This window comes from Somniosus microcephalus, chromosome 1 (genome assembly GCF_052327205.1).
Source record: "Somniosus microcephalus isolate GS21.2 chromosome 1, FLI_Smic_1.0, whole genome shotgun sequence".
NCBI lineage: Eukaryota > Metazoa > Chordata > Chondrichthyes > Squaliformes > Somniosidae > Somniosus > Somniosus microcephalus.
The window spans coordinates 196,335,421-196,479,016 of record NC_140987.1 but is presented as its reverse complement, the minus strand read 5'-3'; the positions used below and the strand labels follow the sequence as shown (position 1 = coordinate 196,479,016).

At 49.1% G+C, this 143,596-nt stretch overlaps 1 protein-coding gene across 2 annotated transcripts; it reads right to left on the bottom strand.

Annotated features, from left to right (window-relative positions):
* Positions 1–41,434: 41,434 nt before the first annotated feature.
* Positions 41,435–100,928, bottom strand: LOC147124536 (arrestin domain-containing protein 3-like). Of its 2 annotated transcripts, XM_085988966.1 has the most exons (7): positions 100,155–100,924; positions 70,760–70,832; positions 68,978–69,128; positions 55,187–55,289; positions 52,446–52,702; positions 46,911–47,073; positions 41,435–42,019 (listed from the first exon to the last, which is right to left on the bottom strand). In XM_085988966.1, exons 1-7 carry the CDS (start codon positions 100,420–100,422, stop codon positions 41,970–41,972), a joined length of 1,065 nt encoding a protein of 354 aa, XP_085845092.1. In that variant the 5' UTR covers positions 100,423–100,924; the 3' UTR covers positions 41,435–41,969. The 2 variants fall into 2 exon arrangements, with proteins under 2 accessions (XP_085845092.1, XP_085845102.1); XM_085988976.1 differs by lacking the exons at positions 55,187–55,289; positions 68,978–69,128 and adding an exon at positions 56,285–56,391 and having other exon boundaries at positions 100,155–100,928.
* Between the last annotated feature and the right edge of the window lie 42,668 nt (positions 100,929–143,596).

Genomic DNA, 143,596 nt, shown 5'->3' with positions numbered 1-143,596 from the left:
ACTCACCCATGATGTTGGGCCTTCTTGAATTGCTGCAGTCGGCAATTGAGTGATACACTTCAGAGGGCAGTTAAGAGTCAACTATGTTGGTGTGGAACTGGACTCATATATAGGCCTGACTGGGTAAAGACAGCATGTTTCTATCCCTAAAAGACATTAGTGAACCAGTTGGAATTTACAACAATCCAGCAGCTTCAGGGTCACTTTTCACTTTTACTGATACCAGCTTTTTATCTCTAGATTTATTTCAAACCGAATTCAAATTCTCAAACTGCCATGGTTACATTCTCTGGATTAGTTAGTTCAAACCTTTAGGATTACGAGTGCAGTAACATAACCACTACACCGCTGTGCCCTGTAATGTCTCTCTAATGGGATTGTGGTCACAACAAGAAGTAGGCTGATATCTCATGGGTGACGAGAGAAGTGATGGAGAGGCAGAGCTGGGTGTCATCAGCATACATATGGAAGCTGACCCCATGCCTGTGGGTGATGTCGCGGAGTGTAAGGACAGATAAGTCAATTGGGATCTCCAGAGGTGATCATATGGGGGCAGGAGGAGAAACCAGTGCTAGAAATATGCAGCCTTGGATTTGCCAAGGCCCAAAAAAACATTTCTTGTGTCCCTCTTCGGGTCTTTTCTGCCCCCTTTAAATCCCCAAATGCCCCTTCAGCGGCTAATGCAGCAGTGTCACTGCAGCACTGCCAGACTTTTCCATGTTGGCAGTGGGAGGCTCCCTCTTTCTGGAAGGGCACACACTAGGAGCCCGCCTGCCCCGTGTGACACATAAACCCTGACCCAGGAAAATGGGTTTGGGTTACAGCAGGGTCACAGCGGCGATTGGAAGTCCTGCTCTGTCACTACTCGAACAGCAAGTGAAGAATCCAGCCCGCAATGTCTTGCACATTGTGAAATATTTTCAGCATCCTTAATGGATCCCCAGAAGTCAATTTTGTTATGTTTGCCATTCCAAGTTATTTTGAGATCAGGACATTAAGGTTTGACCACATATACAATCCCCAAACCAGCAAGAGGCACCACATAGGTGTCAGCCATGGTTCAGTGGTAGCACTCTCGCCTCTGAATCAGAGGGTTGTGGGTTCAAGTCCCACTCCAGAGACTTAAGCACTTCTGTGTCGGAGGTGCTGTCTTTCGGATGAGTCATTAAACCCAAGGCCCGGTCTGCTTTCTCAAGTGGACATAAAAGATTCCATGGCACTATTTGAAGAAGAGCAGGGGAGTTCTCCGAGGAGTCCTGGCCAATATTTATCCCTCAACCAAAATCGCTGTCTGGTCATTATCTCATTACTGTATGTGGGAGCTTGCTGTGCGCACATTGACTGCCGTGTTGCAGGAGAGCAGATTCAGAAGTTCAGTCCAGATCCAAGAACATCAGGAGTTCGAAGGCCGAGTGGAGAGGAGACGGTTCGAGGAGTTCGGAGGACTTTCAAGATTGTGCAGGAGAGAGATTCAGCCAGACTCAGACAGATCCACAAGATTCACCAGAAGCAGTGAAGTCCAAGTCCAGATACCATCAGGAGTTCGAAGACCGTGCGGAAGAGGAGATGGCTCGAGGAGTTCGGAGGACTTCCAAGTTTGTGCAGGAGAGCGGGTCCAGGAGCCGGTCCCATAAGGAAGATTGGAGATCCCGGACGTAACAAGGAGTACCAAGGTCCAGGAGGGTTTTAAAATTCTGGTGAGCATAAAGGCCCAACTCTACCTAACTGATATAGTTGAGGTATATTTTAGCAACGGGAGGGTTTGTAACATTAAGGGTTTTATAATTCAGGAGTGTGATTTATCCCTCGATGTGTCCGTGCGCTTTTCCCACCCCCGTTTTAGTATACCGCTGATTAAGAATTGTTGTATGATTTAAGATAGTCAAAGTTATTTTTTGTGTGTTAAATTTTAGTTCCCATTGGGAGACGTGCTAATGATTTTTGTCTAAATTGATTCTTGCATTCTCTGTGTTTATTCTCCTTGAAAATAAAGATATTTCTGATTTAAAACTCACCTTGCCTCACCTGATCCATTTGTCTTCCGAGTCACAAGTTGGGCCACACATCAAGGTTGTCTGGCAATAAGCCCAGTGTCTAGAACCGGTGAGGGGGGAGTGCTTCGGAACCACTCACGAGCAATGCGAAATCAAAACCGATCTAGCACACCATAAGCTCATTAAAATGACCCCTGACAGAATGGCGACCGCGGCAGGACACTGGCTACAGAAACCTTGTGTGTTGGACAAAGACTCGGGTGAGACAGATGTTATGGAAGATAGGTTAGCCTCCTATGTGTGTGGTAAAGTAAATGTAGTGAAAAAATGGGTGTATGGCCTGTTAGGAGCCGAGCGTCCCCTAAAGGCAGCCGCCCAGTGGACGGCTAGTAAAGAGCACCGCAAGGCATTGAGAAAGCGGTGTGGCTTATGTGCTATAAAAAGCAGGTTCTGGTACTGGACCACGCGGTGGCCAGTAAAGAAACCAAGATTAAGCATTTGTCCCAAGAGCTGCAGGAAAAGGTTGCAGCAGAAGGGAAAGTGTTAGTGGCTCTGGAGGCCATAAGCCAAGAGAGGGCAGCGATGGTCCGGGACCATCGGGGGAAGGTAGAAAGGTTGGAGGGCAAGATAGCTGAGCTGGAGGGGAGCGCTAGGTTCAGGGTAGAACACGTAGAGTATCAGGCAAGAGAATCCAGGGAGAAAGAGAGGAGATTAAAAACGGAGATTAGCCGCCTTACAGGGGAACTGAAGGCACAGGAGGAAAAAGTAGGCGAAGTAAAAGCAGCCTATAAGCTGGCCTGTGCTCAAGGGTTTGAGGAGGCAGACCACGGCCCCTGCAGGCAGGAAATAGAAAGCCTGAATCTGGCATTGGCCAGGGCAAAGGGGATGATATGCCTCATTAGCCCCAAGGTCGGCCAGGCTGAGTTCAACGGTAACCCAAGCAGGGAAGCCCCGCAGGCAGCCCCCAGAACAAAACGGGTTAGGGAACCAGAGTTTTCACAGCCACCACCCCTAGCCCCTAGTTTTCCAGAGGTCTGGGATCAGGAGGGGGTGGAGGATGAAGAACCCAAGGTAGACCAGGGTAGCCCGAGAGAGATTCAGGGACCGGGACCGGTGTACCCCGTGACACAACGGAGGTACGGACCACCCGGTGATGACGGGGAACCTGGGGACATCCAGAACCAATTCCTGGTGCCACAAGGTACGCAACAATTGCGCTCCATGGTGAGCTACATCCCCAAGCTCACCATGAAGGGGGACCCTTCTCTGCACTTTAGGGAGATAGAGCAGGCGGCCTGTGTGAATGACTGCGACGAGGCAGAAAAGGCCAAAATGATGCTGTTCTCCCTGGGTAGCGATCTCCTCCAGACGCTACCCGATGAGTGTAAGAGGGGTCAGGAGAATTATGGCAAGCTCAAGGAAGAGATCCTGGAGGCCATGGGGATGAACGAGGGGAGTCCGTTCTCCCGGGTAGAGAAAACAGTCCAGCTCCCCGGGGAATTCCCGCAGGCGTTCACGGGCAGGCTGTGGCCAGTCTATCAGGATGCGTGCCCGGGAATGCCGGCGCGAGCGCGCCTGAATGGGGAACAGTTAGTTCACTGGCTAAGGTGCCTTATGAACAACTCCCTGCCCCGCGTTCAAATGCAGGCAATGGCCTGGTTCGACCCCCGAAACCCTCTGACCACGGAGGCGACGGTAATCCGCCAACTCACTGTCACCTTTAGAAATGGGAGGGATAGTGAGACACCCCAGCAAAATGGGAAGGTTTGTGAGGTCAGGCCTGGTGACTGTAATGATATCAGCAAATAGTGATGGTATTTGCCTGTTTGATTATTATGCCTTACCAGCATATTTGCCTGTTTGATTATTTATGCCTTACCAGCAGAGGGCATGTGAGAGAAGCAGTTTAGTTTTAGTTTTGTTTTAGATGGATCTCTAAGATGGTGTCTCCTGTAATGCTGTTAACTTAGTTGAACAAACTTTAGATTAAAAGACATTCTCTTTCATGAATGTGTCGTCATTGAACCCACATAGAAATCAATACATGGTGTCAGAAGTGATTGAAAGAGATGAAGAGGAAAAATCTGAAGTTAAATCAGCTCTCCACATATTAGCAAGCCAAAAGAGAACATCGTTACTTACCTTTGGAGAATAGCTAACAAAGTGAAAAATGGAAGGTTTACACCCACCGGCGAAGCTTCAGTTGACAGGTAATGTGGCTGAAAGTTGGAAGAGGTTCAAATAACGTTTGGAGTTGTATTTAGCGGCAATCGGAGCTGACGAGAAAAGTGATAAAATGAAAGCGTCAGTGTTCTTACATGTCGTGGGTGATGAAGCGCTGGAGGTGTATAATAACTTCACATTCGCTGCTGATGGAGACAAAATGAAGCTGTATAAAATAATGGAACAGTTTGAGGCCTACTGCATACCTAAATGTAACGTGACGTTTGAGAGGCACAGATTTTTCACATGTGTACAGAAAACGGGAGAGACTATTGATCAGTATGTGACTGAACTGAGAAACAGAAGCAAAACGTGTGAATTTGGGGGACTGACAGACTCGCTGATAAAAGACAGACTGGTGTGTGGTATTCCAGATAATGGTCTAAGGGAAAGACTGCTAAGAGAGCAAAATCTAGACCTGGGAAAAGCCATAGTACTGTGTAGGGCTACAGAGACTGTGAAGTTGCAGGCAAAGGAGCTGTTCAGTGACAGTAGCTGCAACGTGGATGCAGTGAGAATGAACGGACACAAACCGTTTAACAAAAAGAGTGCCAATGTGAAAAAAGAGGCGTGGCCAGCGAACAAAAATGAAAGGGGCAATCGAAAGTCATGTAGTCGATGCGGTACACAGCATCCACCAAAAAAGTGTCCAGCATATGGTAAAACATGCAATAGTTGCAACAAAAACCATTATGCCCATTGCTGTAAGAACCAAGCACAACAAAGCAAGGTCCATGCAGTAGATGAAAGCGAGATAGAGGAGTTCAATGTGGATGTTGTGTCTGAAAACAAAAAAGAAAAAAGAGACTGGATGTTGACACTAAAAGTGAATGACATACACATTCCATTTAAATTGGATACTGGAGCACAAGTTAATGTGATATCAGAGACTGATTTTAAGAAAATTAGACCCAGACCAAAGATACATGGAATAAAAGTGAAAGTGACAGGATACTCAGGCACTGATATACCAGTGAAAGGAAAATGCATTGTCAAAGTGACACACAAGGACAGAGAGCACACGCTAGCATTCATCGTGGTGCCAAAGGATGTGCAGGCCATACTAGGTTTAAAAGCCTGTGAGAGACTGAACCTGGTAAAGAGAGTCCTCGTTGTGGAAAGCGAAGGAGAGACAGTCTATGATGAACTCATGAAAGAGTACAACGACCTATTTAAGGGTCTAGGCTGCCTTCCAGGAGAACACACGATCAGAGTAGATAAAAGTATGCCAACGGTCATACATCCATGCAGAAAAGTTCCGTTTGCTCTTCAAAAGCAACTGAAGGCAGAGTTGGACATGATCACAAGTGCACTGCCCATAGAGATGCAAAAATGGAGCTCATAAAGAATGAGACAAACAAAGATGAAACAATGAGATGACTGAGGAAAAGCATCTTGGATGGATGGCCCAAAATGAAGCAAGACTGCTCACCTGACATGGCAGAGTACTGGAACTGCAGGGCGGAACTATCAGTGGTCAAAGACATCATCTACAAAGGAAGTAAAATAGTTATCCCAAAGAGTCTGAGAAAAGAGATGCTAAAAAGGATCCATGGAGGACATCTGGGAATCGAAAAGTGTAAGAAAAGAGCACGAGAGGTGATGTACTGGCCACGAATCAACCAAGATGTGACAAATGAGGTGTCAAACTGCACAATACGCCTGAAATATCGAGCAAGCAATCCGGTAGAACCACTAAAGCCACACCCAGCGCCAGACAGACCTTACCAGAAGGTAGGCGCTGACCTATTCGTATGTCAAGGGAAGGACTATCTTGTAGTCACAGACTATTACTCCCTATATCCAGAGGTTTGTAGACTGTACACCACCACTGCAGATGCTGTGATAACATGTATGAAAGCCATATTCTCCAGACATGGCATGGCAAGCGAGGTCTTCACAGACAACGGACCCCAGTTTTACAATGCAAGTTTCCGACACTTTGCCAAAGAGTGGGACTTTGTCCACACAACGTCAAGTCCAATGGACTAGTGGAAAAATCGGTCCAGACAGTGAAAAGACTGATGTACAAGGCAAAAGACAGTGGAACTGACTTCTACCAGAGCATGCTTGTATACCGCACAATGCCGCTCGAGTGTGGTATGTCACCAGCCCAACTCCTTATGGGACATCTGCTAAGGTCAAACCTACCCATCCCGGAGAACCTCCTGAAAACAAAAGAGGGGGAGAAAGTGAGGAAGTTCAAAGAACAACAGAAAGAAAAGCAAAAGTAGTACTATGACAGAGGAACACAAAACCTACCTGAACTCCACACTGGTGACCAAGTAAGGTTCAAAGACAAAACAAACATATGGACTCAGAAGGGAACTGTCCTGAGTGAAATCCAACCAAGATCATACACCATTCAGACAGATGAGGGTGCTGTTCTGTGAAGAAATCGTCGGGATCTTCTCATGGGACCAGCCACAGCAAGTCAAAAGACTGATACTGTTGAACAACCTGATCACACAGCAAGTCAAAAGACTGATACTGTTGAACAACCTGATCACACAGCTGAGAAATCATCATCTGAGGCAACAACTCAGATTCAAGGACAATCAATCAGAAAATCCTCAAGACACGTGAAGCCTCCTGAGAGACTCATTGAGCAAGTTTAAGGACTATTGTTATAGAAGGAAGTAATGTTATCTTATTCTCCCTTCAAGTTCTAGTGTATTTACATATTTCATGTGAACACACAAAACAAGGTTAAAAAACCTTGATCATGATAATGATAATGTAAGTTCATTAAGTGTTACAGTTAAAATGCAGAGTAATACAAAGAAAACATGTTGTTAGATAAAAGTAAAATACTTTTGTTTTAAGAAAGGGAGATGTAATGATATCAGCAAATAGTGATGGTATTTGCCTGTTTGATTATTATGCCTTACCAGCATATTTGCCTGTTTGATTATTTATGCCTTACCAGCAGAGGGCATGTGAGAGAAGCAGTTTAGCTTTAGTTTCGTTTTAGATGGATCTCTAAGATGGTGTCTCCTGTAATGCTGTTAACTTAGTTGAACAAACTTTAGATTAAAAGACATTCTCTTTCATGAATGTGTCGTCATTGAACCCACATAGAAATCAATACAGTGACCAGCCCCATAAAGAGTGGCGCCAAGAAGGGAGCCGTCCCAACCAAAGCAGGCAAACGTGCTACGATTGCGGGAAGGAGGGGCATTGGCGCAGGGACTGTAAGAATCCCTGGAAGGACACAAGGGAAAAGGCTCCCACAGCCCCAGTCCAAAAGGCAGAGACAGAAATTGCTCCCGCTGGGATCGAGTCATTTTTAGAGGCCATGCGGTCTCTTCTGACTGGCCAGGGAAGTACAGCTGCTGTAGTTCCCTCCCCCACCTCTGCCCCCCCACAATGACTAGAGCCAGCACAGCCTGTCGACCTGTGTCCCCCAGAAAGACATGCACAGGAAAAGACCTCCAGTAAAATGGAGGAATACCTGCAGTGCCAGGTTGCGGAGGCTAAGTTAGTTGAGCAGGCTTTAAGGGAGGAGAACGCTAGGTTAACAGCGAGGGCTGGCAGTTTAGAGGGTCAGCTAAAGGTTTTTAAAATAGTTCATGAAGATTTTCAGCCACCAGCATGGGTGGTGAGGGGATACCTGCCCCCAGTACAGGAGTGGGTAGGGAAGAGGAGATAAAACTAGATTACTGGCTAGCTGCCAGGTATATTAAACAGTGCAAGCTGTTTAAGTTGGAGGCAGGGAAACAGACTGCAGGGGCTGAAAAGGCCAGTAAAGAGTTAAACGCTGTAGGGGAGCTGCAGCCACAGGTCACACAGGCTGGACGTGCAGCCTGCGTGAGGGGAGGAGTGGTCTCATCTAAACGGGAGACTCCCCCATTGTTCTGGGACCCAGGAGGAGAGGAGCCGGAGGTCTTAGGTCCTGTCCCTGGTTACCCAGAAGGGGAGGAGCCGGAGGTCCCAGGTCCTGTCCCCGATCACCCAGAAGGGGAGGAGCCGGAGGTCCCAGGTCCTGTCCCTGGTCATAATGAAGCCGAGTCAGAGGACGAAGTCCCACCCCCGACTGCGGCGAAGGGGAGGAGCCGGAGGTTTTAGGTCTTGCCCCTCAGTGTAGCATTAGAGAGGTGGCTTCTGGGGGCGGGGACTCTCAACCTGGAGTCCCAGGTAGCAAAGAGGTGCCTGCCACTGACCCAGAGCCTAGGGAGGCGGAGCCTGTGGGAGGAAGCCCACAGTTGGCAGTCGTGGGGAAGCCACAAACTGCAGCCAGGGCCAAACCTCCAGCCAAGGGTCCGACCCATGAGGAAACCTCATATGTGGTGACCCTTAGACGGTCAAATAGAAAACCGCAACCGAAGAAGGTCTGGTCGCCGGTTTTCACAAAAGGAAACCCTCATAAGAAAGCTGCGGGAAGTTTAAACAGTCCACAGCCAGCAGCCACGGGCTGCCTGGGACTAGCAGCTGAGACTGATGTGGGAACGCCGCAGGGGGAGGCCTGCGACAGTCCCCGCAGATTATAAGCTGGCCGTCTGGAGACGGGCGGCAGATGTACATAGATATATATAGTTTTGGAGAATAAGGTTTAGTTATTGTTATTTTTGAATGAATGTATAAGGTATTCCATTGGATTGTTTTGTACATTGGATGGTTTTGTATTACTGAAATAAGATTATGTTACGACTCTAGGCGAGTCTGTACATTGTTTGAATGTTTTCTCCGATAGGAGATGTTTACTCAACTTCATTGTCGGAATGAGGAAAGTATGTGGGCGAGGTACACTCCATAGTAAGGTAAACTACGGGGAAGGTCAGTTGGGGAGGGAATGGATTTGTGCTCACCCAAAGACACATGATACAAAGACGATTTGAGATGTTCATTGTATTACAGGGGGGACTGTAGGATTCGCAAAATCCAGAAAATACAGTCTAGATTGGTAAAACCCCTGAAATGGCCACATTGTGAGAACACAAGATGGAGTTGGCAGTTCTCATGGCTCAGTTCAAAAGGACACACCAGCAGTATCTTACAGCAGCCTGAGTCATCACCGATTAGAAGATTCCAGAACTTACTGCTATTGATATGATAATATGGTTACAGCAGTAGCGAACTCGTAAACAAAAGTATTTGCACCTTGCGCTAATTGCTAGCAAAATGCAAACCCATCTCTGAAATCGCTGAGCACAGAAAGAAAACCATTATCTGTACCAAACTCAGAGGGACACAGGACAGATCCCATCAGTTTCATTTACAAGACATTAAAATAAAGTACTTGCTTTTGTCAAAGCAGCCTGCCCATTACCTTGACAAAAGAAAACTCCTGATTTGGTGCCGAGATAAGGACAAGGAAACAGTATAACTGTGGAGGGAAAATCGACAGCAAGACTAGATTCATTCAGTGAGATTCAGACAGATCCATCACAGATTCACACAGACACGAGGTCAAGGACAGGAGTTCGGAGGACTTTCAAGATTGTGCAGGAGAGCAGATTCAGAAGTTCAGTCCAGATCCAAGACCATCAGGAGTTCGAAGGCCGAGTGGAGAGGAGACGGTTCGAGGAGTTCGGAGGACTTTCAAGATTGTGCAGGAGAGAGATTCAGCCAGACTCAGACAGATCCACAAGATTCACCAAAAGCAGTGAAGTCCAAGTCCAGATACCATCAGGAGTTCGAAGACCGTGCGGAAGAGGAGACGGCTCGAGGAGTTCGGAGGACTTCCAAGTTTGTGCAGGAGAGCGGGTCCAGGAGCCGGTCCCATAAGGAAGATTGGAGATCCCGGACGTAACAAGGAGTACCAAGGTCCAGGAGGGTTTTAAAATTCTGGTGAGCATAAAGGCCCAACTCTACCTAACTGACATAGTTGAGGTATATTTTAGCAACGGGAGGGTTTATAACATTAAGGGTTTTGTAATTCAGGAGTGTGATTTATCCCTCGATGTGTCCGTGCGCTTTTCCCACCCCCGTTTTAGTATACCGCTGATTAAGAATTGTTGTATGATTTAAGATAGTCAAAGTTATTCTTTGTGTGTTAAATTTTAGTTCCCATTGGGAGACGTGCTAATGATTTTTGTCTAAATTGATTCTTGCATTCTCTGTGTTTATTCTCCTTGAAAATAAAGATATTTCTGATTTAAAACTCACCTTGTTGTGTATGTAATATGTGTGCTACTTTGAACCTATGGACAGGGCTGCACTACTTGTAGGGCGTAGTGATACGCAGTACCACTCCTGGCCATAGGGGTATAAATAGTACTGTGGGTACTGATCTCCCCTCAGTTCCCGCCTGTGGGCATGAAGTAAAGACCTACGTATAGTCCCTACCTCCAACCAGTAAAGACCTGTTTGAGTTATACGTTTAAGTCTTTGTGTTAATTGTTCAATACAATACACATACTTAACACTGGCGACGAGTCAGGTTCTTACCCTGCGGCAGTTGAAGAGAGGTTTCAAACATCACCACCCCACTAGAAGCGACAGGCTTTAGGACTCTGAAGCCTCCATCAGCGACTGAGCACTGGAGTGCAGCAGCCATCCTGACAGCTTCCAGCGACTGACAGAAGTCTTTCTGCAGTTTCCTTGTTCAACCTAGGTGGTGGGGTAAGCCGTGCAGCGTTGGCTGCAAAGACAGGGCTGGGGAAGTTGGAGAAGATAAGGGCGATCGCAATCCCTGATAAGAGCCGCGGTGAAACGCGCGAGCGGGTAAGCCAGAGCCCGGGAGGGAGCGAGCAAGAGCCGCTTCGGTCGGGAGCCACTTCGCGATCCAGCGATCGCATCCGCTGATAAGGGCCGCACTCGGGCGATCGCGGCGAAGATAAGGGCCGCACTCGGGGGCTGAAGGGAGACGGCGTCGGGGGACGGGTGAAGACCGCCAAGCGCGGGAAAACCGCCATTTTGTGGGCGGAGGACGACGGCAAGAGCGGGAAGCCGCCATCTTTGATAACAAATAAACAAAATAAAATCTACAATGCCTAAACACGGGAATATTAGCACCTTTGATAGTGACCTCGAAGATTGGGCCATATATGTTGAAAGAGTAAAAAATTATTGTAAGGCCAATAAAATTCGTGACCAAGATAAAGCTCTAACATTATTAAATTTAATGGGTGCGAAGACATACGGGCAATTGAAACACCTGTTATCACCAGATGAACCGGCGGATAAGACGTTCGATGAGATTGTTACTGTCCTGAAAGATCATCTAAACCCCACGCCGCTGATGCTAGCGGAACGATTTAAATTTTATGACAGAAGGCAGCTACAGCATGAAAGCAATGCTGAATATTTGCTGGAATTGCATAAATTAGTGAAATATTGCCAGTTTGGAACGGGACTGACAGATGCACTATGAGACAAATTTGTGTATGGTTTATTTAAACAGGATACACAAAAGCGACTGCTCGAGGAGAATGAGCTGACGCTTGAGAAGGCGGTCACTATGGCAGCAGCACACGAAGCCGCAGCGAGAGGCACGGCAGTAATGCAGCTACGGTCACCGGAGCTCAGTGCACACAAATTGGGTGTGAGTTCTGGCAAATGTTATCGTTGTGGAAAGACAACGCATGATCAGAACCAGTGTTGGTTTAAAAACCAAGAATAGAGTCATAGAGTAATACAGCACGGATAGAGGCCCTTCGGCCCATCGTGTCCGCGCCGGCCATCAAGCCCTGTCTAATCTAATCCCATATTCCAGCATTTGGCCCGTAGCCTTGTATGCTATGGCATTTCAAGTGCACATCCAAATGCTTCTTAAATGTTGTGAGGGTTTCTGCCTCCACAACCCTTTCAGGCAGTGAGTTCCAGACTCCAACCACCCTCTGGGTGAAAAAGTTCTTTCTCAAATCCCCTCTAAACCTCCCGCCCTTTACCTTGAATCTGTGCCCCCTAGTTATCGACCCCTCTACTAAGGGAAAAAGCTCCTCAGCATCCATCCTATCTATGCCCCTCATAATTTTGTACACCTCAATCATGTCCCCCCTCAGCCTCCTCAGCTCCAAGGAAAACAAACCCAACCTGCCCAGTCTCTCTTCATAGCTGAAGCGCTCCAGCCCTGGTAACATCCTGGTGAACCTCCTCTGCACCCTCTCTAACGCGATCACATCCTTCCTGTAGTGTGGCGACCAGAACTGCACACAATATTCCAGCTGTGGCCTAACCAGTGTTTTATACAGCTCCATCATAACCTCCTTGCTCTTATATTCAATGCCTCGGCTAATGAAGGCAAGTATCCCATATGCCTTTTTTACCACCTTATCCACCTGTTCCGCCACCTTCAGGGATCTGTGTACTTGCACACCCAGATCCCTCTGACCCTCCGTCTTGCCTAGGGTCTTTCCATTCATTGTGTATTCCTTTGCCTTGTTAGTCCCCCCAAAGTGCATCACCTCGCACTTTTCCAGGTTAAATTCCATTTGCCACTGTTCCGCCCATCTGACCAACCCATCTATATCGTCCTGCAGACTGAGGCTACCCTCCTCGCTATTTACCACCCTACCAATTTTTGTATCATCCGCGAACTTACTGATCATACCCTTTACATTCATATCCAAGTCATTAATGTAGACCACAAACAGCAAGGGACCCAGCACCGATCCCTGTGGTACCCCACTGGCCACAGGCTTCCAGTCACAAAAACAACCTTCGACCATCACCCTCTGCCTTCTGCCACTAAGCCAGTTTTGTATCCAATGTGCCAAGGCACCCTGGATTCCATGGGCTCTTACCTTCTTGACCAGTCTCCTGTGCGGGACTTTATCGAAGGCCTTACTGAAATCCATGTATACCACATCCACTGCGTTACCCTCATCCACACACCTAGTCACCCCCTCAAAAAATTCAATCAAATTAGTCAGACATGATCTTCCCTTGACAAAGCCATGTTGACTATCCCTGATTAATCCTTGCCTCTCCAAGTGGAGACAAATTTTGTCCCTCAGGATTTTTTCCAATAATTTTCCTACCACTGATGTTAGGCTCACTGGCCTGTAGTTCCCCGGTTTTTCCCTACTACCCTTCTTGAATAATGGTACTACATTAGCGGTTCTCCAGTCCTCTGGCACATCCCCTGTGGCCAGAGAGGTCCTGAATATATGTGTTAGAGCCCCCGCAATCTCCTCCTTTGCCTCACACAGCAGCCTGGGATACATTTCATCCGGGCCTGGGGATTTATCCATTTTTAGGCCAGCTAAAACCGCCAATACCTCCCCCCGCTCGATGTTAATATGTTCGAGCATATCACAGTCCCCCCGCCCTATTTCTATGTCTACATCGTCCTTCTCCATAGTGAAAACAGACGCAAAAAATTCATTCAGAACCCCTCCTACATCTTCCGGCTCCACACACAGATTGCCACTTTTGTCCCTAATGGGCCCTATTTTTTCCCTAGTTATCCTCTTACCCTTAATATACTTATAAAACATCTTCGGATTTTCCTTTATTTTGCTTGCCAGTGTTATTTCATGGCCCCTCCTTGATCTCCTAATTTCTTTTTTAAGTATCCCCCTGCACTTTTTGTACTCCTCTAGGGCTTCCTCCGTCTTTAGCCTTTTGTATCTACCAAAAGCCCTCCTTTTTTTCCTAATCCATTCCCGTATATCCCCTGACATCCAAGGTTCCCTGTGGTTTTTGGAACCACCCTTGACCTTTACGGGAACATGTTGCCATTGTATGTTCTCAATCTCCCTTCTGAAAGCCTCCCATTGCTCCGATGCGGATTTTCCTACAAGTAGCTGATCCCAGTCCATTTTGGCCAGATCCTGCCTTATCTTATTAAAATCGGCCTTCCCCCAATTTAGAACCTTTATTTCCGGCCCATCCCTGTCCTTTTCCATGGCCACCTTAAATCTTACCATATTATGGTCACTATCACCAAAGTGCTCACCTACTAGCACTTTTTCCACTTGGCCGGCCACATTCCCGAGAATTAGGTCCAGTACCGCCCCCTCTCTTGTAGGACTTTCTACATGCTGGCTCAAAAAGCTCTCCTGGATGCACTTTAAGAATTCTACACCCTCTGAGCCTTTCACACTCTGACTATCCCAGTTAATATTGGGGAAGTTGAAATCCCCCATTATTATTACCCTATTATTTGCACATTTCTCTGAGATTTGCCTACATATCTGTTCCTCTATCTCCCCCTGACTGTTTGGAGGCCTATAGTACACTCCCAGCAAAGTGCTTGCCCCCTTTTTGTTTTTAAGCTCCACCCATATGGCCTCATTAGAGGACCCTGCTAATATATCATCCCTCCTTACTGCAGTAATTGACTCCTTAATTAATATTGCGACACCCCCTCCTCTTATACCTCCCCCTCTGTCTCGCCTGAAGATTCTGTACCCCGGAATATTGAGCTGCCAGTCTTGCCCTTCCCTCAACCATGTCTCCGTGATAGCAACAATATCATACTCCCATGTGTTTATCAACACCTTCAGTTCATCCACCTTATTCGCAAGACTCCTTGCATTAAAATAGATGCCATCCAGCCTTGCCCTTATATATTTGCCCTGTCTACCAAGCTGACTTGTTTTTTTCTCTATAATTGGCAGCACATCCCCCCCTATTTCAGCTCCCCTCTGTATCCCATCCCCCTGCCAAGTTAGTTTAAACCCCCCCCAACAGTGCTAGCAAACCTCCCCGCAAGGACTTGTAGAACTTGTGGTAGGCTTGGACATATAGCTAGAGTATGCAGGTCAGGGAAGAAGACCAGCAACAAGAGGTCACCGCAAGGAAAATACGCAAAGGTACACAAGGTGACCGAACAGGAGTCCGATTCAGACGCTAGCAGTAATGAACTGGCTAGCTTAAGCTGTAATGAACTGGCTAGCTTAAGAGTACTCAACGCTGGTAAGGGTGCAGACCTCCAGACAATTTGGGTCACTCTTCAGATAGAAGGAGTCCAAGTAAAACTGGAATTGGACACTGGATCGGCATTGACGGTCATAAATAAGTAAGATTACGGAAAGTTATTCCAACATATTCCCCTACAGGACACGGGGATTATATTGAAAACATACACGGGGCAAAGAGTGTACCCCATCGGGAAAATAGAGGTTGCAGTGGTCCACAAGGGCGAAGACAGTCAAATAATGGACTTATATGTGATATCTGAAGGAGGTTCTCCACTACTAGGACGGGAGTGGATTAGGAAAATGAATATGGACTGGCATTTCCTACAAACAATAACGAGTGAGAACTCGGTGAAGATAGTCGGCCCAGACTCTGGAACGGATGATGGTAAGCCCAACTCAGGTGCAAAAGACAAAGTTTCAGCACAGAATTCCACTGAGCAACAACAACATAGTTTAACTGTGGATTCTGAGTCTGGCAAGTCTACTGATGTGCCCATTTCTGAGGGACACCGGGGTCGAACTCAACTCCATTTCAAACTACAACAGCAATTAGAACAAATGCTTCGCCGTTTTGAGCAGGAGTTGAATGCAACGAAAGAGTTCTTTGATATAGAGTTGGAGAATCTGGAAAGACAACAGAAGCAGCTGATGGAGAAAATGGAGCAGGAGCACACAAAACGTCTGATGTCAGAGGAGTTAACGGTCAGCCAACTCCTGCATATGCTGAAGGACAGGACTCTGAAATGGGAAAAACTTGAACACGAACTTCAATATTCAAACGAAAGGGGTTCGGAGCTCTCAAAGGTTATTGGAAGAGCTGAGGTGGCAACACAGACTGAGATGACTGCAACAGAGCAGCCCTTGGATGCCAAAAGTACGCTGACTCACGTCAACGTAGAACAACAGACCGCTGAAACAGCTGCTCCGGTAGAGGGATTGAATAGTCCGATCAATCAATCTCCAAAAGAAGTTGAAGTAGTAAAATCTCAAATGAGGTCATTAGTAAACGACTTGCTGAAAGCCCAGAAAAAGCTGGATGAAGAGGTACGCATGAAGAAGTCTCTTCAGGAAAGATGTCTGGACTTGGAACAAAAGCTGGCTAACGCCCAGCTGGGTATGGAGGAAATAGAAGACCCTCTCGCTGGCCTAGATCAGGACGACACCGAATATTACTATGTCCTGTCCTGCCCAACTTGTAACTTCGACTCCCACCATACAGAAATCATGGAGGAGCACCGAAAGTCTACGGAACATCGGGAGAAGGTGGCTCTACTACGGAAAAAGGAGGAAGAGAAGGAGGAACTGCGCATGCAGCTGGCAGCTGACAGTGGAGCCCAGAGAGTCTCCAAGAAGCAGAAAAGGAAAAGTCGAAACAGAAGATGACCCATCTGAACCATTATTACCTCTACCAGATCACACACGTGGTCCCTCCGAACGGAACCAATTCAGTTCGGAAGTTCAAACTGTTAAATCCATGGAAGGACTATTGAATGAGTCACTCCAGCAACGTGAACCGACTACACCACAGAGATTGAATCTGTGAACTGTTTTCCGCAGAGACTGAATCTGTGATCTGTTTTGACATGAAGTTATCTATGTATCTATGTTATTCTGTTATGTAAACCTGAAGTTATATATGTATATATGTTATTACGTTATGTTAAATGGGGAGATGACTGTAAAGCTAGGAAGGGAGGAATGTTGTGTATGTAATATGTGTGCTACTTTGAACCTATGGACAGGACTGCACTACTTGTAGGGCGTAGTGATACGCAGTACCACTCCTGGCCATAGGGGTATAAATAGTACTGTGGGTACTGATCTCCCCTCAGTTCCCGCCTGTGGGCATAAAGTGAAGACCTACGTATAGTCCCTACCTCCAACCAGTAAAGACCTGTTTGAGTTATACGTTTAAGTCTTTGTGTTAATTGTTCAATACAATACGCATACTTAACACACCTTGTCTCACCTGATCCATTTGTCTTCCGAGTCACAAGTTGGGCCACACATCAAGGTTGTCTGGCAATAAGCCCAGTGTCTAGAACCGGTGAGGGGGGAGCGCTTCGGAACCGCTCACGAGCAGTGCGAAATCAAAACCGATCTAGCGCACCATAAGCTCGTTAAAACGACCCCTTACAGTGTTTCCTACATTACAACAGTGACTGCACTTCAAATGTACTTTATTAACTGTAAAGCACTTTAGGATGTCATGAAAGGAGCTATATAATTACAAGTTCTTTCTTTCTTTAGTCTTCAGTTGTTTTCCTGAATGGCAGGTAGGACTATTACAAACAGCCTTAGTGTTCCAGGGATAGAAAAAGTGCCATTGGCCAGTACTCCTGTGCTTGACTGCTATCTAGTGACCTCTGCTGGCAAGTGTGTGTGTGTGTGTGTGTCAGGTAAAGATGGAATCAAGTTCAGGAGTGAAACTTCCATGAATGAATATCCTGTCAACATTCTCTGTCTGCCTTAAATCTGAAGCATGATCCCTGAAGTGAGGCAACAGAGGATAACCAGCATCCATGAAGCTATACATCAGCATAATTCAATGCCTCAGGTAGAGTAGGGTGAGAAAATTGGGGGTGGGAAGAATCAATTTCTGGCAGGCTTGCCAGAGTAGTACACATAGCCCACTTACTAAATTTCCAGAATGTGGACTTTAAACTGTTCATCCTATAAACTCCTAGCAAAGTGCTATGATGCAGCTGGTTTAAATCTTTTTATCCAACCACTGAATTAGCAAGATACTTATATAGAGAGCCAGATAGAAAACCTCTCACCCCCTACATAATGTACATATACATGAAGCAGGCACACTAGTGTACCAGGAGTTGATGCCTGGTGTGAATGGGGCTCAGCATTATTTAAAAGGCCATTTTACCTGTAACAATTGATTGCAGTGATCGATTACCATTGTGAAAGTGACAAATTTTAAATTGCAGCTTTAAAAAATTTAGTTTGGATCATTGGCCGGCCCAGCTGGTTCTCTTAGGCTGTGCAAGTGCTGCAATGAAATTCCACCCACTCTGCACCACTGAGACAGGCACCCAGTGTAATGTATCAAGTTTGCTGATGATACAAAGCTAGTTGGGAAAGTAAGCTGTGAGGAGATTGCAAAGAAGCTGCAAAGGGATATAGACAGGTTAAGTGAGTGAGCAAGAACATGGCAGATGGAATATAATGTGGAGAAATGTGAAGTTATCCACTTTGGTAGGGAAAATAGAAAAGCAGAATATTTTTAAAATTGTGAGAGATTGGGAAATGTTGGTATTCAGAGGGACCTGGGTATCCTTGTACACGAATCACAAAAAGTTAACATTCAGGTACATCAAGCAATTAGGAAAGCAAATGGTATGTTAGCCTTTGTTACAAAGGATTTGAGTATAGGAGTAAAGAAGTCTTACTGCAATTATATAGGACCTTGGTGAGACCACACAAGGAGTACTGTGTACAATTTTGGTCTCTTTACCTAAGGAAGAAATTACTTGCCTTAGAGGGAGTGATACAAAGATTCACCAGACTGATTCCTGGGATGGGGGATTGTCCTATGAGAAGAGATTGCAGAGACTAGGCCTATATTCTCTAAAGTTTAGAAGAATGAGAGGTGATCTCATTGAAACATATAAAATTCTTACAGGGCTTGACAGGGTAGATGCAGGGAAGATGCAAGGAGGATGTTTCCCCTGGCTGGGAAGTCTAGAACCAGGGGTCACAGTCTCAGAATAAGGGGAATGGAATAGAAGGAAAATCAGGCTGGTTCCATTCAGGGTGTGTGATCATACGAGCTTGATTTTAGTTTTCATGCTTCACCCAGTTAATGCTTAATGCCCAGGTGGTAAAGATAGAAATCTATGCCTTAGTGTCTTATATCAGAACTTTTCCCTTTAACATAACATATAAAAAGAACTTCTGAAAACTCAAATGACTTTAGCTGAACATCTCAACAGAATCAGATTGGATTTTGGAATGCATTAATAAATTTGTGATTGACTCCCCAAGGCATCTCTAATAAGTCTCTGACATCACCAGTCACTTCTCAAACAGCAGTACCATTTTCATTGTCAACCCATGTACAATTGTACAAATGTAAGAGTACAAAAACAAATACTGCACCTTTTGTACAAATTTCTTAAGTTGCAGAGATCAGTTTGATGCCTCAGCATGCATTAAATTGAATTTGCTTTATAATTCTGAACCCAGTTTATTCTGTTAACTTACTTGGCTCACAAAGGTAAAATTTCCGCTCTTGCAGTTCCAACAAAACACATTACACACCAGGAACACATGTTGCAAAACTGGATGCAGAGGTTCACATGCCTGTTATGCAGCCTACCAAATTTTTCATCCATTATTTCAATTTGTATCAAAATGGCATCACCAAATTTATGCCTCTGCTAAGTTGCAATTCCACCTGAGCATTTAATATGTAGTAAAAATTAACCACTATTTGTGTCTGTGTTTAGCGTTTTAATACCTAATTTGGCTCCCATATTTTCCACATGCCTTGAGATTTTTTTCTATGTTATATGTGCTATATAAATTCAAGTTGTTGAGGCTACCTACATAATGTGCCTCCTTTTAGCCATGAGGAGGACTTAAAGGAAAAACGTTTTGCTGACTTCCGTATCCAATTATCTGATCAGCTGCTAACAAGGCTCCTGCTGGGCAGGACAGAAAAATATACTCTTAAGGTGTCTGTGTTTTAAGATTGTGTTTAACTAAACAGAATAAATCGGGTTCAGAATTATAACGCACAGCATTAGCTGGTTTCAGCTTCACAAAACCCAACTCTTTCAGTATTTCAGTATCACAGGTTTAAGTAGGTTTAAACTTAATGTAGCAAAAAAGCAACATTCAAATTTAAGTTACATATGTAACTGGCAAAATTAGCCTTTTTCAATTTATGTAGCAAAAGAAAGGTACCAATTGACTGCAATATAGACTGCATTCCCAAAAAATATGTGGCTGTACTGTCTCCTTTGCTCAGTTTGACCCCTCAAAGGATCTGGCAAATGCAATTGCCTGTGTGAAATAAAAACAGAAAATGCTGGAAATATACAGCATAGCATCTGTGGGGAGCAAAACAGAGTTAATGTTTCAGGTCAATGGCCTATTGTCAGAACTGGAAAAGGTTAGATATGTAACCGGTTTTAAGCAATGGTGGACTGTTAAGGGCCCCAACCAGCGATTTACTTATACTTCTTTCAATTTGGTATACTGCATTCGCTGTTCACGATGCAGTTTCCTCAACACTGGGGAGCCCAAATGCAGATTGGGTGACCGCTTTGCAGAACAACTCTGTTCAGTCTGCAAGCAATATGCAAAAGACAAGGCTGAAGCGTTTACAACCATCTTCAGCCAGAACTGCCGAGTGGATGATCCATCTCGGCCTCCTCCTGGGGTCCCTACCATCACAGAAGGCAGCCTTCAGCCAATTCGATTCACTCCATGTGATATCAAGAAACGGCTGAGTGCACGGGATACAGCAAAGCCTATGGGCCCCGACAATATCACAGCTGTCATACTGAAGACGTGCTCCAGTACTAGCTGCTCCTCTAGTCAAGCTGTTCCAATACAGCTACAACACTGGCATCTACCCGACAATGTGGAAAACTGCCCAGGTATGTCTTATCCACAAAAAGCAGGACAAATCCAATCCAGCCAATTATGGCCCCATTAGTCTACTCTCAATCATCAGCAAAGTGATGGAAGGTGTCATCAAAAGTGTTATCAAGCGGCACTTGCCAATAACCTGCTCACCGATGCTCAGTTTGGTATCAAGGAGCCCTAGTAAAATTGAAGTCAATGGGGATCAGCGAAAAAGCTCTCCACTGGTTGGAGTCAAACCTAGCACAAAGGAAGATGGTTGTGGTTGTTGGAGGCCATCATCTCAGCCCCAGGACATCGCTACAGGAGCCCCTCAGGGCAGTATCCTGGGCCCAACCATCTTCAGCTGCTTCATCAATGACCTTCCCTCCATCATAAGGTCAGAAGTGGGGATGTTCGCTGATGATTGTAGTGTTCGGTTTCATTCGCAACTCCTCAGATAATGAAGCAGTCTGTGCCCACATGCAACAAGACCTGGACGACATTCAGGCTTGGGCTGATAAGCGGCAAGTAACATTCACGCCACACAAGTGCCAGGCAATGATTATCTCCAACAAGCGAGAGTCTAACCACCGCCACTTGACATTCAACGGCATTACCATCACCGAATCCCTTAACATCAACATCCTGGGGGGTCACCATTGACCAGAAACTTAACTGGACCAGCCACATTAATACTGTGGCTAAAAGAGGTCAGTGGCTGGGTATTCTGTGACGAGTGCCTCACTTCCTGACTCCCCAGAGCCTTTCCACCATCTACAAGGCACAAGTAAGGAGTGTGATGGAATACTCTCTGCTTGCCTGGATGAGTGCAGCTCCAACAACACTCAAGAAGCTCGACACCATCCAGGACAAAGCAGCCCACTTGATTGGCATCCCATCCACCACCTTAAACATTCACTCCCACCACCACCGATGTACCGTGGCTGCAATGTGTTCCATCTACAAGATGCACTGCAGTAACTCGCCAAGGCTTCTTCGACAGCACCTCCAAATCCACGACCTCTACCACCAAGAAGGGCAAGGGCAGCAGGTGTATGGGAACACGATCACCTCCAAATTCCCCTCCAAGTCACACACCATCCAGCCTTGGAAATGTATTGCCATTCCTTCATCATCGCTGGGCCAAAATGCTGGAACTCCCTCCCTAACAGCACTATGGAAGTACCTTCCCCACACAGACTGCAGCAGTTCAAGAAGGCGGCTCACCACCACCTCAAGGGCAATTAGGGATGGGCAATAAATGCTGGCCTTGCCAGCGATGCCTCATCCCAGGAATGGAAAAAAAAGCATGACCCTGAGCTTCCAGCCGCCTGTCATTTTAATTCTCTGGACCACTCCCATTCTGACCTCGGCTTTCTACACTGTTCTAATGAAACTCAACGTAAGCTCGAGGAACAGTACCTCATCTTTCTATTACGCACTTTACAGCCTTCCGGACTCAACATTGAGTTCAGCAATTTCAGATCATAACTTCTGCCCCCATTTTTTGGACAGCAGCAGTTGCTGATGATTCTGCAATTTCCATTGCACCTCTTCTACACCCGTCTTCTGTTACTTTACTTGTCCCATTACCATCTCCTTTTGTCTCACACCATCATCCCTTTTGTCATTTAATCACTCCTGCCTTCCATCCTATTGCAGACCTTCCCTTTTGTTCTTTAGGGGGTTGGTCACACCACAGGTAAAGGCTGCACAGGCAGGAAGGGAATGGTTGACCACCAGGCAGAGTAGTGGGTGCAGGCAGGTAGTGCAGGGGTCCCCTGTGGCCATCTCCGTCTCAAACAGATATAGCGCTTTGGCTATTGTGGGGGGGGGGGGAGATGGCTTATTGGGGGAAGATAGCAGCAGCCAACTTCCTGGCACCATGGGTGGTTCTGCTGCACAGGACAGGAGGAAAAAAGAGTGGGAGAGCTATAGTAATAGGGGATTCTATTGTAAGGGGAATAGATAGGCGTTTCTGCGGCCGCAAATGAGACTCCAGGATGGTACGTTGCCTCCCTGGTGCAAGGGTCAAGGATGTCTCGGAGTGGCTGCAGGACATTCTGGAGGGGGAGGGTGAGCAGCCAGTTGTCATGGTGCATATAGGTACCAACGATATAGGTAAAAACTGGGATGAGGTCTTAAAAGCTGAATATAGGGAGTTAGGAGGTAATTTAAAAAATAGGACCTCAAAAGGTAGTAATCTCAGGATTGCTACCAGTACCATGTGCTAGTCAGTGTAGAAATAGAAAGATATTTCAGATGAATATGTGGCTAGAGGAATGGTGCAAGGGGGAGGGATTCAAATTCCTGGGACATTGGAACCGGTTCTGGGGGAGTGTACAAACTGGACGGTTTGCACCTGGGCAGGACCGGGACTGATGTCCTAGGGGGAGTGTTTGCTAGTGCTGTTGGGGAGGGTTTAAACTAAAATGGAAGGGGGTTGGGAACCTGTGCAGGGAGACAGAGGAATGGGAAACAAGGATAGAAGCAAAAGACAGGAAGGAGAAAAGCAAAAGTGGCAGGCAGAGAAGTCAAGGGTTTAAATCAAACATGGCCACAGTAAATAATAGTTTGAAAAGGTCTAAGAGTGTTAAAAAAAAAGCCTGAAGACTTTGTGTCTTAATGTGAGGAGCATTCGTAATAAGGTGGATGAATTAGCTGCGCAAATAGATGTAAATGGATATGATATGATTAGGATTATGGAAACATAGATCCAGGCTGACCAAGGCTGGGAACTCAACATCCAGGGGTATTCAATATTCAGGAAAGACAGGCAAAAAGGAAAAGGAGGTGGGGTAGCATTGCTGGTTAAAGAGATTAACACAATAGTAAGGAAGGATATTAGCTCTGATGATGTGGAATCTGTATGGGTAGAGCTGAGAAATACCAAGGGGCAGAAAACGTTAGTGGGAGTTGTATACAGACCCCCAAACAGTAATGCTGAGGTTGGGGATAGCATTAAATGGGAAATTAGAGACACGTGCAATAAGGGCACAGCGGTTATCATGGGTGACTTTAATCTACATATAGATTGGGCTAACCAAATTAGTAACAATACGGTGGAGGAATTCCTTGCGTGTATACGGAATGGTTTCCTGGACCAATATGTCGAGGAACCAACTAGAGATCAGGCCATCTTAAACTGGGTATTATGTAATGAGAAAGGATTAATTAGCAATCTTGTTGTGCGAGGCCCCTTGGGACGGAGCGATCATAATATGATAGAATTCTTCATTAAGATGGAGAGTGAAGTATTTGACTCCGAGGCTAGGGTCCTGAATTTAAATAAAGGAAACTACGATGGTATGAGGCGCGAGTTGGCTAGGATGGATTGGGGAACATTACTTAAAGGGTTGACGGTGGATAGGCAATGGCAAACATTTAAAGATCGCATGGATGAACTACAGAATTTGTTCATCCCTGTTTGGCATAAAAATAAAACAAAAAAGGTGACTCAACCGTGGCTAACAAGGGAAATTAGGGATTGCATAAGATCCAAAGAGAGGACATATAAATTGGCCAAAAAAAGCAACAAACCTGAGGATTGGGAGCAGTTTAGGATTCAGCAAAGGAGGACAAAGGGATTAATTAAGAAGGGGGGAAAATAGAGTATGAGAGTAAGCTTGCATGTAACATAAAAACTGACTATAAAAGCTTCCATATATATGTGAAGAGAAAAAGTTGGTGAAGTCAAGCGTAGGTCCCTTGCAGTCAGAATCAGGGGAATTTATAATGGGGAACAAAGAAATGGCAGACCAATTAAATACATACTTTGGTTCTGTCTTCACAAAGGAGGACACAAATAACCTCCCAGAGATGTCGGGGAACATAGGGTCTAATGAGAGGGAGGAACTGAATGAAATCAGTATTTGTAGGGAAATGGTGTTAGGGAAGTTGATGGGATTGAAGGCCGATAAATCCCCAGGGCCTGATAATCTACATCCTAGGGTACTTAAGGAAGTGGCCCTAGAAATAGTAGATGCATTGCTGGTCATCTTCCAGAATTCTATAGACTCTGGAACAGTTCCCCTGGATTGGAGGGTAGCTAATGTTACCCCACTATTCAAAAAAGGTGGTAGAGAGAAAACAGGGAATTATAGGTAAGCCTGACATCGGTAGTGGGAAAAATGCTAGAGTCCATTATAAAAGATGTAATAGCAGAGCACTTGGAAAGCAGTGACAGGATCAGACAGTCAACATGGATTTATGAAAGGTAAATCGTGCTTGACTAATCTACTGGAATTTTTTGAGGATGTAACTGGTAGAATAGATAAGGGAGAACCAGCGGATCTGGTTTTCAGAAGGCTTTCGATAAGGTCCCGCATAAGAGATTACCGTGTAAAGTTAAAGCACATGGGATTGGGGGCAAGGTACTGACTTGGATAGAGAACTGGCTGGCAGACAGGAAGCAAAGAGTTGGAATAAATGGCTTTTTCCGAGTGGCAGGCAGTGATTAGTGGGATACCGCAGGGATTGGTGCTAGGACCCCAGCTATTCACAATATATATTAATGATGATCTAGACGAGGGAACTAGATGTAATATCTCCAAGTTTGCAGACGACACATAGCTGGGTGGGCGTGTGTGCTGTGAGGAGGGTGCTGAGAAACTCCAGTATGATTTGGACAGGTTGGGTAATTGGGCAGATGCAGTATAATGTGGATAAATGCGAGGTTATCCACTTTGGTGGCAAGAACAGGAAGGCAGATTATTATCTGAATGGCAATAGATTGGGAGAAGGGGATGTGCAATGAGACCTGGGTGTCCTTGTGCACCAGTCGCTGAAGGTAAGCATGCAGGTGCAGCAGGCGGTTAAGAAGGCAAATGGTATGTTGGCCTTCGTAGCGAGAGGATTCGAGTACAGGAACAAGGATGTCTTGCTGCAGTTGTACAGGGCCTTGGTGAGACCACACCTTGAGTATTGTATGCAGTTTTGGTCACCTTATCTGAGGAAGGATGTTCTTGCCATGGAGGGAGTGCAACGAAGATCCAGCAGATTGATACCCGGGATGGCAGGAATGACGTATGAGGAGAGATTGGATCGATTGGGCTTATACTCGCTGGAGTTTAGAAGAATGAGAGGGGATCTCATTGAAACTTATAAAATTCTAACAGACTAGACACAGGAAGGATGTTCCCGATGGTCGGGGAGTCCAGAACCAGGGGTCACAGTCTAAGGATAAGGGGTAAGCCATTTAGGACAGAGATGAGGAGGAATTTCTTCACCCAGAGCGTGGTGAACCTGTAGAATTCTCTACCACAGAAGGCAGTTGAGGCCAATTCATTAAATATATTCGAGAAGGAGTTAGATATATTTCTTAAGGCTAAAGGGATATGGGGAGAAGGCAGGGACAGGGTACTGAGTTTGGATGATCAGCCATGATCTCATTGAATGGCGGAGCAGGCTCGAAGGGCCAAATGGCCTACTCCTGCTCCTATCTTCTATGTTTCCTCGCCTCCCCCTTTCCCTGCCTCTGTACTAGCTTATAACCCGTTATATCTCTAACCTTTTCCAGTTCAGATGAAAGGTCTTTGACGTGAAACGTTAACCTTGTTTCTCTCTCCACAGATGCTGCCTGACCTGCTGAGTATTTCCAGCATTTTCTGTTTTTATTTCAGTTTTCCAGCATCCGCAGTGTTTTGCCTTTGCCTGTGTGGAAGCTGTGTTTGCCACCAGGTGGCGGCACCGAGCAGTCTCAGAGCTCAAACAAAGGCGGAATTAGAAGCAGAAAATCCTGAAAATAGACGATGGTCCGGATTTTGCGGTTGGTATGACGGCGTACTGTCAGAGTACCCCGTTGTATCGCCTTTGAAATCCACCCCAAGTTCAGGCTTTCCGCATGCGCTAAATCGCGAACTTGCGGTCTGTCAGTGTACGCATTGACAGGTCAGCCGCTCCACCACCGAAAACCTACGGAAATTTTACGGCTGTTGGAAAGAGGCGCAGGGCCTGTTTCCACAGCTAAAGGGGATACCTGAGATGAAAAAATGCTTTTTTTTCCAATTAAATGACATCCAGGAAAATTAAAAGCTTGAATGAGAAACAACCCTAGTGTATGCTAAAGCTGCAGGTTTTTTAAAATAACGTTTACATTTCATAACTTTCTGCACAGTGCACAGTATTTGTTTAGAAGTGGGAATTATGAGTAATGAATTGGATTCCCACGATAAAAGCTAAATCTGTATGTATTTTAAAGGCTGTAGTAAGGTAGTAATTTAAATGAATGAAAGACAACCTGTTTTCTGATTGGAGGACCAGGCCAATGTGACCCCAAGTATGTTTCCGCACAGGCTGCGTCCCTGGGATCAGTGGGCCATTACGCTGCCCTCCAACGCGCAGCGTCAGAGCGCAAGTTTACGCAGGAGGGCCGCCATCCGGTAGGTGCATATTCTGTTTGCAGGTCGGCGGTGTCCTCTGGAGGTACGCCGGTGACATTCGATGAATGATCCTAGTGGAGATGGTCCACCCCCTGTAGCCGTGGCTGATGACATCGTTCTGTGGTAGCGAGGTCCAATGGGCCGCTGAAAGCTCATTTCAGGTGTGTGGTAAACCACTGTATTGTATATTGCCACCTCTGGGTGGCGCTGTGTATGGAGGCATGCCTCAGCTGACTCCACCCACCACTGTGTGGGTTTCGTTCAGACTTGTTCAGTCACTCACGAAGAAGCATGGTCTCTTCTTAGCTAATAAAAGCCTTATTCATCTCTTCTTTCGACTCGTCATCTCTTCTTCGACTCATCACCTTTTATGAAGTAATTGATAAGCGTATCAATTTTATTAGCTAAAAGTTAAATGGCGACACCTGAGGAGCAACAACAGCAACGGATACAGCAGACATTGCTGAGAGCCCTCAGACCACCACGCCTGGACCTCGACCCTCAAGAGGTGGGTGCATCAGCCAAGTTTGAACACTGGCTGAGCTGCTTTGAATCCTTCCTCGCAATCTCACAGGTTACAGAGGAGGATCACAAACTGAAAATTTTGACCGCCCAGGTGAGCCATCAAGTATATATGCTAATCCGGGACTCTAATACGTACGTGGCGGCCCTCGAGCTACTAAAAGGGCAATATACGCGCCCAGTGAACACAATTTACGCCCGACACCTCTTGGGATCCCGCAGGCAGCAACCGGGAGAATCGGTAGGGGCATTTGCACGGGCGCTACTGGCACTCTGCAGAGACTGCGATTGTAAAGCGGTAACGGCTGTGGAGCACGCGCAGGGACTCGCCTGTGATGCCTTCGTCAGGGGCCTCCAGTCAGACCACACCCGGCAGAGACTGCTAGAAAGCAAGGAACCCGACCTGAAGACGGCCATTGCCCTTGCGCTCTCGTTAGAGGAGGCCCACCGAAACCTCGAGGCATACCCCCGTAACGGCGCCGAGACATGGCAATCGAAACCGTGGGACACGGGACCGCCGCCCCCGGCACCAACCGCTGCAGCGACCCAACCGAGACAGCAGCCTCCGGTAAGAACTGCTTCGATGCCCAGTAACCAGGCCCAAAAATGCTATTTCTGTGGCCAGTTAAAACATCCCAGAGCGCACTGCCCAGCTAAGACAGCTACCTGCTCGGGCTGCGGGAAGAAAGGCCATTACGCTAACGCCTGCAAGGGGAAGCCAGCCAGCAGCGCAGCGTGCGGGCCGTGGGAGCAGCCATCTTATCCGCCATTTTGTGTACCCCTGGCCGCATGGCATCCGCCGCCATCGTATCCAACGCACTCAACCGCCATTTCGTCACCGGAACCGACCACCGTCTCGGCGGATGACTATAGTGACTCACTAAGCCACATACTGGCCTCCGTGACGCTGGATCAAGGCCACCCTCACCATCTATCCAGCTCCATGATGGATATCGCGGTAAACGGCCGCGCCACCAGTTGCCTGATCGACAGCGGGAGCACAGAGAGTTTCGTCCACCCCGACACGGTACGTAGCCACTCCCTCACGATTCTGCCAACGCACCATCGCATTTCTATGGCGTCCAAGTCCCAGTCAATGGACATCAGCGGCTACTGTGTGGTGACCCTGTCAGTAGGGGGCACTGAATATCAAAAATTTAAACTGCTAGTCCTGCCCCGTCTTTGCGCTGCCGTCCTGCTAGGGTTGGATTTTCAGTGCCACCTTAAGAGTGTCACACTAGCATACGGTGGACCCCTCCCCCCACTCACAGTCTGCAACCAACAACTTTTAAATCGCCCGCTGCAAACCACCTGCAGCCTTTCCACATTAAAAGTCCCCCCCCCTCCCCTGTTCGCTAACCTCACCCGCGACTGTAAACCCATCGCTACCAAAAGCAGGCGGTACAGTGCCGGGGACAGAGCTTTTATCAGCTCTGAGGTGGAGCGGCTCTTGAAGGAGGGCATTATCGAAGGTAGCACTAGCCCCTGGCGAGCCCAGGTTGTAGTCGTTAAAACCACTGCAAAACGCCGCATGGTAATCGACTACAGCCAAACCATAAACCGGTACACCCAGCTGGACGCGTACCCCCTCCCTCGCATATCTGATATGGTCAATCAGATTGCGCAATACAAAGTATTCTCCACCATCGACCTTAAGTCAGCGTACCACCAGCTGCCCATCCGCCATGAGGACCGCCAGTATACTGCCTTCGAGGCAAACGGCCGCCTCTACCACTTCCTTAGGGTCCCCTTCGGCGTCACCAACGGGGTTTCGGTCTTCCAAAGGGAGATGGACCGAATGGTTGACCAGAACGCGCTGCGGGCAACCTTCCCCTATTTGGATAACGTCACCATCTGCGGCCACGACCAGCAGGACCACGACGTTAATCTAGCAAATTTCCTCCGTACGGCCCAACGGCTGAACCTAACGTACAATAAGGAAAAATGTATGTTTCACACCAAGCGCCTGGCCATCCTCGGCTGCGTGGTGGAGAACGGAGTCATCGGGCCCGACCCCGACAGAATGCGCCCCCTAATGGAGCTACCCCTTCCCCACTGCCAAAAAGCACTGAAGAGATGCCTGGGGTTTTTCTCCTACTACGCCCAGTGGGTGCCCCTCTATGCAGACAAAGCCAGGCCCCTCATCAAAGCCACCTCCTTCCCCCTGACACCAGAGGCGTGTGCAGCCTTCACTCTTATCAAGAACGATATCGCGAAGGCCGCAATGCACGCGGTGGATGAGTCCATCCCCTTCCAAGTGGAGAGCGATGCCTCCGACTTCGCCCTAGCCGCGACCCTTAACCAGGCGGGCAGACCCGTGGCCTTTTTCTCAAGGACCCTCCAGGGCCCCGAGACGAGACACTCCTCCGTCGAAAAGGAGGCCCAGGCTATTGTAGAAGCGGTGCGTCACTGGAGGCATTACCTGGCCGGGAAACGATTTACCCTGCTCACTGACCAGCGTTCAGTAGCTTTTATGTTTAATAATAAGCAGAGGGGTAAAATCAAGAACGACAAGATCTTGAGGTGGAGAATCGAACTCTCCACCTACAATTATGATATCTTGTATCGGCCAGGGAAACTCAATGAGCCCCCAGATGCCCTATCACGTGGTACATGCGCCAACGCGCAGAGTGATAGGCTGCAGTCCCTCCACAATGACCTCTGCCACCCGGGGGTCACCAGGTTTTTCCATTTTATCAAATCCCGTAACCTGCCCTACTCCATCGAGGAGGTCAGGACCATGACCAAGAGCTGCCAAATCTGCGCCGAGTGCAAACCGCACTTCTATAGGCCGGACAGAGCAAGCCTGATCAAGGCCCCCCGCCCCTTCGAACGCCTGAGCGTCGATTTTAAAGGGCCCCTCCCCTCCGCTGACCGCAATGTGTACTTCCTCAACATAGTTGATGAGTACTCCCGTTTCCCCTTTGCCATCCCTTGCCCAGACATGACCAGTACCACGGTCATCAAGTGTCTGAATGACATCTTCGCTCTGTTCGGGTTCCCCAGCTATATACATAGCGACAGGGGCTCATCGTTCATGAGCGACGAACTTCGGCAGTACCTGCTAACAAGAGGTATCGCCACGAGCAGGACCACCAGTTACAACCCCCGGGGGAACGGCCAGGTGGAAAGGGAGAACGCGACGGTTTGGAAGGCAGTCCTCTTAGCACTAAAATCTAAGGGCCTTCCGACCTCCCGCTGGCAGGAGGTCCTCCCTGCAGCGCTTCACTCCATTCGGTCACTGCTTTGTACTGCCACTAATGCGACCCCTCATGAGAAAATGTTCGTTTTCCCCCGGAAGTCTACATCGGGAACCTCGCTACCGGCATGGTTGACTTCTCCTGGGCCCGTCCTACTGCGGAGGCACGTGAGGACGCATAAAATGGACCCCCTGGTCGAGCGGGTGCACCTCCTACACGCCAACCCCCAGTATGCCTGGGTGACATACCCAGACGGGCGGGAGGACACGGTCTCCATACGAGATCTCGCACCCTCGGGTACCCCTGAATTACCACCGTTATCCCCCTTACCACCGTTATCCCCCTTACCACTGTTATCCCCCACCACCCCTCCCAACCCAACCCCTGCAGACGGCATGCCAAAGCCCCAGGAATCTTCGCCAACCACCCAGACACCAGACCCGACGTCGGATGCTGCAACACCACCGCCGCCACCACGACGATCAGGACGTCAGACAAGGCCTCCTGATAGACTTAACTTGTAGTACCCTTCACCCCGCCGGACTTCACATTAAACAAGGGGTGAATGTGGTAAACCACTGTATTGTATATTGCCACCTCTGGGTGGCGCTGTGTATGGAGGCATGCCTCAGCTGACTCCACCCACCACTGTGTGGGTTTCGTTCAGACTTGTTCAGTCACTCACGAAGAAGCATGGTCTCTTCTTAGCTAATAAAAGCCTTATTCATCTCTTCTTTCGACTCGTCATCTCTTCTTCGACTCATCACCTTTTATGAAGTAATTGATAAGCGTATCAAGGTGCCTGGACAGCCCCTACCCGCCCCCCCCCACAAACTGTCAGAGATTGTAGTGGTGTGATGCGCACTGCACAATTCCCACGGAATCGGAGGATCCTGACCTGCATGTTCCCGAGCCACAGGTTGGTGGCCCCTTGGAGGAATCCACACTCACAGCAGCCAGAGAGCAACTGGTAGCACAGATATTCAGACAGTATAACCCCCAGCTCACATAACCTCCCCCATCCCCCACAACATCAAACCTGCCAAATCAAGCGGTATGAGGAAGTCTCACACAGGCATGCCGTGGACTGATCCCTGTCGGGCTAGGAACGACAGGCAAGATAATGTAACAAATAATATAACTTTTATTCAATACAAAATTGCAACTGAACTTTCAGTCAGCAAACATCAATGAAAATAGTGCCTAAAAACAGTTCTATTAAACATTTATCCAACAAATGACATTAGAAAAACTTTTATTTAACAAGCTTTAATAGTGGCTTGTGTAGGTTTGTGTGGCTTGTGTAGGTTTGTGGGGCTTGTGTAGGTTTGTGGGGCTTGCCATTGGCTGCGCTGCTTCTGAGGTTCCTGATTCACCACTATATTTGCTGCAGCATATTCTAATTACTTTTTGTGGAATTTCTGGAGTAAGTGTGCAATGGGAAGATCAGCGTGCGAAAAGACGTACATCGCCAATCGCAATTTTTGCATCACTATCACCTGACTCCTTAATGCTCTCATACCAAAATCCGCGCTTTGCTTTTTAACTGAGACATTAACCTATTTCAAATAAAAAGGACTAACTTATCTACAAATATTTTGATAACGGAACTGTAAATATAAAGCAAGGTTTAATGAGGAAAGTACATGGATTAACGACCTTCTTAACAGCAGAATTTTGAAGCTGACTTGTTGACTATAACATGCTTAAATGCTCATTTACAATAGTACAGTTGTTTCTTGGAACAGAGGAAACTCCATGTTATATTTAGCTCTTTAATTATTTCATTTTTTTCTTCCCTTTATTTTCAGGACCACTGGCAAATTCAGTCAACAGGAGGCATTAGCGTCACAGGCTGAGGCTGCTTCCTCCTCTTCCCTGAAGTAGAATGGTCTTTAGTAAAAATTTGCGCCTTGTTCAAAGAATATTGCCTGAATTTTGCGGTCAGTGGCGAATGAACGACACTGGGTCAAAATGGCTTTCTAATCACCGCAAATTCCAGTGCAAAAGCCCATAGAAAGTCTGGTGAAGTGGAATTGTAATGAATGGCACTTTATTTCACTTCCACAGACTTTCTATGGGCTTTTGCACTGAAATTTGCTGCGATTAGAAAGCCATTTTGATGCAGTGCCCTCTAGAGGGGATCTGGGAGCTGTGTGAACAAGACAAGCAACTGTGTACCTCCTTAATCAATCAGATTGCAGAATCCTTACTATGACATGCAGGCTTTGACCTTTACTGGGGCAGGATTTCAAAGCTGGGGTGGGGAGGGGGAGGAGTTCTGGTCCGAACACTGTTCTCCCCAGCCTGCATGGTTTTTATTCAACAGGATCCCTGCCGGCAAGCCAGCCTGAGTAACAGGGTTGGCTCCCTGTCTGGTGGGGAACGGTGCAGAAAAGGCCGCAGCTGAGGATCAGATAGGTGTCCTGCTGCTGGGGTAGAGATCACGAAGTGGGGTGAGGCCGGGTGGGTACAGCGTGGCTTGTAGGGTGATCACGGGGGACCGGAGACAGATCAGGGGCAGATGGGGAGTAGGTGATCGCGGGGGACCGGAGACAGATCGGGGGCAGATGGGGAGTAGGTGATCGCGGGGGACCGGAGACAGATCAGGGGCAGATGGGGAGTAGGTGATTGCGGGGGGCCGGAGACAGATCGGGGGCAGATGGGGAGTAGGTGATTGCGGGGGGCCGGAGACAGATCGGGGGCAGATGGGGAGTAGGTGATTGCGGGGGGCCGGAGACAGATCGGGGGCAGATGGGGAGTAGGTGATTGCGGGGGGCCGGAGACAGATCGGGGGCAGATGGGGAGTAGGTGATTGCGGGGGGCCGGAGACAGATCGGGGGCAGATGGGGAGTAGGTGATTGCGGGGGACCGGAGACAGATCGGGGGCAGATGGGGAGTAGGTGATCACGGGGGGCCGGAGACAGATCAGGGGCAGATGGGGAGTAGGTGATCACAGGGTCTGGAGATAGATCGGGGGCAGATGGGGAGTAGGTGATTGCAGGGGACCGGAGACAGATGGGGAGTAGGTGATCGCGGGGGACCGGAGACAGATCAGGGGCAGATGGGGAGTAGGTGATTGCGGGGGACCGGAGACAGATCGGGGGCAGATGGGGAGTAGGTGATCACGGGGGACCGGAGACAGATCAGGGGCAGATGGGGAGTAGGTGATCGCGGGGGACCGGAGACAGATCAGGGGCAGATGGGGAGTAGGTGATCACGGGGGACCGGAGACAGATCGGGGGCAGATGGGGAGTAGGTGATTGCGGGGGACCGGAGACAGGGGCAGATGGGGAGTAGGTGATTGCGGGGGACCGGAGACAGATCAGGGGCAGATGGGGAGTAGGTGATTGCGGGGGACCGGAGACAGGGGCAGATGGGGAGTAGGTGATTGCGGGGGACCGGAGACAGATCGGGGGCAGATGGGGAGTAGGTGATCGCGGGGGACCGGAGACAGGGGCAGATGGGGAGTAGGTGATTGCGGGGGACCGGAGACAGATCGGGGGCAGATGGGGAGTAGGTGATTGCGGGGGACCGGAGACAGATCGGGGGCAGATGGGGAGTAGGTGATTGCGGGGGACCGGAGACAGATCAGGGGCAGATGGGGAGTAGGTGATTGCGGGGGACCGGAGACAGGGGCAGATGGGGAGTAGGTGATTGCGGGGGACCGGAGACAGGGGCAGATGGGGAGTAGGTGATTGCGGGGGACCGGAGACAGATCGGGGGCAGATGGGGAGTAGGTGATTGCGGGGGACCGGAGACAGATCGGGGGCAGATGGGGAGTAGGTGATTGCGGGGGACCGGAGACAGGGGCAGATGGGGAGTAGGTGATTGCGGGGGACCGGAGACAGATCGGGGGCAGATGGGGAGTAGGTGATCGCGGGGGACCGGAGACAGATCGGGGGCAGATGGGGAGTAGGTGATTGTGGGGGACCGGAGACAGATCGGGGGCAGATGGGGAGTAGGTGATTGCGGGGGACCGGAGACAGATCAGGGGCAGATGGGGAGTAGGTGATTGCGGGGGACCGGAGACAGATCGGGGGCAGATGGGGAGTAGGTGATTGCGGGGGACCGGAGACAGATCAGGGGCAGATGGGGAGTAGGTGATTGCGGGGGACCGGAGACAGATCGGGGGCAGATGGGGAGTAGGTGATCACGGGGGACCGGAGACAGATCAGGGGCAGATGGGGAGTAGGTGATCGCGGGGGACCGGAGACAGATCGGGGGCAGATGGGGAGTAGGTGATCACGGGGGACCGGAGACAGATCGGGGGCAGATGGGGAGTAGGTGATCACAGGGTCTGGAGACAGATCAGGGGCAGATGGGGAGTAGGTGATTGCGGGGGACCGGAGACAGATCAGGGGCAGATGGGGAGTAGGTGATTGCGGGGGACTGGAGACAGATCGGGGGCAGATGGGGAGTAGGTGATCGCGGGGGACCGGAGACAGATCGGGGGCAGATGGGGAGTAGGTGATCACAGGGTCTGGAGACAGATCGGGGGCAGATGGGGAGCAGGTGATCGCGGGGGACTGGAGACAGATCGGGGGCAGATGGGGAGTAGGTGATTGCGGGGGACCGGAGACAGATCAGGGGCAGATGGGGAGTAGGTGATCGCGGGGGACCGGAGACAGATCAGGGGCAGATGGGGAGTAGTTGATTGTGGGGGACCGGAGACAGATCGCGGGCAGATGGGGAGTAGGTGATTGCGGGGGACCGGAGACAGATCGGGGGCAGATGGGGAGTAGGTGATTGCGGGGGACCGGAGACAGATCAGGGGCAGATGGGGAGTAGGTGATCGCGGGGGACCGGAGACAGATCAGGGGCAGATGGGGAGTCGGTGATCGCGGGGGACCGGAGACAGATCGGGGGCAGATGGGGAGTAGGTGATTGCGGGGGACCGGAGACAGATCAGGGGCAGATGGGGAGTCGGTGATCACGGGGGACCGGAGACAGATCGGGGGCAGATGGGGAGTCGGTGATCACGGGGGACCGGAGACAGATCGGGGGCAGATGGGGAGTAGGTGATTGCGGGGGACCGGAGACAGATCAGGGGCAGATGGGGAGTCGGTGATCACGGGGGACCGGAGACAGATCGCGGGCAGATGGGGAGTAGGTGATCGCGGGGGACCGGAGACAGATCGGGGGCAGATGGGGAGTAGGTGATCGCGGGGGACCGGAGACAGATCGGGGGCAGATGGGGAGTAGGTGATTGCGGGGGACCGGAGACAGATCAGGGGCAGATGGGGAGTCGGTGATCACGGGGGACCGGAGACAGATCAGGGGCAGATGGGGAGTCGGTGATCACGGGGGACCGGAGACAGATCGGGGGCAGATGGGGAGTAGGTGATCGCGGGGGACCGGAGACAGATCAGGGGCAGATGGGGAGTCGGTGATCACGGGGGACCGGAGACAGATCAGGGGCAGATGGGGAGTAGGTGATCGCGGGGGACCGGAGACAGATCAGGGGCAGATGGGGAGTCGGTGATCACGGGGGACCGGAGACAGATCGGGGGCAGATGGGGAGTAGGTGATCGCGGGGGACCGGAGACAGATCAGGGGCAGATGGGGAGTCGGTGATCACGGGGGACCGGAGACAGATCGGGGGCAGATGGGGAGTCGGTGATCACGGGGGACCGGAGACAGATCGCGGGCAGATGGGGAGTAGGTGATCGCGGGGGACCGGAGACAGATCGGGGGCAGATGGGGAGTAGGTGATCACGGGGGACCGGAGACAGATCGGGGGCAGATGGGGAGTAGGTGATCGCGGGGGACCGGAGACAGATCAGGGGCAGATGGGGAGTCGGTGATCGCGGGGGACCGGAGACAGATCAGGGGCAGATGGGGAGTCGGTGATCGCGGGGGACCGGAGACAGATCGGGGGCAGATGGGGAGTAGGTGATTGTGGGGGACCGGAGACAGATCGGGGGCAGATGGGGAGTAGGTGATTGCGGGGGACCGGAGACAGATCGGGGGCAGATGGGGAGTAGGTGATTGTGGGGGACCGGAGACAGATCGGGGGCAGATGGGGAGTAGGTGATTGCGGGGGACCGGAGACAGATCGGGGGCAGATGGGGAGTAGGTGATCGCGGGGGACCGGAGACAGATCGGGGGCAGATGGGGAGTCGGTGATCGCGGGGGACCGGAGACAGATCGGGGGCAGATGGGGAGTAGGTGATTGCGGGGGACCGGAGACAGATCGGGGGCAGATGGGGAGTAGGTGATTGCGGGGGACCGGAGACAGATCGGGGGCAGATGGGGAGTAGTTGATTGCGGGGGACCGGAGACAGATCGGGGGCAGATGGGGAGTAGGTACACTTACCTCTTCCACATTGCAGTCCTCGCTATCCTCATTAAAATATTGAAATGAGCAACCCGCCTCCTGGGAGCGGGTTGGTTACCCGCCTCCCTTAAAACCAGAAGTTGGCAGGTTTGAGGCGGGTTGGGCTCGGGTTTGAGATTTCAATCATTATTACATCCCATCCGACCCAAACCCACCCGTTTGTGGAGGCTAAAGTTCCCCTTGCAGAGTCTGAACCAGGAAGTGTAAGTTAGAATATTTAATTCAATGTCAAATCAGGTAAAGAAAGTGAAATAAAGAGAGGAAAAGAAAGATGGGATTGAGAGAGAGATAAAAGACAAAGAAAAAGTTAAAAAAATTCTGTAAATGTTTTCTTTCTGTCTTTTATAGAAACATAGATAGAAGATAGGAGCAGGAGTAGGCCATTTGGCCCTTCGAGCCTGCTCCGCCATTCAATGTGATCATGGCTGATCATCCAAATTCAGTACCCTGTCCCTGCCTTTTCCCCATATCCCTTGATCCCTTTAGCCTCAAGAAATATATCCAACTCTTTCTTGAATATATTTAATGAACTAGCCTCCACCGCCCTCTGTGGCAGAGAATTCCACAGGTTCACCACTCTCTGGGTGAAGAAATTCCTCCTCATTTCAGTCCTAAATGGCTTACCCCTTATCCTTAGACTATGACCCCTGGTTCTGGACTCCCCGGCCATCAGAAACATCCTTCCTGCATCTAGTCTGTCCAGACCTGACAGAATTTTATAGGTTTCGATGAGATTCCCTCTCAATCTTCTGAACTGCAGTGAGTATAAGCACAATCGACACAATCTCTCCTCATACGTCATTCCTGCCATCCCAGGTATCAGCCTGGTGAATCTTCGCTGCACTCCCTCCATGGCAAGAACGTCCTTCCTCAGGTAAGGTGACCAAAACTGCACACAATACTCAAGGTGCGGTCTCACCAAGGCCCTGTACAACTGTAGCAAGACATCCTTGTTCCTGTACTCGAACCCTCTTGCTACAAAGGCCAACATACCATTTGCCTTCTTAACCGCCTGCTGCACCTGCATGCTTACCTTCAGCGACTGGTGCACAAGGACACCCAGGTCTCTTTGCACTTCCCCTTCTCCCAATCTATTGCCATTCAAATAATAATCTGCCTTCCTGTTTTTGCCACCAAAGTGGATAACCTCACATTTATCCACATTATAGTGCATTTGCCATGTTTCTGCCCAATCACCCAACCTGTCCAAATCGTACTGGAGTTTCCCGACATCCTCCTCGCAGCTTACCCTCCCACCCAGCTTTGTGTCGTCTGCAAATTTGGAGATATTACATCCAATTCCCTCGTCCAGATCATTAATATATATTGTGAACAGCTGGGGTCCTAGGACCAATCCTTGCGGTACGCCACTAGTCACTGCCTGCCACTCGGAAAACGACCCGTTTATTCCAACTCTTTGCTTTCTGTCCGCCAACCAGTTCTCTATCCAAGTCAATACCTTGCCCCCAATCCCATGTGCCTTAATTTTGCACGCTAATCTCTTATGTGGGACCTTATCGAAAGCCTTCTGAAAGTCCAAACACCACATCCACTGGTTCTCCCTCATCTATTTTACCAGTTACATCCTCAAAAAATTCCAGTAGATTAATCAAGCATGATTTACCTTTTGTAAATCCATGTTGACTTTGTCCGATCCTGTCATTGCTTTCCAAGTGCTCTGCTATTACATCTTTTATAATAGAATCTAGCATTTTCCCCACTACCGATGTCAGGCTTACCGGTCTATAATTCCCCGCTTTTTCTCTACCACCTTTTTTGAACAGTGGGGTAACATTAGCTACCCTCCAATCCATGGGTACCGTTCCAGAGTCTATCGAGTTCTGGAAGATGACCAGTAATGCATCTACTATCTCTAGGGCCGCTTCCTTAAGTACCCTGGGATGTAGACCATCAGGCCCTGGGGATTTATCAGCCTTCAGTCCCATCAATTTTCCTAACACCATTTTCCTACAAATACTGATTTCTTTCAATTCCTCTCTTTCATCAGACCCTATGTTCCCCGGCATCTCTGGGAGGTTATTTGTGTCCTCCTTTGGGAAGACAGAACCAAAGTATGTATTTAGTTGGTCTGCCATTTCCTTGTTTCCCATTATAAATTCCCCTGATTCTGACTGTAAGGGACCTACGCTTGACTTCACCAATCTTTTTCTCTTCACATCTCCAACAATAATTAAAATCTGAAGGAATGAGACTCCACATTTGTAAATACGTTAAGCTTCAGTGCCAGAGAGTTTGTTTGGCAATAATTAAAACTTATCACACCATTAAAAATTCATTTAGCCCTAACCTTTTCTGGCGTGTTTAGTGGTTATCTATCATGCAAGTGCAGCACCTTCATGCCATTCCATGTATTTGAATGCAGAGTCTCTTGGAGAAGGCTATGGAGGAGCAGGGCAACTCGCCCAGCAACTTTCTAATTTCCACGTTTATCTGAGCACGGGTGGTCAGCGGAAGTTACTGTAAAATTTACTCTTTAATAATGGTGAGCCAATGTATGGGTCACATTGCTGAGGTAATCTTTTGATCTTGATCAACTGGAAAGAGAAGGTTCTTGTCTAAATTTTAGATTTTGGTTTTAATTCAGAAGTCAGAAAAAGTCTGAAGAAATATTGTCAGGCTATGTTTTAAACTCTATTCAGAGAGGAGGTGCAATATTGTTGTGACAACTTGTAGGTATATTCAAGGATCAATGAATTTTTTTTGTGAACATAGATTTTTGGGGGATTTTTCAGGTTCTATTTTTGGTGTCAAAAGAGGAGAAAATGAGGAGAAGAAAGTGGATCCCAAAACGCCCAGCTACATGGGGAGAAAATTAGTAAAAATTGATATTGGTGTGGAACATCGCTAGAACTCAAGAAAACGAAGCACTAAAACAAGTTGCTTTAATTAAATTATTGAGTTTCTAGACCAATTGGCGTTTAGAGGTATAGATATGAGCAACAAAGACTGCCCGAGGATCAGGGATTTAAGTTATGAGAAAAAGTTAAGGACGTTCGGATTGTTCTCTTTTGGAAAACAGAGTTCAAGATGACCTAACTAAAGTTTGGAAGATTATACAAAGGGAATTGACAAAATGATCCAGGCAAATGGTTCACTATTGTAAAGAACAGAGTACACAAGTTTAAAAATTAGGGAACAGGGAAGTCAGGCAGTACTACTTCTCCCAATGAGTAATACAGGTGTGGAGTAAGATACCCGGCAATGAATATTGAAATAGACAACATAAATAGGTTCACGAGACAGTGGGGAAACTTTTCATCTGCACTGCATGAGTGGTAATCTGGTGAAGTGGATTGCCCGCCTGATAAGAGAATCCATTTGATTTTCGTTCCATTGACAGCAGTGGAATGAAAATCCGGAGGATTATATAACGGGCTGTCAGCTCCACCAGACTCGCGCCAATGTTCCCTCTAAGCTGCGCGAATGGGAAAGGCCCCGCGCAGGCCGCTCACCAGCTTTTACATTGTAAATACCGTGCATGTGCAGAAATTTAAAGGGGCCGCGCACTGAAATAAACAGGTGCAGTTTACAGGGAACACGGATTAGCGCGCATGTGGTGAAGACAAAAATACACCCTAATATGGGTTTCAGAGAACAAAGGTATTGAGAGACACAGTAAGTGGGACTGATCTTTGGAAAAGGGACAGACTTGATGGGCTTAAAGATTATATCCTGTTTGTAAAAAATCTTAATAGTTACTTAAGTATACCACATTTTTCATTACAACACTTTCCATACTAAATAAAAATATAAGAAGAAAATATGTAAGATCTGCAATCTAATAGATCAGAAATGCTGTGGAACTTCAGGAATACCATATGTGTAGAACAGAAACATATGAAGATACTGGAAAATAGAATCAGGTGAATAGAATACTGAGCAGTGGCACAGATCATAAAATAAATAAAAACCTGCAGTGAGAAATTGACTGAACTGCTCCGTCTGTCGGCGTTCCATCACCGGATGTATGATGGAAACCCCGTTTACGTGCTTTAATGGGGTTTTGTGCTGCACTTCTGGTAAAATAGTACTGGCGGAGTGGGAATGGCTTTGAGGAATTTCCCAGTCATGGAGTTGTAATTGCACGAATAAATGTAAAGAAAACAAAAACTCAGTTATTTAACAGAAGCACTTAAAGAACACATGCTGTTCCATGAAACTTAAATCCAGATGCCCTTAAAAAAAATTCCAAATCTGCCACCTTGTTTCTGCTGAAAATCTGAGATGCGTGTGCTTCACATTTGAGACATCAGCACAGCATATACAGCACAGAATATACATGCGGACATCATCAACGTGATGCTTGCTCCATCACTGCACCTGATTTTCAGGAAGAAAACAGGAAAATTTCAAGTTTTTATTTTTAAATTTAGAAGGAAATCAGCTTTTTTATTGATTTGAGATGAGGAAAATATCCAGACATTTTTGGCAAAAATCAGTTAAAAAAAAACTCCACAAACTTAGTGACTCTTACACATATTATGACAATACAGATGTGTACATATGTGTAAGGCGTCAACTAATGATATAACATTATGGGTGTGTACATATGTATAAGGCACCAACTAATGATGGAAGGAAAACTACTGTGGAGAACACTCGCTGAAGGTATACCCTAGAGAATGGAAACTGCACATTACAAAGCAAGACAAAATTGTTTCTATGCAACAGCTGAGCTGCTAATCAAGCAAATATGTTGTAGGTTATTCTGTTTATGGCGATCAAATGAACAATGATCTTATTCTTGAGTGTGTATAAGTAACATAATAAAATGGTTATTGGTTATCACACTGTTGTATCCTGTTCTATCCTTGATGTCTCCGCCCCCCCCACACCCAGAGGTCAAATGTGAACTTCAATCCATCATTCCTCTTAAAGCTTTTCATTCCCTATGTCTGGAAGCCCAGATTCTGGTTGGTGAATAGAAAGCCAGATTTCCCTGAAAAGGAAAGAATTACAGTTTTAGTATCTGCATAGATTCAAAAAGCATTTTTCTTATTTGAGCTAGACTAAAACATCAGTGTACCTCTGATTGTTAGGTAACTTTAAAGCATCGGTTATCATTCATGTGAACAGTGAGGTCAGTAAGGTGGTACCTGCTTGTAAGTCAATTGAGCACAGCATCTGGTCCGCGGCCAAAGCCATCGTGATTCTAAAAGAGGCCCTTGGCCCTGACTCCGCTAGGTGTGTCGAGCAGGCTCAAGCATGTGGAGCGATCCCGTCCGAGCTGACCCCCGTTTGGATGGAATTTCTCATCAGCACCAGGCCCCGAAACCACCCTCGGGAGCTGGCACATCACAGCTTGAGCCCTCTCGGAGATCCCTTCCGTGCCTTTCCACTCTGCACGGAGGGGTTTCCTGTACAGGCTGCTCTTGCACACTCTCCACTTTGTCTTCCTTGTCTGCCATCTTGCCATCCAGAGGAGGCGGGGTCCTTCCCCTTTTCTATTGGGGACTTGGCATGGGGGGTGTTGCACAGGGGCAGTCCCGTGCAACAAATTTTTAAGTAGGTTCACGGACTCCCAGGTTGTCTACAATTTCTGCGGCCTGGAGGAGTCCATGTTCATGTATACACAGAGTGTGAGAGGTTGCAGCCCCTCCTCCAATTTTTGAAGGGGCTGCTCCTCAATTATTGGTTGCACTTCAGTCCCATGCTCCTGATCCTCGGGCCACCCAGTGCGGAGGGGAGCGGGCAGATCGGAGGACCTTTTTGTTGGACTGCTCCTGGGCCTGGCCAAGGTGGCCGGTGACAGGTCCAGGAAGCGGCCGGTCAAAAGGTCGTTCGGCCTGACTGCCTGCCTCTCTTCTGTGGTTATGTTCACGCCCGGGTGTCCCTGGAGATGGAGCACGCGGTGTCCGCCAGTACGCTTGAGGCCTTCTGCGACCGGTGGGCACCGGAGGGACTGGAGTGCTTCATCACCCCAGAAACAAAATTGTGGTTTGATTAAAGTTTCATTTAAATTTGGTTTAATTTGTGGTTTATTGATTGTGCCCCATTAAAAGGGGGCACTTGTTTACTGTCTTATTGGTGATGGCGCCAGCCATCAAACACCAAATTTCAACATAAAAGGTGTAAGTCAATTGACCAGGCGATCTGCCCAGCTGCACCAATTTAATGGCTACCAAGCCTTGTTGACAATAACATGCTTAAATTCCCTGATGTTCTTGAATCAAGCACCTCCTTTCCTCAGCTGAAACTGTAAAGCTGAGTAAATGTCTTTTTCATTGATAAAGGACCTAGGGCTAAATGGTTCTGTTAACGGTTCTCAAGTAGAAAAGGGGGGAGAAATTCAGTGGGTTAGCGCTTCCCGTTAGCGCTCCCGGGGTACGATAATGACTTACCGCCCGGGCGCGGTGAGATGAACGACTCCCGCTAACTTGGCCAGGAGGTTTGCGGCGACGGTAAAACTCTGCGCCATGATCTCCTGTGCCCGAAGATTGTGACGTCATTGCACCCCGGACCCGAACTTCGGTCGCGCCCCCGTAGCATCGCCGGGCGAAAACACCGACAGCTGCAGGTGGCGTCACTCGGGAGTGCGAGCGCTTCGGGGGTGGAAGATAAAGGGGAGGTTGCCGAGGTAAGTAGCAAAATTTCGCAATTTTTTCAATTCTCCTGGAGTGCATGGGGCTGATCGAGCCGGATCGCAGCTAACTGGTCCAAATGCAGAGCCTGCAGCGATGGCCCTTCCCTTTAAGAGAGGGAAGGAGCCTCGGAACGCGGCAGCATTGCACAACTACCACCCCACCTGCGTCCTTTAGCGCTCCAGGAAGGGAGTGGAGTGCTTGATTTAGCGCTCCACTTCCTTCCTGGAGCGCTAAACCAATTTCATGAGAGCTGGGAATCATTAGCGCCTGGCGCTAAATTTCCCAGCTTTCAAAGGTTACCGCCCCAACGGGGCGATAATGAATTTCTCCCCCGTGGTCTTATGATTCACTGACTTACCATTTTGTTTTCTGTTTTTTACCCCCTCGTGACTCTTGCTGAGCTAGAATTCTATAGCTCATGCCTTGTGCCAAGTGCATATTCTTTATAAGCAAGCCTAGGCAGTGAGTGTTGGTGGGTTATCCAACCTGTAGAGGCATCTAGAAGTCACTGAATTGCAATTAGCAAATCCTGGACAATTATTTTATCCTCCATGGCATTCAAGATGCAACATACAATTGAAAGCCTTCCAAGGTGTCACACCTGAAGTCACTGTAATACAGTCTAGATGCATGGCATACAGACATTTACTTACACCCAGTCTGGCCTGCAGGTGGGGCATGTCTGTCACTGTGATCTTGCTCTTTTAACTTCGAGCATCTCAAGACTACTTTTCTACTTTTACAAGATGGCACACTGAGGACACAATTCATCCTGGAGAAAAGTCTCCCTGGTGTAGCAGAGGCAACAAAGGTACATCTCCTCGGACATGCCCAAGTAATCAAACAGTCTATGGACCTACATATTTTACTAACGGAAGGTCTGTGCAAGCCACCCTAAATACAGGAGGTGGGCCTTTCTCTAATCATTTCTCTGCAACTCCTTCTCATCTCCCTGAGGACAAAAGTAATTCCATGTGGAATGTCCATTTTAACATTGCTAAAGCTACTTTTAAGTTCCCTGAAATGCAATGATTTGAAAACAACCAAAGCAAAAAAGTAAACATAAAGGCAAAGAGAACAAATCAAAAACAAAATCATAAATGCAATAAAGAAAATACTGAAAAAGGAACCTAAAATTCTATAAACTCTGGCACAGTTCCCATGGATTGGAGGGTAGCTAATGTAACCCCACTATTCAAAAAGGTGGTAGAGAGAAAACGGGGAATTATAGACCGGTAAGCCTGACATCGGTAGTGGGGAAAATGCTAGAGTCCATTATAAAAGTTGTAATAACAGAGCACTTGGAAAACAGTGACAGGATCGGACAAAGTCAACATGGATTTACAAAAGGTAAATCATGCTTGACTAATCTACTGGAATTTTTTGAGGATGTAACTGGTAGAATAGATAAGGGAGAACCAGTGGATGTGGTGTATTTAGATTTTCAGAAGGCTTTCGATAAGGTTCCACATAAGAGATTAGCATGCAAAGTTAAAGCACATGGTATTGGGGGTAAGGTACTGACTTGGATAGAGAACTGGTTGGCAGACAGGAAGCAAAGAGTTGGAATAAACGGGTCTTTCTCCGAGTGGCAGGCAGTGATTAGTGGGGTATCGCAGGGATCGGTGCTAGGACCCGTTATTCACAATATATATTAATGATCTAGACGAGGGAACTAGATGTAATATCTCCAAGTTTGCAGACGACACAAAGCTGGGTGGGCGTGTGTGCTGTGAGGAGGATACAGAGAAACTCCAGCATGATTTAGACAGGTTGGGTGATTGGGCAGATGCATGGCAGATGCAGTATAATGTGGATAAATGTGAGGTTATCCACTTTGGTGGCAAAAACAGGAAGGCAGATTATTATCTGAACGGTAATAGATTGGGAAAAGGGGAAGTGCAACGAGACCTGGGTGTTCTTGTGCACCAGTCGCTGAAGGTAAGCATGCAGGTGCAGCAGGCGGTTAAGAAGGTGAATGGTATAGTGGCCTTCATAGTGAGAGGATTTGAGTACAGGAGCAAGGATGTCTTGCTGCAGTTGTACTGGCCCTTGGTGAGACCACACCTTGAGTATCGTGTGCAGTTTTGGTCGCCTTATCTGAGGAAGGATGTTCTTGCCATGGAGGGAGTGCAGCGAAGATTCACCAGACTGATACCTGGGATGGCAGGAATGACGTATGAGGAGAGATTGGGTCGATTGGGCTTGTATTCGCTAGAGTTTAAAATCAAATCAAATCAAATCAACTTTTATTGTCATTGTTAGTGCACAAGTGCAGTACAACGAAATGTAGGCTTGCGGCTCCCGAGAGTGTACATTTAGATTAAGACATTTAAACATTCAACATACATTTGGCTTGTAATACATTAACATAAACATAACCATAATAAAGTGCATTGGCAGATGTGCAGGCTTTAGAGTTTATTTGTGGAGTTCAGTAGGATGACAGCCCTGGGAAAGAAGCTGTTCCTAAATCTGGTCGTATGGGTGCGAATGCATCTGTAGCGTCTCCCAGATGGCAGGAGGGCGAACAGACTGTGGCTGGGGTGGGTAGGGTCTTTGATGATGGACCGTGACCTCCGTAAACAGCGTTTCTGGTATATGTGCTCTATGGTCGGTAGCCGGGTGCCGGTAATGCGTTGGGCAGTTTTGACTACCCGCTGCAGAATGAGAGGGGATCTCATTGAAACTTATAAAATTCTAACAGGACTAGACATTCATTAAATGTATTCAAGAAGGAGTTAGATATATTTCTTAAGGCTAAAGGGATCAAGGGATATGGGGAGAAAGCAGGGACAGGGTACTGAATTTGGATGATCAGCCATGATCTCATTAAATGACGGAACAGGCTCGCGGGGCCGAATGGCCTACTCCTGCTCATATCTTCTATATTTCTATGTAAACATGGAAATGAAACAATCTTGAGCCAGCCTGCCACAGCTTTAAGAAAAACATTCAAAAGGCAGGAAAGGGCTTCTGTTGCAATCATATTTTTAAGGCCCAGAATGCTGGCTGCACATTTCTCAAGCAAACATTGGGAAGTCATAGGCCGGTTAAATTTAAATAATTTTTGAATTATTAATGATGCTCTTGTTAACCGTCGGTAGCAGCCTACTGCTTTTCCAGCGTAGCCTGTCTCCCAAAAAAAACAGGCTACAGCGGATCAGGTTCTGCTTCTGTGATTTTTCTGACCCCTGCTCTGGTCACGCACATATCCTTATACTTCTTGTCAAATCTTGTCCTTACCTTCAGGTCCTTCTGGGAGAGCGTGGTTTAAATTGTTGTAGTTCATGCCATACTGGGGGCTAAAGTTGGTAGCCTGGCTGCTGAAGGGATGCAAGGGAATTGTACCAATAACTATGGGTAAATTAACAGTTAAATTCGTTGTTCCCGGGATATCTACGTACACCTAAAAAACAAACAAACCTTTAAGAATTAAAAAAAACATTAGTGCCAACAATTTACTTTTCAAATTAAATTTCTTCCCTTACCCTGCACAGTAACCTGTGCCAGAGTGAGTTTCCATATTTGATGGCAACTCATCCAAGAGACCATCCTTCACATATGAATGCATAACCGAAATGTTGGGCTATTCCACTGTTCACGCCATTACCAGAGATTGGGCAGACAAATTTCTGCCCGATTGAGGGACTGATAATGTGATGTTCAGTGTGCCATATTATTAGGCATCAAGGCCTGCTGAGTACTCATTATGTATCATGTTTAATAATGTGCTCTGAAGACACCTGTGGCACTGCAAGCTTGCATACTTGTTATTGCCCCCAAAAAACTAAAATGAGGCACAATCCCATTAGTGCTCATATAAAATAGGTGTTGCAGGAGAAGCACAGTTGCCATGTTGGGTCCTTTTTCTGAAAGTAGCCTCATCCTTTCTTTACTTGTATGAGTAGCTGCTTTGTTCTATTCCTATCAGTGATTCTTTGCTGTTTTGCTATTCTTAAAAGTGAACTTCTTCAGATCTTCTTAAAGCTGCACCTCATCTGTTATCTGTGCCTGTCATTCAGTGTGATTGTCTATCTAGGGCTCTCTGGGGCATCTAACTCTATTTGCAGGTTTTGGAGGAGGAGGATAAAGATCAGAGATGGAATGCACGACAGGTTTTCTCAGGGCAACTAGGGAAGGGCAATACATGTGGCCTTGTCAGCATCACCCACATCGTGACAACAAATTAAAATAAAAGCGGCATTTGCACCAGAGACAACTAAGTAGGAACCATCGTGTATACAGGCGGAAGCAATTACATCAGGTTACAGCTGAGAAAACCTTCAGGAAACGATTCTCCAAGGAGACCATGATAGTACATAGCAATGCTCCCCAACCAGTCCTAGAATCCATTTCCACAACAGGGATATCTCTGTCACTGACTGTCAAATTAATGGCTACCCTGATTGAGAGGACATGCAGCGGCAACCAGTGGCAGAAGATTATCCAAACTTAGAGCAAGACGACTTATTTGCACAACCAACTGGTCATTTAGTAAGACAGGCTCTAACAGCTGACACATTCAATTATGTAGCTGAAACATCTGATGTATAATAGTCATTTGCACATGTGCTCCATATTGTAGCCAAATAAACCATCGCTGCCATGGCCCACAACTTCACAAGGAACCCGATAACATTTCTTGCCAACTATTTCATTCTGCCGCTTCTCAAGTGAAGGCTCATCATATATCAGAGTACACCAAATTTTATCACTGTGATTATTTGCATGGGGTCTTCTGCGCATACATGGAGGGGCGGAGCCTAAACACCATCCCACCCTCACTGGAAACGCGCATGCGCCTAGCCACAGGGCGCGGCCTCAACCACATGCTCCTCGGCTCCCTATGGAGAAGGTCGGGGATCGGAGGGGGGAGAGGAGAGGGGATTGAAGAAAGGAGCTCAGAGGCGGGGGAGCTCGGAGATGGGAGAGAGAAGCTTGGAGAGGGGAGAGTGGAGCTTGGAGAGGGGCAGAAGGTCAGGCACTCAGGGTGGAGGGGAAGGTGGTCAGGAACTCAGGGAGAGAAGGTCAGGAACTCGGCGGGGGGGGCGGGGTTAGAGCTCGGAGAGAACAGTGGGGATGGGGAAGAATGTGATCCAGGACTAAATGGGGGTGTGGGGGGAAGTGAGTGTGAGAACGTGATCCAGATGTGAAGACTGATCACGTTCTCCCCCCTCCGTTAGACGTGGATCACTTTCTTCCAATTGGATGAATTCGTGAATCCCTTCTCACACACGGAGCAGGTGAACTGCCTCTCCCCAGTGCGAACTTGCTAGTGTGTCAGAAGGTTGGATACGCACATGGACCCCACACACGGCCCCTTCATTCCGAATTAAAGAATTTTTATCGCTTCCAGAAGTAAATAAAAGCATAAAACTCCTGAGAAGTAACTAACCCACCAATTAGAGTATAAAGGGGGAAAAATTGGATTGTTTTGCGCCTCCAGTTAGTGCTCCCCCGGGGGGGGGCGCTAACGGGGCGCAAAGCCCCTAGCACCTAGGCGCAGCGCAACGCCGCTAACGCCTCCCGCGAAATTCAGTGGGAGGTTTGCGGCGGCAGTAGCCGGTAGCGCCCCATGGCGCTGCGCCAGAGGCGATGACATCATCGCTGTGCACAGCTCCCCGCTTGTGCCCTGGCCGCAATCTTCCATTGCGCCCCCTGATCTGTTGCCGGACGATATGTCCGACCGGTTCAGGGGGCATTTTGGCAGCAGCGGCAGTGCAAATTAAAGGGCAGGTGCCAGGCGGCCATATTTCTTTTGGCCGACTGCCAGCACCTGCTCCTCGAGTGCTGGGCTGTTTTCCAGGCACCCCGCTCCCCAGTGGTCCAGCAGGACCCCAGTGCGCACAGTGCTAGGCCTCTCCCCTTTAATCGAGGGAGGAGAACTGCAATGACACGGTGCTACATGCCGCCGTGCGTGGCGCTGTTGCACATAGCGCCACAAAATTTGCTGGTAGTGCCCCAAGGAGGGGGACGCTTTCCAGTAGTGCCCCGTCTCCTGCTTGGGGCGCTACTACTGAATTTACGGCACAGGGGCGCTAACTTTTTCAGGGTGCTAAAAGTAGCGCCCCGGCGACGTTAGCACCCCAAAGGGGGCGTCACCACATTTTTCCACCAAAGTCTTTTATGTAACCAGCCAAGAACAACTATAATTACAATTACAGAACACTAGATAACAGAGGATCTTCACAAAGCTAACTACAGTTCCACTTTCTGTGGGCTGGGTGACAAGACTGGATCAAGTTACACATTGCAGACTGCTCTATGGCGGGCAGGATCAAATTCCAGACAAACTGTTGTGTGTGTCTTGTCCTCCAAGAGGACCAACCCACTGGTGTTGCAAATAAACGCTGCCAAATTTTATTCACCCTAACAGAATGTGATAATAGGAATTAAAAGGGAAGCTTGGCTGAAGAGATGGGCCTAGAAATTCACTTTGGGGCGGCCAGCTCGCTCGCGTCCAAAAGTTAGCGCTGGGCGGGGAGCCATTAGCGATCGTCAGATATTCAGTGTTTGCGCCCCAATTCGGAACCGGGCGCTATACCAGGGTGTGCCCGCCTCCGCTTGGGGCGCTGACACTGAATTTCAGCGCTCTTGGCGCCGCTGCGCCAGCCGCTGCGGAGCGGCAGGCTACGGTACTGCAGGCCTCCTCCTTCTCTTAAGGGGGAGCTGCCTGCAACGGGGAGATCGCCGCTGGAGAGTGCCGGCAAATGAGCCCGGCACCACGGAGAAGTGCCAGGTTCGCGGAAAGCAGCCGGCAATGCCGCGGGGGGGGGGGGGGGTGGAGGAGGCCAGGGAAGGAGGTGCGGGCAGGCGGCCGCCGAAAAAGTGGCCGGCCGCACCTTCCCCTTTAAAGCGCCCCACTAAGGCTGCAGCACGGCCCCGTTTTCTGGTCGCTGTTTGCGGCCGCTTCGGAGGAGGCGGCCGCTACTAAATATGGGGATCGGGCCGGTTTCGGGGCGGAACCGGGGCACTGCGCACGCCGATGACGTCATCGGTGCCGGCGCAGCGCTAACGGCTACCGCCGCCAATACCGCTGCGCTGAATATCAGGACAAACTCATTTTTGGCGCAGAAGCCCTCTTTAGGCGGTAACTGGCCGCAAAGCTGGCAGCGCCTTAATGAATTTCTAGGCCATGGAGTTTGAGAAGTTTTTAAGAGAATGGACAATGAGAGGCCAGCAAGGAGAAGGTTGGAGTAGACAAATCTCATATTTGAGGGCTTCAGTGGCAAAGGGATTGAGGTTGGGGCAGAGGTGGGTAATGTTGCAGAGGTGGAAGTAAGTGGCCTAGAAATTGAGTTTGCCTCCGCCAGGGCTGTAGCGCCCGAATTTTAGCGCCAGCGTTAATTGCCGCTGCGCCCGCCAAAAATTCAGCTGCGCCGCGCCCAGACGGCTGCGGGCGCTAATGGAGGGTGTCAGCGCCTCGCAATGGGCGCTGAATGCAGGATTGCGGCGCTAATCCCCCGCTGCGGCACCCGATGCGGTGCGGCAGGCTGGGGTACTGCAGGCCTCCTCCTTTTGTTAAGGAGGAGCTGCCTGCAGCCGACTGCTGGCCGGTGGAATCGCACGAAAAATTAGCCCGGCACCTCGGAGAAGTGCCGGGCTCGAGGCCCACACACATCTGTGCCGCAGGGGGTTGGTGGAGGAGTCCAGGGAGGGAGGTGCGGGCAGGCGGCCGCCGGGAAAGCGGCCGGCCGCCGCGCCACCTTAATGCGCCGGCGCTAAGTCCAGCAAGGAACTTTTGAAAAATCGTTGGTTGCGGCTGCCACGGGCGAGGCGGCCGCAACTGAATTTCGGCGTCCGGCCGCGTTACCACGGCAACCGGGACGCTGCGCACACCGATGACGTCATCGGTGCCGGCGCAGCGCTACCGGCTAACGCCGATGGTAGGGCCCAAATCAATTTCCGAAGCGGCTATAATTCCGGCGCAAGGCCCTCTAGCGCCTCTAATTGGGCGCTAACCCCACTCAATTTCTAGGCCAGTGTTTTTTGTGATGGATAGAATGCAGGGTCTGGAGCCTAGCTCAGGGTTTAACCTGATGTCTAGGTTGCGAGCAGACAGTGGCCAGGGCTGGAATCAGTGGGAGGGGAGCAGAGATTGTGGTGCGGACCAAAAGATAATGGCTTCAGTCTTGCCAATGTTTAGCTGGAGGAATTGATAGATATTGGAACCAAGCTGAATGAGACTTAGTTTTGTTTCACTGTCAGTTCGGGTCTTGGTATTCGACTCACATTGCATGAGCCAGCCCCATGCTGTACAACAGCTGTTGGTGTCCTCGTAGCAGATGGCAAAGCCCTGTATCAGCCTTGTTGCTGATCAAGATCCTGAGAAGACAGTAATCCATGGTCACTGTAAGGTATGTATGCCAGGCTTTGAGAAATTATGGTGGCACCTAGGTGGGTGTCATCATTTCAGCTATGCTGGCTCTTGGTCACCCTTCTTTCATGCAATGCCACTGAAAGAATGACATACTATGATTGAGATGCCGAGAGGAAGCACCCAACATTATGGCTAGCCAGGCCTTCACATATCTTGTTGCCACTGGGCCTGATGTTCCAGCTCCCTTTGGGAAAGTGTCTGTATTGAGCTAGTTTGGGGCTGGGTTGGGGGCAGTGGAGGGTGAAAGCAAAGAAAGTACAAGGTGAGAAAAAACTAAGGCAAGAAAAACAGTATGGTAAAGCTCCTACTTTAAAGGCTTTGTATTACCACATACTTTGTGGTGCTGTACTTACTTTGCATTGAATGCACTCAAAACTGTAATTCAATCAGCCACCTACCATCAGTGAGTATTCCATCTCGATTATACTGCAGTTCATCAGCGTGGGAGACACTTCTGGAATTTTCAGTGCCATTCCATTCCAACTTTCTGTTTTTCCAGCTAACACTGGCTCTCCCTGGAATTTGGTTACAAGTTCCTTAGCTATTTTTCTTTTCCCATTGGCATGGAAAACCTGTGTTTTATAAATGGCAGCCATTGGCACTACTGTGCGGGAAGAATGATTCTCAATTTCAGCAAATATTTGAATTGATTCACCTGTAGAAGGAAAAAACCCACAATCTATATTATTTTGTTTATACCATCTGGACTCTGTGGCAGTCTAGTTGAAAAAAATTAAAGTTACTAAGTAAAATTTAGGGGAATGGGGACAATTAAAGGGGACTATCATAATGGGGGACGGGGGAGACAAACATTCTGCAAACCTTTAAGAAAGGCCCAAAAGCATCTCAGTTGATTAGTAGTTTTGTCACAGCTGAGAAGGGATCATGAATTGACAGACAAAATGAAGGGAAAGAAAATCCCAACTGCATGCTTGAGGCCACAGATCACAAGTTCTGTCATTGGCTGGTGTCTGCCCTATGGTGCCTGTTAGCAGTAGGTATCTTTACAACAGATGGCACAGTTCTGCATTTGGCCAATTTATTTGGCAGCTCTACTAACCAACCTCTGGATGGGGTACCATCAGAGGCTGAGCCACCCCCTCCATTTTCTGTGGATAGAGAGAACAAAAGAAGAGGAAAACACATGTTTAAGGTTAATTTTGATAAGTTCTGCCAAATGAGGCAGTGAGGAGGTACATCTCTTTAAGAAGAAAACTGACCTAGGATTAGGTAGCCAGTTAGATTGCAAGGACAAAAGACTGTCTAAGAAAAATGTATGATTGTTAACCTGATAAATGGGTCAGCATGGCATAATTTTTTTAAATTATTTTCCTCATTTACGAGGAGAGACTGAAGTTAAGTTGCATTGAGGTAAGATTTGCTATATCTGTTACTCTTTTAGCTGTTAGCTCTGATCCTTCCTGGCTCCCCATATCAGAGGAGCTGGCAATTAAACCGACTATTACCCCCGCAGGTGTGGGATTCCCTGGAAGCTGCCACCCTACACTGCTGTGCAATTAAAACCATTCCAACAATAGACCAAATTTCCCCTGTGGTATATGTTACAAACTGATGTGGTATGTAGGAAACAATTCATCTGGGTGTAACTCTCACTGGCAGAATTCATGTTCTATGGATTTAATCACTTTTGAGTTCAATTTAATATAATACCAGCTTAATATAAATGACCCAAAATTGTTCAAATCATCAAAAATCTCATTGTGTGCCATGGGCGTGGAGCTAAAGTGGATATGATCAATGTAAATGTGTCAGCCAGTGGCTCAGTTGTTAGCACCTTTGCCTCTGAGTCAGAAGGTTGTGGGTTCAAGTCCCACTCCAGAGAATTGAGCACAAAAGTATAGGCTGACACTCCAATGCAGTACTGAGGGAGTGCCGCACTCTTGGAGGTGCCGCCTTTCAGATGAGATGTTAAACCAAGGCCTCATCTGCTCTTTCAGGTGGATGTAAAAGATCCTATGGCACTATTTTGAGAAACAGCAGGGGAGTTATCGCCGGTGTCCTGGCCAATATTTATCCCTCAAACATCACTAAAAAACAGATTATCTGGTCATTATCACAGTGCTGTTTGTGGGAGCTTGCTGTGTGCAATTTGGCTGCTGCGTTTCCTACATTACAGCAGTAACTACACTTCAAAAAGTACTTCATTGGCTGTAAAGCGCTTTGGGAAGTCTGATGGTCCTGAAAAGCGCTATATAAATGCAAGTCTTCCTTTTTTTAAAATAAACACATGGGGTGCCTAGTGCCAGTGGAAGGGGCAGGAAAACAAGGCTTAGCTGTGGCCTCTCAGGTTTACAGCTACATGTTGTGTCTCGGACATTGGGATGTTCTAGCTGCCTGATCTCCATCAGCAGCCAGAAGATCTCAATTGGAGTTCTATATCCTGGGATGGGGTGGGGAATAAAAAAAAACAAGGAGACCTACTTATACATTTTTAACTTGTCCCCAAGTCCCTGTGGACCACCCAGTCAGTGGGAGTGCGGGGCAAGGCCACAGTGCCATCTTTTCTAGCAACCCCTGTGTTGGAATGCCTAGGAACTCTCTCATTTGGGAAATGAGGCAGGAGACTGGGAACACACCTGCCAACTTTTTAAAATAGCCTTTTGGAGGCACAGTCCCCCTGCCGAGGAAAGCTTCTGAAATCATGGGCTAATTCTGAAGGGACAAACTGACCTTTGCACCGGGGGAACTAATCCTTGGCTTTCAACACTGACATAGAGCTACAACACCGAATTATCGATCCTCCAAATATTGCAATGAGGCATAAAAAGGTTAAAAACATTATAAAAATGTATAAACATATTAAAAAGTACACCAGATGGAGAAGATTCTGAAGTGAGAGGCAAGAGGCTTAATTTCAGTCAGCCTCTGGCAGGTGGCGATTTTCAATTATCTTAGAGATGCAAATTAGAGGCCAGGAGAGGCAATCACAGATAAGAATATGGTCCGGTTCATGTTTAGATTTGACTGGAAAGCATGACGGAAATAGTGTGGACTGAAGGAAGTAATTAGCGGTGACTAAACAGGAAGTGCGTGCATATGCAAGACTTTCAATATCATGTTATTATAGATGTGATACTCGCAGTATGACAAGAACATCATAGACGCTCCAGAGTTTTACCTGACGTGTAGCCCTTCCGTTCAATTTTGGCACTTAGGGATATTGGGCCTGAGGCACAGCAGCAGCAACAAAGAGTTTTCTCTTTCGTAGCTGTCTGTGGTGACTGTAAAATCAACAGAAAGCACGGTAAATTCACCTGTTTCCATCAAGAGCGACACTCTTTCAAGATGGCACAATGGCCAAAGATTTCCTCTGTGCACAAGATGAAGCAGAATCGTTGACCTGTTTCTTATAAATGGGTTAAAGATTTTGTTACAAATAGCACACCAAGGAAATCTTCCCTTGTTAATAGCAAAATACCTGAAAATCACTAGCTATACAAGGTATTGATGACTTATCCAGAGAGTTTTATTACTGGCACATTGGCCCCAATATTTTGGGGAGGGAGGAAGGTGCAGGGATGGCCGAAAATGGCTGAAGAACCCAGCGATGCCAGTGATGCAGAGGTACTGCTGAACGTAATGGCAGGACCTCATTATCATCATTTTCTTCTTTTTCCTGCCTGGCAGCCAGCCAAATTGACAGCCTGGCTTCACAAGATGCTGGTATCCTCATATGTTATCCTCCTTCTCACATGCACCTCTTGCTTTCCCGCCCTCCCCTCACCACAACTCCACCCTTGTGCCCTCCTCATTTCACACACCTAAGAAATGCAGCCTGCCCAGCCAGTGGTCGACCAAGAAGAGGGAGAGGAGAGTGAAGAAGAAGAAGAAGAAGAAACACAATCACTCGATTTCACACTCTCAGCCACCAGCTCCTCAAGGTCGACCAGCAAGGCCATTTGCAGTGTCCCCCATTGAAAGTCAGCAGCCTTCCACCAGCCATGCTGCAACCACCGGGGTAGCTCTGTGTGACATCAGTAGGATAGGCAACGGCATACAACGAGACAGTCACTAAGGGAATGCATAAGGGTGATGAGTTGATTTCTTGATGTCATATTGGATGGATAGATGTATAAAGTTGGATTGGAAAGTTTGCTTTGTGGTGGCTTTTATTTCAGCATTGTGGCCAAGAGGATGCTGTGATGGTCAGTAACAGAGGGAAGGTAAGGTGTAGAACAAATGTCGAAAGGGGAATTGGTGTTGTGGTCACTGGTACCGCGGGTAGATGATTGCATCCTGGATATCCCGGATAGATTGCATCCTTCCTTCTGCTTCCTCCTCTTCTGCATCTTCCTCTTCCCTCTACGAATGGATGCTGTAAATCTGAAATAAAAGCATAAAATGCTGGAAATACACAACAGGTCAGGTAGTATCTTGATCTGAGACATGAACTCTTTTCTCTCTCCACGGATGTTGCCTCACCTGCTGAGTATCTGCAGAATTTTCAGTCTTCGCAGAGGCCTTCCTTTACTAAATAGGCCTTGCAAGGCTCCAGCAGCACTCCCTGCACACTTTAAAAACTTTTAAGATGTATTTCACCAAGCCACTACATCAATACAATAAAAAAAAACAGTTCAAAAGCTTAAATGCAAACTTACTGTGTCTGTGTCCCTTTAAGAGGCGCTGACAGTGCCTCTGTGAGTCTGCCTGAACGCTGGATTTTCATGGCAAGCTTAGGACCCAGTGTGGAACACAGCGCTAAGGTCAAAGTTCACCGAGGTGACATTAAGTCGGCCTTGCATGTCGACTGACATCACCTCTCTCTAATTTAAATTTCCAGGGCCATCGCTCTTACTGGCATCGCTGCTGGACCTCAGAAAATGGTGGACACCACGGGATCCGCCACCAGCTGGCGAAAGAGCAGCGGCCGCTGACTTTTCATTAAATTTTGATGGTAACGGGTAGCGTAAAGCACCCAAATTTTTAGCCCATGGGCCTAGAAATTCATTGTAGCCACTTTTGGGGCGGTAAAGTCGGGCGGCCGCTAAAGTTTGCGCCCGGCGCAAAATCGAGGCCACTTCTCCGATATTCATTAGCTTCGCCCTAAGAGTTTGCTCGAGCGCTAAAACTGGCGCTGCACGCCTCTCTTTAGGCGCTAAGCCGGAGGTGCTGAGCGAGAGCGCCGAGGCCGGGCGCAGAGCAGGTGCGGCCATCTCGTGATTGACAGCAGACACCCTGGCGTCGGCCAGCTCTTAAGGGGGAAGGGTCGACTTGGTCTGCTGCCACGCCCTGGATAGTGGAGCCCTCCAGCTAGGCCTGAACACTGCTGCTGGACCCAAATAGCGCCTGAAGCCATGCAGAAGGCCCGTGAACGAGCGCAGCGCTTCTCAGAGCTTGATCTGAGTGTGCTGGTTGGTGCTGTGGAGAAGAGGCGCCATATTTTGTACCCGGACAATGGCAGGAAGGCGCCGGGCCGCGTCTACCGGAGAGCCTGGAGGCATGTCGCCAGCAAGGTGTCAGCCAACAGCGAGGTCCCCAGGAGCGGTGTCCAATGCCGCAAAAAGTTTAATGACCTCACTCGGATTGTCAGGGTGAGTACCCTTTCCAGTGTCCTCCTCATCCTTGCATGTGCACCTCACATTATGGGCAAAGGGACCTGAAAGCCCTAATGGCCAGCCCTCATGCAGCAGCTATGGGACAGGCATGAACATCAATTGCACATTCTGCACTTAACACACTGGCCAGGATATTCCACCATGGGAGGCAGTGCACACAAGATCAGGGCGACACACTGGCCAGGCTATTCCACCATGGGAGTCAGTGCACACAAGATCAGGGCGACACACTGGCCAGGCTATTCCACCATGGGAGGCAGTGCACACAAGATCAGGGCGACACACTGGCCAGGCTATTCCACCATGGGAGGCAGTGCACACAAGATCAGGGCGACACACTGGCCAGGCTATTCCACCATGGGAGGCAGTGCACACAAGATCAGGGCTACACACTGTACTTAGAGGCCGTCCTTTCTCTTGCAGGCCAAGCTGGCCAATAATAAGAAGAGCCGGACTGCGACCGGGGGAGGCCGACCCCAGATCCAGCCGCCCACCGAGCTGCAACGTCGCGTGGAGCGCATCATGGGTGGCCGGGTGATTGGCCCCGTTGCATGTGGAGATGCCGACCCTGTTCTGGGCACCAATGGTAAGGACATCACCTTTTGGACCTCTCTCGTCCCACTTGCGCATCAGACCTACATCCTTTGCCACTGTCCGACCAATGCGCTGAATGCCACCACTCATGCATCCCTCGCTGATGCCCTCTACTCAGTCTAAAGCTACTCTTGTGCCTTCCTGCTTTCAGATGGTGAGGAGGAGGTCCCTGAACTTGCCAGTGACAGCCCCTCAGAAGAGGAGGAGGAGAAGGAGCAAGAGGAAGGCGGCCCATCAGGGGAACCCTCAGCCGCGGCAACCCATGCGAATGTAGGGGACACGTCTTCCCTGGAGGGGAGCGTGGCGGAAGTGTCGGAGGGGAGGGGAGCTCATGGGACCTGCGGCCTGCAGAAACGCGGGAGGGGGGTGGAAGCTCAGCGGCCTTCTCCCCAGAGGGGGGAAGGGTCGGAGGGGAGTCCAATTGCTGGGCCTAGCGGCGTCCAGCAACGCAGGAAGGGTCGGCCAGCTCGGCGGCCTTCTCCCCAGAGGGAGAGTCCGGCCTCCAGTCCGGAGATGGTCTTCGCCGAGGAGATGGAACGCCTCGCGGACTTGTCCGCGGACTCGGAGCGCCGGCACACGGAGCTCATGGGGGTAGTGGCACGGTTGCCTGAGGCCATCGAGTCCCTCTCTCGGAGTGTGACCGACGTCGGGGCCTCACAGGCCATCAGTTTGGCGGAATTCGGGGCAGAGCAGGCAGCGAGTCGGGCGGCATTCGGGGCAGATCAGGCAGCGAGCCGGGCGGCATTCGGGGCAGCTCAGGCAGCGAGTGGGCAGCTGATCAGTGGTGCCGTGCAGTCACTGGGTGCTCTGATGAGGTCACTGAACAGGGCAACACGGGCACTCACTGCTGCCACACTCGCTGTGTCAGCCAGGCATCGCCAGGGCACCCGGCGCGCTGCAGCAGCACAGCGGTCTGTCCCTCGGCAGATTGGTGCGCATGCTGCAGTGCTGGCCCGGGCGAGTGCCAGTGTCTCAGGCGACCAGCGAGCGCCTGCCATCCGCCAGCTTGCCCCCATTCCTCCAGCCGCCACTGCCACTCCCCCAGTGGAGCTGCCAGGAGCTGCTGCAGCGACTGATGCTGGCCAGCCACAGCTGCAGCATTCAACAGCCGCCCGCTCGACGGCCAGACCTCGGCTAGGCCGACCCCCAAGGGCATCTGCCGTCACGACATGTGCCCCTCAGGAGCCTGCCCCCAGCCTTGCAGCAGCCAATGGCCTTACTTTGAGGAGGAGCAGCAGGGCGGGCAGGGGCCACACAAAGATGGCCAAGGAATCGCCCTAGCGGGCCAAAAAGTCGAATGTGTGGCCAGTTGTGTTTGTTTTTTGAGGCCGAGAATTGGATGTTTGTTTTTTGAGGCCGAGAATTGGATGTTTGTTTTTTGAAGGCCGAGGATGTGATGTTTGTTTTTTATGAAGGCCGAGGATGTGATGTTTGTTTTTTACGAAGGCCGAGGATGACGGCCATTTTAGTTGCACTGTTTTGTTAATCCTCTCCAGGTTGTGGGAGCGAGTAATGTGTTTGAGTGTTTTTTGGGGGTTTCGTCTGTTTTTGGTTTTCATGTGGGAAGGGCCCTGAGTTTGTACAATAAAGCATTTTATTTATTAACATTGTCCATGTTTGATCTTTGAAGTGTTTGTTGCCTTAACCGGCTGAGGGCTTGCGGAGCGGCTGCAATCATGTTCTTTCATTGGCACAAGCCATTCCCTGACAGGGGGCCTAGAAGTGACGTTCAATAAGCCGCCGACGGGCGGCCCTTGGACCTTCTGCCTCCCTCCTGGGCTGGTACTCCTCGTCCTCCTCCTCCTCATGCTCCTCCTGCTCCTCCTCCTGAGGTGGTGGTCCAACGTGAGGTGGCAGTGCCTGAGTCCTGCGGATAGCCAGGTTGTGCAGCATGCAGCAAACGACGACGAATTGGGAGACTCGCTCCTGCGAATACTGGAGGGCTCCCCCGGAGCGATCGAGACAGCGGAACCATTGCTTGAGGACGCCAATTGTTTGTTCTATGATGTTCCTAGTCGCTTGATGGCTCTCGTTGTATGCCTCTTCAGCAGGGGTCGTGGGCGCGCGGAGCGGGGTCATGAGCCAGGTACACAAAGGATAGCCTTTGTCTCCGATAAGCCATCCTCTTGGGTGAGGCTGTGCCTGGAACATGTCAGCCACAGTTGTCTGTCGCAGGATAAAGGCATCGTGGCTGCTGCCTGGAAAGCGGGCATTGACAGCTAGGATGCGCTGCCTGTGGTCACACACCAGCTGTACGTTGAGGGAATGGTAGCCCTTCCGGTTGCGGTAATCCTCGGCATGCTCCAGTCAATGGCGCCCTGCACCATGGGGAAGCCCGCTATTCTTGCAAATCCCACTGCACGCTGCTGCTGCTTGTCCAGGGTCATGGGGAAGGAGATGAATTGATGTCTCCTTCTGAAAAGGGCATCGGTCACCTGGCGGATGCAGCAATGCACGGCGAACTGGGAGATGTTAGCGATGTCCCCAGCAGCGGATTGGAAGGAGCCGGTGGCATAGAAGTTGAGAGCCACCGTCATCTTCACTGCCACCGACAGAGACGTCCTGCACATCAGCTGTGGCTGCAGATCTCTGTGAAGCAGCTGGCAGATGTCTGCAACCACCTCCCTTCTGAATCGCAGCCTCCTAACACACTTCGCGGCAGACATGGTCAGATAGGAGGACTGCTGGCGGTATACCCTGGGTGGGTAAGGCCTCAGTTGGCGACGCCTGTTGCCCCCTCTGCGTCTAGCCAGGGCTGCCACTCTCTCACGGCGTCTGTAAGCCCTTCTGGCATAAGGCTGAAAGTCAGCGTTGGCACCCAATGCAGCCCCCATTATATGCTGGCAAACACTGAGCTCTCAATGAAGGCAAAGATAATTGCTAAGCTCTGGCCTGAGCCAAAAATACCTGTCCTAGTGTTGGTCCAAACCAGTAAGCTCTCCTCCTTGGTCTCTCTCCAAAAAACCGTTGCACAAGAGTGAATGCTGCAAAATGGCTGGCCTTTATAGTGCAGGGTAAGTGCCCTTTAATTAGCGCTCCCCACGGCCCGCCTCGGCTGTGTACCGTTCCACTTCACAGTCGTTAGGGCCGCCCGGCGCACAATGGGCCGGCGCGAGTGAAGTTCCGGTTCGGGGCGCACAAAGGGCGTTGCACTAGGAAATGACGTCATGATCTGCGCGCGCAGCAGGGTGCGCGCTAAGACTTTGCGCCGGCGCTAAATGTGTACTGAAGTTGGGGCGAGGCGCAGATCGCGCTAAGCGCCTAGCGCTCGAGATCTACTCCTCCTAAGGCGCTAACGGCTGGCGCGCCCAACTGAATTTCTAGGCCATGGTCTTTTGTGTTGCCATAATTACCCCAGATATGAGTCCTGATGGTCAAAAACAGATGATGTAAGGGGGTCATATAACCTGAGTAAGCAAAGGTGCTGTGGATGTGGCATTTTATGATTGGATTTTGGGGAATTGGGCGTCAGCCTGTGATTGGTTTAGTAAGACTCCATGGCCTAGAAATTCTGTATAGCCATGTTTGGGGCGCTACAGCCGGGCGGCCGCTAAAGTTTGCGCCCGGCGCAACTTAGCGCCACCTTCGCCGATATTCAGTGGCATCGCCCCAAGAGGTTGCTGCTGCGCTAAAACAAGCGATGCACGACTATCATTAGGCGCTAAACCGGTGGCCCGGGGCGATACCCCCGAGGGCGGGCACAGCGCAGGTGCGGCGAGTTGCTGATTGAAGGCAGACACTCTGGCGCCGGTGAGCTCTTAAAGGGGGAGGGTGGATTTGTTTAGCTGCCACGCCCTGCACACTGCAGCCCTGAAGCAAGGCCTGACCACTGCTGCTTGATCTGTACAACGCCCAGGACAATGGAGAAGGCCAGGGAGAGAGCGCAGCGCTTCAGCGAGGGTGACCTGAGGGTGCTGGTTGGCGCAGTGGAGCGCAGGTGCCATGTTCTGTTCCCTGAAGGTGGCAGGAGGCCGCTACCCAGCGCCTATCGGAAAGCCTGGAGGGAGGTGTCAAACAGGGTGACCTCCAACAGCGTGGTTGCCAGGACTCCTGTACAATGCCGAAAAAAGTTCAACGACCTCACTCGGGTTGTCAGGGTGAGTACCCTTTCCAGTGTCCTCCTCATCCCTGCATGTGCACCTCAGTTTATGGGCAAAGGGACCTGAAAGCCCTAATGCCCAGCCCTCATCCAGCAGCTATGGGACTGTCATGAAAATCACTTGCACATTCAGGACTTTACACACTGTCAGGGCTATTCCACCATGGGAGGCAGTGCAGACAAGATCAGGGCTTCACACTGTCAGGGCTAGTCCACCATGGGAGGCAGTGCAGACAAGATCAGGGCTTCACACTGTCAGGGTTAGTCCACCATGGGAGGCAGTGCAGACAAGCTCAGGGCTTCACACTGTCAGGGCTAGTCCACCATGGGAGGCAGTGCAGACAAGATCAGGGCTTCACACTGTCAGGGCTAGTCCACCATGGGAGGCAGTGCAGACAAGATCAGGGCTTCACACTGTCAGGGCTAGTCCACCATGGGAGGCAGTGCAGACAAGATCAGGGCTTCACACTGTACTTAGAGGCCGTCCTTTCTCTTGCAGGGCAAGGTGGCGCACAACCGAAGGCAGCAGCGTGAGACCGGGGGAGGCCATCCTGACCTCAAACAGCTCTCCGACCTGGAGCAGCGTGTGGAGCGCATTATGTCAGGCCGGCTGATTGGCCCCGTCGCCAGTGGAGATGCCGACCCTGTTGTGGGCCCCAATGGTAAGGGCATCACCTTTTTGACCTCTCTCTTTCCACTTGCGCCTCAGAACAGCATCCTTTGCCACTGTCGGACCAATGCAGTGCATAGCAGCACTCATGCCTCCCTCGCTGCCGCCCTGTCCTCACTCTAAAGCAACTCTTGTGCCTCCCTGCTTTCAGATGCTGAATCGCCAGGTGAGGAGGCGGGCCCTCAAGCTGGCACTGAGTGAATCGGAGGGCGAGGAGGAGGAAGAGGAAGCCGGACCATCAGTGCCACCCTCAGCCGAGGCAGCCCATGGCGATGATGGGGACACGTCTTCCCTGGAGGGGAGCAGGGGGGAAGGGTCGGAGGAGAGTGAAGCTCCGGGGCCCAGCGGGCTGCAGCAATGCGGGAGGGGTGGGGAAGCTCGGCGGCCTTCTCCCCAGAGGGTGAGTGCGGCCTCCAGTCCTGCTACGGTGAGCGCAGAGGAGGTGCGGCTCCTAGCGGAAATGGCCGCCCAGGCTGAGCGCAGGCACACTGAGCTCATGGCTGCAGTGGCAAGGATGCCTGACTCCATAGAGTCACTGTCAAGGAGTGTGCAGGAATTCGGGGCAGCACAGGCCAGGAGTCTGCAGGACTTCGCGGCAGCACAGGCGGCTTCTAGCGAAGTGCTCAGTCGTGCTGTGCATTCACTGGCTGGTGTCATGCGGACACAGACCAGGGCCACACAGGCACTAACTGCTGCCACCCTCGCTGGATTCGCCAGGCATCGCCAGGGCACTCGCCGCGCCGCAGCAGCCCAGCAGTCTGTGCTTCAGCAGATTGCTGCGCATGCTGCAGTGCTGGCCCGTGCGAGTGCCAATGTATCAGGCGACCAGGGAGTACCTGTGATCTGTCAGGTTGGCAGCATTCCTGCAGCCGAAACGGTCACTCCTCCATTGCAGCTGCCACCAGCCGCTGGACAGACTGCTGCCGCCCAAGCAGAGTTGGAGCAGTCAGCAGCCGGCCCCTCCAGGCCCAGAGCTGGTCTAGGCCGACCCCCAAAGGCATCTGCCGTCTCGCCATCTGACCCTCAGCAGCCTTCCCCCAGCCTTGCTGCAGCCACTGGGGTCCCATTGAGGAGCTGCAGGGCAGGCAGGGGCCAGTCACGGATGCGAAACACATCACCCTCGCGGGGGAAAAAGTAGAAGGTGTGGCCAAATGTTTTGTTTCACTTGTAAAGGCCGATACTGGTGTCTTTGTTTTACTTGTAAAGGCCGAGACTGGTCTATTTGTTTTTTTGGAAAGGCCGAGACTGGTCTATTTGTTTTTTTGGAAAGGCCGAGACTGGTCTATTAATTTTTTTGGGGGGGGGCTTCTCTCCATTAGTTTGTTATGTGGGAAGGGCACAGAGGTATCAAAGTAATAAATTTTCTGAAATCGCACTGTCCATGCTTTCTTTTGGAAGTCCTGGTTGCCCTGCTCGGCTGAGGGCTTGTGGAGCGGCGACATTCATCTTGTGCCACGCCATTCCCTGAGAGGGGGCCTAGAACCGACGTGCAATAAGCCGCCGACGGGCGGCCCTTGCACTTTCTGCCTCCCTCCTGTGCTGGTCCTCCTCCTCCTCCTCCTCTGGTGGTCCTCCAATGTCTGGTGGCAGTGGCTGAGTCCTGCGGATAGCCAGGTTGTGCAGCATGCAGCACACGACAACGAAATGGACTCAGGCGAGTACTGTAGGGCTCCTCCGGAACAATCCAGACAGCGGAACCGTTGCTTCAGGACGCCGATTGTTTGCTCAATGATGCTCCTGGTTGCTTGATGGCAGTCATTGTATCCCTCTTCAGCAGGGGTGCGGGGCGCATGGAGCGGGGTCATCAGCCAGGTGCACAAAGGATAGCCTTTGTCCCCGAGAAGCCATCCTCGCGGGTGAGGCTGGGCCTGGAACATGTCTGCCACAGAAGTCTGGCGCAGGATGAAGGCATCGTGGCTGCTGCCTGGAAAGCGGGCATTGACAGCTAGGATGAGCTGCCTGTGGTCACACACCAACTGCATGTTGAGCGAATGGTAGCCCTTCCGGTTGCGGTAATCCTCGGCATTCTCTAGAGGTGCCCGCAAAGCCACATGCGTGCAGTCAATGGCGCCCTGCACCATGGGGAAGCCCGCTAATGCTGCAAAGCCCATTGCATGCTGTTGCTGCTTGTCAACGGTCATGGAGAAGGAGATGAACTGACGTCTCCTTCTGAAAAGGGCATTGGTCACCTGGCGGATGCAGCAATGTACCGCAAACTGGGAGATGTTGGAAATGTCCCCAGTAGCGGATTGGAAGGAGCCGGTGGCATAGAAGTTGAGAGACACCGTCACCTTCACTGCCACCGACAGAGACGTCCTGCTCCTCAGCTGTGGCTGCAGATATCCGCGAAGCAGGTGGCAGATCTCAGTGACCACCGCCCTTCTGAATCGCAGCCTCTGAACACACTGCTCGTCAGACATGTTCAGATATGAGAACTGCTGGCGGTATACCCTGGGTGGGTAAGGCCTACTTTGCCGACGCCTGTTGCCCCTTCTCCATCTGGCCATGACTGGCACTCTCTCATGGCATCTCTGAGCCCTTTGAATGCAATGGAGAAGCCCAACGTTTCCACCCATTGCAGCCCCCATTATATGTTTCCAATCAATGCTATGGCTCTGAAGTTAAAGACAAGTGCAAAGCTGTGGCCTGAAGCCACAAGTACCTGTGCGAGTGTTGAGCCAAACCAGAAAGCTCTCTACCTTTGTCTCTCTCCAAAGATCCGTCTCTCACAAAGAAGGAGTGTTGCAAAATGGCTGCCATTTCTACTGCAGGAGGAGTGCCCTTTAATTAGTGCCCCCCGCGCCCCGCAGCGACTGGGAATCGTTCCCCTCTACCAGTCGCTAGGGGCGCCAGGCGCACAATAGGCCGGCGCCACTGAATTTCCGGTTTGGGGCGCACAAAGGGCGTTGCACCATGAAATGACATCAGGATCTGCGTGCGCAGCTGAGCGCGCGCAAAGGCTTGGCGCCGCCGCTAAATCTTAACTGAAGTTGGCGAGAGGCGCAGATCGCGCTGCGTCCGGGCGCTAGCCGCTTAGCACCCCACATCGCCTCCTCCTAAGACGCTAGCGGCTGGCGCAAACAACTGAATTTTTAGGCCCATAGGTTTTGAATGAGAGTAAGGGTGCAAGAATGGGGTCTCAACAGCCACAAAGTGTAGAAGATTCCAGAAAGGGTAGAAGATTTCAGGAAGAATCCAGGGGACACCAGAGAGACGAGAGACAAGAGGCACAGGGTGTGGCCTACTCACAGTTGTGACTTCTACCCAGAGCAATAATGGGATACTTAATATAAGTCTCCATTATGCTCTGTAAACTGCTGCTCGAATACTTTAATGTATTAAGTCTTGCTTGTGCTGAATAAAGTTAAAATCACTGTCACCAATACAGGTCAACTTCGAACCTTTCGGAACCAGGGTCCTCATGGGATCCTATGGGGGGGCGGGTGTACAGGCAAACAGTGGACAGAGGGGGATATTAGGAAAGTTGTAAAGTTTGGGGACAAAAGTAATCGGGTGAGAAGGATATTAGATAAGCAGTGGGGGATGTTAATGGCTGAAGGTCATGAAAGATATTTGGGATGTAGATGAGGGCAAAAGTAGATGTTGAGGAGGGGCAGAGGGTGATATTAGGGACATGAATGTGATTGACTTGTTTCAGGATATTTTGACCATTTTTCACATGCAAAATTTTTTTTTAAATTGCTTTTTTTTAAGCAAAGTTTATTCTCATAAGGTTTTGAAAAATCACCTAGACAAAAGGTGGTTTATATTCTATACAAAAGTTGTTTTCCTCAAGAGACTAAACAATAAGCAAATTAGTTAGCTTGTCCAGGTAATAAATATACCTCAAACCCATTGTGTTGGAAAGACCTTTGTTATCTGATTGTGAACAGAGGCAGATAAAAAATGGAGGCTAGGATACAGGAGAGTCAGGTTTGTTAAATGGAAAGTGGTGAGGGCTTTTGTTGAGGTGAAGAGGTTAGAAATGCTGGAGCATAGTTACAGACCTTCTTGTTTAAGTCAAGTAAGACAACCCACTGATGGAGACCTACGTGGTATGTTCTTTATTGTGTATTATTATGTCAAGATAATTTGTATGGATTGAATTGAGTAAGTCTGTTCATACCACCTGATCTGTATGTCCATCTTACTGTGAAATAAGGCAGTTTAAAGATTTTTAGCTGGCCCTATCTCACCCAATGAGCCTTTGGAGAGATTGAAGCAGTACATGCGTGAAAGACACAAATATCCAGTTCAAGTCACAAGGGGTCGCCACTGTTCACCGTCAGGTCCTGCTATCACACAAGTAGATATAGGGCAGTATGAGACAACTCCCAAAAAGGTAAGGCACTCAGGCTGCTTATGGGAATGATTGGTGCCATGGTACCCAAGCAAACCAGAATTTGTAGTAGTGATATTAAGAGGGAAGAAGCATTGGTAGGTCAAGAGGTAATTGCTTGGCTAGTTCTTCCTCCCCAGTCTGGTCCCACTGCCAAGAATAAAAGAAACTGCCCAACTGGCCATGTTGCCTGGCCCAGCCTCACTCCTCAGGTCCTGCTCCTGACAACAATATTAACTGATTTAAAAAATATTTCAACCTAGCATCAGTTGCATCTGCAGGTGGAGGATATATTTTTTTTAAATATTCCTGGCCTACTTCCACCTGCTGCATAATAATTAATTGAATAATGCTCACTGCTTATATTTCATTAATACATTTCAGTGGAACTATGTTGTTTTTGTTTCTTTTATTTCATTAATTCGTGTTAATGCAAGCCTTTTGAATTAAACGTCCAGTCCTTTTATTTAATTAATATTTTACACATGCATGCTGGATTTACTGCTTAACTGCATTAGAATTAAATGATCATTGTTTTTATTTCATATATGGTCAAGGTATGGCTCAGTTGCTTTGACTTCCAGTCAGCAATGTGATGCGAGAACCACTAGAAATATAATAAAAATGTAAAAACTAAAATAATTTGAAATAAATATTTCAGCTTGCCTGATAAAACAAACTCATGTTGAAATGCATAGATGTATACCTTTGATTTTCCTCCAAGTGCTCTACCCAGGTGACTACTTAACACCTAAGCCCAAATGAGAAACATCGATCCCATACTGGTGAATTTCCGCAGGGGTTCTCCGATTCATGCTGTAACTTCACTGGAAGAGCCATGGAAACCCAGGAAAAATTGTGTAAATATCATTTAGGCTGCTTTACTGGGGTTTCTGCAACTCTTCCGGCAAAGTAACGACAGACGAGCAGGAGAATCCCTGCGGGAGTTCACCCCCAGCATTGTCTTCAGTGACAGGCTGAATATTCAGTGAAAAATATCTGGGACTCCCTCTAAATGCTGACTTCTGTCAGCATACAACTTTCCTGCTTGCAATGCATATTTTAAATGATTATTTGAAAGAGCATTACCAATATGAATTGCTTGAAGTTGTGTGTTCGTTCATTTGCCCGCTTTTAAATACAACTCTAATACAGGAAACTTTGGTTTATCCTGAGGTTAACTGTCCAGAATGCTCGAGCCACCAGCAAAAATCAGGAGCCGTTTCGTTTGGTGAAAAAAAAGCAACGAGAAGAAAAAAAACCTGTCAGGCTCTGCAAGGTCTCGCTGAAGCTGTTGCTAAGCTACAGAGACGCTTGCAAGGTACGACCGACTGTTTAGAAGCTGTTGCTAAGCAACAGGGTTTGTTGCCAGATACGGAGCTCAAAATCTCCGTATGTTTCAACATTAGCGTTGGTTTGTCTCCGGCAGTTTTGATGGGACGGCAACAGCTCGGTCCCGTCGGTGCCGGATAGCACAAAGTTTCCTGTATTTAAATGATTCTTTTGACGAGAGCTTCCTCTCCCATTCCCTGCCTGACCAAAAGTTGTCAGGCAGCGCTTTGTGAGTGGAGGTCCAAAAGCACTGGTGCAAATTGTTGGAGGATCGACTCCCTGGTTTATCAAGCGCACCAGCATCATTCCGCAGGACTTACCAACAGCAATGGAGTGTTAATGTCAATTTGCATATGTACTGTAAACATTTCTTTCACTTTAGTTCTCAGTTTCCATGGCCTGTGCAGTTTGGCTGTCATCCAATAGCTTACATTGCCATGAACACCTGTAAAGGAGGCAGGTACTGGTGGTCTGTCAGGGAAAAAAAGGCATCAGTGACACATAGTCGGGTACTAATTTAAAATGTTTAACTCCAAAAGTGCCTCATAGAATGGTGTGCAATACTAAAACTTTCCTTCCTAGGAATCAGTCTTGAAACAATACCATGGGGTAGATTTACCGGTTGAGCCTCTGATCAGATGCTGTCCCCACTTGATTTTGCGATGTTCACTTCAGTACATGTATATTCTGTGTAATTCTAATACAGAATATACAGCAGAGAAACAGGCCATTCAGCCCAATCAGTCCGTGCTGGTATTTATGCTCCACTCGAGCTTCCTCCCGTCTTTCCTTATCTAACTCTATCAGCATAACTCTTCTCCCTTCTCCCTCATAGCCTCCCCTTAAATGCATTTATACTATTCGTCTCAACCACTCCCTGTGGTGGCATGTTCCACATTCTCACCACTCTCTGGGTAAAGACATTTCTTCTGAATTCCCTATTTGATTTCTTGGTGACTATCTTATATTGATGGCCTCTAGTTTTGCTCTTCCCCACAAGTGGAAACACTCTCTCTGTGTCCACTCTATCAAAACCTTTCATAATTTTAAAGACCTCTATTAGGTCACCCCTCAGCCTTCTCTTTCCAAGAGAAAAAGAGACCCAGCCTGTTCATCCTTTCCTGATAGGTATACCCTCGCATTTTTGGTATCATCCTTGTAAATATTTTTGCACCCTCTCCAGTGGAATACATGCACACAGATAATGGGATCAATTTTGAGTATCATTCAATTCATGAGTTTGCTGGTTTATTTGATTGTTATCCCTTTCCATTTTAAAGTTCAGAATACACAGCAAGGTGTGTTGAAGATGCACCAACTGGAGACAGATATCTGGGGTTAGAACTTCCGTGGCGGTTCAGCTGACGTTTCACCGTACATTTGGTGGAAAATCAGCGGAAATCTCAGACAAAGGTGGAAATGGCCACTTTCACCGATCTTCTGCCGAAGTTACATCAAATGATCAGGAGAAACCCTGTGGATAGTCCAGTCGCTGGTATTTAGCAGTACCGGGGAGAGGGAATGGGGTCTAGCTTCACTTGTGGGTAGTGCTGTGCTAGCACTGGGGAACAGCTCTGAGGTTTGAAGAACAAGGGTGGGGGGTTCTGGGGTTTGAAAGTACTGAAATGAGGGGGGGTAATAATGGTTTGGCAGAACTGTTGAAAGTGTATCTAAGGTTTGCTTCAACTGAAGCTTGAATGTGAGGTTGGTTCACTGGTGGATTCCTGGTGTCTGCGAGCAGTGAGGGGAGGGGCAGGGTGTCCATGGAGGGATCAACTGTTGAGCATTGAGGGCCAGAAACCCCATAGTCAGATGGATGTGGGTTCAAGCCCCATTCATCACCCAGTGATTGAGCAAAATGGTCAGCAGGTTCTTACAAATCACTTTGTAGCACTCGAGGAACACATGTTTCCAAGCTGCAATGAAAGGGGCCAGAGATCCATTATGTCAGGTGCACTGCATCTGTCGGGCACCCGACAAGCAATCTTAGAGGAAAATCTCCCCGATATAAACATATCTTCCAAAAAAGAAAGTGAATGGACAGGCTAGATGGACCGATCTAAAATGCATTACTATATTACAATACTCTGTTACTAACTCACGTCTGTGGGAGCACAAGGCTGAATGGATACTCATGTCTGCCTGGAGGTATAATGGTGGTTTCTTCAGAAGTATCTGGGGGGAAAAAAAAGTCAATAAATTAGTTATTTGGAAATGGCAAAAAAGGTCATATTATGGGCTACACAGGGGCCAATAGCGTGATTCTAGTGAACAGCTGCTGGACCTCTGCCTCTCAGGTGTTAATTGGTCCTGCACACAACATAAGTGACAATGCCGGTAATGTAAGGTCATCTCAGTTAAAGATTTTGTGCTGTTCTCAGAGGTGGGAGGCCATATTATCAAGTGTCAGTAGATATTAAAGGGCTGCTTCTGACCTCAAAACTTGGCCTTTGGAAGAGAAAAATGGCTGGGGCACAACAACCCTTTTCAAGGATTATTGGCCTTTGAGAGTGGTCAGCACAGAATGTCTTAAACAAAGTGCACTTAAACAGAATGTTGAAACTTGGAAATTTGGAGAAAATGGGAATCTGGAGCAGCGGGGGGAAGGAGGTGCTGCTTTTTGCCTCCAATACTTGGAGTGCTTTGTGTTACAGGTAAATATTTAATTTCATCTACCTTGAACTTAAAATAGATCTGGCAATTAGTTAAAAACTAAACTGTAAGCTAAGTTAATTAAATAAAATACATAAACTTTAATTAACGAAATAATTAAAACAAGGTTATAAAGGGATGGCAGTGCAGGAGAGCATTGCGATCTCAGACGACCATGTCTGCAGTAAGTGTCTGCAACTCGATGAACTTCAGCTTACAGTTGTTGAGCTGGAGTCAGAGGTGCAGACATTGCAGGACATCAGGGAGGGTGAGAGTTATCTGGACACTTTGATCCAGGAGGCAGTCACACCCCTTAGGTTAGGCAGTAGTACAGGTCTGGTTAGTGGTCAGGGACAGGAGGGTGTGACTGCAACTCAGGCAGGTAAGGGGACCACAGGTGCAGTGCTGGAGGAGCTTCGGCCTTTGCCCTTATCCAACAGGTATGAGGTTTTTGCTGCCTGTGTGGATGAGGGCAAAGTCTGCAGGGTGGATGAGCAAACTGACAATGGCACCGTGGTACAGGAGGCCATTCAAGTGGGGGAGTGAAAAGGAATGTTGTAGTAGTAGGGGACAGTATAGTCAGGGGGATAGATACTGTTCCCTGTAGCCACGATTGGGAGTTCCGAAGGCTGTGTGCCCTGCCCGGTGCCAGGGTTAAGGATATCTCCTCACGGCTGGAGAAGTATTTGAAGTGGGAGAGGGAGGATCCAGTTGTGGTCTACGTAGGAACCAATGATATAGGTAGAACTAGGAATGAAGTTCTGCTGAGAGAATTTGAGGAGCTAGGGTCCAAATTAAAAAGCAGAAACTCAAAAGGTAATAATCTCTGGATTGCTACCTGAGCCACACACAAATTGGCATAGAGACAAGTAGATCAGAGAGTTAAATGCGTGGCTCAAAGAGTGGTGTGGGAGGAAGGGGTTTTGATTCATTGGGCACTGGCACCAGTACTGGGGAAAGAGGGAGCTGTTCTGTTGGGATGGTCTCCACTTAAACCAGGCTGGGACCAGTGTCCTGGCGAATCAAATAACTAGGGCTGTAGATAGGGTTTTCAACTAAAAAGCGGGGGCAGAGGGGGGAGGGGGGAAGTGTCAGGTGAGGGGAAATTCAGAAATCCAAAGAGAAAAGTCAAGGCAATGGAGCAATGGAGCAGTGTAGCGATTTGAGTAAAGATAAGCAGTGTGTGACAGGAATGGACAGAGTTTAAAGGTAATCGTGCATGAGCGAACAAGATGAAAGCAGGAAATAATGGTAAAAGGTTAAAACTAAAGGCTCTTTACCTGAATGCACAAAGCATTCGTAACAAGGTAGAAAATTAGTGGCACAAATAGTGATAAATGGGTATGAGCTAATATTCATTACAGAGACATAGTTGCAAGGTGACCAGGGTTGGGAACTTAGTATTCCAGGGTACTTGACTTATCGAAAAGACAGGCAGACTGGAACAGGAGGGTGGGGGTGGGGGGTGGGGGTGTAACCCTGATAATTAAGGATGACATAAGGACAGTAGTGATAAAGGATCTCGGCTCAGAAGATCAGGAAGTAGAATCAGTATGGGTGGAGATAAGAAATAACAAGGGGCAGAAAACACTGGTGGGAGTAGTTTATAGGCCCCCTAACAGTAGCTATACCATTGGACAGAGTATTAATCAAGAAATAATGGGAGCTTGTAACAAAGGTAATATAATAATTGTGGGGGGCTTTAATCTGCATATAGATTGGACAAATCAAATTGGCAAGGGTAGTCTGGAGGATGAGTTCATGGAATGTATTCAAGACAGTTTCCTAGAACAATACGTCATGGAACCAACCAGGGAACAGGCTATTTTAGATCTTGTTTTGTGTAATGAGACAGGGTTAATTAGTAAACATATAGTAAAGGATCCTCTCGGAAAGAATGATCATAATATGAAAAGAATGTCACTTTCAAACTCAATGTGAAATTCTAAGTGCAAAATGAGAGTCTTAAACTTAAACAAAGCCAATTACGTAGGTATGAAGGGCGAGTTGGCTAAGGTAGATTGGGAAATTAGATTAAAAGGTATGACAGTAGATAAGCAGTAGCAATCATTTAAAGAAATATTCCAAAATTCGCAACGAATATATACATTCCATTGAGAAATAAAAACTTCATGGGAAAAGTGATCCATCCGTGGCTAACTAAAGAAGTTAAGGATAGTTTTAGATTAAAAGAGGCTTATAATGTAAGCCTGAGGATTGGGAGAGCTTTAGAAAACAGCAAAGGATGACCAAAAAATTGATAAAGAGAGAAAATAGAATGAGAGTAAATTAGCAAGAAATATAAAAACAGACTGTAAGAGCTTCTACAAGTATGTTAAAAGGAAGAGAGTAGCAAAAGTAAGCATTGGTCCCTTAGAGGCTGATACAGGAGAAATTATATTGGGGAACAAGGAAATGGCAAAGGCTTTAAACAAATATTTTGTATTTGTCTTCACAGTAGAAGACACAAAAAGTATACAAAAAATAGTGGGGAACCAAGGGGCTAATGAGCGCAAGGAACTTAAAGTAATTAATATCAGTAGAGAAAAAGTACTTGAGAAACTTGAGAAAAGTACTTGGGACTAAAAGCCGACAAATCCCCTGGACCTGATGGCCTACATCCTAGGGATCTAAAAGAGGTGGCTGCAGAGATAGTGGATGCATTGGTTTTGAACTTCCAGAATTCCCTAGATTCAGGAAAGATCCCAGCAGATTGTAAGGTAGCAAATGTAACCCCGCTATTCAAGAAAGGAGGGAGAGAGAAAACCGGGAACTACAGGACAGTTAGCCTGACATCAGTCATTGTGAAAATGCTGGAATCCATTATTAAGGAAGTGGTAACAGGGTATTTAGAAAATCATAATATGAATAGGCGGAGTCAACATGGTTTTATGAAAAGTAAATCATGCTTGACAAATTTATTAGAGTTTGTTGAGGGTGTAACTAACAGGGTAGATAAAAGGGAACCAGTGGATGTAGTATATTTGAATTTCCAAAAGGCATTTGATAAGGTGCCGCATAAAGGTTGTTAAGCAAGATAAGGGCTCATGGGGTTGGGGTTAATATATTAGCAAGGATAAAGTATTGGTTAACAGACAAAAACAGAGAGTAGGGATAAACGGGTCATTTTCAGATTGGCAGGCTGTAACTCGCAGGGTGCCGCAAGGATCAGTGTTTGGGCCTCAGCTATTTACAATCTATATTAATGACTTAGATGACGGGACCGAGTGCAATGTATCCAAGTTTGCTGATGATGCAAAGTAAGGTGGAAAAGTAAGATGTGAGGAGGATGCAAAGAGGGCTACAGACAGGTTAAGTGAGTGGGCAATAAGGTGGCAGATGAAGTATAATGTGGGGAAATGTGAGGTTATTCACTTTGGTAGGAAGGATAGCAAAACAGGATATTTTTTAAATGGTAAGAAACTATTAAATGTTGATGTTCAAAGAGATTTAGGTGTCCTAGTACAAGAAACACAGAGTTAGCATGCAGGTACAGCATGCAGTTAGGAAGGCAAATGGCATGTTGGTCTTTATTGCTGGAGAGTTGGAGTACAAGAGTAAGGAAGTCTTACTACAATTGTACAGGACTTTGGTGAGACCACACCTGGAGTACTGTGCACAGTTTTGGTCTCCTTATCTAAGGAAGGATATACTTGCCTTAGAGGTGGTGCAACGAAGGTTCACTAGATTGATCCCTGGAATGAGAGGGTTGTCCTATCAGGAGAGATTCAGTAGATTGGGCCTATACACTCTGGAGGTTAGAAGAATGAGTTGTGATCTCATTGAAACGTAAGATTCTGAGGAGGATTGACAGGGTAGATGCTGAGAGATTGTTTCCCTTGGCTGGAGAGTCTAGAACTAGGGGGCACAGTCTTAGGATAAGTGGCCGGCCTTTTAAGAGTGAGATGAGGAGGAATTTCTTCACTCAGAGGGTTGTGAATCTTTGGAATTCTCTGCCCCAAAGTGCTGTGGATGCTCAGTCATTGAGTATAGTCAAGGCTGAGATAGATAGATTTTTGGACTCCACAGGAATTAAGGGATATGGGGATCAGCCATGATTGTATTGAATGATGGAGCTCGAGGAGCCGTATGGCCTACTACTGCGCCTAATTCTTATGTTCAGGCAGACACTCTTCACTGCTATAATTTGTTAAACAATTGCAATTCATTGTTATTAACTATGATGCAGTTCAAAAGGGGTTTTATAAAAGAAGTTTTAATTACAAGATACTGCATAGTTATACATAAATAGGACATAAATGGAAATTTTACTCTAGCAAACTATTTTAATGAATTACCAGGCAAGAGGCAACCCATCTTCTATGTGTATACAAGAACTTGCACTTATATATACACTGCTAATTCATGTCTTTACTCTCCCACAGGCCCATCAAGTGTCCAACAGCCAGTACAGCCAAAGGAGGAAGAAGACTCCTCAGAGGAGGTCACTAACTGTGAGGGTGCACCGTCACAGGTCCAATGCACACCAAGCATCAGCACAAATATACACACATCGGTGAGACCATTAAGTCAGGTGTTGTCAACTGGTATATCACATGTGAGCAAGAGCAGATGGTGCAGCCAGTAACAGCACTGGCGAGTTCTTGTCGGAGGGCACAGGACGCTCCATGCTCTGCTCAGCTGGACGAAGATGCTGAACCTCGGTAGCCATCGACAAAGAGGATGATTCTGAAGGAGCAGCAAAAAATGCGTGAGGCTCTGGCAGGATTTCCAGCCGCAATGTGCACACTTGCACAGAGAATGGAGGAGTCCATCTCAAGCATGACTGGCATGAAGATGCAGGCCATGGCTACGGAAAGGATGGCCACCTGCATGGAGCATCAAATGCAGCATTAAAGTGAGTGCATGCTTACCCTCACCAACAGCTTGCACACTCTGAATGCCATCTTAACAAGGATGGATAAAAACCTAGACTTCGCCGTTCATCGCCCCACCAATGTGTAGCAGAGTGCTCTCCAGCTCATTGCTAGCAGGGAAGTGCGGGTGGGCCATGAGAGAGATGATGGCGAAAGGGGACACAGAAGTGGGGACTCTGCTCAAAGCGCTTCCATTTCTCGCCCATTGTCCTCCCTTCAGTCAGTGCCCCACTTGCTGCCGAGTCTCCCGATGGCAGAGTCTGGCCCTGCATAGGTGCAGGAGGAGCAGTCTTTGGCGTGGCCTTCACGGGCTCGAAAACCCACAAGGCATCGGCTAAGAGCATCTTAGCAGTCAGAGCAGGGAAGTGAGCAGCCTACCTCAACCTCTGCTGAAACCACAGGAGTTGCACAACGTAGAAGTGGTAGGAAGAGGAAGATGAAAGAATTCTAGTTACACAAGAGTATGCACATGGGTGTGTTAGGCAATGTTGCACTGGGATGGTTATATTGGAATTTGGGGGCACAGAAAATTAAATCTTTGCACCACTTTCCCGTCTTGCCCATTTTTGCCTGCTGCCTGGCAAGTTACCATGCATTACAAGTGACAAGGCAAGACATAACTTAACTGTGAGCAATGGGTGTCTGTGAAAGGACTGGTTTGGTCATTGTAGGACTGCATTGTGGTGGGGGGGGGGGGTGTGGGAAAGTGGGTTCAACATCTGGTTGCCAGATGGGTACACTGGTGTAACCTAACCAAATTGTGCCATTATGAATCCATCCTGGGCATTCCGGGCAGCAATGTGTGCCGCTGCTGGTGCCATGTCCACATCAAGTTCCTCCTCCTGTTCCTCCTCAGAAGAGGCTCTGCGCTTTGCTCCTCATGCAGCTCCAATCCTCGCTGCTACGCTATGTTGTGCAGACCGCAGCATACCATGATCATTCTGGAAACCCTGGCTGGTGTGTATTGAAGGGTGCCTCCAGATCTGTCCAGGTATCTGAAGTGCATCTTCAGCATCCCAATTGCTTTCTCAATGACACATCTTGTCATCATTATTTGGCTTTGATTTTAGCGCTTTTTGGTCTCATTGTTTGGCCTCATCAAGGTTGTCATCAGCCACGTCTTCTGTGGATAGCCCTTGTCTCCAAGCAGCCAGCTGGTAAGTCTGGTTGGAGGTGCAAAGAGCTGAGGGAGAGTGGACTGGCGCAGGATGAATCAATCATGACAACTCCATGGGAATTTGACGCACACATGCATGATGATCTTCTTGTGGTTGCAGAAGAGCTGCACATTAATGGAATGGAAGCCCTTACGGTTCACTAACACTCCTGGGTGATCTGGGGTTGCCTTGATTGACACGTGTGCAGTCAATGATGCCCTGCACCTGTGGGAAGCCAGCCAGAGCCACATATCTGAGTGCCCGCTCATTCTGATTGGTTTCATTGGTGGTAAAGTGTACATAACTGCCTGCCCTGGCAAACATGGCATTGGTCACCTGTATGATGTATTTGTGGGTGGCCAACTGCGTAATCCTGCAAATATCTCCCGCAGATCCCTGGAAGGAGCCTGAGGCAAAGAAGTTGAGGGCGGTGTCACTTTGACAGCCACTGGTAACACGTGTCCACCAGGTCTACTTGGCAGCAGGCTATAAATGTCTGCTACGACCTGGCACAATAGCCTGAGCCTCCTGAGGCTCTGCCATTCAGTCATGCCCAGGAAGCTGATCCCCTGCCTATATATCCTGTGTTGGGGGTATCGCCTCCTGCGAGATGCACCCCTGTGCTCATCCCCTCCTGTGGAGCGGCAGGTCGGTGAGGAGAAGACTGCTGCTGCTCCTGCTGGTGCTGCGGATGTTGCTGCTGGTGCTCATCTAGGTCCTCATCTAAGATCCAAGGTGAAACAACATAAGCTTCACCCATGCTGATCTGATATATATATGACAGATATAAAGTGGAGATCAGATGCACACTCCTCCAGTGTACTGAGAGTGACCTCCAGTGTACTGAGAGTGACCTCCAGTGTACTGAGAGTGACCTCCAAAATTGTAGAAATCAGCTGCAAGTACTGAAAGCAAACTCTCAGAACAAGTGCTGTGAGCAAAAGCCTTTCACTTAGACATGGAAGCAGGTGTGAGGTCTCAGTACTTATCGGATTTTTTGCCTGTTCTCTCACCTTGCTTTCACTGGTGAGATCCAGGAAGCCCGGGAATTCCATGCGCACACAATAAAACTTGAAACCCCAAGTAAACAAGGCTCTTAACTAGCTCTAAATTGCGAACCTGACTCTCCCGAGGGGGTTTCTTGCTCGCAGCCTAACGCGCACGAGTTAAATGCAGAAGCCGGCTTCCCGATGCGCTGTCAATTTCATTGCACTTAACTTCCCACCCGCTCCCAAACCCACTCACTCTTTCCTGTTAAAGTTCTGGGCCAAAGGTTTGACTTTCCCATTTTCCTTTGTTATTCTGAATTTGAAACTATGATCCCTTGTTCTTGAATTAAAGGGGTCATTGTAACCTGGCAGGAAATGGATGGGATTAGATCGAGCTGGGTGTAAAACGGGCAGCCAATCAAATCCAGTCAGTATACCGCCGCGCATGTTAGGTTAAAATCATCCCCTTAGCATGTGAAATATAAACCTTCTGCGCATCCAAATTATCCAAACACCTCACAATTTTGATTACTTCTATTGAGACCCTGCAGCCTTCTTTCAGGAGATAAAAGTCCCTGGGTAGCCGACTTATCCTCAGAGCTCTGTCTCCCTGCTGCTGAACAATTCTAGCAAAACTGCACCTAGTACTCCAGATGTGGTCACACATCAGCCAGCTATAATTTTAGAATTATATTTCTGAAATTATAAGTTACATCTATAACTGTATTTCCCAACAATTTATTCACTTTCCCAACTGCCTGCGAACACTGTACTGACAGCTTTAGTTAGCTGTCCAACAAAACTCCAAGATCTTTTTCTTGTTGCAACACTGCAAACACATACCCAGTTAGAGTTCCAGGCCTAGAAATTGAGTTTGTGCTGCGCCGGGGCTTAACGCCGGAAATTTAGCGCCGGTGCTAAGTCGCGCTGTGCGCGCCAAAAATTCAGTAGCGCCGCGCCCAAACGGCTGCTGGCGCTACTGAAGGCTGTTTGCGCCTGAAAACTGACGCTACGCGCCGCATTGCGCCGCTATTCCGGCGCTGCGGCGCCCGATGCGGTGCGGCAGGCTCGGGAAGTGCAGGCCTCCTCCTTCAGTTAAGGAGGAGCTGCCTGCACCCGCCCGCTGGCCGGTAAAATCTTCACAAAAATGAGCCCGGCACCTCGGGGAAGTGCCGGGCTCGCAGCCGAGAAGCATCTGTTCCGCGGGGGGGGGGGCGGTGGGGGAGTCCGGGAAGGGAGGTGCGGGCAGGCGGCCGGCGGGAAAGCGGCCGGCCGCCGCTCCACCTTTATGCGCCGGCGCAAAGTCGTGCAAGACTCTGTTGCCAGAGTCTTAGTTGCGGCTGCCACGGGCGAGGCGGCCGCAACTGAATTTCGGCGCTGGGGCCCGTCACCACGGCAACCGGGACGCTGCGCACACCGATGACGTCATCGGTGCCGGCGCAGCGCTACCGGTGTAACGCCGATGTTGGGCCCTAGTCAATTTCAAAACCGGCTGTAAATCCAGCGCAATGCCCTCTAGCGCCGCAAAATGGGCGCTAAGCCCACTCAATTTCTAGGCCCCAGTGTCTTACATTTCTACACTGCTCATTACATACAAAGAGACATCTCAGATAGCTTTACAGGTGGATGAACGGCAACATAATCCTCACTACCTTTCTCTCTTAACTTTACACTTCTCTATATTAAATTGCTTGTCCGCCACAGATTTAGCCTCTCGGGATCCTTTTGACTGTGTACATTAATCGTATGTCATTGCTCCCAATGGAGTGCCATCTGCACATTTAGACACTTTGGGCATGATAGTATCCTCCAAATCATTTACAGAAATTATAAGCCAATAGCAGTCCTAACATAACTCCTGTGACACACCACTAAACCAGCCATTATTTAACTACCTCTCCATAAACCACAACTTGTTGCTGTGAACCAGCTAATCTAGTCTAATGCATTGTCTGTAGTCTATTATATGGCACCATGCCAAGTACTCTCTTGAAATCCAGGTATACAACATTCACTCTATTATCCCTTACCACCAGATCAATAACCTCCTCAGAGAAATCTAATAAATTGGTTATGCATGTTCTTAAAATCATACTGCTTATCTCTAAGTAACTCTATCTCAAGATGATCCCTTATGATATCACTCATTATAACTTAAACAATTGCTACACAATTGAGATAAGGCCTACAGATCGATACTTAGATGCCTAGCCCCCCTTTTTAAAACAAAAGTCATATTTGCTACTTTATAACCCCCTAGGATATGGCCCAAGTCTAATGAACTATTGAAAATATCTGAAAGGGGATTCACAATCTTTTGTGCCAACTCCTTTCAGAATGTTGGTATAAAACCGATCAGATCCTGCATCATTCAACTTCTGCAAATTCCCAAGTGAATCCTTCCTTGTGATTTTAAAGGTTTCTAGTCTACAACCATCAACTATTTCCTCAATTCTGGCATTTATCCTATTTCATTTGTGAACACTGATGAAAAGCAGTATTTTCTATTTTGGCAACTTCATGTCCTCACTCAACATGTCTCCATTGTTATTTTTAATGCCTACTTGTCTTTATGCCATTTGCAAGCTTCTGACATATTGGAAGGGGAGGGTGAACAGCCAGTTGTCGTGGTGCATATAGGTACCAACAATATAGGTAAAAAACGGGATGAGGTCCTAAAAGCTGAATATTGGGACTTAGGAGGTAAAGTAAAAATTAGGACCTCAAAAGGTAGTAATCTCAGGATTGCTACCAGTGCCACGTGCTAGTCAGAGTAGAAATAGAAGGATATTTCAGATGAATACGTGGCTAGAGGAATGGTGCGAGGGGGATTCAAATTCCTGGGACATTGGAACCGGTTCTGGGGGAGGTGGAAACAGTTCAAACCGGAGTGTTTGCTAGTGCTCTGGGGGAGGGTTTAAACTAAAATGGCAGGGGGTTGGGAACCTGAGCAGGGGGACAGAGGAAAGGGAAACAAGGATAAAAGCAAAAGATAGGAAGGAGAAAAACAAAAGTGGCAGTCAGAGAAATCAACGGTTTAAATCAAACATGGCCACAGTAAATAATAATTCTAATAGGTCTAAGAGTGTTAAAAAAACAAGCCTGAAGGCTTTGTGTCTTAATGCGAGGAGCATTCGTAATAAGGTGGATGAATTAGCTGTGCAAATAGTGGTAAACAAATATGATTTGATTGAGATTATAAAAACATGGCTCCAGGGTGGCCAAGGCTGGGAACTCAACATCCAGGGGTATTCAATATTCAGGAAAGATAGGCAAAAAGGAAAGGGAGGTGGGGTAGCATTGCTGGTTAAAGAAGGGATTAACACAATTGTAAGGAAGGATATTAGCTCTGATGATGTGGAATCTGTATGGGTAGAACTGAAAAATACCAAGGGGCAGAAAACATTAGTGGGAGTGGTATATAGACCTCCAAACAGTAATGCGGAGGTTGGGGATGGCATTAAAAGGGAAATTAGAGAAGCGTGCATTAAGGGCACAGCAGTCATCATGGGTGACTTTAATCTACATATAGATTGGGCTAACCAAATTAGTAACAATACTGTGGAGGAGGAATTCCTGGCGTGTTTGCGGGATGGTTTCCTGGATCAATATGTCGAGGAACCAACCAGAGATCAGGCCATCTTAGACTGGGTATTATGTAACGAGAAAGGATTAATTAGCAATCTTGTTGTACGAGGCCCCTTGGGTCGGAGCGATCATAATATGATCGAATTCTTCATTAAGATGGAGAATGAAGTAGTTGACTCAGAGACTAAGGTCCTGAATTTAAATAAAGGAAACTACGATGGTCTGAGGCGCGAGTTGGGTAGGATTGGTTGGAGAATGTCACTCAAAGGGTTGACGGTGGATAGGCAATGGCAAACATTCAAAGACAGCATGGATGAACTACAGAATTTGTTCATCCCAGTTTGGCATAAAAATAAAACAAAAAAGGTGACTTAACCATGGCTAACAAGGGAAATTAGGGACAGCATAAGATCCAAGGAGAGGACATATAAATTGGCTAGAAAAAGCAGTAAACCTGAGGATTGGGAGCAGTTTAGGATTCAACAAAGGAGGACAAAGGGATTCATTAAGAAAGGGAAAATAGAATACGAGAGTAAGCTTGCAGGGAACATAAAAACTGACTGTAAAAGCTTTTATAGATATGTGAAGAGTAAAAGATTGGTGAAGTCAAGCGTAGGTCCCTTGCAGTCAGAATCAGGGGAATTTATAATGGGGAACAAAGAAATGGCAGACCAATTAAATACATATTTTGGTTCTGTCTTCACAAAGGAGGACACAAATAACCTCCCAGAGATGTCGGGGAACATAGGGTCTGATGAAAGGGAGGAACTGAAAGAAATCAGTATTTGTAGGGAAGTGGTGTTAGGGAAATTGATGGGATTGAAGGCCGATAAATCCCCAGGGCCTGATAATCTACATCCTAGGGTACTTAAGGAAGTGGCCCTAGAAATAGTAGATGCATTGCTGATCATCTTCCAACATTCGATAGAATCTGGAACAGTACCCATGGATTGGAGGGTATCTAATGTTACCCCACTATTCAAAAAAGGTGGTAGAGAGAAAACGAGGAATTACAGACCGGTAAGCCTGACATCGGTAGTGGGGGAAATGCTAGAGTCCATTAGAAAAGATGTAATAGCAGAGCACTTGGTAAACAGTGACAGGATCGGACAAAGTCAACTTGGATTTACAAAAGGTAAATCGTGCTTGACTAATCTACTGGAATTTTTTGAGGATGTAACTAGTAAAATAGATAAGGGAGAACCAGTGGATGTGGTGTATTTGGACTTTCAGAAGACTTTCGATAAGGTCCCGCATAAGAGATTAGCGTGTAAAGTTAAGGCGCATGGGATTGGCGGCAAGGTATTGACTTGGATAGAGAACTGGTTGGCAGACAGAAAGCAAAGAGTTGGAATAAATGGGTCTTTTTCCGAATAGCAGGCAGTGACTAGTGGGGTACCGCAGGGATCGGTCCTTGGACCCCAGCTATTCACAATATATATTAATGATCTAGACAAGGGAATTGGATGTAATGGGCTGAAAATTCAGTAGGGTTAGCGCCCATTTTGCGGCGCTAGAGGGCCTAGCGCCGCAATGATAGCTGTTTCTGAAATTCACTTCGGCGCTGCCATCGGCGTTAGCCGGTTGCGCTGCGCCGGCACCAATGATGTCATCGGTGTGCGCAGCGTCCCGGTTGCCGTGGCAACGCGCCCGAACGCCGAAATTCAGTTGCGGCCGCCTCGCCCGTGGCAGCCGCAACTAAGACTCTGGCAACCGAGTCTTACACAAGTTAGCGCCGGCGCATTAAGGTCGCGCGGCGGCCGGCCGCTTTCGCGCCGGCCGCCTGCCCGCACCTCCCTCCCCGGACTCCTCCACCGCCCCCCCGCGGAACAGATGCGTCTGGCCTGCAAGCCCGGCACTTGTCCGAGGTGCCGGGCTCATTTTTGAAAAAATCAAACGGCCAGCGATCGGGTGAAGGCAGCGCCTCCTTAACGGGAGGAGGAGGCCTGCACTTCCCCAGCCTGCCGCACCGCATCGGGTGCCGCAGCGCCGGATTAGCGCTGCAATGCGGCACTCAGCGCCCATTGGGAGGCACTCACGCCCGCCAGTAGCGCCGGCAGCCGTCTGGGCGCGGCGCTACTGAATTTTTGGCGCGCGCAAGGGAATTAGCGCCGGCGCTAAATTTCCGGCGCTAAAGCCCTGGCGCGGCGTCAACTCAATTTCTAGGCCAATATCTCCAAATTTGCAGACGACACAAAGCTGGGTGGGCGGCTGTGCTGTGAGGAGGATGCCGAGAAAGTCCCGGATGCTTTGGACAGGTTGAGTGATTGGGCAGAAGCATGGCAGATGCAATATAACTTGGATAAATGTGAGGTTATCCACTTTGGTGACAAAAACAGGAAGGCAGATTATTATCTGAATGGCAATAGATTGGGAAAAGGGGAAGTGCAACGAGACCTGGGTGTCCTTGTGCACCAGTCACTGAAGGTAAGCATGCAGGTGCAGCAGGCAGTTAAGGCGGCAAATGGTATGTTGGCCTTCGTAGCGAGAGGGTTTGAGTACAGGAACAAGGATGTCTTGCTGCAGTTGTACAGGGCCTTGGTGAGACCACATCATGAGTATTGTGTGCAGTTTTGGTCGCCTTATCTGAGGAAGGATGTTCTTGCCATGGAAGGAGTTCAGCGGAGATTCACCAGGCTGATACCCGGGATGGCAGGAATGACGTATGAGGAGAGATTTGGATGATTGGGCTTGTACTCACTGGAGTTTAGAAGAATGAGAGGGGATCTCATTGAAACTTATAAAATTCTGACAGGACTGGACAGACTAGATGCAGGAAGGATGTTCCCGATGGTTGGGGAGTCCAGAACCAGGGGTCACAGTCTAAGGATAAGGGGTAGGCCATTTAGGACAGAAATGAGGAGGAATTTCTTCACCCAGAGAGTGGTGAACCTATGGAATTCTCTACCACAGAAGGCAGTAGAGGCCAATACATTAAATATATTCAAGAAGGAATTGGATATATTTCTTAAGGCTAAAGGGATCAAGGGGTATGGGGAGAAAGCAGGGACAGAGTACTGAATTTCGATGATCAGCCATGATCGCATTGAATGGCGGAGCAGGCTTGAGGGGCCGAATGGCCTACTCCTGCTCCTATCTTCTATGTTTCTATAAGAAGGTTTTGTTGCATCCTGAAAGTTTACAGCTATAATTTCATTGTTTTCTTAGGATCCTTTATCCGAACTTCCGAAAACCGAAAACCTCTAAAAACCGAAAGTTTTTTCGTTCAGCGTAAGTCGTGCGCACGACCCTGACCCCCGCCGACCCCCACCCCCCCCGCCGACCCCCCGCTGACCCCGACCCCCGCCGACCCCCACCCCCGACCCCCCGCCGACCCCAACCCCCACCGACCCCCACCCCGACCCCCCGCCGACCCCCCCGCTGACCCCGACCCCCGCCAACCCCCACCCCGACCCCCCCGCCGACCCCCACCCCCGACAAATTTCCCAGTCTTACAAAATACCTTCTGAAATCCGAAATTTTCCGAAAACCGAAACACGGCTGGTCCCGAGGTTTTCGGATAAAGGATAGTCTACCTGTATCACCTATTTCTTTATAGACACCCTACCTTGTTCCCTTCCTGAACATTTTTAAATATTGTTCACATTCGCCTTCCATAACTCCCCTGGTTGTCCACACACATCTTATTTGAGGAATGAATTGCTTTTACATCTTAAAAATATCCCTTTAAAACTTTCTAAAATTTCCTCCATATCCTTTCCTATAATTACTTCCTTCCATTTTTTTTTTACATGCAGTCCGTCATATCCTTCAATCCACCTTGGCTAAAACTTTACTTCATAACAGGTTTCCTGGCATAGTCCACACCCATAAAATAAAGGCAGCGTGGAGACTCACAGGGAAGTGAGAATTCATTTGTGTGACACGATTCTGCTGGTTGCAAATGAGCTGCACATTGAGAGGGAGGCAATGTTTTCATTAAGCTGTGTGGCCGTGCAGCAGTCTGGAGCTCCCGTGCAGGCTGCTCACCGATTTTTAAATGGCAAAAACTAAGCATGCACGATAATTTGAATACCGGGCTGCACGGCCCGGTAAAGGGACTGGGCACCCAAAAAAAAATTAGCAGGAATTTTGGAGGGAGGAATTCTTTATTGTTAATGCAGGTGATGTCATTGAGCAAGATAGCCATGTAGAGCCATGTGGGTGCAATCTATGACTCCTTCGACCTCTGAGAATTTTGTTACTCTGTAAAACTAAAGTGCCATTGGAAAGATCTTGGAATCTGCGTCAATGCATCTTGCTGCATGTGTACTACCGGGATGGTCTGGTTCTCTTCTGGTGCTGCCCGCTTAACCTTGCTTCCCTTTGAAAGCCAAAAGATGCCATGGCTCTATTTCAAAGAAGAGCAGGGGAGCTGCCGTGTTTCCCACATTACAACAGTGACTACACTCCAAAAGTACTTCATTGGCTGTAAAGCGCTTTGAGACGTCCGGTGGTCGTGAAAGGCGCTGTATAAATGCAAGTCTTTCTTTCTTTCTTTCTTTTGCAGCCTTCAGATACTGTTTCCCTAATTCCCCTTCAGTATACGCCTCTCCACAGGTAATAGAGAATGTAGGTGAACAGATACCTGCAGTCAAACCAGGGGGAGCACCACAAAATCTGCAAAACCAATCTCCGTTTCAGCAGCTTCGTTTTAACCAACCACTTCATCCTTTATGCTTGCAATTTGCCTGCTATATAGCTATGGAAGGGTGCAAGGGAAGCTGAAGATCACAGATTTAGGACAAATGATGTCATCCTGTTGTAATTCCATGGTGGGAATTTTAACTCCAGTCATGAAAGCATCTAGCGATTGACTGGCCCTTCCGCCAGCAGCAGCGAGAGGTCCAACTGACTTTAAAGGCTAGGACACAGTAACATAATTTATGATGGGGCGCTGTTGCGTGTAACCCCGTCAGATCTAAGGCTCGCTCACCCCAAATTCCTGCCTCCACTCAAATAGAAATCCTGATTTCTGCCCTCCCCAATCTCAGGAATTTTCAGAGCATTTGTCAAGCAGCCAAGTCACACAAGTGTAAAGTTGCACTCGTGTGGGTTGATAGTAGGGGTGCCAAACCTCCTGAGCTGCCTGGGAGTCTCCCAGAATGAAAGAGGTTTCTCCCGGGCACAGCTGCTAGCAACCCGGGAGAAAGCAGAACTTGCCTGTGACTGCGACTCAGTGACAAGGGGCACTATAAATTTCCCACCTCAGCAGTGGACCTGCTCTGTGACATTGCCACCACAGAGAAAGCACCTTCAGCTTGGAGACATCACTAACACCCACACCGCTGGAGCCTGCCTCATATAGGCTTGCAGAATATTGAGGGATTGAGGGGGGGTGGGGGGGGATCGGGATGGAGAGAGAGAGCGAGGGAGACTGGGGATCGGGATGGAGAGAGGGAGACTGGGGATCGGGATGGAGAGAGAGAGGGAGACTGGGGATTGGGATGGAGAGAGAGAGGGAGACTGGGGATCGGGATGGAGAGAGAGAGAGAGGGAGACTGGGGATCGGGGTGGAGAGAGAGAGGGAGACTGGGGATCGGGATGGAGAGAGAGAGGGAGACTGGGGATCGGGATGGAGAGAGAGAGGGAGACTGGGGATTGGGATGGAGAGAGAGAGGGAGACTGGGGATCGGGATGGAGAGAGAGGGGGAGACTGGGGATCGGGATGGAGAGAGAGGGGGAGACTGGGGATCGGGATGGAGAGAGAGAGAGAGGAAGACTGGGGATCGGGAAGGAGAGAGAGGGAGACTGGGGATCGGGATGGAGAGAGAGGGGGAGACTGGGGATCGGGATGGAGAGAGAGAGAGAGGGAGACTGGGGATCGGGATGGAGAGAGAGGGGGAGACTGGGGATCGGGATGGAGAGAGAGAGAGAGGCAGACTGGGGATTGGGATAGAGAGAGAGAGGGAGACTGGGGATTGGGATGGATAGAGAGAGAGAGGGAGACTGGGGATTGGGATGGAGAGAGAGAGGGAGACTGGGGATCGGGATGGAGAGAGAGAGGGAGACTGGGGATCGGGATGGAGAAAGAGAGGGAGACTGGGGATTGGGATGGAGAGAGAGGGGGAGACTGGGGATTGGGATGGAGAGAGAGAGGGAGACTGGGGATCGGGATGGATAGAGATCGGGATGGAGAGAGAGAGGGAGACTGGGGATTGGGATGGAGAGAGAGAGGGAGACTGGGGATCGGGATGGAGAGAGAGAGAGGGAGACTGGGGATTGGGATGGAGAGAGAGAGAGAGACTGGGGATCGGGATGGATAGAGAGAGGGAGACTGGGGATCGGGATGGAGAGAGGGAGACTGGGGATTGGGATGGAGAGAGAGAGGGAGACTGGGGATCGGGATGGAGAGAGAGAGAGGGAGACTGGGGATTGGGATGGAGAGAGAGAGGGAGACTGGGGATCGGGATGGATAGAGAGAGGGAGACTGGGGATTGGGATGGAGAGAGAGAGGGAGACTGGGGATCGGGATGGATAGAGAGAGGGAGACTGGGGATCGGGATGGAGAGAGAGAGGGAGACTGGGGATCGGGATGGAGAGAGAGGGAGACTGGGGATCGGGATGGAGAGAGAGGGGGAGACTGGGGATTGGGATGGAGAGAGAGAGGGAGACTGGGGATCGGGATGGAGAGAGAGAGGGAGACTGGGGATTGGGATGGAGAGAGAGAGGGAGACTGGGGATCGGGATGGAGAGAGAGAGGGAGACTGGGGATTGGGATGGAGAGAGAGAGGGAGACTGGGGATCGGGATGGAGAGAGAGGGGGAGACTGGGGATCGGGATGGAGAGAGAGGGGGAGACTGGGGATCGGGATGGAGAGAGAGAGAGAGGGAGACTGGGGATCGGGATGGAGAGAGAGGGAGACTGGGGATCGGGATGGAGAGAGGGGGAGACTGGGGATCGGGATGGAGAGAGAGGGGGAGACTGGGGATCGGGATGGAGAGAGAGGGAGACTGGGGATCGGGATGGAGAGAGAGGGGGAGACTGGGGATTGGGATGGAGAGAGAGAGGGAGACTGGGGATTGGGATGGAGAGAGAGAGGGAGACTGGGGATTGGGATGGAGAGAGAGAGGGAGACTGGGGATCGGGATGGATAGAGAGAGGGAGACTGGAGATCGGGATGGAGAGAGAGAGGGAGACTGGAGATCGGGATGGAGAGAGAGAGGGAGACTGGGGATTGGGATGGCGAGAGAGAGGGAGACTGGGGATCGGGATGGAGAGAGAGAGGGAGACTGGGGATTGGGATGGAGAGAGAGAGGGGGACTGGGGATCGGGATGGAGAGAGAGAGAGGGAGACTGGGGATCGGGATGGAGAGAGAGAGGGAGACTGGGGATTGGGATGGAGAGAGAGAGGGAGACTGGGGATCAGGATGGATAGAGAGAGGGAGACTGGAGATCGGGATGGAGAGAGAGAGGGAGACTGGGGATTGGGATGGAGAGAGAGAGGGAGACTGGGGATCGGGATGGAGAGAGAGAGAGGGAGACTGGGGATTGGGATGGAGAGAGAGAGAGAGACTGGGGATCGGGATGGATAGAGAGAGGGAGACTGGGGATCGGGATGGAGAGAGAGAGGGAGACTGGGGATTGGGATGGAGAGAGAGAGGGAGACTGGGGATCGGGATGGAGAGAGAGAGAGGGAGACTGGGGATTGGGATGGAGAGAGAGAGGGAGACTGGGGATCGGGATGGAGAGAGAGGGAGACTGGGGATCGGGATGGAGAGAGAGGGGGAGACTGGGGATTGGGATGGAGAGAGAGAGGGAGACTGGGGATCGGGATGGAGAGAGAGAGGGAGACTGGGGATTGGGATGGAGAGAGAGAGGGAGACTGGGGATCGGGATGGAGAGAGAGAGGGAGACTGGGGATTGGGATGGAGAGAGAGAGGGAGACTGGGGATCGGGATGGAGAGAGAGGGGGAGACTGGGGATCGGGATGGAGAGAGAGGGGGAGACTGGGGATCGGGATGGAGAGAGAGGGGGAGACTGGGGATCGGGATGGAGAGAGGGAGACTGGGGATTGGGATGGAGAGAGAGAGGGAGACTGGGGATCGGGATGGAGAGAGAGAGAGGGAGACTGGGGATTGGGATGGAGAGAGAGAGGGAGACTGGGGATCGGGATGGATAGAGAGAGGGAGACTGGGGATCGGGATGGAGAGAGAGGGGGAGACTGGGGATCGGGATGGAGAGAGAGGGGGAGACTGGGGATCGGGATGGAGAGAGAGGGGGAGACTGGGGATCGGGATGGAGAGAGGGAGAGAGGGAGACTGGGGATCGGGATGGAGAGAGAGGGAGACTGGGGATCGGGATGGAGAGAGAGGGGGAGACTGGGGATCGGGATGGAGAGAGAGGGGGAGACTGGGGATCGGGATGGAGAGAGAGAGGGAGACTGGGGATCGGGATGGAGAAAGAGAGGGAGACTGGGGATTGGGATGGAGAGAGAGGGGGAGACTGGGGATTGGGATGGAGAGAGAGAGGGAGACTGGGGATCGGGATGGATAGAGATCGGGATGGAGAGAGAGAGGGAGACTGGGGATTGGGATGGAGAGAGAGAGGGAGACTGGGGATCGGGATGGAGAGAGAGAGAGGGAGACTGGGGATTGGGATGGAGAGAGAGAGAGAGACTGGGGATCGGGATGGATAGAGAGAGGGAGACTGGGGATCGGGATGGAGAGAGGGAGACTGGGGATTGGGATGGAGAGAGAGAGGGAGACTGGGGATCGGGATGGAGAGAGAGAGAGGGAGACTGGGGATTGGGATGGAGAGAGAGAGGGAGACTGGGGATCGGGATGGATAGAGAGAGGGAGACTGGGGATTGGGATGGAGAGAGAGGGGGAGACTGGGGATTGGGATGGAGAGAGAGAGGGAGACTGGGGATTGGGATGGAGAGAGAGAGGGAGACTGGGGATTGGGATGGAGAGAGAGAGGGAGACTGGGGATCGGGATGGATAGAGAGAGGGAGACTGGAGATCGGGATGGAGAGAGAGAGGGAGACTGGAGATCGGGATGGAGAGAGAGAGGGAGACTGGGGATTGGGATGGCGAGAGAGAGGGAGACTGGGGATCGGGATGGAGAGAGAGAGGGAGACTGGGGATTGGGATGGAGAGAGAGAGGGGGACTGGGGATCGGGATGGAGAGAGAGAGAGGGAGACTGGGGATCGGGATGGAGAGAGAGAGGGAGACTGGGGATTGGGATGGAGAGAGAGAGGGAGACTGGGGATCAGGATGGATAGAGAGAGGGAGACTGGAGATCGGGATGGAGAGAGAGAGGGAGACTGGGGATTGGGATGGAGAGAGAGAGGGAGACTGGGGATCGGGATGGAGAGAGAGAGAGGGAGACTGGGGATTGGGATGGAGAGAGAGAGAGAGACTGGGGATCGGGATGGATAGAGAGAGGGAGACTGGGGATCGGGATGGAGAGAGAGAGGGAGACTGGGGATTGGGATGGAGAGAGAGAGGGAGACTGGGGATCGGGATGGAGAGAGAGAGAGGGAGACTGGGGATTGGGATGGAGAGAGAGAGGGAGACTGGGGATCGGGATGGAGAGAGAGGGAGACTGGGGATCGGGATGGAGAGAGAGGGGGAGACTGGGGATTGGGATGGAGAGAGAGAGGGAGACTGGGGATCGGGATGGAGAGAGAGAGGGAGACTGGGGATTGGGATGGAGAGAGAGAGGGAGACTGGGGATCGGGATGGAGAGAGAGAGGGAGACTGGGGATTGGGATGGAGAGAGAGAGGGAGACTGGGGATCGGGATGGAGAGAGAGGGGGAGACTGGGGATCGGGATGGAGAGAGAGGGGGAGACTGGGGATCGGGATGGAGAGAGAGGGGGAGACTGGGGATCGGGATGGAGAGAGGGAGAGAGGGAGACTGGGGATCGGGATGGAGAGAGAGGGAGACTGGGGATCGGGATGGAGAGAGAGGGGGAGACTGGGGATCGGGATGGAGAGAGAGGGGGAGACTGGGGATCGGGATGGAGAGAGAGAGAGAGGGAGACTGGGGATCGGGATGGAGAGAGGGGGAGACTGGGGATCGGGATGGAGAGAGAGGGGGAGACTGGGGATTGGGATGGAGAGAGAGAGGGAGACTGGGGATTGGGATGGAGAGAGAGAGGGAGACTGGGGATTGGGATGGAGAGAGAGAGGGAGACTGGGGATCGGGATGGATAGAGAGAGGGAGACTGGAGATCGGGATGGAGAGAGAGAGGGAGACTGGAGATCAGGATGGAGAGAGAGAGGGAGACTGGGGATTGGGATGGCGAGAGAGAGGGAGACTGGGGATCGGGATGGAGAGAGAGAGGGAGACTGGGGATTGGGATGGAGAGAGAGAGGGGGACTGGGGATCGGGATGGAGAGAGAGAGAGGGAGACTGGGGATCGGGATGGAGAGAGAGAGGGAGACTGGGGATTGGGATGGAGAGAGAGAGGGAGACTGGGGATCAGGATGGATAGAGAGAGGGAGACTGGAGATCGGGATGGAGAGAGAGAGGGAGACTGGGGATTGGGATGGAGAGAGAGAGGGAGACTGGGGATCGGGATGGAGAGAGAGAGAGGGAGACTGGGGATTGGGATGGAGAGAGAGAGAGAGACTGGGGATCGGGATGGATAGAGAGAGGGAGACTGGGGATCGGGATGGAGAGAGAGAGGGAGACTGGGGATTGGGATGGAGAGAGAGAGGGAGACTGGGGATCGGGATGGAGAGAGAGAGAGGGAGACTGGGGATTGGGATGGAGAGAGAGAGGGAGACTGGGGATCGGGATGGAGAGAGAGGGAGACTGGGGATCGGGATGGAGAGAGAGGGGGAGACTGGGGATTGGGATGGAGAGAGAGAGGGAGACTGGGGATCGGGATGGAGAGAGAGAGGGAGACTGGGGATTGGGATGGAGAGAGAGAGGGAGACTGGGGATCGGGATGGAGAGAGAGAGGGAGACTGGGGATTGGGATGGAGAGAGAGAGGGAGACTGGGGATCGGGATGGAGAGAGAGGGGGAGACTGGGGATCGGGATGGAGAGAGAGGGGGAGACTGGGGATCGGGATGGAGAGAGAGGGGGAGACTGGGGATCGGGATGGAGAGAGGGAGAGAGGGAGACTGGGGATCGGGATGGAGAGAGAGGGAGACTGGGGATCGGGATGGAGAGAGAGGGGGAGACTGGGGATCGGGATGGAGAGAGAGGGGGAGACTGGGGATCGGGATGGAGAGAGAGAGAGAGGGAGACTGGGAATCGGGATGGAGAGAGAGGGGGAGACTGGGGATCGGGATGGAGAGAGAGAGGGAGACTGGGGATTGGGATAGAGAGAGAGAGGGAGACTGGGGATTGGGATGGATAGAGAGAGAGAGGGAGACTGGGGATTGGGATGGAGAGAGAGAGGGAGACTGAGGATCGGGATGGAGAGAGAGAGGGAGACTGGGGATTGGGATAGAGAGAGAGAGGGAGACTGGGGATTGGGATGGATAGAGAGAGAGAGGGAGACTGGGGATCGGGATGGAGAGAGAGAGGGAGACTGGGGATCGGGATGGAGAGAGAGAGGGAGACTGGGGATTGGGATGGAGAGAGAGAGGGAGACTGAGGATTGGGATGGAGAGAGAGAGGGAGATTGGGGATCGGGATGGATAGAGAGAGGGAGACTGGAGATCGGGATGGAGAGAGAGAGGGAGACTGGGGATTGGGATGGAGAGAGAGAGGGAGACTGGGGATCGGGATGGATAGAGAGAGGGAGACTGGAGATCGGAATGGAGAGAGAGAGGGAGACTGGGGATTGGGATGGAGAGAGAGAGGGAGACTGGGGATCGGGATGGAGAGAGAGAGAGGGAGACTGGGGATTGGGATGGAGAGAGAGAGAGAGACTGGGGATCGGGATGGATAGAGAGAGGGAGACTGGGGATCGGGATGGAGAGAGGGAGACTGGGGATTGGGATGGAGAGAGAGAGGGAGACTGGGGATCGGGATGGAGAGAGAGAGAGGGAGACTGGGGATTGGGATGGAGAGAGAGAGGGAGACTGGGGATCGGGATGGATAGAGAGAGGGAGACTGGGGATTGGGATGGAGAGAGAGAGGGAGACTGGGGATCGGGATGGATAGAGAGAGGGAGACTGGGGATCGGGATGGAGAGAGAGAGGGAGACTGGGGATCGGGATGGAGAGAGAGGGAGACTGGGGATCGGGATGGAGAGAGAGGGGGAGACTGGGGATTGGGATGGAGAGAGAGAGGGAGACTGGGGATCGGGATGGAGAGAGAGAGGGAGACTGGGGATTGGGATGGAGAGAGAGAGGGAGACTGGGGATCGGGATGGAGAGAGAGAGGGAGACTGGGGATTGGGATGGAGAGAGAGAGGGAGACTGGGGATCGGGATGGAGAGAGAGGGGGAGACTGGGGATCGGGATGGAGAGAGAGGGGGAGACTGGGGATCGGGATGGAGAGAGAGAGAGAGGGAGACTGGGGATCGGGATGGAGAGAGAGGGAGACTGGGGATCGGGATGGAGAGAGAGGGGGAGACTGGGGATCGGGATGGAGAGAGAGGGGGAGACTGGGGATCGGGATGGAGAGAGAGAGAGAGGGAGACTGGGGATCGGGATGGAGAGAGAGGGGGAGACTGGGGATCGGGATGGAGAGAGAGAGGGAGACTGGGGATTGGGATAGAGAGAGAGAGGGAGACTGGGGATTGGGATGGATAGAGAGAGAGAGGGAGACTGGGTATTGGGATGGAGAGAGAGAGGGAGACTGGGGATCGGGATGGAGAGAGAGAGGGAGACTGGGGATTGGGATGGAGAGAGAGAGGGAGACTGGGGATTGGGATGGAGAGAGAGAGGGAGATTGGGGATCGGGATGGATAGAGAGAGGGAGACTGGAGATCGGGATGGAGAGAGAGAGGGAGACTGGGGATTGGGATGGAGAGAGAGAGGGAGACTGGGGATCGGGATGGAGAGAGAGAGAGGGAGACTGGGGATTGGGATGGAGAGAGAGAGAGAGACTGGGGATCGGGATGGATAGAGAGAGGGAGACTGGGGATCGGGATGGAGAGAGAGAGAGGGAGACTGGGGATCGGGATGGAGAGAGAGAGAGGGAGACTGGGGATTGGGATGGAGAGAGAGAGGGAGACTGGGGATTGGGATGGATAGAGAGAGGGAGACTGGGGATTGGGATGGAGAGAGAGAGGGAGACTGGGGATCGGGATGGATAGAGAGAGGGAGACTGGGGATCGGGATGGAGAGAGAGGGAGACTGGGGATCGGGAGAGAAAGAGATAGGGAGACTGGGGATCGGGGTGGAGAGAGAGAGGGAGACTGGGGATTGGGATGGAGAGAGGGAGACTGGAGATCGGGATGGATAGAGAGAGGGAGACTGGGGATCGGGATGGAGAGAGAGAGGGAGACTGGGGATTGGGATGGAGAGAGAGAGGGAGACTGGGATCGGGATGGATAGAGAGAGGGAGACTGGGGATCGGGATGGAGAGAGAGGGAGACTGGGGATCGGGAGAGAGAGAGGGAGACTGGGGATCGGGATGGAGAGAGAGAGAGAGAGGGAGACTGGGGATCGGGATGGAGAAAGAGGGAGACTGGGGATCGGGATGGAGAGAGAGAGGTAGGCTGGGGATCGGGATGGAGAGAGAGAGGGAGACTGCGGATCGGGATGGAGAGAGAGGGAGACTGGGGATCGGGATGGAGAGAGAGGGAGACTGGGGATCGGGATGGAGAGAGAGAGGGAGACTGGGGATCGGGATGGAGAGAGAGGGGGAGACTGGGGATCGGGATGGAGAGAGAGAGGGAGACTGGGGATCGGGATGGAGAGAGAGAGGGAGACTGGGGATCGGGATGGAGAGAGAGGGGGAGACTGGGGATCGGGATGGAGAGAGAGGGGGAGACTGGGGATCGGGATGGAGAGAGAGGGGGAGACTGGGGATCGGGATGGAGAAAGAGGGAGACTGGGGATCGGGATGGAGAGAGAGAGGGAGACTGGGGATCGGGATGGAGAAAGAGGGGGACTGGGGATCGGGATGGAGTGAGAAGGAGACGTTGGGAATTGCGACACGGACAGGGAGGAGAGATGGAGAATTTGGACTGGGGTTGGGGGGATTAGAGCTCAGGTGGGCGGGAGAGAGGGAGATTGGGAGTCGGGGCTCAGGCGGAGGCAGAACGGGAGACTGGTGAATTGGCAGTCCTGGGGCTGATCATTTCCTGCAAAGCCGGGAGCAGCGGTAATGTGGTGAGTAGGTGCAGTGCTGAGAGAGAGGAGGAGAGTAATGGGGCTTTACTCTGGGTAAATAGTGAAAGATTGTGTGGAATTTTTACTTCTTGATGCACTGGAAGCGGGGTTGTAGGGGGGGGAGGCGGGGGTTGGCGGTGGGCTGCTCCGGTTGTGCGCGGGAAACGCGGAAGTCGCTGTGGAGATTTAGCTCTACAACATGTGAGTCTTGGCCCTGACAGGTTCCCCGCCCAGAAGTCAGCCTGATTGATAGGCTTGGCTTCCAGTTGGGTGGCAACAGGACCAGGTAGGTCTGATCCTCAACCCTGGTGCCCCAGTGGGGGAGGGGGGAGGGTTTGATCCCTGACCCCCGGGTGGTGGTCCGATCCCAAGTGGTGTCTAATCCCGACCCTGGGGGGGCTTTTGATCCCTGACCAGAGGGGTCCAATCATGGAGGAGGGTTCGATTCCCAACCGCGGGGGTTCCGATCCCTGACACCGGGGGCGGGGAGGGGGAGTTTTGTTTCCGGGAAGGAGGGGGATTTGTGTGGGGAGGGGTCTGATGGTGGGAGAGCTTGAGGGGTTGGGAGAATGTACTCCTGCTCTTCCTGGCCAACAAGGAGTGCTCCCTGAGGCTGCCCCTGCCTCACTGCAGCTGCCGGGTTTCCCGGCCAGCCACAGTGAAACCTGCAAAGCAGGTTAAATCTGTGGCTTCCAGCCCTATTGAAATATTTAAAATGCCAACCCGCCTCCTGGGAGTGGGTTGGCTGCCCACCCCTTGCCCCGCCTCAGTAAAACCCGGAAGTCGGCGGGTTGGAGCCGATTTCCCGACATGCTTGGAAATTTTGCCCATTTAACCCTTCACCCGCATCCGCTCTCACCCATGTTAAAATTCCTGGCACTAACCATCTCCTTTTCACCATGGATGTCCAATCCCTCTACACCTCCATCCCTCATCAGGATGGCCTGAGGACACTCCACTTCTTCTTTGAACAGAGGCCCAACCAGTCCCCCATCACCACCACCCTCCTCCGCCTGGCTAAACTTGTTCTCACATTGAACATCTTCTCTTTTGACTCTACTCACTTCCTCCAAATAAAATGTGTTGCTATGGGACACGTATGGGTCCTAGCCGATGTTCACGTTAAGCTGTGTGGCTGCACAGTGCTCTGGAGGTCCCATGCAGGCCGCTTGCCGGCTTCACAATGGGAAAAACCGCGCATGTGTGGAAATTTGAATGGGCCGCCCAGCCCTTAAAGGGGCCACGCACCCAATAAAACTTAAAGAGAACATTGGTCCTAGCTATGCCTGCCTTTTCGTGGGATATGTAGAACATTCTTTGTTCCAGTCCTACTCAGGTCGCCTCCCTCACCTCTTTTTCCAGTGCATTGATGACTGTATTGGTGCTGTCTCCTGCTCTCACCCAGAACTGGAAAACTTCATCAATTTTGCTTCCAGTTTCCACTTTCCCTCGCCTTCACATGGTCCATCTCTGACTCTTCCGTTCCTCAACCTTTCTGTCTCCACTTCTAGGGATAGGCTATCGACCAATATCCACTATAAGCCCACTGACTCCCACAGCTACCTTGACTACACTTCCTCCCACCCGGTTCCTGTAAGGACTCTATTCCATTCTCCCAGTTTCTCTGTCTCCTCCACATCTGTCCTGTTGATGCCACCAGTGCTTCCGATTTGTCTTCCTTGTTCCTCAACCGAGGATTCTCCTCCGCCATGGTTGACACGACCCTTGACCGTGTCCGTTCCATTTCCCACACTTCTGCTCTCACCCCTTCTTCTCCCTCCCGGAACCACGATAGGGCTCCCCTTGTCCTCACCTTCCACCCCACCAGCCTCCACATTCAATGGATCATCCTCCGCCATTTCCGCCACCTCCAGTGTGATCCCACCACATCTTCCCCTCCCTTTTCAGCATTCTGAAGGGACCGCTCCCTCCCCGACACCCTGGTCTACTCCTCTATCACCCCCACCCTTCCCACAGCACCTTCCCATGCACGTGCAGGAGCAATGTTCCCCTAATTGTTTTGGGTGCACAGCCCCTTTAAGGGGCTGCATGGCCCAGTCACAGTATTGCGCATGCACAAAATTTAACATGGGAAAGCCGGTCCCGGGGTGCGGGACCAGCAGAGAGCTGCGCGGGAGATGCAACACCTGCCCTTTTCCCTCCTCCCTTCCCACTGTCCGGGGCCCAAATACTCCTTCCGGGTGAAACAATGATTTACTTGTACTTCTTTCAATTTAGTATACTGTATTCGCTGCTCACGATGTGGTCTCCTCTACATTGGGGCGACCAAACGCAGATTGGGTGACCACTTTGTGGAACATAAGAACATAAGAAATAGGAGCAGGAGTAGGCCATATGGCCCCTCGGGCCTGCTCCGCCATTCAATAGGATCATCCTTCAGTCCGCAATCGTGACCCCGAGCGTCCGGTTGCCTGTCCCTTTAATTCTCTGCTCCACTCTGACCTCTCGGTCCTCGGCCTCCTACACTGTTCCAATGAAGCTCAACATAAGCTCGAGGAACAGCAACTCATCTTTTGATTAGGCACTTTACAGCCTCCCGGGCACAACATCGAATTCAACAATTTCAGATCATAATCTCTGCCCCCATTTTTTTCAGATGGCAGCTGTTGGTGATTCTGCTATTCCCATTTACACCACTTCTAGACGCATCTTTTGTTTCTTTACTTGTCCCATTACCATCTCCTTTTGCCTCGCACCATCATCCCTTTTGTCATTTAATCGCTCCTGCCTTCCATCCCATCACAAACCTTCCCCTTTTGTTCTTTCCACCCCTCCCCCCTTTACCTGCCTCTGTACTTACTTAAAACCTGTTACATCTCTAACATTTTCCAGTTCTGACGAAAGGTCTTTCACCTGACACGTTAAATCTGTGTCACTCTCCACAGATGCTGCCTGACCTGCGGGGATTTCCAGCATTTCTGTTTTTATTTAAAATTCCCCCTTTTATTGGAGTATAAAAACAGGGAAGTCTTGCTGCAGTTATGCAGGGTATTGGTGAGGACACACCTGGAATACTGCGTGCAGTTTTGGTTTCCATATTTAAGAAAAGATATACTTGCTCTCGAGGCGGTTCAGAGAAGGTTCACTCGGTTGATTCCAGAGATGAGGGGGTTGACGTATGAGGAAAGGTTGAGTAGGTTGGGCCTCTACTCATTGGAGTTCAGAAGAATGAGAGGCGATCTTATCGAAACATATAAGATTGTGAGGGGGCTTGATCGGGTGGATGCGGAGAGGATGTTTCCACTGATGGGTGAGACTAGAATTAGGGGGCATAATCTTAGAATAAGGGGCTGCCGTTTCAAAACTGAGATGAGGAGAAACTTCTTCACTCAGAGGGTAGTAAATCTATGGAATTTGCTACCCCAGAGAGCTGTGGAAGCTGCAACATTGAATAAATTTAAAACGGAGATAGACAGTTTCCTAGCAGATAAGGGAATTAGGGGTTACGGGGAGAGGGCAGGGAAGTGGACGTGAGTCTAGATTCGGATCAGCCATGATCCTATTGAATGGCAGAGCAAGCCCGAGGGGCCGTATGGCCTACTCCCTGCTCCTACTTATGTTCTTATGTTATGTTCTTATGTTTCCACTGATGGGCGAATGAGTGGCAGCTCTACTAGAGTACAACAACTGCTGGCACAAAACCAGGAGCAAAAACTTTCAACTGCCCCACCTTTATAAGTAAATGCAATGTAAACGCAATTAACATTGGCAAACTGCAGGGCATCACGTGATCAAGCCTCTAACCAGAGTTGGCCACCTCAGTTGGTAATGGAAAAATAAAACTTGTAACCCTGAACTTTTACATGTGTAAAGTGAGAACTGGTTTAATTTTGCCAACTTAAATCTGCCTCCTATTAGCAAAAAGTTAAAATGTAGTGCTGGGGAACACTTCCAGCCTTTTTTCCTAGATTCCTCACAGTAACATCTGGCAGGCGGTGGCTCCAGGGAACTGCACACATTAGTTGTTGGGTTTGTAAAGGAGACACTTTCGGATCTCTTTGCAATGCGATGACACACTTACCCTTTCCGATGAGCAGGTACTTGTGCTCGAAGTATCTGATCTGCTGTCTGTAGTGCTGAGTGTTGCTCGATTTGGAACCAGAGGAGTGTCTCTCGGTCCAGTGGACGTACGCCTGCCCTTTGGCGTGGATTTTAAGAGCTTTCACCTCGATCGGAGCCGTAACCTCCACAACGATCCGTCCAGAGACCCATTCCCCGCTCGTGTAAACAGGGACGTTGTTGTCAACAGCGCGGTCGTAGAGTATTGTAAAACTCTTCACTTTCCCCATCACTGTGGTCAATGCTTAGAGATTCCGGTACAAGATTGCGGAAGAAGTGGCACCATTCCGGCCGGCCGATCAGTGGAATGTGAGACGGGTTTGGAATGGTCCGAGATCCCTTTCTTGGACTGGGCGATGGACACACCCGCCACCACCCTGTGTAGGGTTTTGTAATAAACAGCCCAGAGCGTCTGGCTGTCATCTCGACTTCCGTTCGGGGAAACGGATTACAGAACTGGAGGATCATTTCGGAAAACACCCACAATGTGAGTCATAGTGGCTCATGCTCACTGAGGGAGAGGGAACAAAATCTGTATTTCCATAAATAAAAACAGAATGCTGGAAATAGCAGATCAGGCAGCAAAGCGAGAGAAACAAAGTTAACGTTTCAGGTCGAAGACCTTTCATCAGAACTTTTTAGGCTCTTTAATTTTGTGACATCCCCTTCCTCGTTGTACAAAAAAAAACGGGTTTAAATTGTATAACCCCGAAAACGGGCGTGGGGATCGTGATACGCGATTAACGCACCCCCGTTCACTGTGTTGCAGGCAGCGCGTTAAATTGGTGCTACCTGCTGGTTTAAATGATTGCTGCGAGCAGCCAGCGCTCCCCGCCTGTTCACTGGCTGCAGGCATCAGCAGGGGGCCCATAACGCCAAAGGCTAGCGCTACTTAAAGGCAGCCTGTCCCTCTTAAAGGGGAGGTTTCAAGGGGCTGCAAGAAGTGGAGGGAGTCCTTTGAAAAGTGAATCTGTGCTGTTGTAGGAACGGAGGTTCCTATCTGAATAAGGTATTCGACTCGATGAATCAAATCAACAGGTTTTAATGAACAACGAAGTTAACAGGGAAACTACAGGAGAAACGGTACACAGGTCTAATCAGCTTGCTGGGCACTCGACGACTACTGGAAGATTCTGGAAGCTGACGTCATGGCGTTCTTCGCGCCACTGGTGGTCACGTGATTGGCGTCATGACGTCATCACGTGGAGTGCAGGAAAACACAATACAGTACAGTTAACAGGCAGTTTAAAGGTGCAGTCCGCGGCTGCACTACACTGTAAAAGGGATTATTACTAATTGTTCTGAGACCCTTGGTGGCTCCGCCACCCTGTGATACTTTGCGGAATGGCTGAACATGCTAATCAACCATGAGAGCCACACCACCCAAACATCTTGCAGGACACTTCCTTCTTTCTTGCAAGAGAAGGTGGCGCATAACAGGCAGCAGCAGGAAAGAACTGGAGGAGGGCAAGCGCGCCTGCCTGTTTTAACCCCCGTGGAGGAGACAGTGCTGGCCATCATGGGAAAGGGCATCGCTGAGGCTGTGGCCACTGGTGGGACTGGAGGCATCGATGTTGAGGGTATCTGTATACCTAATCCTGCTTCTCTCTTCCCGCCTCTCATCCCACAATCTCTTCTGACTCAGAAGCTGCAGATTATGTAAGCACACACTTCTTACTTTCTCCTATCCACTCACCACAACCCAATCCTTGCCCATTAACATTTCAGATACCCAAGAACTGGAACCTTCCCAGTCTGTGGAGGAAGAGGAAGAAGACAGTGAAGATGAAGAGACACTGTCACTCGATCTTACACCCGCAGCCACTGGATCAGAGACTCACACTGCGCGTATTTTAGAGGCTAGGATAGAGGAGGGATCTGCATGTGGAGAGACGCCGGGCACAAGTGCGCAGGAACCAGGGCTGGGGGAAAAGATAACACAGGTGCCAGCTCACCAGAGGATGAGATCGCACACTAATTCTGCTGCAGAGGAGTCAGATAAGCACTTTGATGGGCCAGGCTACAAAAGAAGGCTGTTGGGTGTACATAAGCAAATACTTGGTGCTCTGGAAAACCCATCAGAAAGCCTGCGCACAAAGTCAAGGAGCATGGAGGAGTCCGCCACCAACTTGGCAGAAGGCTTTGCGCAGAGCTTGGAGACCATCCTTTCCAACATGGAATGGGCGATCAGCAGCACACCAGTGGAACCCACCATGATGCAGCATCTGATGGCTGATGTCATAGCTTCCATTCCAGCACAGGTAGTTTCCATCAAAGATCTGAGTACTGCAGGGAAGCTCAGACTGCTGCCAGCATGGCTCTGGATACCACTGTTCAAAGGGACTTCCAGGGCATTACAGCAATCCATCAATCTTTTCCTGCACCAGATTACCAGGATTGCTGAGGTGCCTCCCCCAGGGTGTGGCAGTGGCTCCATGGAACACAAACCTGCTGTCCTCTCTCAGGCTGACAGCATTCCTGCTCCCACCCCGCCACCTTGCTGTTGTCTGTCACCCAGACAGCCCAGGCTGCTGCACACCAGGCTGAGATGGTGCAGACTAAAGCTGGGCTGTCTAGGCCCAGGGCTGCTGGAGGTCATCCTCCATGGCCATCTGTAGTCTCCTCAATTGAAGGTCAGCAGACTTCCACCAGCCTTGCTGCAGCCAATGGAGAAGCATATCGTAGGAGCACTAGGATAGGCAAAGGCACACGGAAGACAGGCACTAAGGGAATGTACAAGGGTGATTAGTTTAATTTTGTATGCATTATGTAATGAGTAAATTTGTAAAATTGGATTGGAATGTGCATTTTCTTGTGGTTTTTATTTTTGTGTTGTTGGCAAGAGAACAGTGTGATGGTCAGTGATAGAAGAAAGGTAAGGAGTGTGGGCCTGTTGGTGAATAGGGATGTGTGGTTGAGGTTACTGATATCACTCATGAATAATCTGATCATTTGAGAGGCCGGGCCAAAAGGGGCTGTCTACAATGTAGCCTCCCTTCCTCTTCCTGTTCCTCCACTACCTGTTGCCCTTCTTCCTCCTCCTCCTCCACCTCCTCTTCCTCGTGCTCCTGCTCCTTAGCTTCTCGCCTGATAGGTGGTGGCAAGTACTGTTCCCTCATAATGGCCAGGTTGTGCAGCATACTACCACAAATCTTGATACCCGCTCAGCTGAGCACTGCAGGGCTCCTCCAGAGCACTCCAAGCAGTGGAAGCATTGCTTGAGGATGTCGATGTTGTGCTCTATAATGTTCCTTGTGGCAGCATGGCTCTCATTTTAGACCTGCTGTGCACATGTGCGTGGGTTCCTAGCCGGAGTCATGAGCCATGTTATGAGTGGATAACCCTTGTCGTTCAGTAGCCACCCTTTGACTTGCTGTGGTGGGTCAAATACAGGGGGAAGAGAGGACTGCTGCAAAATGAAGGATTCGTGACTGCTGCCAGGATAACAGACATTCACCTGTGTGATTAGCTGCCTGTGGTTGCACACCAGCTGAACGTTGAGGGAGTGGAATCCCTTTCAGTTCTGGTACATGGCCGAGTTCACATGAGGCAATGTGCGTGCAGTCAATGGCACACTGCTCCATGGGAAAGCTGCATTCTGTGCGCAACCTCGTGCTCGCTCCGCCTGCTTGTCTGTGACAAGCGGGAATGAGATGAAAGTGTTTCTCTGTATAGAGAACCTCAGTGATCTCCCTTATACAACAGTGCACTGCAAACTGCGAGATGTTGCTTATATCTATAGCAGCAGCTGGAAAGAGCCAGACACATAAAAGCTAAGAGCCATGGCCACCTTGACAACTACAGGCAATGCTGTCCTTGCCCTGCTTTGAGGCTGCAGTTGTTGTTGCAGTAATTGGCAGATTTCAGTCACAATCTCTTTGGAAGCGAAGATGTCTCATGCATTGTTCAGGCTAAAGTTGAGGTAAAAGAATTGCTCCCTGAAGATCCTCTACGGATATGGCCTCCTGCTGAGTGCCCTTCTCCCCTCCTCCCTCTTCTAGCAGCTTGTCCTCTCTTCATTGTCCCAGAGGAAGGCCTACCTGGCCTCCTATGTCTGGAAGCAACTTTGTTTCAGCACAAGCTTTTAAATGAACAAAAGGATACTTCAGCACCAACTAGCCCACTTACTGTCGGGTATTCAAATTTTAGCCGAGTATAGGAAAGCTCCAAAAACACAGACAATTGCACCAACAGCCAGATGAAGTAATGCAGCAACTAACCTGTAAGTAGCTCATGATCCCTTTAAATAGCACTGTAGTGCTCACCTGTGCAAGGTTAAGACAGGGCGTTGACCTGAGCATGATGTTAGAAAATGGCAGCACTGCCGTCAAATCAACATTGCACACTGATTTGCATCATCATCTCGCTGCTCTACATAATGCAGGCAGTCGCTAGGTGTGTGTGCGCAAACCTCTTAACCAAGATGGCGTCCTGCCCATTTCCCATCGGAAGTGTGTGTGTGGATCTCTCGGATCCCATTTTCGATCCTTATGTGACCAATTAGCACCTAAAAATGGGCACTGCACAGCCCAATTCAGCCCCCAGAGTTTTGCATTGGGTTCTCATTTGAATCAAGTCACTTAATTCTTTGCACAATGGAAGCTTTTCATATTCCCAGTACTGTATTATCACTACTCTATCAACAACTGGACTGCAGTTATACTGCCACTTCTGCACTTACGTTAAGCATTTCAAGTGATGAAAATGGCAGTACAACATGGCTTGGTCAGGTTGCGGTCTGACTCCCAAGTACACCAAAGTAAACAGATAAGCTCCAGGACGCAATTGTAATCAAAGCAGAAATTTCTGTCTTGATTTTACAAAGCGAGAATTAGAATTAAAAATGGCATCAATCAACTGTGTCTCAGAGATGTCTGTGTGAATGTCATGTGCTCTTTGCTAAAGTTAGCAAGTAGAAAGCTTACCCACAGCTGGCTGCAATACAAATAGCCCTCATCAGCTTATTCAGTGTGAATGTCTGTAAATGTATTTTTGGTGTTTCTGTCTATTGCTGTCTATCCTTGTCAGACTACCTAAGTAGCAACCCATTGCATTCATGGGTTGCTCCACAGGACCACTTCATATAAATTCCTTTAGGTAGTAGCTGTTTTAAAATGTAACTTCCTCTAACATGAGACATGAGTGTAAGTGCAGAGATCCCTTGCTTGCAGTGAGCAGCCATGCTTGTGAAGCCAGGTTTAAGAAGTGCTCTGCAGTTCTGGGAACTTTATGAACTTAGCATTGACTCTTTTTTAATAAAGCTAGCCGATCTCCCATGGTATTGCACATGTATGGTCAAGACCAAGTGCAGTCTTCAGGTGAAGCAGGGTTGGGGTGGGAATAATTGGACCAAGGCCAAGGACGATTGTGGGTTGAGGAAGAGGGGAGATGGAAGTGGGCAAGAGGAGGGAAGCGTTGAAGTGGGGTAATTAGTGGGCAAGAGTAGAAGGGTAGGAGCAGTGAGGAGGTCAGGGGTGGTGTTAGGACCGTGCAATCTGCACAATTGCATGGCGCTCTGATCCATTCAGGTGCCTCGAGCAGATCCAGTGATAGGTTTAATGATCTCGACTTTATTGATATAGGGGCCTCAAGTCGAAGCTTTGCATGGGACCCCCTGCAAGGCAAACATTGCACCTAGAGGAGGTGGAATTAAGGGTGAGGAAGGAAGAGTAGGGCGAGAGCAGAGGGGGAAATAGGGTGAGGAGGAAGAGGGTGAGGAGTAGGAAAGGAAGAGGGGAGGAGTAGGAAAGGAAGGGGTAGAAGGGGGAGGGCTTTCCTCTGAGGCTCTCCTCCCCCATAGGCACAATATAAAAACACAAAAGACTTTCTTCCAGGTCCTGCTCTCTTGCCTCCTCTGATTGTCATAAAAATAAATAGCCTCCTCTCCTGGCATCAAGCTAAGGGGGAGGTAGAGTATGATAACTAGTGGGGGGGAGGTTCCTAGAGAGCAAATAATAAAAATGACAACAGAGAAGGTCATAGACTTAGGTAGCAGTGGGGAAATTAAAAACCAGAGCGTGTCAGGAAGGGGCAGAAGGTATGGAGTAAAAGGTAAAGTAATAAAAAGGGCAAAAGCAGGAATTAAGTGTCACAAAACATCTTTGAAAGTTCTCTATCTGAATGCACGTAGCATTCGTAACAAAATAGACGAGTTAATGGCACAAATAACTACATATGGGTATGATCTTGTGGCCATTACAGAAACATGGCTGCAGGGTGACAATGCCTGGGAATTAAACATACCAGGTTATTTAATGATCAGGAAGGACAGGCAGGAAGGAAGGGGAGGTGAGGTGGCTATGTTAATAAAGGAAGGAATCACTGTAATACAGAGAAATGATATTGGGTCAAAAGATCAGGATAATGAAACAGTTTGGGTGGAGGTAAGGAATAATAAGGGGGAAAAAACACTAGTGGGCGTAGTCTATAGGCCTCCGAACAGTTGCAACTCTGTTGGACGGAGTATCAATCAGGAAATAGTTGAGGCTTGTAATAAGGGAACATCTATAATTATGGGGGATTTTAACTATCATATTAATTGGACAAATCAAATTGGGCAGGGCTGCCTTGAGGATGAGTTCATTGAGTGTATTAGGGATGGGTTTCTTGAGCAGTATGTAACTGAACCGACCAGGGGGCAAGCAACCTTAGATCTGGTCCTGTGTAACGAGACAGGATTAATTAAAAATGTCCTAGTAAAGGATCCCCTTGGAATGAGTGACCATAACATGGTTGAATTCCATATTCAATTAGAGGGTGAGAAGGTTGGATCTCAAACAAGCGTGCTAAGCTTGAATAAAGGAGACTATGAAGGTATGAGAGCGGAATTGAGTAGAGTGGATTGGGAAAATAGATTAAAGGGTAAGACGATACATGATCAGTGGTGTACATTTAAGGAGTTATTTTACAACTTCCAAAAAAAATATATTCCACTGAGAAGAAAAGGGTGTAAAAGAAAAGACAGCCATCCGTGGCTAAGTAAAGAAATTAAGGATAGTATTCGATTAAAAACAAGGGCATATAAGGTAGCCAAATCTAGTGGGAGGATAGAGGATTGGGATAACTTTAAAAGACAGCAAAAAATAACAAAAAGATTGATTCAGAAAGGGAAGATAGATTATGAAAGTAAATTAGCAAAAAATATAAAAACAGATAGTAAGAGTTTTTATAGTTATATAAAAAGAAAAAGGGTGGCTAAAGTAAATGTTGGTCCCTTAGAGGATGAGACTGGGAAATTAATGGTGGGAAATATGGAGATGGCAAAAACACTGAATGAATATTTTACATCAGTCTTTACAGCAGAAGACACTAAGAATATCCCAACACTGGACAAACAGGGGGCTAAAGGGGGGAGGAGCTAAACATGATCAAAATCACTAAGGAAGTGGTACTCGGTAAAATAATGGGACTCAAGGCAGATAAATCACCTGGACCTGATGGCTTACATCCTAGGGTCTTGAGGGAAGTGGCGGTAGGGATTGTGGATGCATTGGTAATAATTTTCCAAAAATCCCTGGACTCGGCAAAGGTCCCAGCAGACTGGAAAACTGCTAATGTAACACCATTATTTAAAAAGGGCAGTAGACAGAAGGCTGGAAACTATAGACCGGTTAGCCTAACATCTGTGGTAGGTAAAATTTTGGAGTCCATTATTAAGGAGACCGTAACAGGACATTTGGATAATCATAATTTAATAGGACAAAGTCAGCATGGTTTTATGAAGGGGAAGTCATGTTTGACAAATTTGCTGGAGTTCTTTGAGGAAGTAACGTATAGGGTGGATAAAGGGGAACCAGTGGACATAGTGTACTTAGACTTCCAAAAGGCATTTGACAAGGTGCCACACAAAAGATTATTGCTTAAGATAAAAAATCACGGGATTGGGGGTAATATTCTGGCATGGATAGAGGATTGGCTATCTAACAGAAGGCAGAGAGTTGGGATAAATGGTTCATTCTCAGACTGGCAATCAGTAACTAGTGGTGTTCCGCAGGGGTCAGTGCTGGGTCCCCAACTCTTTACAATCTATATTAACGATTTGGAGGAGGGGACCGAGTGTAACATATCAAAGTTTGCAGATGATACAAAGATGGGACGGAAAGTAGTGAGTGAGGAGGACATAAAAAACCTGCAAAGGGACATAGACAGGCTAAGTAAGTGGGCAGAGATTTGGCAGATGGAATACAATACTGGAAAGTGTGAGGTTATGCACTTTGGCAGGAAAAATCGTAGAGCAAGTTATTATCTTAATGGCAAGAAACTGGAAAGTACTGAAGTACAAAGGGATCTGGGGGTCCTGGTGCACGAAACTCAAAAGGTTAGTATGCAGGTGCAGCAAGTGATTAAGAAGGCCAATGGAATGTTGGCTTTCATTGCTAGGGGGATAGAATATAAAAATAGGGAGGTATTGCTTCAGTTGTACAAGGTATTGGTGAGACCGCACCTGGAATACTGCGTACAGTTTTGGTGTCCATACTTAAGAAAGGACATACTTGCTCTCGAGTCAGTACAAAGAAGGTTCACTCGGTTAATCCCGGGGATGAGGGGATGGACATATGAGGAGAGATTGAGTAGATTGGGACTCTACTCATTGGAGTTCAGAAGAATGAGAGGCGATCTTATTGAAACATATAAGATTGTGAAGGGGTTGGATCGGGTGGATGCGGGGAAGATGTTCCCGATGATGGGTGAAACTAGAACTAGGGGGCATAGTCTTAGAATAAGGGGCTGCTCTTTCAAAACTGAGATGAGGAGGAACTACTTCACTCAGAGGGTGGTAGGTCCATGGAATATGCTGCCCCAAAAAGCTGTAGAAGCTACATCATTACATAAATTTAAAACAGAAATAGACAGTTTCCTAGAAGTAAAGGGAATTAAGGGTTACGGGGAGCGGGCAGGAATTTGGACATGAGTCTAGGTTCGGATCGGTCATGGCCCTGTGGGTAGCAGAGCGGGCCCAGGGGCCGTGTAGCCTGATCCTGCTCCTATTTCGTGTGTCTAATTCTGTTAGATTCAGGAGATGGTTCTGTGATAGTGGATTGGCGGTTAGGATCAGATCAGCCATGATCTTATTGAATGGCGGAGCAGGCTCGAGGGGCCGATTGGCCTACTCCTGCTCCTATTTCTTATGTTCTTATGTTCTTATGTTCTTATCAACCACATCTTACAGGGTTCACAGTTAACCGAGTGGGAGGTAGGAAATTTGCAGCATCACCAGATTTCACAGAGACAGCAGTGGGCTATGATATCTACTTATTTATAAAAATCACAACTACAGAGCCAGAGGGGCACTATATGTTTCTATAAGTATATATTTCCTGAAGTTTAAAATGGGTTTCTAAGCCAACAGAGAGACTCCAGGGAAGGATGAAGAGCAGGCAGATTTATTTGATTTATACTTACATTTTGGAGAAAAGATTCCAAGAGCCTAAAAAAAAGGAAAAAGGAAATAAAAAACAAAATAAAGTAAAACTTACCTGAACAAAAAACAAGATGGCAGTCAGACTCTGAAAATTTCTAGAGAGGGACTCTTTGAATATAAACAAAGCCATTGTGCAGTCACAGTGCAACAGGTTTACATAGGCAAAACCCATTCTAAATGTAGACATGGTGGTGGGAGAGGGGCATGTAGAAATAGGTTTAAGCCCGTTTTTGGCCACTGAATTGGCACCACGCTCGGAGCATGCACCTGATTACGTGAATGCCACTAAGGCCCTAACTTAGTCCACCACATTAAGTTAAATAAAATATACGGGCTGCTAGCTCAGTCATGCTGTTTATTAGCATCTCGGCTAATGGTGTGGGTGGGGCCGTCATATCACTTGTGGCTGACACCATTTAAAGGAAATGTGCATCTTTTAAGGAGGAGGTACACTTTGGCTGGAGCCAACTGTCCCTGAAGACTGTTGATAATAGCAGGATTTTCAGGCGGCAGCCAGGGACGCTTATCGAGTACCCAAATTGTAGTGTATGTACTTTGAAGAAGGAACTATATTCTGCAGCCCCTGTATACTGCAGTACCAATAGTGACCACCCCGGTATATAAGCCTGTGCAGTAACTTTTTATAGTAGTTCCAGTTTTGTCTCCATTCAGTAAACACCTGTTATAACCAACTCCTGCAGTCCGTGTCTCAATTACACACGGATGTTACATTGGCGACGAACAGATCCGAACTTACCTACAGTTCTGCACCACCTCTTGGGGATCCATCCCTGAAGCGAAGTTGTTAGAGGTCGAGGCCAGAAGGAAGAAATCCAAAAAGAAAAAAAAACCAAACAGAAGAAACAGGCGTCGACCGTGGGCAACCGCCCTCTGATTCATCGAATTCGAAGATTTGCAGGAGAGGCTGTCGAGAGCTGGGCTTGGTTATCCAGTCAATGGTGTTCCAGCTAATCGGGCTGGTGGCAGGTAGTACACTGATCCTTCGTGGGCTGCGGCGGGCTAGAGCTCGATCGGGTGGCTTTTCAACTGGGCCGAGCAGCGTTGTCGGGAAGAGGAGAGAGAGAGAGAGGGTGGAGCACACAGGGCGCGGCCGGTGCTACGAAGCCGGGCAGCGTACAGACCCGAGAAGAGGGAGGAAAGTGTCCCATAGGGTCTGCTCTGATGACGGGAACAGTAATTAAAATAAAAGAAATTAGAAGCGCAGAAAGCCGCGAGGAGCTGCAGTTTGCCACGGGGACCGCGGAGAGCGGCGTTGGCAGCAGCGCGGGGGGGATGTGCGCGAAGACCATAGGGCGTCGCCATCAAGGCATAAAAACACCAGCAACAGCGCTAGCAGCAGCGGAAAAGACAGAAAGCGCGGGAGGCGCCATCTTAATCCAGCGGGGAAGAAGGCAAAGCGCGGGAGGCGCCATTTTGTTCAATCGGGGAAGAAGGCAAAGCGCGGGAGGCACCATCTTAGATCTCCAAGATGCCGAAGACTGGCAATATCACTGCCTTCGATAATGCAATAGAAGACTGGACCACGTATGTGGAAAGAGTCGAAGTATATTGCGAGGCAAATGAAGTAGCCGATGAGAAAAAGGCATCGGTACTACTAAACTTAATGGGCGCAAGAATGTACGGCCTATTGCGGAACCTGATCACTCCAGTCAAACCGATGGAGGAGAGTTTTAACGAAATTGTTGATATCCTACAGGAACACCTAAATCCTACACCGCTGCTGATAGCAGAAAGATTTAAATTCCACAAGAGAAATCAGCATAAAGATGAGAGTAATGCTGATTACTTTACGGAACTACGCAAGCTATCAAAGCACTGCCAGTTCGGAGCAGGACTGGCAGATACCCTACGGGACAAATTTGTCTGTGGACTCCTGAGTGAAGGAACCCAGAAGAGGTTACTCGCAGAGAAAGAGCTGATGCTAGATAAGGCTTTCAGCGTGGCAGTATCGTACAAAGCAGCAGCAAGGGGAGCTGCGGAAATACAGCAAAAGCCACAGGAATACGGCACCCATGAAATGACACGGGGATTTGAAAAATGTTATCGCTGCAGCAGAACAACCCATGACCAGAAGGACTGCTGGTCCAAGGACAAAACATGCAGGCAATGCGGAAAGATGGGACACATTGCATGAGTTTGCAGGCCTGGGAAGAAGACTAACGACAACAAAAAGACTACTAAGGAAAAGTACAGGAAAGTACAAAAGATGACGGACAGTAGTTCCGAAGACCAGAAGAGCGATAGTGAATCCGGGAACAAGAGACTAAGCTGTCTCAAACTACACAATGTAATCACAAAAGAGGATCACCGAACCATTTGGGTCACCCTCACGATAGCAGGGTCCCAAGTCAAAATGGAATTGGATACAGGATCAGCCCTGACCGTCATGAATCGACGAGACTATGAGCGGCTATTCTCACACATACCCTTGAAAGACACATCCATTGTCTTGAAGACATATATGGGGCAGAAAGTATACCCCAGAGGGAAAATAAGGGTGCCTGTCGAATACAACGGCAAGGAAATACAGAAATTGTATCTGTACATACTGCAAGATGGTGGACCACCATTATTGGGATGTGAATGGATCAGAAAGATAAGTTTAGGCTGGCACTTCATTCAGGCACTGACAGTGGCTGGTAAAAAGGGTGACGACGTCACACCTGGACGATTGTCAAAAATCTTGGCTAACGCTAAAGAGGTATTTCAACAAGAACTGGGAACTCTTAAAGGCGTAACCGCCTCGATAAAAATAGAAGAGAATGCAATTCTCAAGTTTTTCAAAGCAAGACCGGTAGCGTATGCAATTCGCCCAGCCGTCGAGGCAGAGCTGGAGAATCTGGAGAATGCAGGCGTGCTAAATAAGGTAGACTGGAGCGAGTGGGCAACACCCATCATTCTTGTCATGAAGAAAACGTTAAACAATAAGTCTGAGGAGCCAAGGAAGGTTCGCATCTGTGGGGACTTCAAGGTGTCTGTGAACCCAGTCCTTCACACAGTACAGTATCCTCTTCCGAGGATAGAAGATATTTTCGCCTCACTATCTGGAGGGAAACGTTTTACAAAAATTGACCTAGCGCAAGCATATTTGCAGATGGAGGTTGAAGAATCCTCTAGGAAATATCTCACGATAAACACTCACAAAGGTCTTTACCAGTGTAATCGACTGGTATTCGGAGTTGCATCAGCTCCGGTATATGGCAAAGAGCGATGGAACAAGTTCTGCAAGGGATTCCGGGGGCTCAGTGTTACTTGGACGACATCCTAGTGACAGGTGAAAATGACAGTGAACACCTTGCCAACCTAGAGCAGGTGCTCACTAGACTAAGAGAACATGGGCTACGAGCCAATCGCCCCAAGTGCGAGTTTTTTAAGAAACAAATATCGTACTGTGGCCACATGATTGATGAAGAGGGGTTACATAAGTCCCCTGACAAAATTGAAGCGGTAGTTAAGGCTCCAGTGCCTGAAAATATGTCGCAACTGAGGTCATTCCTCGGATTGGTGAATTACTACCATAAGTTTTTGCCGAATTTGTCCACAATTCTGCACCCACTGAACGCCCTGCTATAAACTGGAGTTGTGTGGCGGTCCCAACGGTTGTCTTTTATATTGAGATATATACATAATTCCCTTTAACTTAACTTATTTATGTATGTATAACTTACCTAACTGTATGTATTTAATTTACTTATTTGTATAACTTACCAGTTAGGGCTGTTGCCTCTTTAACTTACCTGTTGGGCCATTGCCCCTTTAAGAGGCGACCTAACACGCTGACATCACGCATCACGTGACGCATGCGCGTCGGCCGCCGACCTAACGCGCTGACGTCATACGACGCATGCGCACTGGCCGCCGGCCCGATTCGGGCTTCCAAAACGGCCGCCGGCATAGCCCGGCCTATCGCGACTTCGGCTGTATCAGCCGGCAAGCGGGAGCGAAGTGATTCTCCGCTCCCGTGGCAAGTACTGGCACAGCCCGGCCTAGTAACCTTGGCCTTAAAGGCCAGCTTCAGTACCGCGGAGATTTACCGATAACGGCGCAGGTCACGTGACCGCCTAAGTGCACGTAAACGTGCCGACGTCACGACGCGGTCACGTGGTGCCCAAAGCGGGAATAAAGAGCTGAGTGTGAGGAGGTCATGAGGCTCCCCACACGCTCCCCACGGGACTGGGAACGTAGTCCTTGTGAAGTCCTCGCTGGGACAAGGTCTACAATATGGTGCTCCTGCAGTCAGCCATCTTACCTGCTATCTTACTTACTGTAAGACCTACAACATGGAGTTCCTGCAGTCAGCCACCTTACCTGTTACCTTACCTGCTGTAATTATCCTGTGATCTACAATATGGTGCTCCTGCAGTCAGCCATCTTACCTGCTACCTTACCTGCTGTATTATCCTGTTCTGGTAAATAAACAACTTATTTATAGTTCGTCGAAGCTAAACTCTTTTATATAGTGGCGATTTACACGAACCACAACATTGGTGACCCTACGACGTGAGTACGGGAGTACATCAATTCTAACGCTACATTGGTGATCCTACAACGTGAGTACTGGAGCTCATCAATTCTAAAGCTACAATTGGTGAACCCGTATCCATGAACGATTTTCACGGTAGCAAAGCACGCCTGAACCTCGTCTTCACTCAAGATGACTAACGCATAACCGACGAACAACATGGAACAGCAATCGTTTAATACAGATTCTACTAAAAGGGACCCCGTTTTTGCAAACGTCTTCGCAATGGAAGCGCAGCTTGGAGGTGAGCCTGTTTTTCATGAACAATTTCATAAAAGTAGAGCACGACCAACGGCAACAGTCGTCCACCAGCGCTATAGTTGGTGGGTTTGTGAACGTTTTTCACAAACGAAGCATGCAATGGAAGCATCAGCCGTTTTGCTGTCGCTACCGCAATTCAGGGAGCCACGGACTCCCTTGTGCTTTTTGAAGGAAGAAGCCCTGTTCGCTGTGAACAGCGATGCGGTACAGACCACGCAAGTGCACACGGTCTCCGTATTCGATTCTTCTACTGCCTTACGGATCGTCTACCTCTACGCCTATAGCAACAGCAAGTATACATCTCTCCAAGCGCGGGGTACAGCATGTTCGGGCCCACAAGATCGGAGCGCACCCAGCGGGGATACCACGAGGACTCACCCCTGCAAAATACGGGGACGCACGCCTCGTCCACGAGAACCCCTACCTCGTGAACACCGGTGACTCTTTTCCCGCCAACGATGCACCAGCTTTTTAGCTTGCTACAAGATTCGGCGTGAATAAAAGTGTGCCGCCCTTCTGGCTGTTTTTTTCTTAAATTTACAACCTGGACTGTTGCCGTCTTCCAGGCAGAGTTAACCTCTCCTGAAAGCAACAACAACTTGGACCGTTGCCGCCTTTTCTCCAGTTTTCCTTTAACAAATGCAAATGTCTATTGAAGCTGTATACATCAAGGACGGGTCCAACGGGCATCCAGCGGCCGCGATCAACACGTGAAAGTTGCTCTGATCACAGATCAACACAGCAACTCTTCATCCTCCGTTCTGTTAATGTCATAGCATTATGGCACGCACTGTTCCGTGCGTTCCAGCCTCCTGAAGGTTTTGCTCACCAGTCAACGGAGACATCGCCCGCGTCCGCCCAATTTGCCCGTCACTCTGATAAGGCCTGCTGTTTCGCACGTCTCTATGGTCCTTCGCCTGACGGATACGTTTTATTCGCCATGATGTGCGTAAGGATCCGCTTACGAGCAGTATCTTTATACCTCGTCTACTAAGTCGAGACAGCATGACCGCTGTGACTACCAGCTCGTCAGACTCTCTCATTCTGGGACTTTCGTTAAAGCGAATTCTGGGGGGGCCTGTGTGGCGGTCCCAACGGTTGTCTTTTATATTCAGATATATACATAATTCCCTTTAACTTAACTTATTTATGTATGTATAACTTACCTAACTGTATGTATTTAATTTACTTATTTGTATAACTTACCAGTTAGGGCTGTTGCCTCTTTAACTTACCTGTTGGGCCATTGCCCCTTTAAGAGGCGACCTAACGCGCTGACGTCACGCATCACGTGACGCTATGCGCGTCGGCCGCCGACCTAACGCGCTGACGTCATACGACGCATGCGCACTGGCTGCCGGCCCGATTCGGGCTTCCAAAACGGCTGCCGGCATAGCCCGGCCTATCGCGACTTCGGCTGTATCAGCCGGCAAGCGGGAGCGAAGTGATTCTCCGCTCCCGCGGCAAGTACTGGCACAGCCCGGCCTAGTAACCTTGGCCTTAAAGGCCAGCTTCAGTACCGCGGAGATTTACCGATAACGGCGCAGGTCACGTGACCGCCTAAGTGCACGTAAACGTGCCGACGTCATGACGCGGTCACGTGATGCCCAAAGCGGGAATAAAGAGCTGAGTGTGAGGAGGTCATGAGGCTCCCCACACGCTCCCCACGGGACTGGGAATGTAGTCCTTGTGAAGTCCTCGCTGGGACAAGGTCTACAATATGGTGCTCCTGCAGTCAGCCATCTTACCTGCTATCTTACTTACTGTAAGACCTACAACATGGAGTTCCTGCAGTCAGCCACCTTACCTGTTACCTTACCTGCTGTAATTATCCTGTGATCTACAATATGGTGCTCCTGCAGTCAGCCATCTTACCTGCTACCTTACCTGCTGTATTATCCTGTTCTGGTAAATAAACAACTTATTTATAGTTCGTCGAAGCTAAACTCTTTTATATAGTGGTGATTTACACGAACCACAACAGTAGCATGGAAATGGAGCGATGAATGTAAGCGGGCCTTTCAGAAGTGTAAAGGCCTGATCACTTCAAGAGAAGTATTGGCTCACTACAACCCATCACTACCGATAAGACTGGCATGTGATGCGTCTCCCTATGGCGTTGGAGCGGTACTGTCACATAAATCCCTTGATGGTTCAGAGAGGCCGATAGCTTTTGCGTCACGCTCGTTAACGGCAGCCGAGCGTAACTACGCCCAGATTGACAGAGAGGCCCTCAGCCTGGTGTGGGGGGGGGTGAAGAAGTTCAATCACTACCTGCACGGACAGAAATTTACTCTACTAACTGATCATCAACCTCTTGTCTCCATTTTCAACCCTAAGAAGGGCGTCCCGATAATGACAGCACAACGGCTACAGAGGTGGTCCCTTTTCCGAGGGGCACACCAATATGACATCAAGTACAAAGGAACTAAACAGCATGGGAATGCTGATGGATTGTCGCGCCTACCATTGCTGACGGTGGAAGAAGCACCTGCAGTGGATCCTGTGGAGATATTCCACTCAACCATAGTCGAATGTCTACCTGTGACGAATGCAAACATAGAAAAGGAAACACGAAATGACCTGACACTCTCCAGGGTCTATGATTTAATGGTGAAGGGATGGCCAGCACATGGCGAACCACTGTTGCCAGCATTCTCGCCGAGAAGAGAACAGCTGTCAGTGTGCCGAGGAACCTTGATGTGTGGATCCAGAGTAGTAATTCCACCCAAATTGAAGGATAGAGTGCTCAATGAGCTTCATGAGGGTCATCTGGGAGGGGTAAAAATGAAGAACTTAGCCAGAGCGTTTGTGTGGTGGCCGGGAATCGATAGAGAAATCGAAGAGATGACCAAGAGCTGTACAGGATGCCAGAAGGTCCAAAACGCCCCACTGCAAGCCCCTCTACATCCATGGGAGTGGCCCTCATCTCCATGGCAAAGGGTACACATTGATTTTGCTGGTCCATTTATGGACTCGATGTTTTTAATTGCGGTGGATGCACATTCAAAGTGGCCAGAGGTAATAAAAATGTCCTCAACCACCACAGAAAAAACCATCACAGTCTTACAAACCATATTCGCCAGAAAGGGGTGCCTGAACAGATTTGCTCCGACAATGGACCACAGTTTGTGTCTGAAGAGTTCCGGAGGTTCTTAAAGAACAATGGTGTTAAGCATTACACATCTGCCCCATATCATCCAGCCACCAATGGATTGGCTGAGAGGTTCGTTCAAACATTCAAGAAGGCTATCAAGGCAATGTGTAATGAAGACATACCCCTACAACACAAGGTGGATAACTTCTTGTTTGCCTACCGGAATGCGACACATGCGGTTACCAACCAAACTCCAGCCATGATGTTCTTCAATCGAAGACTAAGATGCCGCTTGGATTTGGTTAAGCCAAACATCAGAAGAGATGTGGAGAACAGGCAATTTCAGAATATGAATGAAAAGCCAACCAGGAGTTTTAAGATAGGTCAACCAGTTTTGGCCCGGGTCTACCGCACAGAGAAATGGCAGCCAGGAACGATCTGCACACGGCAAGGACCTCTAATGTATACCGTGGACGTTGGAGAGAGCATTGTAAGACGCCATGCTGACCAGATTCTAGAGTCACTGGAAAACGTCAAATCCACACCACGATCCGATACACCTGGTGATGAAACCAAAGTACCAATTGCATCTACCTCAGAATCGGTGATATTGGAAGCAGACGAACCAAACAACGATGTTGATCCTGAATCAACTTTGCCAGAAGAACCTGATACCCCAAAGAGGCGTTATCCGGACAGAATCAGGAAGCCTCCTCAAAGACTAAATTTATAATTGCTTAACTTCAGCTAATGTATATAGCAACTGTAATTGTAAATATGTTATTTAATTATTAATCGAATGTTATGTACTGTTTAGCTAAAAGGGGAGGAATTGTAGTGTATGTACTTTGAAGAAGGAACTATATTCTGCAGCCCCTGCATACTACAGTACCAGTAGTGACCACCCCGGTATATAAGCCTGTGTAGTAACTTTGTATAGTAGTTCCAGTTTTGTCTCCATTCAGTAAACACCTGTTATACCCAACTTCTGCAGTCCGTGTCTCAATTACACACGGACGTTACACAAATCATTATGGGTACACGGGACGCATGCTGCAAAATTTCACCCATTTTGGAAAATGGGTGAAACACACAATTTCTACCCAAGGAATTTCTAATGTAAATAGGTTGACACAAAGGGAGTGAAATTGGCAGCCACCTAAAACAAATGCAGGCACCATTAAAATATGTTAATAAGGATGCTGCGCCTGAATCAGGACCCTTTTGTGTATTTGCCGTCTGTCCGTATCTGAAATGCCACTTCCTAAAACCACCCAGAAAATCATGGTGGGAACATTTGACAAGCAGCCTTCACGAGCGATATTTAAAAAGATCCTCACCTCCATTAAGGCAAGTCTCTGGTTAGTCATTGTTGGCTTCTAGGATGCTTTTGGGCCAAGTTTATGCTGTGTTGGAAAATAAAATCGAGGCTGCCGATTCGCTACTGCCCAAGATCGATGTCACCCCCAAAAAGTGTGACAACAGAAAGTCAAGTTGTACAGACAGAAAGTATGCACAGATAGATTACAGATGAGATAGTGGACAGTTATGATCACTTTACCCTAACTTTAAAAATTAGCTGCTAGTGAAGTGAAGCTTTGTCAAAGTGCACAAATATGCAGAGGCAGAGCACTGCCCTCTGGTAAAGGGTACCAGTCCACAGTATAACTCCTATCCTGATGGCTCTGTTTCATATTCTACAGGTACTGTTTCATACCATAATGTGGTATAACTGCAGCCTTAAAGCACTGCTAGCATCAAACAATAGTGTTTCGAATGCACTTAAATCATGACATTTTTGCTGTTCTTTGAATGAGATGTTTAACTGGGACTCTGTCTGCATTTCTTTAGATCCCATGGCACTATTCAAAGAAGAACAGGTCATTCTCCCAATTTCCTGACCAACATTCCTCCTCGACCAACATTACCAACAATTTGTCATTCATCTCATTACTATTTATGGAACCTTTCTGAGTGAAGAATGGTTGCCTTGTTTGCATAAAAAAGAAGTAACTGTACTTCAAACTAACTCATTGTATGTGAAGCATTTTGAGAAATCTCTGAGCTACGTGATAAGATGCTATTGGAGTAATTCTGCAATCTGGTGCTTCCAAAAGGGATTAGTGTTCATAACAAGCACATCTCAAGACATCGTTTAATGGCCAGAAGATCAGAGGTCAAAGCTTTGTAAGCATAGAACTAGGTTAGATGTACAGAAGGTGGTCAACGCTTGGAACAAGTTGTTGGCTCATGTGGTGAGTGTGAATTCACTGTATTAGTACAAAAGAATCTGGAAGAGTTCCTTGCTGTGATTACGATCACTACAGGCAAAAGATAGGTGGGATATTGGGTGATGTAACTCATGGTCAATGTTCACTGTAATTTTGTTTGGCGGTGTGTGGCCCCTTTAAGGGGCTGCGCAGGCCATTCAAAATACTGCGCCTGCGCGGTTTTTGCATTGAAAAGCCGGCAAGCTGGCTGCGCAGGTTCCCTGGAGCGCTGCACGCGCAGCTTAAAGGAAACATTGCTCATGATCATTGTGATCTCCTGAACTCATTTCGATAAAACTCGGGGGCGGACAGGAATTTCCCAGATTTTTTTTCTCTGATTTGGCCTAGGGTTTAAAAACATTTTTTTTTACCTCTCCCAGGAGGTTCTGGGAGGGAACACTATGGGGGGTCATGGTGCTCAGTTGCAGCATGCCTGTTTGGGACAGGCTTGATGGACCAGTTGGTCTTTTCCTATCTGCCTTTTCCTATGCACGTATGTTGTTCATAGCACTTTTCAAACAAAGGCTAAAAGCAAGGATGCTGTTTACTTTCCTACAAAGGTTATCGCTGGCAATTGTTCTTGGGAAACTCGTTGAACTGGTTAATGCTGTGTTCTGTGTTCACATGACATGGGATACTGCAAATTAATCTCACCTATTCAATTCAGAATCAGGAACTGTCTATATTCAAATAATCTAGGGAGGAGCTAGCAGAGGCACTAGTACCAATATATAAAAATTCAATCGAAAAAAGAATAGTGCCAGAGGACTAGCAAACAGCAAATGTAATTCATGTCTTCAAAAAGCAAGATAGAACTAACCCCCCAGGGAACTATAGACTAGTTAGCTTAATGTCAGATACTAGTAGCATCTTTGATTTTGTTGACAATTAATTACTGCCTGAAGTGGCCTAGCAAGCTATTCAGTGGTATGAAACTAGTACAAAGAATTCCTAACAGCATTGTGGGAGTACCTTCACATGGACTGCAGTAGTTCAAAAAGAAGGTCCACCACCACCTTCTCAAGGGTGATATACATGGACTTGCAGAAGGTCTTCAATAAGCTGCCACATAATAGATTCATGACAAAGACCAGGGCATGTGGAATCAGGGGCCAGGTAGTAGAGTGAATTAAAAGATAGCTACAAAACTGAAAATAGGGTAAGAGTTAATGGAAGTTTCTCTAACTGGCAGAAAGGGGGAAGTGGAGTCCTGCAGGGATCTGTTCTAGGACCACTATTGATCACCATATTCATAAATGGACTCATAAATTGTAGGTATGGTGTTGAAATTTGCAATAGGGTTATAGCTAATAATGTGGAGAAATGCACCAAACTACAGGAAGACATAAACAGGCTTGTAGATTGGGCAGATAAATGGCAAATGAAATTCAATATAGCGACGTGTGATGTGGTTCATTTTGTAGGAGGAATAAGAAGGGCAGTCATTCCTTTTTTTATCCATTCACAGGATCTGAGCATCGCTGGCAAGGCCAGCATTTATTGCCCATCCCTAATTGCCCTTGAGAAGGCGGTGGTGAGCTGCCTTCTTGAACTGCTACAGTCTGTGTGGTGAAGGTACTCCCATAGTGCTGTTAAGGAGGGGGTTCCAGGATTTTGACCCAGCGATGATGAAGGAATGGTGATATATTTCTAAGTCAGGATGGCGTGTGACTTGAAAGGTAACTTGGAGGTGATGGTGTGTAAAGGAAATAGCCATATTCCAAGAAATACACCATCCTATGAACAGAATTCTGACTTTATTAAAACATGAAAACTTGGTTTAAAAATCTAAAAGCCTCAACAACACAAAGCTGTAAATACAGGCTTCTGAGATAAGATGGCTTGTTGACACAAAGCTGTAAACACCATACAAGCTTTTGAAATGGGAATTGGTTGTTAAAACTAAAACAATGGCCCTATTGAAGCAGCAAGTTGCAGCTTCCAAGAAGTCTGCAGTTTGGGAGAAACACAATACCATTACCCAGTTTAAAGTATTAAAAACTAACACTTCGAACAGAAACTCAGAACATTAAAGAACCATATGCTTTCATAAATATCACATCAAATGAAAGACAGGAGACATAATTCTTAATAAAACCAATTGAAGTAGCTAAGAAATGCATAGGACACCCTAGTTGAAGTGTTTTTAATTTACATATTGAAAAAGATACCAACAGAAGACTTTGTAAATATTACATCAATAGATGCACCAAGTAATCACATGTTTTTTTTTTATTGAACTTGGAACACAAAGGAGTCATGAAGTCTACATACAACCAGCTAGGTAATTTAAGAATTGAATGGAAGTACTTCGTAAGAATGGCATCAAATAAATACATCTGTTATAACCGTTTTTTTATGATAAGCTTTGTACACCTACATAGCAGAGAGAATTCTGCAAGCTAACAGCTGAATTGACAGTAAGAATAGAAAAAACGTCACTAGAAATATGACTAGAGATAATTAGCTTACATCAGCAGAAAACTTCAAAGGATATACCATTGAGAAAGGGTATAAAATATGGAACTTTCAGATAGGAAGCCAGAAGTCACTGAAAGGGGCAAGCAATTCTCTCACTCTTCAGAGGCAAGCTCTGAAAGTTTTAAAATCTAAGTCTCGGGGATCAAAAGGTATTTTATTTGATTTTGGTGGATATCCTGGATTAGAAATAAGACTTAGAAATGTAAAAATGTAACGAAGTTAAGATTTGAGAATAAGAATTGTAAGCTATTTGTATTTTGAACTGTTAATGTTGCGACTGAAATCACCAGCTGTTAACTACATGTCGGTTCTTTAATAAATCCATATATTTTTAGAATTGCCTCATAGAGTAGTTCTGTATCAAACTCGCGAACTCAATCTCTGTACACTCTTTGATGAGGAGTTACAGAATTCTGGGGGAGTATTCTGGACCCTCATAATATCCAGAAGGTTACAGGCTAGTTAAACTTATTAAAAGTGCTATCTGGAGGACGGTAACATCTTCAAGTCGTTCCTTTCCTTTAGGGAGAGAGAGTCTGAACCTTCAGACCCAATTAAGCATCTTATAGAATTCGGCTATCTCTAACTTTTGTTGAAGGCGAACGTCTGGGGAATACGCCTGCTCCGGAGTAGCCTGAAAAGGGCTAGGACTAGTAATTATCCCTTCAGGTGTTCCCATGCATCTGCTACCCTTGTCCTTATAGATGGTGGATCGGGGGTTTGGCAGGTGCTGTCAAAGAAGCCTTGGCAAGTTGCTGCAGTGTGTCTTGTAGATGGTAAAGGGCTCTGGTGGTGGGGGAGCGATAGGTAAGAAACTAAATGGAGTAGTGGAGTAAATAGATTTGGAAATACAGATACAGAAATGAGTAACATAAGCAACACAAGTTGATAAGACCATGAAGTCAGCAGTGTTAGTGGAGTGGTATGGTGCGGTGTTAGTGGAGTGGAGCAGTGTTAGTGGAGTGGAGCAGTGTCAGTGGAGTGGAGGGGAGCAGAGTTAGTGGAGGGGAGGGGAGCAGAGTTAGTGGAGTGGAGGGGAGCAGAGTTAGTGGAGGGGAGGGGAGGAGAGTTAGTGGAGTGGAGGGGAGCAGAGTTAGTGGAGGGGAGGGGAGCAGAGTTAGTGGAGTGGAGGGGAGCAGAGTTAGTGGAGGGGAGGGGAGGAGAGTTAGTGGAGGGGAGTAGAGTTAGTGGAGGGGAGCAGAGTTAGTGGAGGGGAGGAGAGTTAGTGGAGGGGAGGAGAGTTAGTGGAGGGGAGTGGAATAGAGTTAGTGGAGGGGAGGAGAGTTAGAGTTAGTGGAGGGGAGGGGAGCAGAGTTAGAGTTAGTGGAGGGGAGCAGAGTTAGTGGAGGGGAGGAGAGTTAGTGGAGGGGAGGGGAGCAGAGTTAGTGGAGTGGAGTGGAGTAGAGTTAGTGGAGGGGAGCCGAGTTAGTGGAGGGGAGGAGAGCTAGTGGAGGGGAGGAGAGTTAGTGGAGGGGAGGAGAGATAGTGGAGGGGAGGAGAGTTAGTGGAGGGGAGGAGAGTTAGTGGAGGGGAGGAGAGTTAGTGGAGGGGAGCAGAGTTAGTGGAGGGGAGGAGAGTTAGTGGAGGGGAGGATAGTTAGTGGAGGGGAGGAGAGTTAGTGGAGGGGAGGAGAGTTAGTGGAGGGGAGCAGAGTTAGTGGAGGGGAGGGGAGTTAGTGGAGGGGAGGATAGTTAGTGGAGGGGAGCAGAGTTAGTGGAGGGGAGGGGAGGAGAGTTAGTGGAGGGGAGGGGAGGAGAGTTAGTGGAGGGGAGGGGAGGAGAGTTAGTGGAGGGGAGGAGAGTTAGTGGAGGGGAGGAGAGTTAGTGGAGGGGAGGAGAGTTAGTGGAGGGGAGGAGAGTTAGTGGAGGGGAGGAGAGTTAGTGGAGGGGAGGAGAGTTAGTGGAGGGGAGGGGAGTTAGTGGAGGGGAGGAGAGTTAGTGGAGGGGAGGAGAGTTAGTGGAGGGGAGGGGAGGAGAGTTAGTGGAGGGGAGGGGAGGAGAGTTAGTGGAGGGGAGGAGAGTTAGTGGAGGAGAGGAGAGTTAGTGGAGGGGAGAGGAGGAGAGTTAGTGGAGGGGAGGGGAGGAGAGTTAGTGGAGGGGAGGAGAGTTAGTGGAGGGGAGGAGAGTTAGTGGAGGGGAGGAGAGTTAGTGGAGGGGAGGGGAGGAGAATTAGTGGAGGGGAGGAGAGGAGAGTTAATGGAGGGGAGGGGAGGAGAGTTAGTGGAGGGGAGGAGAGTTAGTGGAGGGGAGGAGAGTTAGTGGAGGGGAGGAGAGTTAGTGCAGGGGAGGAGAGTTAGTGGAGGGGAGGAGAGTTAGTGGAGGGGAGGGGAGTTAGTGGAGGGGAGGAGAGTTAGTGGAGGGGAGGAGAGTTAGTGGAGGGGAGGAGAGTTAGTGGAGGGGAGGAGAGTTAGTGGAGGGGAGGAGAGTTAGTGGAGGGGAGGAGAGTTAGTGGAGGGGGGAGAGTTAGTGGAGGGGAGCAGAGTTAGTGGAGGGGAGGAGAGTTAGTGGAGGGAGGGAGAGTTAGTGGAGTGGGGGAGAGTTAGTGGAGGGTAGGGGAGGAGAGTTGTGGAGGGGAGTTAGTGGAGTGGAGCAGAGTTAGTGGAGGGGAGGAGAGTTAGTGGCGGGGAGGGGAGTTAGTGGAGTGGAGCAGAGTTAGTGGAGGGGAGGGGAGGAGAGTTAGTGGAGGGGAGGGGAGCAGAGTTAGTGGAGGGGAGGAGAGTTAGTGGAGGGGAGGAGAGTTAGTGGAGGGGGGGAGAGTTAGTGGAGGGGAGGAGAGTTAGTGGAGGGGAGGAGAGTTAGTGGAGGGGAGGAGAGTTAGTGGAGGGGAGGAGAGTTAGTGGAGGGGAGGGGAGTTAGTGGAGGGGAGGAGAGTTAGTGGAGGGGAGGAGAGTTAGTGGAGGGGAGGAGAGTTAGTGGAGGGGAGGAGAGTTAGTGGAGGGGAGGGGAGGAGAGTTAGTGGAGGGGAGCAGAGTTAGTGGAGGGGAGGAGAGTTAGTGGAGGGAGGGAGAGTTAGTGGAGGGGGGGAGAGTTAGTGGAGGGTAGGGGAGGAGAGTTAGTGGAGGGGAGGGGAGTTAGTGGAGTGGAGCAGAGTTAGTGGAGGGGAGGAGAGTTAGTGGCGGGGAGGGGAGTTAGTGGAGTGGAGCAGAGTTAGTGGAGGGGAGGGGAGGAGAGTTAGTGGAGGGGAGGGGAGCAGAGTTAGTGGAGGGGAGGAGAGTTAGTGGAGGGGAGGAGAGTTAGTGGAGGGGAGGAGAGTTAGTGGAGGGGGGGAGAGTTAGTGGAGGGGGGGAGAGTTAGTGGAGGGGAGGAGAGTTAGTGGTGGGGAGGAGAGCTAGTGGAGGGGAGGAGAGTTAGTGGAGGGAGGGAGAGTTAGTGGAGGGGGGGAGAGTTAGTGGAGGGGAGGAGAGTTAGTGGAGGGGAGGAGAGTTAGTGGAGGGGAGGAGAGCTAGTGGAGGGAGGGAGAGTTAGTGGAGGGGGGGAGAGTTAGTGGAGGGGAGGAGAGTTAGTGGAGGGGAGGAGAGTTAGTGGAGGGGAGGGGAGTTAGTGGAGGGGAGGGGAGTTAGTGGAGGGGAGCAGAGTTAGTCGAGGGGAGGAGAGTTAGTGGAGTGGAGGAGAGTTAGTGGAGGGGAGGGGAGTTAGTGGAGGGGAGGGGAGTTAGTGGAGGGGAGGAGAGTTAGTGGAGGGGAGGGGAGTTAGTGGAGGGGAGGGGAGTTAGTGGAGGGGAGGAGAGTTAGTGGAGGGGAGGGGAGTTAGTGGAGGGGAGCAGAGTGAGTGGAGTGGAGGAGAGTTAGTGGAGTGGAGGAGAGTTAGTGGAGGGGAGGGGAGTTAGTGGAGGGGAGGAGAGTTAGTGGAGGGGAGGGGAGTTAGTGGAGGGGAGGAGAGTTAGTGGAGGGGAGGGGAGCAGAGTTAGTGGAGGGGAGGAGAGTTAGTGGAGTGGAGGGGAGTTAGTGGAGTGGAGTGGAGTTAGTGGAGTGGAGTTAGTGGAGTGGAGTTATTGGAGGGGAGGAGAGTTAGTGGAGGGGAGGAGAGTTAGTGGAGTGGAGTGGAGCAGAGTTAGTGGAGGGGAGGAGAGTTAGTGGAGGGGAGGAGAGTTAGTGGAGGGGAGGAGAGTTAGTGGAGGGGAGGAGAGTTAGTGGAGTGGATTGGAGTTAGTGGAGTGGAGTTAGTGGAGGGGAGGAGAGTTAGTGGAGGGGAGGAGAGTTAGTGGAGGGGAGGAGAGTTAGTGGAGTGGAGTGGAGTTAGTGGAGTGGAGTTAGTGGAGGGGAGGAGAATTAGTGGAGGGGAGGAGAGTTAGTGGAGGGGAGGAGAGTTAGTGGAGTGGAGGGGAGGAGAGTTAGTGGAGGGGAGGAGAGTTAGTGGAGTGGATTGGAGTTAGTGGAGTGGAGTTAGTGGAGGGGTGGGGAGCAGAGTTAGTGGAGTGGAGTTAGTGGAGTGGAGTTAGTGGAGTGGAGTTAGTGGAGTGGAGTTAGTGGAGGGGAGCAGAGTTAGTGGAGTGGAGTTAGTGGAGTGGAGTGGAGTTAGTCGAGTGGAGCAGAGTTAGTAGAGTGGAGTTAGTGGAGTGGATTGGAGTTAGTGGAGTGGAGTGGAGTTAGTGGAGTGGAGTTAGTGGAGTGGAGTTAGTGGAGTGGAGTTAGTGGAGTGGAGTGGAGTTAGTCGAGTGGAGCAGAGTTAGTAGAGTGGAGTTAGTGGAGTGGATTGGAGTTAGTGGAGTGGAGTGGAGTTAGTGGAGTGGAGTGGAGCAGTGTTAGTGGAGTGGAGTGGAGTTAGTGGAGTGGAGCAGTGTTAGTGGAGTGGAGTGGAGTTAGTGGAGTGGAGTGGAGTTAGTCGAGTGGAGCAGAGTTAGTAGAGTGGAGTTAGTGGAGTGGATTGGAGTTAGTGGAGTGGAGTGGAGTTAGTGGAGTGGAGTGGAGCAGTGTTAGTGGAGTGGAGCAGTGTTAGTGGAGTGGAGTGGAGTTAGTGGAGTGGAGTTGGTGGAGTGGAGTTAGTGGAGTGGCGTGTCCGCAGCTGGTGAGAGCAGGAATTCTGCACCTTCTTTCATGTCAGGATTTGCGGTGCCCTCATCTGGCCAAAATATATTACAGCTGGATATTCCCTGCTTTTGACCATATTGCAATTATTTTTATTCATTTATGGGATCAGGGCGTCGCTGGCAAGGCCAGCATTTATTGCCCATCCTAGTTGTCCTTGAGTAGGTGGTGGTGAGCCGCCTTCTTGAACCACTGCAGTCCATGTGGTGAAGGTACTCCCACAGTGCTGTTAGGCAGGAAGTTCCAGGATTTTGACCCAGCGACAATGAAGGATCGACGATTTACTTCTAAGTCAGGATGGTGTGTGACTTGGAGGGAAATTGGAGGTGCTGATTTTCCCATGCGCCTGCTGCCCTTGTCCTTCTAGGTGGTAGAGGTCGTGGGTTTGGGAGGTGCTGCCGAAGAAGCCTTGGCGAATTGCTGCAGTGCATCTTGTAAATGGTACACACTGCAGCCACGGTACTCCAGTGGTGGAGGGAGTGAATGTTTAAGGTGGTGGATGGGATGCCAATCAAGCAGGCTGCTTTGTTCTGGATGGTGTCGAGCTTCTTGAGTGTTGTTGGAGCTGCACTCATCCAGGCAAGTGGAGAGTATTCCATCACACTCCTTACTTGTGCCTTGTACAGGAAACTCATTTTTATCCGGCACCGACGGGACCGGCATGGTGCCGATTTATAAAAAAGTCCGGATTACAGAGAGGTATAGTAAAAGGTACGAGAGCCAGGCTTCCCTGTTGCTTAGCAACAGGTGCAGGAACGCCGGCCACACGAGCCAGGCGTCCCTGTTGCTTAGCAACAGGTGCAGGAACGCCGGCCACAAGAGCCAGGCGTCCCTGTTGCTTAGCAACAGGTGCAGGAACCCCGGCCACAAGATCCAGGCATCCCTGTTGCTTAGCAACAGGTGCAGGAACCCCGGTTACACAGCCACAGATCCAGAAACGGCCACTAATATGAAGTAAAACTTACCTGAACCTACTCCTGAATTTTGCCGGTTAACAGAGGTTTCCAGTTATTTAGGTGCCAGTAAATCGAGAGTTTCCTGTAGATGGTGGAAAGGCTTTGGGAGTCAGGAGGTGAGACTGAACAATTGTTTTTGATGTGCTATTTGAACTGATTCTTGATAACTGACTCAATGTACCTTGCAACTCTCATTGTTTCTGGTTTGTTTAGGTGCAGCCCCTCTGTCCTGTAAATGTCCTTTTGATCCTGAACATGAACCCAGTTATTTATGAAAGTAGCTTCATTATTCTCAAAACAAATTGCCAACCTTTTATTTTCTTAGTGCACTCTTTGCTTTACTAAACACTGGAAGTATTCCGCAGACCATTTCTTTGTGTCTCCTATTTGAGTTTTGAGGTGATCCTTACATTTACAAACATATGAACAAGAATACCGAAAAGACAACCTGGTCCACCTGCCTATCCCGTCCAGACATGGTGCAGCCTATGTGCCCACTTCCACAGTCATGCAATCACATGGAAGGGCCTTGGTATCCCATGCCATGTGAGGGGACCAAAGTATTCTAGATGCAGCCGTACCCAGGTCTTGTACAGGAAAAGTATTGTGTTTGTAGTTTTGTATTTAGCTTTCTAGCTATATGTTGTGTTTGTACCGCTACACACAACTACATAAAATAATAAAGCAGCAGAGACTGAGAGTAACTTCAAGTGATCTTTACTGGGTAACTGGAACTTCGGCACTGACTGTACAAATCGATACGCGTCTGTTATATACGCTCGCAACTAAGGATATACATCCGCAATACAAAGTAGTCCCTTCAATGTTGTATACATTACACTTCCTCCCCCTTTAGTTTAATAGTATATTAACGCAAAATTTCTATAATTAACATACAGAGCCTGTCTTTACAGTAACAAAATTCAAATTCCAACATAACATTTTATTTTGTCAACAGCCCTTTTACAAGTCAAGTCTCTGGAGAGGCCTCCTCTGCCTCTCTGGGTAATGTCTCTCCAGACTCTTTTGCTTTGGGGAATGAGACTGTACAGGTACAGTTGCATCAGATGAGCTATCAGCACAGGTAGAGCTCTCAGCTGAGGATGAGGCTGGTGCTGATGCTAATGAATCAGGAGTGTCTGTTTCCATGTCAGGTGAGTCTGGGCGAGGTATAGGGGTGTTTTCCACCTGAACGTCAAGAATTTGGTCCACATGACATCTCAAAACGTTCTCTCCCACATCCACAGTATACATCAGTGGTCCCTCTCTTGTGGATATTGTAACTGGTTGCCACTTTTCCGTCCGGAAATCATGAGCAAGAACTGACTGTCCCACACTGAAGCTTCTTGTTGGCTTAGCATTCAAATGTTTGAACTGTTTGTTCTCTACATCACGATGTACATTCGGTTTAAGAAGGTCCATGTGAGATCTCAGGTTCCTGTTCAGAAACATCATCGCTGGAGTCTGATTAGTGGCTGCCTGTACTGCGTTCCGATAAGCAAAGAGGAATTTGTCTATCTTGTGTTGCAGTGGTAGATTCTTGCTGTACATTGCTTTGATGGCCTTCTTGAAAGTCTGTACGAATCTTTCTGCCAAGCCATTTGTAGCTGGATGGTACGGGGCAGATGTGTAGTGCTTGATTCCATTTTTCCTCGTGAACCTTTGGAATTCATCAGAGACAAATTGTCGTCCATTGTCTGTGCAGATTTGTTCTGGTAGTCCATTTCTAGCGAACATGGTCCTCAGAACTGAAATGGTCTTTTCAGATGTGGTTAATTTCATTTGAATGACCTCGGGCCATTTGGAATGTGCATCGACTGCAATCAAGAACATGGAGTCCATGAACGGTCCAGCAAAGTCGATGTGCACACGTTGCCATGGTGATGAGGGCCATTCCCATGGATGGAGAGGGGCTTGTGGTGGTGCGTTCTGGACCTTTTGACATCCTGAGCAACTCTTTGTCAGGTCCTCGATCTGTTTGTCAATTCCCGGCCACCACACGTAACCACGGGCAAGGCATTTCATCTTTACCGTACCTAAGTGGCCTTCATGCAGTTCATCTAGCACTCAGTTACGAAGCTTGGGAGGAATCACAACGTGTGAGCCGCACATCAGTGTTCCCCGACACACTGATAACTGCTCCCTCCTAGCTGAGAATGCTGGAAACAATAAGTCACCCAGCGCTGGCCATCCCTTCACAGTGATGTCATAAACTTTTGACAATGTAGGGTCATTGCGTGTTTCTCTTTCAATAAGGGAGTTTGTCACTGGTAGCTGCTCAACTATTGTCGTGTGAAATACCTCTGCTGAGTCAACTGTTGTAGTTCTCTCTGAGGTCGGCAGTGCTAAACGTGACAAACCATCGGCATTGCCATGTTGCTTGGTCCCCTTGTATTCAATGTCATACAGGTGAGCCCCTAGGGAGAGTGACCATCGCTGTAGCCGTTGTGCCGTCATCACTGGAACGCCCTTCCTTGGGTTGAAGATTGAAACGAGAGGCTGGTGGTCAGTTAACAGTGTAAACTGTTGACCATACAAGTAGTGGTTGAATTTCTTGACTCCCCACACAAGGCTGAGGGCCTCTCGGTCAATCTGTGCATAATTGCGTTCAGCTGTAGTCAATGATCTTGACGCAAAGGCTATTGGTCTTTCTGAGCCGTCTGGGAACTTATGTGACAACATGGCACCAATGCCATGGGGTGAAGCATCACATGCCAGTCGAATAGGTAAGGATGGGTCAAAGTGAGCTAGCACCTTTTCTGAAGTAATGAGTCTTTTACGCTCTTGGAAAGCTTGTTCACAGCTGTCACTCCACTTCCATTGTGACCCTGTCTGTAGCAGTGCATTTAGTGGGTGTAACACTGTGGATAGGTTGGGCAAGAACTTGTGATAGTAGTTCACCAGTCCAAGATATGATCTCAACTGAGACACATTTTCAGGTGTTGGTGCATTAATCACAGCTTCAATCTTGTCTGGAGACTTGTATAAACCGTCCTTGTCAATCACATGTCCACAGTATGAGATTTCCTTTTTGAAAAACTCACACTTGTTTCGGTTTGCTCGGAGCCCATACTCCCGTAACCTGATGAGCACCTGTTCAAGGTTGGAAAGGTGGTCGTTGTCATTCTTGCCAGTAATGATGATGTCATCAAGATAACACTGAGTACCTGGGATCCCCTGCAGGACTTGATCCATTGCCCTTTGCCAGATTGCAGGAGCTGATGCTATTCCGAATACCAGCCGATTGTACTGGTAAAGGCCTTTGTGCGTATTTATTGTCAGGTACTTCTTTGATGCATCATCAATTTCCATTTGGAGATAGGCCTGGACCAAGTCAATCTTTGTGAAGTGTTCCCCTCTTGACAGGGAAGCAAAGATGTCCTCAATGCGAGGCAATGGGTACTGTACTGTGTGGAGGACTGGGTTAACAGTCACTTTAAAGTCTCCACAGATGCGCACTTTTCTTGGCTTTCCTGGTTTTGTGCTGGAGGTTTTCTTCATCACTGGAACTATAGGTGTGGCCCATTCACTCCAATCCACCTTGGACAGGACCCCTAACTGCTCCAAGTTCTCCAGCTCTGCTTCTACTGAAGGGCGAATTGCATAAGGCACTGGTCTGGCCTTATGGAACTTTGGATTTGAGTTCTCCTCAATCTTAATTTTTGCTTTCATGCCCTTAAGTGTTCCTATTCCCTTCTTGAACACTTCCTGAGAGTCAGAGAGTATTTGTGACAGTCTCTCAGGAGTGGCGTTGCTGTCCTCCTTTGCTGACACAAACAGTGCTTGGATGGTGTGCCAATCCAACTGTATTTTCCTGAGCCATTCGCGTCCCAGCAATGGTGGTCCTCCATTTTCCACTACATAGAGGTTCAATTGCGGTATTTTTTTTTCTTTGTATGTCACTGTCACTTTTATTTTACCTTTGGGGCACGCTCTTTGTCCTGTGTATGTCTTTAACAGTACTTTAGTTGGCCTTAGCGGTATGTGTGAAAACAGTCGTTTGTAATCATGTACAGAGATCACTGTTAAAGCTGAGCCTGTGTCCAACTCCATTTTCAGCCTAACTCCTGCCACTTCTGGAGTAACCCATATTATTCTGTGATCCTCTGTTTCTTTCACACTGTGTAGTTTTAAACAAGCCAGATCCTCTTCCTCTGAGTCTGTGTCACTTTTTTCTTTATCTGAACTGTCTCCAGTCACGTAGTGTACCTTCTTGTATCTATCTTTGAAAGGTTTCTTGTTTTCAGTCACTTGGTGTGCCTTTGTATCAGTTTTCTGCTTCCTTGCTTTGCAGACCCTTTCAATGTGCCCTCGTTTGCCACATTGTCTGCAATCTTTGTCTTTAAACCAACAGTCATTGTGGTCATGTGACATTTTGCCACAGCGATAGCACTTCTTTTCTTGTTTCAGTGCAGCTATGAGCAGTAGTTTGGGGCTTAAATAGTCTTGGAGTGTGTCCACTATTTGTTTGAATGTTTTATTTGCTGGCTTTTCAGGGGTTAATAAACTACGTAGTAGCTCGTATGTCTTTGCGCCCATAACACTCAGCAAAACAGTGGCTTTCTTTTCTCCCTCCACTCCATTAGCCTCACAGTACAACTCCACTCTTTCAATGCAAGTTGCCCAGTCTTCAATGCTGCTATCAAATGCTGCAATCATGCCAATCATCGCCATTTTTTTTCCAAACCCGTTTTTCTTTCTTTACTAGTTAGCTAGCGTCATGCAAGTCCTGTGCACTTTTCACTTGACTTACGTATTCCCTGCCTAGCTTAGCAAGCGTGCTCCGTTTTCTCTACCTTCTCGCTCCTTTCTTCCAAGTTTCGGTGTCCTCTGGATGCGATGCCAGAATAGGAAGACGTAGGTTCATAATTCTCGTCGCCAATTTGTTGTGTTTGTACTGCTACACACAACTACATAAAATAATAAAGCAGCAGAGACTGAGAGTAACTTCAAGTGACTGGGTAACTGGAACTTCGGCACTGACTGTACAAATCGATACGCGTCTGTTATATACGCTCGCAACTAAGGATATACATCCGCAATACAAAGTAGTCCCTTCAATGTTGTATACATTACACTATACATCCTAGCAGCCTATCAGCTTTCTCCACTGTCTCGCGGTTCTGGCCATGAGCTTTCAGTGTTTCATGAAACATTACCCTCAGGTCCCTCTCCTTCTCTACAGCCTCAAGAGGGTAACCGTGCATAGTACACATATGGATTACCATAACCCAAATGCATCATACTGCATTTATCCCCATTGAAGGACATCTGTCATACCTCGGCCATTTTCCCCGGTGTACCTAAATTAGCCTGCAGTCTATTCATTCCATCTAAAGTCCTAGCTTTCGCACACTCCATAGGGCTGTAAGAAAAATGCCCCATAAATTGCTGAAGTTGCTGTCAAGATTCATGGGGAATGTCCTGTAAACTGCCTAAAATGGGGTTTTTAGCTTGAAATTTGCCCACCAAAATGGAGCTTAACTGCTGAACTGAATGCTGGGAAGTGTCTGTAAAACTAACCTTCTCAGCTAGTTCAAGCCATGGAAAAGCCATAAACGAATTAAAGCCATAAAGCCTCTGGTAAGTACTACATAACAGATTGTGTTTGTACTACAGACATTCCTTACCAGTATGAAAAACTGTTACCCTTAACTCAAACCATTGAGAATAACAGTTAGATGAAATAAACATGTCACATCTCCACACTTGTGTGAAAAAAAACATTTGAGAAATGCCAGATTGATAAAGAGAACAACATAAAATCTTAATATATGACAATGCTTTTTGAGTCATGCCCATTTCACTGACCTGTGATGACGCACTAACCAAGTCTAGTACCTGTACCCTCCTCTGTAAGGTTAGAGTACTTTCCTTGAGCTTTTTGATTAACAATTTTCACATCTCTTCCTCCATCAATATCCCACAGCAAACACAACTCTTAAGGGCTGATTTGAATTGTAGGTGGGAGTTGTGCGGGCAAGAGTGGAGGCAAAGGGCAAACCTATTGGACGTCTGCAGTGTGAGGACCAGGCGATTTTAACTCCTGGGCCTCATCTGCATAGGCCCCATTTGTCTCCCCCCCAAACCCGGCAGGAGGTGGAAGCAGGATGTTGGGTGGCAGGAGGCCGCTATCAGGGATCCAAAGGAACAGTCTCTGTCACTCAGGTAAGTGGTTCGGCAGGGCAGAGGATCAGGAGGGCATTGCAGTCAGGGGAGGGAGCCCAGGGAAGGGGAGGAAAAAGGTTTCCTTGTGGGGCCCGGAGGTGCACTCCAATCCTCCTGGCCTACAAATAAGTCATATAAAAAATAAAACCCACTTACCTTTCTGGGCCTCTTATGGCACAGGCTCCTCTAGCTGTCAGGTTGGCTTCCCCGTGCAGGCCTTTGGTTAAAATTGCAGTCGGGCCCTGATGACATCATCGTAGCCCAGTGTGCATATTTAAAGAAGGACCCACTGCCTCCTGGCAGATGTCCCTCTCACCTGCTCAGAAGAGTAGGTTACGATCACAACCCACGAGAAAGATGTCCCTCTCACCTGCTCAGAAGAGTAGGTTACGATCACAACCCATGAGAAAACAGCGGTCTCAGTCCAGGTAATAATTGTAACCATTTTAACCAACTGCCTGGTTTGCGCCATGCTGGAAGTGGAAGGGTTAAAATCATCCCTACAGATTCCATCCTAATTGTACTTCTCTCACTGTAAAATTCGCAAAATTAATATTGTATTATAAGGGTCCTTTGGCAGAAGAGGCCTTGGTTTAAAGACTGTTTTAAAAGAAGCCCAGAAAAAGGGGCATATAAAATGGCCGCCAGACCCCGTGACTGACTTTTGAACACTTTAAAATGGTTCCTGCAGTCCCCAGACAGCCTTTGTGGATTCAACCCACAGTAAGTTCTGGAAGCCGTTTCTGAGAGAACAAAACCAGACACATACACACATATAGATTGGATGCAGATCCAGTCAAGATCGGCCTGTAGATAAAGGCCATCTAAATGTTTACCCAGACAAAGGGGAACAGTTTTATATTCATGAGGAAAGCATCAAGGACCCGTTTAAGACATCAAGAAGACATTAAAACATTGCCAGGTCATTCCAGACCAGAGATGGCCGTCACCGGCCATCCTAAAGCAGTTTAAAATATAATAACTCCCCGTTGTGATCCAAGCCCGCCAAAAGTTAAACAAAGACGAACCTTGATTTGGCAGGAGATAAAGGCCTCATCTGACAAGTATAATTGGAGACACCCGGGGTAGCGATCAGTAGCCATCGTAGCGATCAGAAAGCCATCAAAGCCATCACAGAGCGCCATCGTAGCCATCGTGGCGATTGAAGAAGAACAAGACGGTTCGAGTCGACATCTCGCCCCGGGGTAACCATCGGGAGATCGTCAACAAACCCCGGGCCGTTTGATGAGACAAAACTACAGAAGAAACCTATATGAAAGCCGGCTAGAGGCTTCCAACCGTGGTCAAGCAGATGGTCTCTTCCCCCGCATCGACATCCAGGCCCGCTGAGATCCAGCCTGTCCGTGACCTTCACCTCGAGGAAGAGAAGGCGTGTCACAGCTCGCAGCCCGCAGCGCTGACCACGAGGAGACAGGACGCCTGAAAGGCCTTGTCCCAGCGAGGACTCCACGTTAGCAGTCCTGTGGGGAGTGTGATGACCTCATCACGCTCGGTCGCGTTGTCCGCGCTTGGGGCGTCACGTGATGCGCGTGGTCGCGTTTCTGGCCGTTGAGGCCGAAGTCGGGAGCGGGAGCTGGAGGTCAGGCTGAGCCGGTGCTTGCCGCGGGAGCAGAAGATCGCGTCGCTCCCGGCGGCTGGTAGATGCAGCCGAAGACGCTAGGCCGGGCTGTGCCGGCGGCCTTTCTGGAAGGCCGAGTCGGGCCGGCAGCCGCCTCACGCACGTCACATCGTACGTGACGTGACGTCAGCACGCTACGTCGTACGTGACGTGACGTCAGCACGCTAAGGCGCGTCTTAAAGGGGCAATGGCCCTAAAAGGTAAGTTAAAGGGGCAACGGCCCCAACAGGTAGGTTATACATATATAAGTAAGTTAAATACATACAGTGAGGTTAAGTTAGAGGGAGAGGCAGCACACTCCCCGCTTGGTACAATTCCATTGTACCACTACAGATACAAAATAAACCTAAAGAAAACGTCCTTTGGCTGCAACATACTCAGAGTCCGTTCTCTAGGTTACTTCAGAAAGGAGGACTATGATCTCTGAGACTGGCCTCAGAAACACTTTGACAGGCCCCTCCTTGACAATCTTCACCTCCACCTTGCGGACCCTCTTGTCCCTGGTCGGCAGAGTTTTGACAACCAGTCCCACTGGCCATTCATTTCTGCGTGCTTGGCTGTCTTTCAGCAAGACAACATCTCTCACTTTGACATTTGGCTTGTCTTCTGTCCATTTCCTATGGTTCTGTAGGGTGGACAAATACTCTCCTCTTTGCTTGGGGAATGTCTGTCCCTCTTCAAGACATTTGAATTCCTCCTTGAAGGATGCTGCTACATGAATGAGTCGGGCTGTGGTTCGGCAGAGTGTTCTCCAGCTTGAGAATCGCTCGAAGCGTTGTGAGCCCAACTGAGATTCTGAGGCTTTGGTGACCAGGGTCGTAACTTCAGGCCGAATCTCAGTATCAGCTTCAGGCTCCACAAGGGTGAAGGGATTGGACTCAGGAGTCTCCTCTGTGTTGACACCAGACAGGAAAGAGGGGCCCGAGAACCAACTGCTTTGCTGTAGGTGTGCTGCTGCTATAGACCTGGTAGCATGGTCTGCAGGGTTCAGGTCTGTGGAGACATAGCACCACTGGTCAGGGTGAGTGGATCATCTGATACGAGTCACCCAGTTGGAAACATACACATAAAACCTTCTTGTGGAGTTGTGGATGTAACCAAGTACAATCTTGCTGTCCGTGAAGAACTTGACGGTGCTCACGTCGATGTCAATCTCGTCTCTGATCAACCGTAGGTTCCCTTTTGCTTCTTTTTCTGGGAAGAGTGGAGCATCCCACTCACTCTGATCCGATGGGAGTTCCCGTACTAATGCTTTTCCTTGCATTGTTATGGGAGCTACGAACCCCAAAGGGTCGTACAAACTGTTGACTGTGGACAGGACGCCTCTCCGTGTGAATGGCCTTTCTTCACGGGACACCAGGAATGTGACGCTGTCTGTTTCCAGGTTCCAGGAGAGTCCCAGGCTCCGTTGAAGGGGGGGAGGATCCACTCCAAGGTGCAAATCCTTCAGATCCTTGGCACGGTCCTCTGCAGGGAAGGCTTCCATCACCTGTCCACTGTTCGATGTTACCTTGTGTAGTCTCAGGTTGGACTCTTTCCATGGCCAACAACTTTCAGGACGGCCATCTAACTCCAGAAGGCCCGAACTCAACAACTCTCGGCGGATAAGGCACCCAGCGAGGTCCTGTGTACCCTGTGGCTCGGGTGAGGACTGCTTGGCTGGATTGGCCGAGTGCTGTGGAGGTCTCTGTAGGTAAGTCTTGCTTGTTTCTTCTCCTTTAAGCTCAGTGTCTCCAAAAACAGGCTGTTTGCTACTGTGGTGAGTAGCTGGTTCTGCGTCGAGATAGTTGGATGTTTCCTTGGAGAACCATTTGGAGTGTTGTTGGACATACTCACTTGTACGTTGCACTGGACTGAGGGGCTGTCCCAGAACATATGTTTCCTGGCTGGGCTCCCCGCCTTCGTTCTCCTCACCTTCTTCATAAGCTGCGGCTTTAGCTTTAGCTTTAGCGGCAGCTCTCTGGCTTTGGAGAATGTGGAGACTGGCAGCGAGGTCAGCTTTCTGCTTCATCACACTAGCTTCTTTTTCAGCAAGGGCCAATTGAGCCTGGGCAGCTTTTGCCTTGGCACGTGCTTTGGCGGCTGCAGAAGCTGTCGATGACGACGGTCTGCTGGACTGCCGAGATGATCTAGTGGATACTTTAGAGGACTGTGCCGTCTGCTTCATCACACTAGCGTCGAGGTCAGCTCTCTGCTTCATAAGGTCAGCTTTCTGCTTCATCATACTAGCTTCGAGGTCGGCTCTCTGCTTCATAAGGTCAGCTTCTTTTTCAGCGAAGGACAATTGAGCCTGGGCAGCTTATGCCTTGGCACGTGCTTTGGCGGCTGCAGAAGCTGTCGATGACGACGGTCTGCTGGACCGCCGAGATGACCTAGAGGATACTTTAGAGGACTGTGACTTGGCAGCGTTTGCTCGGAGAGGCTCATGCTTCTCGATTGGCTGGTCGACGTCCTCTATGGTATATTGTCTTCCTGAGCGTAGACTCATGGTAGCTGAGTGGTATCTTCCTGTGCTTGAGCCCGCTGTGCTGTTGTCTTTTTACTATTCTGCCCTCGCAACGTGATCCTATGCAGAGCTAGACAGATAGCGAACAACTTGATATCTTCCCATAAATTCACAAGGCTTGACTTTTCTTGTAACGCTTTATTGTAAGATTCTTATTGTAAAACTGAAATACAACACAGAAATGGAAGCACACATTAGTATACAAACGCATAACTGATATGTATACACAAATTTAGGTACGCCTGAGCAACACAGTACATTTGGCAAACTGGAAGGCATTCTCTTTAAATTAGCCCTGTACATAGTGTACACTAATCACCTATAGCATTCTAAAATACTTACAGACAAATAATTTCCAAGACTCAAGCATGGGGACAATACAACTGCCCGGAGCCTGTGCTGCTGTAGGAGCACCGTGGTGTAGGTCTTGTCCCAGTGAGGACTCCACGAGGACTACGTTAGCAGTCCTGTGGGGAGCGTGATGACCTCATCACGCTCGGTCGCGTTGTCCGCGCTTGGGGTGTCACGTGATGCGCGTGGTCGCGTTTCTGGCCGTTGAGGCCGAAGTCGGGAGTGGGAGCTGGAGGCCAGGCTGAGCCGGTGCTTGCCGCAGGAGCAGAAGATCGCGTCGCTCCCGGCGGCTGGTAGATGCGGCCGAAGACGATAGGCCGGGCTGTGCCGGCGGCCTTTCTGGAAGGCCGAGTCGGGCCGGCAGCCGCCTCACGCACGTCACGTCGTACGTGACGTGACGTCAGCACGCTACGTCGTATGTGACGTGACGTCAGCACGCTAAGGTGCGTCTTAAAGGGGCAATGGCCCTAAAAGGTAAGTTAAAGGGGCAACGGCCCCAACAGGTAGGTTATACATATATAAGTAAGTTAAATACATACAGTGAGGTTAAGTTAGAGGGAGAGGCAGCACACTCCCCGCTTGGTACAATTCCATTGTACCACTACAGATACAAAATAAACCTAAAGAAAACGTCCTTTGGCTGCAACATACTCAGAGTCCGTTCTCTAGGTTACTTCAGAAAGGAGGACTACGATCTCTGAGACTGGCCTCAGAAACACTTTGACAGGCCCCTCCTTGACAATCTTCACCTCCACCTTGCGGACCCTCTTGTCCCTGGTCGGCAGAGTTTTGACAACCAGTCCCACTGGCCATTCATTTCTGCGTGCTTGGCTGTCTTTCAGCAAGACAACATCTCTCACTTTGACATTTGGCTTGTCTTCTGTCCATTTCCTACGGCTCTGTAGGGTGGACAAATACTCTCCTCTTTGCTTGGGGAATGTCTGTCCCTCTTCAAGACATTTGAATTCCTCCTTGAAGGATGCTGCTACATGAATGAGTCGGGCTGTGGTTCAGCAGAGTGTTCTCCAGCTTGAGAATCGCTCGAAGCGTTGTGAGCCCAACTGAGATTCTGAGGCTTTGGTGACCAGGGTCGTAACTTCAGGCCAAATCTCAGTATCAGCTTCAGGCTCCACAAGGGTGAAGGGATTGGACTCAGGAGTCTCCTCTGTGTTGACATCAGACAGGAAAGAGGGGCCCGAGAACCAACTGCTTTGCTGTAGGTGTGCTGCTGCTATAGACCTGGTAGCATGGTCTGCAGGGTTCAGGTCTGTGGAGACATAGCACCACTGGTCAGGGTGAGTGGATCATCTGATACGAGTCACCCAGTTGGAAACATACACATAAAACCTTCTTGTGGAGTTGTGGATGTAACCAAGTACAATCTTGCTGTCCGTGAAGAACTTGACGGTGCTCACGTCGATGTCAATCTCGTCTCTGATCAACCGTAGGTTCCCTTTTGCCTCTTTTTCTGGGAAGAGTGGAGCATCCCACTCACTCTGATCCGATGGGAGTTCCCGTACTAATGCTTTTCCTTGCATTGTTATGGGAGCTACGAACCCCAAAGGGCCGTACAAACTGTTGACTGTGGACAGGACGCCTCTCTGTGTGAATGGCCTTTCTTCACGGGACACCAGGAATGTGACGCTGTCTGTTTCCAGGTTCCAGGAGAGTCCCAGGCTCCGTTGAAGGGGGGGAGGATCCACTCCAAGGTGCAAATCCTTCAGATCCTTGGCACGGTCCTCTGCAGGGAAGGCTTCCATCACCTGTCCACTGTTCGATGTTACCTTGTGTAGCCTCAGGTTGGACTCTTTCCATGGCCAACAACTTTCAGGATGGCCATCTAACTCCAGAAGGCCCGAACTCAACAACTCTCGGCGGATAAGGCACCCAGCGAGGTCCTGTGTACCCTGTGGCTCGGGTGAGGACTGCTTGGCTGGATTGGCCGAGTGCTGTGGAGGTCTCTGTAGGTAAGTCTTGCTTGTTTCTTCTCCTTTAAGCTCAGTGTCTCCAAAAACAGGCTGTTTGCTACTGTGGTGAGTAGCTGGTTCTGCGTCGAGATAGTTGGATGTTTCCTTGGAGAACCATTTGGAGTGTTGTTGGACATACTCACTTGTACGTTGCACTGGACTGAGGGGCTGTTCTAGAACATATGTTTCCTGGCTGGGCTCCCCGCCTTCGTTCTCCTCACCTTCTTCATAAGCTGCGGCTTTAGCTTTAGCTTTAGCGGCAGCTCTCTGGCTTTGGAGAATGTGGAGACTGGCAGCGAGGTCAGCTTTCTGCTTCATCACACTAGCTTCTTTTTCAGCGAAGGACAATTGAGCCTGGGCAGCTTTTGCCTTGGCACGTGCTTTGGCGGCTGCAGAAGCTGTCGATGACGACGGTCTGCTGGACCGCCGAGATGACCTAGAGGATACTTTAGAGGACTGTGACTTGGCAGCGTTTGCTCGGAGAGGCTCATGCTTCTCGATTGGCTGGTCGACGTCCTCTATGGTATATTGTCTTCCTGAGCGTAGACTCATGGTAGCTGAGTGGTATCTTCCTGTGCTTGAGCCCGCTGTGCTGTTGTCTTTTTACTATTCTGCCCTCGCAACGCGATCCTATGCAGAGCTAGACAGATAGCGAACAACTTGATATCTTCCCATAAATTCACAAGGCTTGACTTTTCTTGTAACGCTTTATTGTAAGATTCTTATTGTAAAACTGAAATACAACACAGAAATGGAAGCACACATTAGTATACAAACGCATAACTGATATGTATACACAAATTTAGGTACGCCTGAGCAACACAGTACATTTGGCAAACTGGAAGGCATTCTCTTTAAATTAGCCCTGTACATAGTGTACACTAATCATCTATAGCATTCTAAAATACTTACAGACAAATAATTTCCAAGACTCAAGCATGGGGACAATACAACTGCCCGGAGCCTGTGCTGCTGTAGGAGCACCGTGGTGTAGGTCTTGTCCCAGCGAGGACTCCACGAGGACTACGTTAGCAGTCCTGTGGGGAGCGTGATGACCTCATCACGCTCGGTCGCGTTGTCCGCGCTTGGGGCGTCACGTGATGCGCGTGGTCGCGTTTCTGGCCGTTGAGGCCGAAGTCGGGAGCAGGAGCTGGAGGCCAGGCTGAGCCGGTGCTTGCCGCGGGAGCAGAAGATCGCGTCGCTCCCGGCGGCTGGTAGATGCGGCCGAAGACGCTAGGCCGGGCTGTGCCGGCGGCCTTTCTGGAAGGCCGAGTCGGGCCGGCAGCCGCCTCACGCACGTCACGTCGTACGTGACGTGACGTCAGCACGCTACGTCGTACGTGACGTGACGTCAGCACGCTAAGGCGCGTCTTAAAGGGGCAATGGCCCTAAAAGGTAAGTTAAAGGGGCAACGGCCCCAACAGGTAGGTTATACATATATAAGTAAGTTAAATACATACAGTGAGGTTAAGTTAGAGGGAGAGGCAGCACAGGGTTCATTGGCTCCGTTGCTTGGTTGCCAACAGCTTGTCACAGATACAGGCCCTAGCCAAATCTTGGTTTGACCCCCAAGGTCCCGGTGTCACGGAGGAAACCGTGCTCCGCCAGCTCACTGTTGCATACAAGAATTGTAGGAGTCAGGAGGTGCCTCCCTCTAAGGGAAAGGTGCATGAGGCAATACCTGCAGCCCCAAGTAAGAAGGAGTGGCGGCAAGAGGGGAATCGCCCTGCTCAAGCCAAGCTCAGTTGTTACGGGTGTGGGAAGGATGCACATTGGCGCAAGGACTGTAAAAATCCATGGAAGGATAATAAGGGAAGAGCTCCCGCAGCCCAAGCCCAAGCCCAGACTGCCGCCCCAGCACGAGTCCAGGTCCAAACCGCAGCCCCTGTCCCAGAAAAGGGAACCGGTGCAGCTATGGATCCCGCTGCAATAGAGTCAATTTTAGAGACAGTGCGGTCTCTTATGATCTCGCAGGGGAAGATAGCAGTGACCAACGGTCCTGTCGTTCATGCAGCCCTGACCGCAGTACCCAAATGACTAGAGCCAGCGCAGCCTGTCGACCTGTGTCCTCTAGAAAGACATGCACAGGAAGAGACCTCCTGTAAAATGGAGGAATACCTGCGGTGCCAAGTTGCGGAGGCTAAGTTAGTTGAGCAGGCTTTAAGGGAGGAGAACGCTAGGTTAACAGCGAGGGCTGGCAGTTTAGAGGGTCAGCTAAGGGTTTTTAAAACGGTTCATGACCAATGTAAGTTGTTCAAGCCGGGTGCAAAAGAACCAACAACTAAGGCCAGGTCTGAGGGCAAAAACCCTCAGCCTGAGGCGTGCAACAAGTCACAGACCACACAGGCTGGAACCGCAGCCTGCTTGGAGGGAGAAGCTGTCCCGCCCACCTGGGAGGTTTCCCCACTGGCCTGGGACTCGGATGAGGAGGAGCCCGAAGACCAAGGCCCTCCTCCTGATCTGACCGCCATCGGGGGGGAGCCCGAACAGCTAGGCCCCGCCCATGACACGATTCTGGAGGAGGTGGAGTCGGAGGATGGAGATCCCGCCCTCGACTCAAGCTTAGGGGAGGTAGAAATTGGGGGCGGAGATCCTCCACCTGTAGGGACAGGTGAGGAGGAGTCGTCTGCCACAGACCCAAATCCCAAAGGGGCGGAGCCTGAGGAAAGGGAGCCGAAGCCGGCAGTCGTGGAGGTGCCACGGGCTGTGAGGGCTAAAGTC

Coding starts and splice junctions, on each gene's coding strand:
- LOC147124536 (XM_085988966.1), bottom strand. CDS start 100,422: ATGGGGAAAGTGAAGAGTTTTACAATACTCTACGACCGCGCTGTTGAC. Junction 69,129..70,759: donor AGCCTTGTGCTCCCACAGAC/GTGAGTTAGTAA, acceptor TTTCCCTGACAG/ACCACCAGTACCTGCCTCCT. Junction 52,703..55,186: donor ACGGAAGGGCTACACGTCAG/GTAAAACTCTGG, acceptor TTCCTTCTACAG/GTGAATCAATTCAAATATTT.